Here is a 135,820-nt window from a genome sequence, read left to right as displayed (position 1 = left end):
GCGTAGGCCATGTTACGGATGGCGTCGGGTCCCCGTCGTGTTTTTTCGTCGGATACGTCGTTTACGTAAGTCGTTCTTGAATACGACTTTACGTCAATGACGCACACGTCGGCGTCATTGACGTTTTCCGCCGAGAACTGGAGCATGCGCACTGGGCTTTTTGCAGCCCGGCGCATGCCCAGTTCTTTTGTATCGGGGGCGCGCTTCATTTGAATAGAAGCCGCCCCCTTGGAGATCCGCCAGGCTACGCCGGGACACTTACACTCCGCTGTCCCAACTTATGGAGCAAGTGGTTGGGGAATACAACACCTGCTCCAGTAAGTTGGGACAGCGGAGTGTAAGTGCCCTAAGCGAAGCTAGCGGAGATTTACTCAGAATATGGCCCTCTGTAGTTAACTTTTACAAAGAACGAAGTCTAGGAAGGGATGCACACAGAGACCAGTGACTAAAGGTATTTTCCAGACTATTAGCCAGATTCAGAAACACTTACGACGGCGTATCAGTAGATACGCCGTCGTAAGTCCGAATGCGGCGCCGTCGTATCTATAAGCGTAGTCTCAAACTGAGATACGCTTCTCTGTTGCCAAGATACGACCGGCGTAAGTCTCCTACGCCGTCTTATCTTAGCTGCATATTTACGCTGGCCACTAGGGGCGTGTACGCTGATTTACGCCTAGAATATGTAAATGAGCAAGATACGCCTATTCACGAACGTAGTTGCGCCCGATCCGCTGTTTACGTAAAGGTGTTTTTCCGGCGTAAAGATAAACCAACAAAATGATGGCGCAGCCAATGTTAAGTATGGACGTCGGAACAGCCGTCGAATTTCAGTTTACGTCAGTCGTACGCAACTAGGGCTGTGCGTAAGTTAAGTTCACGTCGAAAGCATTGACAATTTGCGACGTGATTTTGAGCATGCGCACTGGGATACGTTCACGGACGGCGCATGTGCCGTTTGTTAGGAGCGTCAATTACGTGGGGTCACGAGTCATTTACATACAACACGCCCACTATCAGCCTATTTTGAATTATGCGAGCTTACGCCCGCCCATTTACACTACGCCGCTGTAACTTAGGACGCAAGTTTTTTCTGAATACGGGACCTGCCTCACTAAGTTACGGCGGCGAAATGTATCTGAGATACGCTACGCCCGCCTAAAGATAGGCGATTCTGAATCTGGCCCTATCTTTTTACGTCTAGTCCAGCAAGGTCTGGACATAGTGCTCCAAAAGTCAGGCTAAGGAAGACCACTTTCAAAAACGGCAATAGAAGAGAGGAAACTCCAGCAGCAATAAGAGTCTTGATAGAAGACAAAAGTGCCATCAAAACAAATAATCTAGTCTTAATCTATCACAGCTGTAAAAAGAGACGTCCATCATCCTAAGGCAGTGGTCTCCAAACTTTCTAAACTAAAGGGCCAGTTAACTATCCTTCAGACATTAAAGGGGCGAGACTTTGGCCATTGGGAGTAGAAAGTGTCCTAGCGTCAGTAACAATGCCCCATTGGTGTCAGTGTGCAGAATAGTGTCCCATCTTTGGTGTCCACGGACGGAATAGTGTCCCATAGCTGGTGTTCGTAGACGGAATAGTGTCCCATTGTTGGTATCAGTGGGTGGAATAGTGTCCCATCCTTCCTGTAGGCTCCTCCTTGACTATGATGTTCCCTATAAGAGAAGATGGGGAGGAGCTTGGAAGATCCCGCCCTGGCATTGCGCCGAGATGAACCAATGTCTGTATTTGCGGACAAAGCTAAGCAGGGCAATAACTTCTCCGCAGGATGTGGAAACCTTGCAAAAAAGATCTGAACAAATGAATGGGGTGGGCAACTACATGGCAAATGAGGTTCAATGTAGAAAAATTTAAAATAATGCATTTGTCTAGCGCTGCACTGTCCTTTCTCCACAATGCATTTGGGTGGCAAGAATATGAATGAAATCTATACACCGGGGGAGAACCTCTGGGGGAATCTAGGAACGTAAAAGGACCTGGGGGTCCTAGAAGATGATTGGCTCAACAATGGCATGCAATGCCAAGCTGCTGCTAACAAAGCAAACAGAATATTGGCATGCATTAAAAAGGGGATTAACTCCAGAGATAAAACGATAATTCTTCCGCTCTAGAAGACTCTGGTCCGGCCGCACCTGGAGAATGCTGTCCAGTTCTGGGTACCAGTCCTCAGGAAGGATGTACTGGAAATGGAGAGAGTACAGAGAAGGGCAACAAAGCTAATAAAGGGTCTGGAGGATATTAGTTATGAGGAAAGGCTGCGAGTACTGAACTAATTCTCTCTGCAGAAGAAACACTTGAGAGGGGATAAAATTTCAATTTACAAATACCATACTGGTGACCCCACAATAGAGATAAAACTTTTTCGCAGAAGGGAGTTTAACAAGACACGTGGCCACTCATTAAAATTTGAAGAAAAGAGGTTTAATCTTAATCTACGTAGTCGTAGAGGGTTCTTTACTGTGAAAGTGGCAAAGATGTGGAATTCCCTTCCACAGGCGGTGGTCTCAGCGGGGGGCATTGATGGTTTCAAGAAACTATTAGATAAGCACCTGAACGACCACAACATACAGAGATATACAATGTAATACCGACATATAATCACACACATACAGTAGGTTGGACTTGTCTCTCTTTTCAACCTCAACTACTATGTAACTACGTATACACAGTCTGAAAGCTGCATATGGAGGAAATGGCAGTGGACTTTAATCAATGCCAAAAGAGTGAAGGTATGGAGGAGGGAAGTGGAGGAGAATGATCTTAGAGAGGCATAGAAGGCATTGATAGAAAAGAATGATAGTGACCAGAGAGGGAAATGGCGGTGGATAGAAGGAAAAGAGAATAATTCAGAGAGGAGCGTGGCAAGAATGAAGGTAAAGGCGAATGTTCAGGGTGCAGAGCATTTATAGAGCAGAAGGATATATATAAAAGACATTGAGAAACCGGTAGTTGTCATTATTTGTAAATTGGTTTAAAAGAAAAAAAAAGGGCTGTTCAATCTAAAATGCTCGGGCCTATTTTATGTCCCCAAAAATGACTTGTAGGGTCCGAGGTGCTTCTCATCAGCAGTATAAGGTTGTTCAAAACTCCGATTTATGAAAGCAGACTTGGAGGGGAGGTAGGTGGTCCTTCAAAATTCTTTGTGGTCATACATTTCGAGGGATTAGGTATCTTAATGAATTTCACTGGCAATTTGTGTACTCCGAGTCAAGAGTTTCACTTTATTCTCTGACAACTTCTTCTCTGACAAATTTTGTATTAGAAAACCAATTAAAGATTATGTAACCCCGAAAATCAAACGTCTCTTGTTTGCTTAATTTTTGGTCTTTTAATTTACCATTAAAAGCTTTTTGTTAAATCTGTTTGATAAGTGCAAACAAAAATATCTGTTGATCTGACCAGAAATATTGTGAACTGCTAAATTTATTATAATTTTTTTTTAAAAAAAAGCTTTATTTAAACTTCAACGTTGTATACATAGTAACATAACTGCATTTGGAAAAAAAAAAAAAAAAAACTATTTACAAAGATTTGTACAATGCAATTTTACATACCGTATTTATCGGCGTATACCGCGCACTTTTTTCCCCTTAAAATCAGGGGGAAATTGTGGGTGCGTGATATACGCCGATCCCCGCTGTCTCTGAGCCGCTAGCCTAGAGCCGAGCCGAGTGTACTGCGCACTCGGCTAGGCTCAGCTCTGCCCGCAGCCACGCCGAACACACAGGAAATCCGGCTCCTCTCGGCTCGCGCCAAAAACGAACACCGAACACGCTGGACGGTGACGGACACCTGGATGGAAGCCGCAGATGGACCCCGCGCAAGGAAGCCACAGACGGACACCCACAAGGCTGGACGGACCCCGCGCAAGGCCGCAGACGGACGCCGGAACATGGACGCAGGGAAACAATGTAAGTGTTTTTTCTTTTTTTTTCCAGTTAGGCCCCATTCACACAGGCGGACTCCGTTCCTACGGAGTCCGCCTGCTCCCGCCAGCTCAGCAGAAGATCAGTCCGCAGATCTCCGCTGAGCCGACAGATGACAAGCTCCTCTCTGCTCACTGAGCGGGGAGGGGCTTGTCGGGCACCGCTGTCTCCTATGGAGCGATCTGATGAAAAACGGACAGCATGTCCGTTTTCATCAGATCTTACCCGATCCGATCGGATGGATGGGGACGTGCCCCCATACGTCTGTTTTTAGCGGATCGGATGTCAGTGGACATGTCTCCGCTGACATCCGACGCTCCATAGAGAGCGCCTGTTCAGGTCCGCCGTCAAAACTGACAGGCGGACCTGAACGGTCCATTGTGTGAATGAGGCCTAAATACTGTATACAGGCCACTCCCTGTTTTTTATCTGGTAAAAAGCCTAGGCTTATTACATTATGAACAGTTCTCTCTCTCACTCTCTTGGAAGGAAGGGGGGATGAGTTATAAGAGGGTCAATGAGAGCTGGAGGTGTGCCTTTTGTACATCTGTGTCAATCCAGAAAGTGAACAGGCAGCAGCTTCAGTTGCCCACAGTCAAAATGGATGCAGCCAGACTCAGTGGAGGAAGATTTCTGCAGCATATTTGGCAAGTACAGAATTACAGTATATAAAATAATATGTAAAGTGGTTGGAGGGAAGCTTCAGAATGGCAAAGATGGTTTTTATTACAAATTATGGGCTAGATTCAGTAAGAGTTAGGCCGGCGTATCAGTAGATACGCCGACCTAACTCGGAATCTGCGCCAACCTAAGTTTAAGTGTATTCTCAAACAGAGATACACTTAAACCTATCTAAGATAGGACAACGCAAGCCGTCGTATCTTAGGGTGCAATATTCAGGCTGGCCGCTAGGTAGCGCTTCCATTGCGGTCGGCGTAGAATATGTAAATCACTAGATACGCCTATTCACGAACGTACGCCCGGTCGACGCAGTACAGATACGCCGTTTACGTAATGCATTAGCAGGCCTAACGTTATTCCATCAAATAGCTGGAATAGTAATTTTAAGTATGGCCGCCGTTCCCGCGTTGAAATGTGAAAATTTTACGTTGTTTGCGTAAGTCATCCGTGAATAGGGTTTTACGTCCACGTCGAAATCAATAGGACCGTGCGGCGTACTTAGCCACGATGCACACTGGGATATGTAGGCGGACGGTGCATGCGCCGTTCGTAAAATACGTCAATCACATCAGGTCAAGCCCCATTAACATAAAACACGCCCCCTCAGCCGAATTAGCCGCCCTTACGCCCGCACGATTTACGCTACGCCGCCGTTACTTAGCAGGCAAGTACTTTGTGAATCATGTACTTGCCTCGCTAACTTACGGCGGCGTAGGGTAAACACGATACACTACACCGCCACAAAGTTAGGGTGGGATATGTGAATCTAGCCCTGTGTGAGCAGACTGCAGTTCCTCTCTAAGGCAAGTGTGGGCTCCAGCAACATTAGCTGCAGTGTCAAGTAACAACCAGCAGAGGCTAAGGCTGATTGTTGCACCAATATTCAACTTTTTGGAGTAATTGTCCAGAATTAGTTTAGTTCTACTAGGTAGGAGCTAAGGATGAGCCGAACACCCCCCTGTTCGGTTCGCATCAGAACTTGCGAACACACCAAATGTTTGTGTAAACTTTAGAACCCCGTTAAAGTCTATGGGACTCGAACATTTGAAATCTAAAGTGTTAATTTTAAAGGCTAATATGCAAGTTATTGTCCTAAGACCCCATTCACACCTAAGCGACAAAACGCCCGACGCGGGGCGCTTCTGTCGCTAGAGGGGAGAATTCCCATTGCCGTCTATGGAGATGGTTCACATCTCATAGACGCGCAACGCCTGTCGCCTGAAAAAAAGTCCCAGACCCTTTTTTTCACGCGACAGGCACGTTTTCCCATAGACAGCAATGGGAATACTTTAGAAAAAAAAAAAAAAAAAAATGAAACATTTGTAATAGCGGCAAATCTGCCGCTACACGCGTACGCGGCTGTCGCTTAGGTGTGAATGCAGCCTTAAAAGTGTTTGGGGTCCCGGGTCCTGTCCCAGGAAACATGAATCAATGCAAAAAAAAGTTTTAAAAACTGACGTTTTTTCAGGAGCAGTGAATTTAATAATGCTAAAAGTGAAACAATAAAAGTGTAATATTACTTTAAATTTCGTACCTAGGGGGGGTGTAAAGTCAGCATGTGAAAAAGCGCATGTTTCCCCTACATAGAACTGTCCCTGCACAAAGTGTCATTTCTGAAAGAAAAAAAGGCATTTAAAACCGGCTTTGCGGCTCTAATGAATTGTCGGCTCTGGCAATTACAGAGATGATTCTTTCATAAAAAATAAAAAGTGTAGGGGTCCCCCCAAATTCCATTAACAGACCCTTCAGGTCTGATATGGATATTAAGGGGAACCCCGCCGTCAATTAAAAAAAAAAATGACGTGGGGTTCCCCCCAAATATCCATACCAGACCCTTCAGGTCTGGTGTGGATTTTAAGGGGAACTCCACCCCAAATTTAAAAAAAAAAATGGTGTGGAGTTCCCACAAAAATCCACACCAGACCCGTTATCCGAGCACGTTAACCTGGCCGGCCGCAGAAAAGAGGGGGGGACAGAGTGCGCCCCCCCCTCTCCTGAACCGCACCAGGCTACATGCCCTCAACATGGGGAGGATGTCCCCATGTTGATGGGGACAAGGGCCTCATCCTCACAACCCTTGCCCAGTGGTTGTGGGGGTCTGCGGGCGGGGGGGCTTATCAGAATCTGGAAGACCCCTTTAACAAAGGGGACCCCCAGATCCTGGCCCCCCCCTATGTGAATCGGTAATGGGGTACACTGTACCTCTACCATTTCACGAAGGAAGTGTAAATAGTTAAAAAAACACACACACCGTAGAAAAAAATCCTTTATTAATAAAGAAAAAAAAAAATCCAGCGATGTGAATCCACTCTCGGCCCGGCCCCCCGCTCCAACGTTGTCTTCTATCCAGCGACGGGTGATCAGCAGTCCGGTCCAGCGATGAAAAGATCCATCCATCCAGAGCGCAGCAGGCAGCTACTCTCTCCGCTGGACACAGCCCAGCGGAATGTCGCGCTGGAGCTGTGACATTTCTTATATAGGGGAAGCGGCCACCCGTCACGTGACCCCGCACCCTCGTACGTCACTGGGAAAGACCGGGCTTTCCCAGTGACGTATGAGGGCATTATAGGCTTTAATGCTGCTATGGGTTCACTTTCAAACTGAAAGAAATACGAAGGAAACTTGGACAGCCGCACTCCAAAAAATTTCTTTTAATTAAAATCGATCACAAAATAAACATGTCACAGCAAAAAAATTGGAACAAAAGCCAACGTTTCACACTGTAGCCTCAGTGTTTAGTCATAGCTAGTACTCGCTATGACTAAGCACTGAAGCTACAGTGCGAAACGTTGGCTTTTGTTCCAACTTTTTTGCTGTGACATGTTTATTTTGTGATCGATTTTAACCACTTAAGGACCGCCTCCTGCACATTTACGTCGGCAGAATGGCACGGCTGGGCACAAGCACGTACACAGGTACGTCCTGTGCTAGTACCCAGCCACGGGTCGCGGCGCGCGCCCGTGACCCGGTCCGAAGCTCCGTGACCCGATCGCCGCTGGAGTCCGGCGATCGGTCCCTGGAGATGAAGAACGGGGAGAGCTGTGTGTAAACACAGCTTCCCCGTTCTTCACTGTGGCGGCGGCATCCCTTCTATAGGGATACACAATCGATGATGTCACACCTACAACCACACCCCCCTACAGTTGTAAACACATATGAGGTCACACATAACCCCATCAGCGCCCCCTTGTGGTTAACTCCCAAACTGCAACTGTCATTTTCACAATAAACAATGCAATTTAAATGCATTTGTTGCTGTGAAAATGACAATGGTCCCAAAAATGTGTCAAAATTGTCCGAAGTGTCCGCCATAATGTCGCAGTCACGAAAAAAATCGCTGATCGCCGACATTAGTAGTAAAAAGAAAAAAAAATTAATAAAAATGCAATAAAACTATCCCCTATTTTGTAAATGCTATAAATCTTGCGCAAACCAATCGATAAACACTTATTGCGTTTTTTTTTTTACCAAAAATAGGTAGAAGAATACGTATCGGCCTAAACTGAGGAATTTTTTTTTTTTTATATATATATATATTTTTGGGGGATATTTATTATAGCAAAAAGTAAAAAATATTGCATTTTTTTCAAAATTGTCGCTCTATTTTTGTTTATAGCGCAAAAAAATAAAAAACGCAGAGGTGATCAAATACCACCAAAAGAAAGCTCTATTTGTGGGAAAAAAAACGACGCCAATTTTGTTTGGGAGCCACGTCGCACGACCGCGCAATTGTGTGTTAAAGCGACGCAGTGCCGAATCGCAAAACCTGGCCTAAAGGTCCGGGTCTTAAGTGATTAATTAAAAGAACATTTTTGGAGTGCGGCTGTCCAAGTTTCCTTCGTAATTTTTGCATCACTTTTGCATTGCCAGGACCTATGGTTTGGTTCCAGTGAGGAGGTTCTTTGAAGACTACGGAGCGGTTATTGTCTCTTTTTAAACTGAAAGACTTGATAGGATTGGAAAAAACAAAAACAAAAGATGAAATCTAAATGAAATGAAATGAAAAACGGATGACAACTGATGAAAAACTAATCAACTGATGATAAAAAACTGATCTAAAAAACGGTCTGCACGTGTGAAAGGACCCTAAACTGTTTAAATAGAAAAAATAGCCCACACGATGACACTTTTTTTACATATAGAATTTATTAATGTCGCGCTGGAGAAAACGGTACACAAACACAATCCCCTCCCCCATCCCAAAGGTGGTCTGACGTTTGTTCTACGTAGAGTACATCACATTTAATCTATGTGAATTGATATAGCTTGGCTACTAACCTGTAGCACATACAGAACAGGTAATATACAAATCTATAATACTCTCTAATGCTTTGTAGCATGCAGGTCACACGGCGTAAAAAAAACGATTGGGTCTTTGTCCACCGCAAGAAATGACTTTAGTCCACCCAATTGCAAAAGCGAAGGTCAAAGACTACAGAGAAAAATAAGAGCAATCCAAAAACTATAATAGGAATACTACTGTGCTCTTAGGATGAGGCGGCGCAGTAGCTCAGTGGTGAGCGCTCTTGCCATGCGGCACGGGGGTCCTGAACTAAATGTACAGAATATAACTGGGTACTAAGATTTATAGGTAAAGTTGATCCAGGGAAAATCCGATTGCCTCTCAGGGAATCAGGAAAGAATTTTTTTCCCTGCTGTAGCAAATTGGATCATGCTCTGCTGTTTTTTTTTTTTGCCTTCCTCTGCATCAACTGTGGGTATAGAATTGGGTATATGGGATTGTACGATATTTTTTTATTTTTATGGTTGAACTGGATGGACTTGCGTCTTTTTTCAACCTGACAAACTATTAGCTAGATTCAGGTAGCCGGGCGCATCTTTGAGGCGGCGTAGCGTATCGTATCTACGCTACGCCGCCGTAAGTCAGAGAGGCAAGTGCTGTATTCACAAAGCACTTGCCTCCTAAGTTACGGCGGCGTAGCGTAAATGGGGCCGGCGTAAGGGCACCTAATTCAAATGAGGATGAGGGGGCGTGTTTTATGTAAATGTTATGTGACCAGACGTGATTGACGTTTTTTTTACGAACGGCGCATGTGCCGTCCGTGTACATATCCCAGTGTGCATTGCTCCAAAGTACGCCGCAAGGACGTATTGGTTTCGACGTGAACGTAAATTACGTCCAGCCCCATTCACGGACGAGTTACGCAAACAACGTAAAATTTTCAAATTTCGACGCGGGAACGACGTCCATACTTAACATTGACTAGGCCAGCTATTTGTTCGACTAACTTTAACGCCGGAAAAAGCCATACGTAAACGACGTAAGAAAAAATGCGCCGGGCGCACATACGTTCGTGAATCGGCGTATCTAGTCATTTACATATTCTACGCCGAACTCAACGCCACCTAGCGGCCAGCGGAAAAATTGCACCCTAAGATACGACGGCGTAGGAGACTTACGCCGCTCGTATCTTAGCCTAATTTAAGCGTATCTGGTTTCCAGAATACGCTTAAATTTACGCCGGCGTAGATTCAGAGTTACAACGGCGTATCTACTGATACGCCGGCATAACCCTACCTGAATCCAGCTATATGTAACTAAAGTACAAAAGTACAAACACGCATGCTCAGAACCAATGCTTAAGATCAGACAACAATAGCAGAAGTTGCCCAAAGGGTGGCGAGTGAGTCAATGAATAACTTGTATAGCGCTACAAATGCGAACTGAATCGCCTCAAGGCGCTTATTTCCACCCAGTGTCGTCCTGAGACTTCAGAAGAGTCGAGTCTTACGTTTTTTTCCTGAAGGCCCGATGGTTTTCTTCCACGCGGATGTTTGTGGGCAGAGCGTTCCATAGCCGTGGGTCCTTGGACTGCAAATCTTCGTTCTCCCTTTGATTTGTAGCGGGACTTGGGGATGTGGAGGAGGTTTTGGTTAGTTGATTGGAGAATGCGATTAGGGGTGTAATGCAGGGCTCGACAAATCCCGGTCGCCAGGGCGACTAGAAATAGCGTCCTGGCGACTTGGCTTGGAAGGTGGGCAAAAAAATAATAATTGTGTTCCATAGGACCGGTGCTCCGCGAACTAGGCTGAAGCCGCGGCCTCGCCTAAAACATCCTGCCCGCAGCGATCCTGGGAAAAGGCCTTTTCCCAAGATCGCTGCGGGCAGGATGTTTTAGGCGAGGCTGCGGCTTCGGCCTAGGAGCGCCTTTTCCCCAGGATCGCGGCGGACTAGGCCCCCACCTCCCGATCGCGGGGGGCCCGTGATGTCCAGTAATTGAGGCTGCGGCTTTGCGGCCTTGTGAAGTCCCCAGCTCTTCCTTGTGTGAGCTAGCGCCATCTGGTGGTGGCCGTTGGTATTAAAGTTAATCATTACAAGTTAAACAGCAATTCTAATGTAATTTTTCACTATTTTCACTGCCATCTTTCCCTCTAATTACATATGCGGGCGCTGCTCACGTATGTGTTCGCTTCTGCGCGCAAGCTCGTCGGGGCGGGGTGCGTTTTCTGGCTCCTAACTTTTTTATCTGGCTCCTAGATTCCAAGCAAATTTGTCAAACCCTGGTGTAATGCTTTATTTTCTCTCACAAGTATTGAGGATCCTTTCCTTGTGTGCACTTGTGGGTGAGGCAGAGGGTCTTGAATGTGATCCTACCCTTTACGGTTAGCCAATGAAGGGTTCTCAGTGATGGGTTCGCAGGGTTTCCCCCCCCCCCCCCCGTTACCAGTCTGGCTGCCGTGTTCTGGACGACTTGTAGACGCAAAATTTGGTATTTAGGTAGGCCAATGTAGAGGGAGTTTGCGTAGTCGAGTTGGGAATTGATGATAGATCGTAACTCTGAGTTGCGGGGTCGTATCTATGCGCCTGATTCATAGAATCAGTTACGCATAGATTTCCCTAAGATCCGACCGGCGTAAGTCTCTTACACCATCGTATCTTAGGCTGCATATTTACGCTGGCCGCTAGGTGGCGCTTCCGTAGATTTAAGCGAGGAATATGCAAATTAGGTAGATACGCCGAATCAGAAACGTACGTCCGCCCGGCACATTTTTTTTACATCGTTTACGTTAGGCTTTTTCCGGCGTAAAGTTACCCCTGCTATATGAGGGGTATCCTATGTTAAGTATGGACGTCGGGCCAGCGTCGTATTTTACGTCGATTACGTCAGTCGTTCGCGAATAGGGCTGGGGGTAATTTACGTTTACGTCGAAAGCATTGGCTTTTTGCGGGTTAATTTGGAGCATGCGCACTGGGATACGTTCACGGACGGCGCATGCGCCGTTCGTAAAAAACGTCAAATACGTGGGGTCACATGTAATTTAAATAAAACACGCCCACATCATCCACATTTGAATTAGGCGGGCTTACGCCGGACCTCATACGCTACGCCGCCTTAACTTAGGGCGCAAGTTCTTTCTGAATACGGAACTTGCGCCCTAATTTACGGCGGCGTAACGGATCTGAGATACGTTACGCCCGCCGATAGATACACCATTGTATCTGAATCCGGGCCTTGAGTTTGAGGGAGCTCTCAGTCATCCAATCATCGATCAATGCGAGGCATTTTTCTAGACCATTATATTGGTCTTTTTTTTAAAGAGCTGAAAAACCACATGGTTTGGTGAATGTTGGCTGAAAATGTTCTGCCGCCTGTTAACGGCCAACGTCCGTTTGGACCAAAATCCACAGAAAAGTCAGATGGAAGTCCGATCGTGTGTATGAGGCTTAAAACTGACTTGAAATCGTAAGTTTCTAAAGACTGTTGTCAGAGGTTGCATAGTTAGGAGAGCAGGGATATAAAGATATGCAGGGCCGTTTGAAGATATTAGGGGGCCCCAAGCAAAAAAAATAATTACTTTTCTAGTTGAGAAGAGAGGGGGGGGGGTTGTTTTTGTGTCAGCACAGGGGCCCCAGCAGGGAGGGCCCTTGCCGCATCGCTGCGTCCTCCTGCAGTCCGGCCGTGTACCATAACCGCGCGGTACAGGGCATTCAGTTTGCTGTTCCCGGGGCCGGACTGAAAGGAAGTGAACACACAGTGTGTGCACTTCCTGTCAGTCCGGCCGGGAACAGGATCCCGATTCTCCTGTACCGCGCGGTTATGGTACACGGCTGACCGGACTGCAGGAGGAAGCAGCGGCAAGGGCCAGCTCGGGGGCCCCAGGCAATTGCTTGGTTTGCCTGTCGGGTTCCGACGGGCCTGAAGATATGGAAACAAAAGGCACCTTGGTGTGGATACCTTTTTTTTTTTTTAGCTTTCACCTTCTACTGTAGGAGCCTTCTGAGTCTTGTGGGTATTGAGATGTGACACCAGGGTGGACCTATACGAGAACCGTCTCCCGCATTCAGAACAGGAATACGGTTGAGCACCTGTGTGGACTCGCTCATGTCTAATCAAATCTGATTTATCGGTGAAGCCTTTCCCACATTCGGAACATAAATGCGGGCGATCGCCAGTATGCACTTTCTCATGTCTAGCCAGATTCGACTTGTTTTTAAAACCTCTCCCGCACACTGAACAGGAATACGGATTCGCGCCAGTGTGAGTTCGCTGGTGTATGACGAGACGGGCTTTCAATGAAAAGCATTTCCCGCACTCCGTACACAAATAAGGCATTACTCCCGTGTGATTTCTCTGATGGGCAATAAGCTGCTCCTTCTGAGGAAAGCTCTTACTGCATTCAGAGCATAAATATGGCCTCTCCCCCGTGTGGGTTCTCAGATGCCTCTCAAAGTCCGATTTCTCAGAAAAACATTTCCCGCATTCAGAACAGGCGAAGGGCTTATCACCCGTGTGGGTCTTTTGATGTCTCATGAGTAGATAGATTTCAGAGAAACTCTTCCCGCACTCGGGACACGGGAAGGGTTTCTCCGTTGTGTGCGTTCTCTGGTGCTTTAGGAGAAAAGCCCTCCAAGGGTAACATTTCCCGCACTCGGCACAGACAAACGGCTTCTCTCCTTTATGAATTTTCGCATGAGTGATGAGAGAAGATTTCCAGGAAAAAAGTTTCCCACATTCAGGACAGGAATATGGCTTCTCTGATGAGTGGCTCTTCTGGTGCGAAACAAGTTGTCCTTTCTGGGTGAAACAAGCAGTACATTCAGAACATGGGAAGGAACCAGCCCTTCTATGATGGGTAACGGGAGAGGAGTGCTTCCTAAAACTTCCCCTGTGTGTAGAATCAAGATCTCCGCTGGGAGGTGCGCCAAGGAAATTTGGAGTTTTTTGTCCTGAAGAGCTATTTACAGCAAGTTGTTCCTTCTCATACCTTCTGTATCGCCCATCTAGAAGAAATTTAAATCAGAGAGGAAACAGGAGTCGCTAAATGAATTTAAAGAAAAAGAAGCAATAACATTACCGTATTTTCCGGCGTATAAGACGACTTTTTGGATGCAAAAAAATGCATCCAAAGTCGGGGGTCGTCTTATACGCCGGGTACGGTCTCCGTGCAGCTGCGATCGTCCATGATTTCAAAGCCGCGCCGTCTTCTCAGCGTGTCCTGTGATAGGCGGAACACAAATCTTCCCAGCAGCGCCTCTGTTCTGTGTTCCGCCTATCACGGATGCCTTCTCATCCTCGGACGAGATGAGAAGGCATCCGTGATTGGCGGAACACAGAACAGAGGCGCTGCTGGGAAAATTTGTGTTCCGCCAATCACAGGACACGCTGAGAAGACGGCGTGGCTTTGAAATCATGGGCGCTCGCAGCAGACGGAGACCGTACCCGGCCTGCAAAACGTGAGTGATGGCACAGTGAGGGGGGGGGGGGGGAAGTGGGGGCAAGTGATGGCACTGTGGGGGCAAGTGATGGCACTGTGGGGGCAAGTAATGTGATGGCATTGTGGGGGCAAGTAATGTGATGGCACAGTGGGGGCATGTAATGTGATGGCACAGTGGGGGCATGTAATGTGATGGCACAGTGGGGGCATGTAATGTGATGGCACTGTGGGGGCAAGTAATGTGATGGCACTGTGGGGGCAAGTAATGTGATGGCACAGTGGGGGCATGTAATGTAATGGCACAGTGGGGGCATGTAATGGCACAGTGGGGGCATGTAATGGCACAGTGGGGCTTGAAAAAAGCCTATTTCTGTCAGCGGTTGTTCTGGCTAACCCTCAGCTTCCAGAAAGACTAGTAGGAAGAGGGTATACCGTCTTATACGGCGAGTATATCCCAAAACCAAAATTTTTCCTGGGAAAATAGGGGGTCATCTTATACGCCGAGTCGTCTTATACGCCGGAAAATACGGTAGATTTTTGTTTGGTTTACTGTACCTGTAAAATCTTTTTTTTTGGAGTACATCATAGGACACAAGGTACTTCATGTTAAGGACAACTCGGGTTATTCTGCCACCTTTAGGTGAATAGATGCTGGCCAAAAAAGGCAGGAATTCCCCGCCCATGCATAACCCTCCCAGCTCTGCAAATCTTCAATTTTGTAGCAAGCAGTGAGGTACCCAGATAAGAGGGAAGCAATCCATGTGTCCTGTGATGTACTCCAAGAAAAGAACTTTACAGGCGAGTCCCAATTTCTTAAATTTTACATCACAAGACACAGGGTATTCCATGGATATGCAGAGAAAGGCGCTTCTAAGTGCAGTATGTCAGCAATTTTATCAAAAGGTTAAAGTGGTTTTAAACCCTTACAAACCACTTAGACCAGGGGTCCTCAAACTACCGCATGCGGTCCGCCGAGGACCTTTATCTGGCCCACCGCATGCAGGGCCGGTTTTAACACACAGCGGACACAACGGTAGACTGCTGTGTCACAGAGCTCACTGAAAAGTTCGGGCGCCCTCTGATAAAAGTCCCGCCCTCCTCCTAGACCAGCTTGTGTGATAGACGCAGTGATCTGTCTATCACATGAGCTAGTCTAGGGAGGGACTACTATCACAGCGTGCCCAAAGTTTTCAGTGAGCTCCTGACACAGCAGGAGCAGGAGATCCCGATGCACACACACTAACTGGTTAGACATTGTTTGGTACAGTAAGGCTGTAATGGTGGTGGGGGGGCTGCAATGGTGAGGGGGGCTTGCAATGATGGCGAGGGGGGCTTGCAATGATGGCGAGGGGGGCTTGCAATGAGGGCACAGTAAGGCGGCAGTGACGGCGAGTCTGCAATGAAAGCACGGTAAGGCTGCAATGATGGGCACGGGTTGGGGGACTTTCAGTTTTTTTTTTTGGTGGGGGGGGGGGGGGGGGTGGCATTGAAGGACCTGGCCCTCTAACGGTCTGAGGGACAGTGCACTGGTCCCCTGTTTAAAAGACCCCTGACTTAGACCTAGAGGTAAGCCAAGATTAAGGCTTACCTGTAGGTGCAAGAAATATCTCCTTAACCTACACCGACTCCTCCATTGTGCCCATATTGTCTAATACTCTTCTATACTTACATGTACTTCATCATCCTCCTCTTCTTCAGTTTTAACATTTCTGTGAGTGACTCTGATGTCTCTGGGTTCTGTGAATAAAATAAAGCCCCCTATACTGAGATGTATGAGAGACCCCAGAGAGTGTGTGTGTGTGGGGGGGCAGACTGGTCACGTCTCTTGGCTGGTAACACACAATGACAGGATGTGAGGAGGAGAGTCGGAGTCTAATAGAGGCTGATGGCTCCTGACTCCCCCACTGGGCCCATACTGTCTCCCCATTACTGTCTACTGACAGAGGAGGGGGGAGAAGAAGAGATTGTTGTAGTGACTGAACAAGGAGGATCTGGGGCTCTTCTCTGGATTTAGTGTTTATTACTCACCTGTGTCTATTTCTAGATCCTTCCTGTTCTTCTGTTTTGAATCCATTTTCTTGGTAGGCCGATTTTCATCCTAAAAAAAAAAAAAAAAGATTTTTGAACACAGAAAGGGATTAAACTTCACAATAAATAAAAAAGATTCACAAATAATGTTATAGGCGTAATTCGTATAACAGAGAAATTTTGACTTCCCTGTAAATTCCATATACTGGAGTACAGTACAGGAGACGTATTCATAGACCATGGGTTATAGGTTTGTACTTTCAGCTAGATAGACACTGGCAAAGCTTTTGATAACATGCCCCTGAGCATCTACCCTAAACCCTCCTTCAAAAAAAAATGTGCAAGTGTACCTAGAAAAATGAATGCCGTTTTGAAGGCAAAGGGCGGTCGCACCATATATTACAATGATTTCTCTTCTATTCTTTTACTTTTTTTTTTACTACATTTTGTTAATTGATAAAAATAAATGGACTTCTATTTCTGAAAGCATTTTTTCACACCTAAAACTTTTGCACAGCAATATACACACACACACATACACATATATACACACATATATATATATATATATATATATATATATATATATATATATATATATATATATATATATATATATATATATATATATATATATATATATATATACAGGGAGTGCAGAATTATTAGGCAAATGAGTATTTTGACCACATCATCCTCTTTATGCATGTTGTCTTACTCCAAGCTGTATAGGCTCGAAAGCCTACTACCAATTAAGCATATTAGGTGATGTGCATCTCTGTAATGAGAAGGTGTGTGGTCTAATGACATCAACACCCTATATCAGGTGTGCATAATTATTAGGCAACTTCCTTTCCTTTGGCAAAATGGGTTAAAAGAAGGACTTGACAGGCTCAGAAAAGTCAAAAATAGTGAGATATCTTGCAGAGGGATGCAGCACTCTTAAAATTGCAAAGCTTCTGAAGCGTGATCATTGAACAATCAAGCGTTTCATTCAAAATAGTCAACAGGGTCGCAAGAAGCGTGTGGAAAAACCAAGGCGCAAAATAACTGCCCATGAACTGAGAAAAGTCAAGCGTGCAGCTGCCAAGATGCCACTTGCCACCAGTTTGGCCATATTTCAGAGCTGCAACATCACTGGAGTGCCCAAAAGCACAAGGTGTGCAATACTCAGAGACATGGCCAAGGTAAGAAAGGCTGAAAGACGACCACCACTGAACAAGACACACAAGCTGAAACGTCAAGACTGGGCCAAGAAATATCTCAAGACTGATTTTTCTAAGGTTTTATGGACTGATGAAATGAGAGTGAGTCTTGATGGGCCAGATGGATGGGCCCGTGGCTGGATTGGTAAAGGGCAGAGAGCTCCAGTCCGACTCAGACACCAGCAAGGTGGAGGTGGAGTACTGGTTTGGGCTGGTATCATCAAAGATGAGCTTGTGGGGCCTTTTCGGATTGAGGATGGAGTCAAGCTCAACTCCCAGTCCTACTGCCAGTTTCTGGAAGACACCTTCTTCAAGCAGTGGTACAGGAAGAAGTCTGCATCCTTCAAGAAAAACATGATTTTCATGCAGGACAATGCTCCATCACACGCGTCCAAGTACTGCACAGCGTGGCTGGCAAGAAAGGGTATAAAAGAAGAAAAACTAATGACATGGCCTCCTTGTTCACCTGATCTGAACCCCATTGAGAACCTGTGGTCCATCATCAAATGTGAGATTTACAAGGAGGGAAAACAGTACACCTCTCTGAACAGTGTCTGTGAGGCTGCGGTTGCTGCTGCACGCAATGTTGATGGTGAACAGATCAAAACACTGACAGAATCCATGGATGTCAGGCTTTTGAGTGTCCTTGCAAAGAAAGGTGGCTATATTGGTCACTGATTTGTTTTTGTTTTGTTTTTGAATGTCAGAAATGTATATTTGTGAATGTTGAGATGTTATATTGGTTTCACTGGTAAAAATAAATAATTGAAATGGGTATATATATTTTTTTTGTTAAGTTGCCTAATAATTATGCACAGTAATAGTCACCTGCACACACAGATATCCCCCTAAAATAGCTAAAACTAAAAACAAACTAAAAACTACTTCCAAAAATATTCAGCTTTGATATTAATGAGTTTTTTGGGTTCATTGAGAACATGGTTGTTGTTCAATAATACAATTAATCCTCAAAAATACAACTTGCCTAATAATTCTGCACTCCCTGTATATATATATATATATATATATATATATATATATATATATATATATATATATATATATATATATATATATATAGTTAGCTCGGTAGCGGGGTGTGTGACCCCCTGGATGGGTTCACCACACACTGAATTTATACAGACAGGCAGTCGGAGACGGTTAAAAACAAAGATTTTGGTTTATTCTTCCATCTTGCTGGAAACAAGTGCAAGCATCCAAACAGCATAAACAAAAGCAAACATAAAATAAACCCTGGCCACTTGGGGCGTCTACCTTCACCACACAGGAACCTATCCAGGGAGTCTGGCACAGCCTAGTGCTGGGCAGACACTGCTGGTCATACAGCAGAAAAACAATAGTCTTTTGATTTTTATCACACAGAAAAATCCATCTCCTCTTCACCTCCTCAGAAGACTTTCAGCTACTGCTCTCCTTACTCCCAAAGCCTCAGGATGCAGCAATTCAGTGGTAATCCTCTGGATTACTTATAGAGGCCTTAATTGCCTCATTCTGAACAGCTGAAGTTTTTCAACGCCCTTAGACCTTTTCTGGCTACTTTTGCAGCCAACGCCTAATAACAATTGGTGTATTGTCTAAACAAGGCAGAAATGTATGTCCCGTCTGTGACAACACCCACAGATTTACCTGACTTCCTGTCACAATATTATAATTATATATATATATATATATATATATATATATATATATATATATATATATATATATATATATTACACACACACATACATACACACACACACAGTGTGGCTATATACACAGGGATGTGTGCATATGAACTATATGAACACTCCTGCTCGCCCCCTCCCCCCTCAAGAGGCTTTCTCCACACCAGGGAGAAAGCCTCGCATTACTGTGTGGAGTTACAGACAGAAGAACAGGAAGTGAGGATTTCTCAGAAGAAATAAGGACATTTAAAAGCAAAATAGAAAGGATGAGGTAAGTGAAGGAGGACTGCACTGAGGTAAAGGAAGCTATTTAGGAAAAACATTTTTTTACCTTTACAACCCCTTTAAAAAGGGTAAATACAGTTGATTGATAATAAACGGCTTTAGCCAAACACCAATCATGAGCGAAAGAAAAGGTTTTGTTTTATCATTCATATTTTCTAAAAAATGGCCAAGAAATCATAAATTCTGCCAGGGTATGTAAACTTATGAGCACAACTGTAATGTGGCTACAGTGTCACACGACTGCGCAATTGCCAGTTAAACTAACGCAGTGCCATATCGCAACTCTAAAAGCTGCAAGTGAAAATGATAAAAAAAAAAAAGTAAACAATTGCAAATATGGTTTGGTCACCTCAGGTTATAAAGTGTGTTGGCAGCAAAAAGGGTCCAAAAACTGACCTTCTGCTCCCCCTGTATAGTAAGGCTTGTAGAGTCCAGGGAGTATGCAATAGACAGAAATACATACCGTATTTTCCGGCGTATAAGACGACTTTCTAACCCCTTAAAATCTTCTTAAAAGTCGGGGGTCGTCTTATACGCCGGTAACCTAACATCTTACCTTACCAGAATCGCGGCCGTACGATTTTTCAAAAGCCGCGCCTCCGACATGTTCTGTTCCGTGATAGGCGGAAACAATCAGCTTCCCAGGAGGCACTGTGTTCAGTGTCCGCCTATCACGGAGGCCCTCTCGTCCTGTGTTTAGTGTCCGCCTATCACGGAGGCCCTCTCGTCCTGTGTTTAGTGTCCGCCTATCACGGAGGCCCTCTCGTCCTCGGACGAGAGGGCCTCCGTGATAGGCGAACACTGAACACAGTGGCTCCTGGGAAGCTGAATGTTCCGCCTATCACGGAACAGAAGACGTCGGAGGCGCGGCTTTTGAAAAATCGTACGGCCGCGATTCTGGTAAGGTAAGATGTTAGGTTACACGGCCGCGATTCGCATCGGATAAGGTAAGGGCGCGGTCTGGCCATGTAATGGGGCACAGTCTGGCCATGTAATGAGGCACAGTCTGGCCATGTAATGGGGCACAGTCTGGCCATGTAATGGGGCACAGTCTGGCCATGTAATGGGGCACAGTCTGGCCATGTAATGGGGCACAGTCTGGCCATGTAATGGGGCACAGTCTGGCCATGTAATGGGGCACAGTCTGGCCATGTAATGGGGCACAGTCTGGCCATGTAACGGGGCACAGTCTGGTCATGTAACGGGGCACAGTCTGGTCATGTAACGGGGCACAGTCTGGCCATGTAACGGGGCACAGTCTGGTCATGTAACGGGGCACAGTCTGGTCATGTAATGGGGCACAGTCTGGCATGTAATGGTGGCACCGTGAGGCGAGGCATGACTAGTAGGAAAGGGGGTAGTCTTATACGGTGAGTATATCCCAAAACCAACATTTTGGCTGGAAAATTAGGGGGTCGTCTTATACGCCGGAAAATACGGTACCTTATTCCCTGCTCCTTGTGCGGTTGTCCCCTATACTGATCTCATCAGGAACATGAGGATTTTAAGGGGCCTTGCCATATTCCAGAGGAAGAGCGGAGGAAAGCCCCAGTGGCTGGGAGAGCGAGGAATAAGGCAAATATATATCGATATTACATCAAGCATTAGACCCTTACTATTGGAGGTGGAGATGACAAAAGGGATTTTTTTTTTTTTTAGCGGATGGGACTTCAACTTTAACCGCTTAAGGACCTCCTCCTGCACATTTACGTCGGCAGAATGGCACGACTGGGCACAAGCACGTACAGGTACGTCCTCTGTTAGTGCCCAGCCGTGGGTCACGAGCGCGCGCCCGCGACCCGATCCGAAGCTCCGGGACTCGATCGCCGCTGGAGTCCCGCGATCGGTCCCCGGAGCTGAAGAACGGGGAGAGCCGTGTGTAAACACAGCTTCCCCGTTCTTCACTGTGGCTCCCGCATTGATTGTGTGATCCCTTATATAGGGAATCACAATCAATGACGTCACACCTACAGCCACACCCCCCTACAGTTAGAAAAACACAGATGAGGTCACACATAACCCCTTCAGCGCCCCCTGTGGTTAACTCCCAAACTGCAATTGTCATTTTCACAACAATGCATTTTAAATGAATTTTTTGCTGTGAAAATGACAATGGTCCCAAAAATGTGTCAAAATTGTCCGAAGTGTCCGCCATAATGTCGCAGTCACGAAAGAAAATCAGTGATCGCCGCCATTAGTAGTAAAAAAAAAAATGCAATAAAACAATCCCCTATTTTGTAAACGCTATAAATTTTGCGCAAACCAACCGATAAACGTTTATTGCATTTTTTTTTACCAAAAATAGGTAGAAAAATACGTATCGGCCTAAACTGAGGGAAATTTTTTTTTTTATATATTTTTGGGGGATATTTATTACAGCAAAAAGTAAAAAATATTTCATTTTTTTTCAAAATTGTCGCTCTATTTTTGTTTATAGCGCAAAAAATAAAAAACGCAGAGGTGATCAAATACCACCAAAAGAAAGCTCTATTTGTGGGGAAAAAAAGGACGCCAATTTTGTTTGGGAGCCACGTCGCACGACCGCGCAATTGTCAGTTAAAGCGACGCAGTGCCGAAACGCAAAAAGGGGCAAGGTCCTTTAGCTGCATTTTGGTCCAGGGCTTAAGTGGTTATTAATTAGACCCCATTTTCATCTACCTGAGAATGCTGAGCGATCTTTGTGGAATCCAGAGGACTGGGGCACCTCTCTGGGGTGTTGTTGTCACTGGATCTACCTGCAAGAAATCAAGCAGTAAACATAATGCAACATAAGGCTAATGATGGGATTCTAAAAGACTATATTTTAAAATGTAAGATCTCTCTATAGAAATTATATATATGTACACACACACACATATTACCAAAAGTATTGGGACGCCTGCCTTTACACACGTGAACTTTAATGACATCCCAGGCTTAGTCCGTAGGGTTCAATATTGAGTTGGCCCGCCCTTTGCAGCTATAACAGCTTCAACTCTTCTGGCCAACTCAATACTGAACCCTACGGACTAGTTCAGAACGAAGAGCTGGGAACTAGAACTGAATCAGCCACTGCCAGAAACCATGAGAAGTAACGTTTTAGACTATGTCCACTCTACATCTGTGGACACACGGATAAAAAGAAATGAACTTCAAATTATTAATTAAAGTGGAGTTCCACCCATAAATATAACATTACATCAGTAGTTATAAAAAAATGTCATTAGTCCTTTAAGATTTTTTTTTTTTAGATGCCTTCAAAGTGTTGTTGCTAGGCAGAATAGTTAATCTTCCCACTTCTAGGTGCTTTAGCTTCCTAACCTACACCGCACAGACTCCTGGGAATGTAGTGGGTGTAACTTTCCAGGAGTCTGTGCACTCCCCAGTCTCGAAGAATCATGTGACTTGGACAGTACAGGTGCTGAAACCTGATCTGAAACCTATTACACTGCTTGTGCAGCACTGAGCATGTGCAAGGTCTGCCAGGCTGAAATCCAGGAAGTCATACAGTCTGGCTTCATGATGCCCACACTTAAGATGGCCCCAGTCAATTTCTATTTTATAAAGTGTCTAAATGCTGTAACAACCTAACAAAACGGACCTTAGTTTACAGACTAACTTTACTAGAATACATTAAGCTTGTGTATTACAGGGGTATTTATATATAAAAAGTGAAATTGTGGCCGGAACTCCGCTTTAAGTGGTATTATGTTCCAGCAAAATTACACAAGATGAACCCTCAGGAGCCACCTTTATGTTGGAGGGAGTGTGGGGAGGCAGGAACTCATGCCCACATTTGGTGGCAGTGCCCGAAGATTCAGTTATATTGGGTGCAAATATTAGAGTTAATCAAGGAGATCAGTGGAACCGAGATTGGCTTAGATCCTTGGCAATGTCTGTTCCATGCCAATGGCTATCCCCAGGAAGAAATATAAAACAGCAATTCTCCCAATTCTATTAAATGCAGCAAAGACACTGATCCCGAAAAGGTGAAGGGACAAGCAAGCCCCTTCGATACAGGAATGGTTGGGGGAGGTAGAAAGGATAAGAATTATGGAGGAGGTAACGCACCAACATAAGGAACTAAACAGCGGAGATATTGGAACCTAGAGGGGCTGGGCGAAGTTTAGACAGTCTATGGCCTATTCTTTTTTTCTCCTTTCTCCTCTCTCCCCCCTTAAAGATTGAAATTTATAGTAATCACATGAATTAATTAAAACATAAGAGACGGGATAAATATGCACGTTGCACCCAAATAATATAGTATGGGTGGGTATGGGGGTTTCCCCCTCTTACCCCCCTCCTTCGTTTTTTTTTCCTTCACTTTAAATTAAATTTAGAGAAGTCACAGGAGTTAAAGGATGAGAAGTACACAACGCACTTTAACCGCTTAAGGACCGCCCACTGTATATATACGTCCACAGAAAGGCACGGCTGGGCAGATGGACGTACCTGCACGTCCTGTACATCTACCCAGCCGTGGGTCGCGGGCGTGTCGAAGCTCCGGGAACGTGGGACCCGCGGACCCGATCGCCGCTGGAGTCCCGCGATCGGTCCCCGGAACTGAAGAACGGGGATAGCCCTGTGTAAACACGGCTTCCCCGTTCTTCACTGTGGCGGCTGCATCGATCGTGTCATCCCCTTTATAGGGAGACACAATCGATGACGTCACTCCTACAGCCACACCCCCTACAGTTGTAAACACACACTAGGTGAAACATAACCCCTTCAGCGCCCCCTTGTGATTAACTCCCAAACTGCAACTGTCATTTCCACAATAAACAATGCATTTTTTGCTGTGAAAATGACAATGGTCCTAAAAATGTGTCAAAATTGTCCGAAGTGTCCGCCATAATGTCGCAGTCACGAAAAAAAATCACTGATCGCCGCCATTAGTAGTAAAAATAAAAAAAATTATAAAAATGCAATAAAACTATCCCCTATTTTGTAAACGCTATAAATTTTGCGCAAACCAACCGATAAACGCTTATTTTACCAAAAATATGTAGAAAAATACGTATCGGCCCAAACTGATGAAAAAAAATAGTTTTTATATATTTTTGGGGGATATTTATTATAGAAAAAAGTAAAAAATATAGAATTTTTTTCAAAATTGTCGCTTTATTTTTGTTTATAGCGCAAAAAATAAAAACCGCAGAGGTGATCAAATACCACCAAAAGAAAGCTCTATTTGTGGGGAAAAAAAAGGACATCAATTTTGTTTGGGAGCCACGTCGCACGACCGCGCAATTGTCTGTTTAAGCGACGCAGTGCTGAATCGCAAAAACTGGCCTGGGCCTTTAGCTGCATAAAGGTCCGGGGCTTAAGTGGTTAAATAATATAGTATGGGTGAGTAGCGGGGTTGACCCCCCCCCCCCTTTTTTTTCTCTCTTTTTTGTTTGTCCTTCTCTTTTGAGAGAGGCATAAAAGTAAGGGGGCAAGAGTGTTACTCTCATCCCCTCATAACAGAAAATGGAGGGCACAGCCACTAAGGGACAAGAAAGGGGAATTGGGCACTTAAATAGGTGGTTGGGGGTAGGGGGTTGTTGAGAGGGGGAGGGGAAAGGGGAGGGAAATCCTCCCCCTTTTTTTTGTCCGCCTCCTCCAGAGGAGAGCGAAAGATTAGGAGGATGCAGGATTGACCCATATTGTTGTTATTTATGTAGTTCTTATTTATGTGTATGAAATGTTGAATTCATTTTGAATGTGAATCCTTTTGTATGCTTACTGGAAATTAAAATTATATCTGTGTTTTAAAAAATTGAATGAAAAACAAATTTAAAATAAAATATTGAACCCTAAGGACTAAGCCTGGGATGCCATTAAAGTTCACGTGTGTAAAGGCAGGCGTCCCAATACTTTTGGCAATATAGCGTATATGTATATAATGGGTCTTCAACTCTATTCTAGATATTAAAGTGTAGAAACTTTTCGAAGACCCAGTGTGTGTATTATATACACACACACGCACACGCACACACACACACACACACACACACACACACACACACACACACAGTGCCTTGCGAAAGTATTCGCCCCCCTTGAACTTTGCGACCTTTTGCCACATTTCAGGCTTCAAACATAAAGATATAAAACTGTCATTTTTTTTGAAGAATCAACAACAAGTGGGACACAATCATGAAGTGGAACGAAATTTATTGGATATTTCAAACTTTTTTAACAAATAAAAAAACTGAAAAATTGGGCGTGCAAAATTATTCAGCCCCCTTAAGTGAATACTTTGTAGCGCCACCTTTTGCTGCGATTACAGCTGTAAGTCGCTTGGGGTATGTCTCTATCGGTTTTGAACATCGAGAGACTGAAATTTTTGCCCATTCCTCCTTGCAAAACCGCTCGAGCTCAGTGAGGTTGGATGGAGAGCGTTTGTGAACAGCAGTTTTCAGTTCTTTCCACAGATTCTCGATTGGATTCAGGTCTGGACTTTGACTTGGCCATTCTAACACCTGGATATGTTTATTTGTAAACCATTCCATTGTAGATTTTGCTTTATGTTTTGGATCATTGTCTTGTTGGAAGACAAATCTCCGTCCCAGTCTCAGGTCTTTTGCAGACTCCATCAGATTTTCTTCCAGAATGGTCCTGTATTTGGCTCCATCCATCTTCCCATCAATTTTAACCATCTTCCCTGTCCCTGCTGAAGAAAAGCAGGCCCAAACCATGATGCTGCCACCACCATGTTTCACAGTGGGGATGGTGTGTTCAGGGTGGATGAGCTGTGTTGCTTTTACGCCAAACATAACGTTTTGCATTGTTGCCAAAAAGTTCCATTTTGGTTTCATCTGACCAGAGCACCTTCTTCCACATGTTTGGTGTGTCTCCCAGGTGGCTTGTGGCAAACTTTAAACAACACTTTTTATGGATATGGCTTTCTTCTTGCCACTCTTCCATAAAGGCCAGATTTGTGCAGTATACAGGGACTGATTGTTGTCCTATGGACAGAGTCTCCCACCTCAGCTGTAGATCTCTGCAGTTCATCCAGAGTGATCATGGGCCTCTTGGCTGCATCTCTGATCAGTCTTCTCCTTGTATGAGCTGAAAGTTTAGAGGGACGGCCAGGTCTTCGTAGATTTGCAGTGGTCTGATACTCCTTCCATTTCAATATTATCGCTTGCACAGTGCTCCTTGGGATGTTTAAAGCTTGGGAAATCTTTTTGTATCCAAATCCGGCTTTAAACTTCTCCACAACAGTATCTCGGACCTGCCTGGAGTGTTCCTTGTACTTCATGATGCTCTCTGCGCTTTAAATGGACCTCTGAGACTATTACAGTGCAGGTGCATTTATACGGAGACTTGATTACACACAGGTGGATTCTATTTATCATCATTAGTCATTTAGGTCGACATTGGATCATTCAGAGATCCTCACTCAACTTCTGGAGAGAGTTTGCTGCACTGAAAGTAAAGGGGCTGAATAATTTTGCACGCCCAATTTTTCAGTTTTTTATTTGTTAAAAAAAGTTTGAAATATTCAATAAATTTCGTTCCACTTCACGATTGTGTCCCACTTGTTGTTGATTCTTCAAAAAAAAAAATTACAGTTTTATATCTTTATGTTTGAAGCCTGAAATGTGGCAAAAGGTGGCAAAGTTCAAGGGGGCCAAATACTTTCGCAAGGCACTGTGTGTATATATATATATATATTTTTAAATATAGTGTATATGTATATAATGGGTCTTCAACTATATATATATATATATATATATATATATACACACAGAAACGTTTTGAAGACCGTGTGTGTGTGTGTGTATATGTATGTATATATTTACACACATGCATACATATCTGCGGCTGAAGACGGCGATATCTGAATGATGCCTGTAGCTGCACCCATCATTCAGATATCACCGCACAAAGCCGAGGACGTCCTCAGTCGTCAAGAGGTTAACTTTAAAACCACCATTGTAGCTAGCATGGACAGCTGTGTTACTAAGGCAGCAGAACGAATGTAAAAGGACCAAACAGCAAGAAGGAGATTTCTATTTATTCAAAACAGTCTCTTACCTGTGCCAATCTCCACAGTAATCACTTCCTCCTTGATACCCACGTCTTCTTCTTCATTTTTGATTTCATTGGGAGTCTCTCTGGTGTCTGTGAATAAAGAAGAGAGTGAAGCCCCCTGTACTGAGATGTATGAGAGACCCCAGAGAGTGTGTGTGGGGGGGGGGGGGGACTGGTCACGTCTCTTGGCTGGTAACACACAATGACATGATGTGAGGAGGAGAGCCGGAGTCTAATAGAGGCTGATGGCTCCTGACTCCCCCACTGGGCACATACTGTCTCCCCATTACTGTCTACTGACAGAGGAGGGGGGAGGAGAAGAGATTGTTGTAGTGACTGAACAAGGAGAATCTGGGACTCTTCTCTGGATTGAGATTGCATTCACACCTGAGTGACGCAACGCGTTTGGCACCAAAGTAGCTTATTTGTCTTTTTTGGCACCGAGTCAAGTGCTTTTTTGCAGTTTTTTTGTTTGGGGTGCCTTTAAAAAATAAGAGATTGTTGTAGTGACTAAACAAGGAGAATCTAGGACTCTTCTCTGGATTGAGACTGCATTCACACCCCGAGGGACGCAACGCGTTTGGCACCAAAGTAGCTTATTTGTCTTTTTTGGCACAGAGTCGAGTGCGTTTTTGCAGGTTTTTTTGTTTGGGGTGCCTTTAAAAAATAAGAGATTGTTGCTGTGACTAAACAAGGAGAATCTGGGACTCTTCTCTGGATTGAGAGTGCATTCACACCCGAGGGACGCAACGCGTTTGGTGCCAAAGTAGCTTTTTTTTTGCCACCACCGAGTCAAGTGCGTTTTTGCAAATTTGGACACCTTTAAAAAAAATAAGAGATTGTTGTAGTGTCTGAACAAGGAGAATCTAGGACTCTTCTCTGGATTTAGCGTTTATTCCTCACCTGTGCCGATCTCCTCCTTATGCTGCTCATCATCCTCTTCAACTTTTATGACAGTCACTCCATTTACCTACACGAAGCAAAAGAATACGTATAGAAGCATTGACTTAAATCATTCCAGTGAAGTATTTTCTTGAAACCTCAGAAGATCCTCATCTTGGTCAGCCCAGCTTTGGAATGTCTATGGCTCCTTGTAGAACAGGGGTTGAGGGCTTACATTTTATACCTAGCAGACAATTTATTAGTAATTCAAACTAACTACCAATATTCTGATAGTTTAGATTCCTTCATTCCCTCTCCCCCCCCCCCCCCACAGGGAGAACAATAGCTATGCGGGAGGGATTCCCTCATCAACACTAACTCTGTGGATTGGGGAATCAAGAGATTTTCTTTCCTGCAACCAGTGCCGAGCCTGACCTCCCTGTGGCCCTAAGCAAAATTCTGCTAAGGGGCCCTCTACCTGACCCGTGATGCCATGAGCCATGTAAACCATTAGCCTTGTACCCAGTGCACACCATGCAGCCTTGTGCCCACCATAATGCAGCCTTGTGCACACCAATGCAGCCTTGTGCCCAGTGACCACCAAATGCAGCCCTGTGCCCAGTGCCCCCCATGATGCAGCCTTGTGCCCACCAATGAAGCCTTGTGCCCAGTGCCCACCAAATTCAGCCTTGTGCCCACCATTCAGCCTACATGTGCAGGGGAGGAAAGGAGAGCCGCCCAGATGATCAGCGTGCAGCACAGGGAACACAGCGATAACAGCTTTCATTTCAATTGCTGTGTTCCCGCCACTTAACGTCATATACAGCCCCGCCCCCTGGCCGGGGAACTTTGATTGACAGATCACCCGTCACCAGGATTGGACGGGTGATCTGTCTATCAAAGTCCCCGGGACCAGGAGGAGGGAGCCCTTCTCCCACGATCGCTGGGAGAAGGGCTCCCATTCTACTGGCGCCGCCCCTGCACCCACGAGGGGGAGGCGGGGCCTCGAGTAATTTGCGGGGCCCTACGCAGCTTGCGTAGTGAGTGTATAGGTGGATCGCCTCTGCCTGCAGCCATGGGTTGAAGAAGGCAATTGCAACATCTTTGGCTTGCCTTAGTCTGGTGTGTAATAAGAACGTCATTCCATTTACCTGATAACGGTGTGCAATCTTGTGATGTTTCAGCACAGGATCCTGGGAACAAAGAGGTCTGGGACATCTCTCAGAACTTTTCTTTTCACCTGATCCACCTGTAGAAAAACACACACAGACAGAACAGTTTTATGTGAAAGCTCAAAAATTTCTTAATTTTCCAAAATGTTCTGGGTGTACCAGTGTAAAAATAAGTAGCACCACTTTAAAGCTGAACTCCGAAAATTCAAAGCTATCCCTGAATTGGAGCTTCCCCCGTACTGCAAGGGTTAAATGCAAATTTTTGTTTAGGGCACCTTTAAAATTGAATGTTACCTCTCCTCTGAAACCAGTCCCCAGAGGCCGCTTCCCTTCAATGCTCTGTTCAGTCGCAATCTGACGTCATTGCGTGCAATGCAGCAATGTAGGACCAGCAGTCCTGCAAAGTGAGGACGCCCAAGGCCCATTCAAATATTTTTATTCAAAAATGTTAAAAGAACAACAAAAAGGCATATATAAACTGCCTGCGCAGAGGCTCAGAGTGCAAAGGCAACTCGGGGGAAAACAATCTACAAACCAAACAAAAGAAAACGGTGTCTAGAATGTCAAGGTGGGGGGGGGGGTTCAGGAAAGTCTGTAGAAATATCAACGTTAAACCTTGACCGGTTAAGTCACTGCTAGTAATGCAATTTGAATACGCTCTCAGGCCCAGATTCTCGTAGAATCGCGTAAAACTGGGCGGGCGTAACGTATCCGATTTACGTTACGCCACCGCAAGTTTTACAGGCAAGTGCTTTATTCTCAAAGAACTTGCCTGTAAAGTTGCGGCGGCATAGCGTAAATCACCTGGCGCAAGCCCGCCTAATTCAAATTAGCCGGGTAGGGGGCGTGAAGCATTTAAATTAAGCGCGTTCCCGTGCCGAAACGTACTGCGCATGCGCCGTCCGAAGAATATCCCAGGGTACATTGCTCCAAATGACGTCGCAAGGACGTCATTGGTATTGACGTGAATGTAAATGGCGTCCAGCCCCATTCACGGACGACTTACGCAAACAACGTAAATTTTTAAATTTCGACGCAGGAACAACGGCCATACTTATCATTGGTTGCCCCTCATATAGCAGGGGCAACTGTACGCCGGGACAAGCCTAACGTAAACGTCGTAACTTCACTGCGGCGGCCGTGCGTACGTTCGGGAATTCGCGTATCTAGCTAATTTGCATACTCAACGGGGGAAAACGACGGAGGCGACACCTAGCGGCCAAAAAATAAATTGCATTTAAGATCCGATGGCGTAAGAGCCTTACGCCTGTCGGATCTAATAGTTATCTATGCGTAACTGATTCTAAGAATCAGTCGCATAGATACGACGGCCCAAATTAGGACTTACGACGGCGTACATGGCGTTGCGCCGTCGTAAGCCCTTTGAGAATCTGGGCCTCAGAGTGCAATGTTACCACAAAGAAGAAAAAGAGAGGCATAAGTCCCAAAAAAGAGAGGAAAGAAAAGATAAAACAAAAGTAAAAGGAAAGGGGAAAATCTGCGGTAAGTCAACGGGAAGAAAGAAAAGAGGATGACATGGGAGGTATATGGACTCGGGATGGTCAGGCGGGTCAGTCATAGGCGTCCAATGCTAGCTGGAGGAAGTAAGGGAAAGGCGTATTGGAGCCAAGGTTCCCAAATCTTAAAAATTTGGCATGAGAGTCCTTGAGAATGCTAGACATCTGTTCATCGAGCCTAAGAGCTGTCATACGCTCTCTAACACCCTGAAAGGGAACTATAGGCTTCCTCCAGGCATGGGCAATTGTCCTCTTTGCAGACAAAAATAGGTAGGTTGCCAGTTTCTACTGACGAGTATAGAGGCCCAGAATGGGGCAGTGCAGCAGGGCCAATTTTGCATCCTTTCAGATGAAAAAGCGTATGGCAAGCCGAAGACTTGAGACCAAACCCCTATCAGTCAAGGGCAGGACCATCCTATGTGTAAAACGTCCCCGCGATGGCCACAGACCAAAAAACAGCGGTCGCGAAGGTTGTGGTTGGCGCGAGCGATACGCGCTGGCACCCAGTACCAATGTAGGAGTACTTTATAAGCCGCCTCTAAAGGGTAGCAGCGTTAAATGAGCATTTTGCTACGGAGGACCAGGCCTAGCTTCAGTCTTCCAGGTCTCTCTCAGGCCCCGTACACACGGTCGGACAAAACCGATGAGAATGGACCTAGGTTCAGTTTCATCGGTCCAAACTGACCGTGTGTATAGCCCATCGGTCTGTTTTCCTTCGGTCCAAAATTTTAAAACATGCTTCAAAACCGAACCGATGGACCGCTGCCCCATCGGACCAAACCGATGGACCACTTGGCCTTCAGGAGAAAGATTAAAACCCATCTCTTCTGAGGTCAAGGGGTTCCTTACCCATGAAATGGATACAGCGCCCAGAGGCGATTCAGTTCGCATGTGTTGCGCTTTACAAGCCTCTCTCTCTCTCTCTCTCTCTCTCTCTCTCTAGTACAGAAGGCATCGGTTCAAAACCCGCGCATGCTCAGAATCAAGTCGACGCATGCTTGGAAGCATTGAACTTTGTTTTATTCAGCACGTCGTGTGTTTGACGTCACCGCGTTCTGACACGATCGGATTTTGGAACGATGGTGTGTACACACATCAGACCATCAGGCCACTTCAGCGGTGAACCGATGAAAATGGTCCGTCGGACCATTCTCATCGGTTTGGTCCGACCGTGTGTACAAGGCCTTAGACGCGGTCCCACTGAGAAACATATGAGAGAGTAGCGAAGGACGGTCTATTATTCAGGGATGCACATATTGTGGAGATGAGACCAGACGAGCCCGAGAAGTGTTGGCATATGTGTTCCAAGGCCGTTTTCCGAAAGGGGTAGGTAGAGGTGCGACTGAGAGGTAAAATCCAGTGTTGGAGATAACAGAAGAACTCTGAGCGAGGAGCCCCATGCATTACCTGAATAGACGGCCACGTCGGAACAGACCGGGAGGTCTAGAAATGCTAGACTTGCGTGAATCCATTGGCGGTACACCAGGAAAGGGCATGTGGCTGGTCCATAACCGGAGGAAATAAGGGGTTGTGGAGAATGGGCAGGAGGGGCAATGTTCTCAGGCTATGCTGAATAAGGAGGCTAAGGGTGGGCGGGCATAGTTTATGAGGAAGCCAAAAAGAGAGCCTGAAGAGGCAGAGGCGCACAGTTGGGGAGTTCCAAAAGCGCCCACAGGGGAATGTCTACTGAGGTATGTAGCAGGGAAAGGTGGGAGATTTGAGCTGCTAAATAGTATTTGGCGATATTCGGAACTCCCAACCCGCCTTGGAGCCTGTGCGTAAAAAGAGACTGTAGGGCGTTTGTCAGCCCAGATAAAACGCAGGATCCTTTCCTACACTAGTAGCTGGATTCAGGTAGGCGGGCGCATAGTTGCGGCGGCGTATTGTATGGCATTTACACTACGCCGCTGTAAGTTTGCAAGGCAAGTACTGTATTCACAAAGTACTTGCCTGCAAAGTTACGGCGGCGTAGCGTAAATGGGGCCGGCGTAAGTGCGCCTAATTCAAATGAGGATGTGGGGGGCGTGTTTTATGTATATGAAGTGTGACCTGACGCGATTGACGTTTTTTTTAAGAACGCCGCATGCGCCGTCCCTGTACATATCCCAGTGTGCATTGCGGCTAAGTACGCCGCACGGACGTATTGGTTTTGACGTGGACGTAAATTACGTCCAGCCCTATTCACGGACGACTTACGCAAACAACGTAAAATTTTCAAATTTCGACGCGGGAACGACGGCCATACTTAACATTACTAGTCCAGCTATTTGATGGAATAACTATACGCCTGAAAATGCCTTACGTAAACGGCGTATCTGTACTGCGTAGGCCGGGCGTACGTTCGTGAATCGGCGTATCTAGTGATTTACATATTCTACGCGGACCGCAATGGAAGCGCCACCTAGCGGCCAGCCTAAAAATTACACTTTAAGATACGACGGTGTAAGACACTTACGCCGCTCGTATCTTAGCCTAATTTAAGCGTATCTGGTTACCAGAATACGCTTAAATTTGCATCGGCGCAGATTCTGACTTAGGCTGGCGTATCTACTGATACGCCGGCCTAAATCTTTATGAATCTGCCTATTGGAGTAGATAGTGTGCCGAAGTAGTACAGGATCTTGGGCAGGATTGTCATTTTTGTAGAATTACTATCCTGGATGTGGCCTATCAAGGATAGATATGTATACTCCCAAGGCTGCATGAGAGAGGACAGGTAGCTTGGTAATTGGACGTTAGTCTGATGCCCAGGTAATCGATAGAGGGAGATACCCATCGATAAGGGAAATGGGATTGAAAGCGTGCAACCAAGTCAGAGGGAAGAGTGATGTTGAGTGCTACCGTCTTGTCTAAGTTAATGCATTCTGGGAACTGTGTGTGTTCTCAGAGAGCAGCCGCCCATTCACAAGTCGGCGCGAGACTCGCGCATGCGCAGTAGGAAATGGGCAGTGAAGCCGTAAGGCTTTACTGCCCGTTTCCCCTAGTGTGAATGGCGGCGCGGGACCTGCATCAAACGTGGGATCGGTGGGGGGGGGGGCCATCAGCGCGGGCAAGTAGGACGGGTAAGTGTCCTTATTAAAAGTCAGCAGCTACACTGTTAGTAGCTGCTGACTTTAAAAAAAAAAAAATTTGCGGGTGGAATCCCGCTTTAAAGTGCATCAGTGCTGAAAATTGGTCTGGGCAGGAGGGGGTTTAAGTGCCCAGTAAGTAAGTGGTTAACCACTTAAGCCCCGGACCTTTAGGCAGCTAAATGCCCAGGCCAGGTTTTGCGATTCGGCACTGCGTCGCTTTAACAGACAATTGCGCGGTCGTGCGACGTGGCTCCCAAACAAAATTGGCGTCCTTTTTTCCCCACAAATAGAGCTTTCTTTTGGGGGTATTTGATCACCTCTGCGGTTTTTATTTTTTGCGCTATAAACAAAAATAGAGCGACAATTTTGAAAAAAATGCAATATTTTTTACTTTTTGCTATAATAAATATCCCCCAAAAACATATATAAAAATGTTTTTTTTCCTCAGTTTAGGCCGATACGTATTCTTCTACCTATTTTGGTAAAAAAAGTCGCAATAGGCGTTTATCGATTGGTTTGCGCAAAATTTATAGCGTTTACAAAATAGGGGATAGTTTTATTGCATTTTTATTAACTATTTTTTTTTTACTACTAATGGCAGTGATCAGCGATTTTTTTCGTGACTGCGACATTATGGCAGACACTTCGGACAATTTTGACACATTTTTGGGACCATTGTCTTTTTTTACAGCAAAAAATGCATTTAAATTGCATTGTTTATTGTGAAAATGACAGTTGCAGTTTGGGAGTTAACCACAGGGGGCGCTGTAGGAGTTAGTGTTCACTTAGTGTGTGTTTACAACTGTAGGGGGGTGTGGCTGTAGGACTGACGTCATCGATCGAGTCTCCCTTATATAAGGGATCACTCGATCGATGCAGCGCCATAGTGAAGCACGGGGAAGCCGTGTTTACATACGGCTCTCCCCGTTCTTCAGCTCCGGGGAGCGATCGCGACGGAGCGGCTATAAACGAATAGCCGCGCCGTCGTCCCGGATCGCTTCCCGCGGGAATCCGACCGCCGATTGTAGCGGGGGGGGGGGGTCACGATCGGACCCCCCACCCGCTAGAAGGCAAGGACGTACCTGTACGCCCATTTGCCTGTACGTGCCATACTGTGGACGTACATTTACATGCGGCGGTCGGGAAGTGGTTAATGTAACTCGAGGAAGATTTTTCCAGCTTTGTCACAGGATGAATGTATTTAGGAAGATCCTCAGTACCTTTTACAAGAAATGAAAAGTCTCCTCTTACCTGTTGATTTGAGAGGCAGCCGGCTCTCCATCGTGATTTGTCCTTTACAGAGCCTCGTGTCCTTCTAGATACTTCAGAATAATCTTGTGTATGGGTCACCCTGCAAAAATAAAGAAAACATCAAATCCAATGGAAAAAGGGGGTAACTAAATCCTATACAGTTGATGTTAAAAGCAGCAAAAAATTGCTTTAGGCCCCTTTTTACACAAAGGGTTTGATCAGGTCCGCCTATCAGTTCTTCAGGCAGATCTAATCTGGCCCTACACTCAGCCCTATGGCATAGCGGGTATAAATGGACTTGTGTTCGTTTACACCTACCTTAAATCCCATATGGTTCGCAAAAAAAAAAAAAAAAAAAAAAAAGCGAAAGGTGATCCCAGGCGCCCATAGAAAAGAATGAGCGCTGTTTGGGTCAGCTCTGCATAAACTGAGCGGACACGGACCTGCCATTTACCTGCTCTGCTCAGTGGACAGATCCCCTGCTGACCAAAACAGAGTCCACCCCGTGTGAAAGAGGCCATGTACGTAGAACAAGGGTAGACAATCTTTGGTGGTGGAGATCTAAACTGAACATGGAAGAAATCAAGGTTCACTAGGGTGCAACACCTTTATTTCCCCCCATTTTAACCACTTCCCTACCGCCTGCCGTCATATGACGTCCTGGACTTTCAGGGCGGATATCTGAATGATGAGTGGCAGCTACAGGCATCAGATATCCTTCTTTTCTGCCGGAGATTCTGCGCACCATAAGAACGATCATAGCGGCAGTTCCGAGAAGTGCCAGAATAGGCCCGGTGCCGAATTGGTTAAACTATTAGGCCTAAATAAAAAGAAGGCTAGCGTGAAGAACTCTTGAAAAAGTACAAATGTGACGTTAGCCCAGGGGTTGACAAATTTGCTTGGAATCTAGGAGCCAGCTAAAAAAGTTAGGAGCCAGAAAACGCACCCCGTCCCGACGAGCTCGCGCGCAGAAGCGAACACATACGTGAGCAGCGCCCGCATATGTAAACGGTGTTCAAACCACACACGTGAGGTATCGCCACGATTGGTAGAGCGAGAGCAATAATTCTAGCCCTAGACCTCCTCTGTAACTCAAAACATGCAACCTGTAGATTTTTTTAAACGTCGCCTATGAAGATTTTAAAGGGTAAAAGTTTGTCGGCATTCCACGAGCGGACGCAATTTTGAAGCGTGACATGTTGGGTATCAATTTACTCGGCGTAACATTATCTTTCATAATATAAAAAAAAAAATGGGGATAACTTTACTGTTGTCTTATTTTTTAATTAAAAAAAAAGTGTAATTTTTTCCCAAAAAAGTGCGCTTGTAAGACCGCTGCGCAAATACGGCGTGACAGAAAGTATTGCCACGATCGCCATTTTATTCTCTAGGGTGTTGGGATAAAAAACATATATAATGTTTGGGGGTTCTAATTAGAGGGAAGAAGATGGCAGTGAAAATAGTGAAAAATGACATTAGAATTGCTGTTTAACTTGTAATGCTTAACTTGTAATACCAACGGCCACCACCAGATGGCGCCAGCTCACACATCTGGTGGTAATAACTTGTAATACCAATGGCTCACCACCAGATGGCGCCAGCTCACATAAGGAAGAGCTGGGGACTTCACAAGTCGCCAGAATGCTATTTCTAGTCGCCATTGCGACCGGGATTTGTCGAGCCCTGTATTAGGCCCTGTATTAGGCCTCAATAAAAAGTAAGGCTAGACGTTAGCCTACCTTAAAAGTTAGCTTCAGAAAGAATCTTGGCATTCGCTTTCATTCACAAGTTTTTCATGTCTGGAGAGTAATTGGTCAACCCAAGTCTGATGACGGAGTCCATCATGAAGGTAGAACAACTGGTACTTCAGGCTGGTTTGCTTGGCTACTTTCAGGCATGGCTGGCCTCGATTCTGGCCTGGATGTCTGCTTTGAGTTATGGTTCAACTGGCTGGTTTGAGTCCTGACCTGGCTGGCTGAATGGGTTCCTGCCTGGCTGGCTGGTTGAAGTCCTGACCTGGCTGGCTGAATTGGTTCCTGCCTGGCTGGCAGGTTGGAGTCCTGGGCTGGCAAGCTGGCTGGGCTGAGTTCTGGTCTTGCAGGCCACAATTCTGACCTGGTTGGCCTTCTGGTCTGGTTTGAGTCCTGACCTGGCTGGCTGAATGGGTTCTTGCCCGGCTGGCAAGCTGGCTGGGCTGAGTTCTGGTCTTGCAGGCCACAATTCTGACCTGGTTGGCCTTCTGAGCCGTTTTGAGTTCTGGGGTGATTTCTGGCCCAACTGGTGGGCCTGAGTTCTGGCTTGACTGGCTGGATTGAGTTCTGGTCTGGCTGAGCTGTAAGAATAGAATACAGATTAAAATGTGGCTCTATATCTACCCAGCCTTGCTCTCGATGGTGTGACTCGGTGTCCGATCCCGGTCTGTTTTTCGACATGTGTCATTTCGATTTTTGTACATCATTGTCTATTATATTGTTATGGGAGGAGAACATGCACCCCCACTTTTATCCTCATGTTGGGGTGGACAGGTCCTCTTTATGATTAGGTTTGTTGTTTACTTTTTGATTTATCTGCATATATTTTCTTCATAGAACCTATGTCTGCTTTAAAACATTGGCTCCCTGAAGAAGACCGCTACTACGAAGGTCGTAACGCGTAGGGGCTTTTTTCGCACATAGTGCTTATATGCATACAGTACTGTTCAAATTTGAATTATTATTGGCCCAGATTCAAGAAGCACTTGCGCCCGCGCAACCATAGGTTACGCAGCGCAAGTGCTTACTTGCTCCGGTGTAACGAGTGCTCCTGATTCAGGAACCTCGTTACACCGACTGCAGGCTAAAATCTGCGCGGCATAAGGCTCTTATGCCTCGCAGATTTTAGGCTGCATTCTTGCGGGGGCCGCTAGGGGGCGCTCCCATTGTGTATCAGCGTGTAGTATGCAAATTGCATACTAACACCGATTCACAAGCTCGCGCGGGCCCCGCGCAAGCCAGGTACGGAGTTTCCGTACGGCTACTTTTAGCGCAAGGCTGCCCCTTCTAATAGTAGGGGCAGCCAATGCTAAAGTATAGCCGGCCTTCCCGCGCCGTGAAATTTGAATTTCACGACGTTTGCGTAAGTGAAACGTGAATGGCGCTGGACGCCATTCACGTTCACTTAGAAGCAAATGACGTCCTTGCGACGTCATTTGCCGCAATGCACGTCGGGAAAGTTTCCCGACGGAGCATGCGCTGTACGCTCGGCGCGGGAGCGCGCCTAATTTAAAGGATTCCCGCCCCCGGCGGGATCATTTAACTTGCGCGCGCTTACGCCGGGCAAATTTGCCGGCGCGCCCTCGCAATTCACGGAGCTACTGCTCCGTGAATCGAGGGGGCAGCGCAAAATATTTGCGGGGGCGCAGGGCAAAATCGTTGCCCTGCTCCCCCGCAAATATCGCGCAATTCTACTTGAATCTGGGCCAGTGTTACCATGTTGGAAAAATGGTTCTATATTTAGGATGTACCAGGGTCATAAATCGGAGGCTCTGGATCAGTGGTCTCCAAACTGTGGCCCCCGGGGTTGTTTGGATGCTTTTATTCGGCCCTTGGGGTGCCATTTTATTTACTGACACCAATGAAGGGCACAGTAACTCCGAAATCACACCAACAATGGGGCCCAATGACACCAGTGATGGGGCACAATTCCTCCCAATGACAACAATGGGGCACAATTCCTCCCAATGACACCAATGATGGGGGATTCTTTACTTGCACTGATGCTGGGACATTTTATACTGCGGATGGCCACAGTCCAGGTCCCCTTAACTGCTTGCCGACCAGCGCACGACTATATACGTCGACAGCATGGCCCGGACAGGCAGAAGGACGTACCTGTATGTCCCCTTTAAGATCACGACATTGTGGGGGCGCGCGCCTGCCGCAAGCTCCGTGAACCCCACCACGGGGTCCCGCAGACTCGATCGATGTGGGGATACCCGCGACCGTCTTACGGTGATGTAAACAAGCATCTCTCCGCTCTACCTAGTGACAATGACAGTGATCACCGCTTCCTGTAATCGGAAGTGGTGATCACTGTCTTGTCACGTGAAGCCCATCCCCCCCATCAGTAAGAATCACTCACTAGGGCACACTTAACCCCTACAGCGCCACCTAGTGGTTAAACCCTTCACTGCCAGTGTCATTTTCACAGTAATCAGTGCATTTTTATAGCACTGATTGCTGCAATGTAATGACAATGGTGCCAAAAGTGTGTCAAAAGTATCCGATGCGTTCGCCACCACGACCAGTCGCTTGGAGGAAAACCATCGGGCTTTTAGGAAAAAACGAAAAGACCCACCTCTTCTGAAAGACCTGTATGACTCTGGATGCCAAGCGCCTTGAGGCGATTAAGTTCGCATTTGTTGCGCTATACAAGTTACTCACTCACCATAATGTCACAGTCACAATAAAAAAAAATCGCTAATCGCCGCCATTACTAGTAAAAAATTAAAATATTAATAAAAATGGCATAAAACTATCTGCTATTTTGTAAACGCTATAACTTCTGCGCAAACCAATCAATAAACGCTTATTGCGATTTTTTTTTAACCAAAAATAGGTAGAAGAATACGTATCGGCCTAAACCGAGGAAAAAAAATATGTTTTTTTTTAATATATATATATATATATATTTTTTTTTTTTTTGGGGATATTTATTATAGCAAAAAGTAAAAAATAAAGCTTTTTTTCCAAAATTGTCGCTTTATTTTTGTTAATAGCGCACAAAAATAAAAAAAAATATCGCAGAGGTGATATTTGATATTTCTTCTGGGGTCCCTCGGCGGCTGTCTCGGCTCCTCCCTGCAAGAACTTTCCACCTTCATGCGAGCTTGCATGGTGGTTAGTTCTTGCGGGCGCGCTCCCGCGGTACAGCCGCCGGCTATAGCCGCTCAATGTATCACTTGGCCCAGCTCCCCGGCGCGCCGCGTCATTGGATGTGATTGACAGCAGCATGAGCCAATGGCGGGGGGGGGGGGGGAGTCGGCTACACACATCACCGTAGCTATTCGGCGTTCGCGTGCCGGCCGCGTGTCCCCGGAGCCAATGTGCTTGCGTGATATCCGCCGGGCACCCACGATCGCTCGTGACAGAACGAGAACAGGGATGTGTGTGTGTCTCCCCGTTCTCTCAGGGGAGAGGAGACAGATCGTGTGTTCATACTAAGTAGGAACATCGATCAGTCTCCTTCCCCAGTCTGTCCCATCCCCCCTACAGTTAGAACACACTAAGGGAACACATTTAACCCCTAGTGTTAACCCTTTCCCTACCAGTGACATGTTTACAGTAATCAGAGGCTATTTTTAATGTATAGATGTCAATGGTCATAAAATAGTGTCAAAAGTGTCCGCTGCAATGGCGCAGTCCCACTGGTCTATTCAGATGGCCGGACCTTGAGCGCCGGCCACCTGAATAACGGCAGCTGGTCGGCTGTGCGGAAGTGCCTATCAGAGCCAGTGGCTCTGATAAGCTTTCCGAGTACAGCCCCCAGCCTTTCTGGATGCTTATCCAGGGAACGTACGGGGGGGTGCGTTCCTTGGATAAGACTGACAGGCGTCTCAGCCAATCAGGTTCACCGGTTCTGGTTATCGGTAACCTGATTGGCTGAAGCGTCATCGTGGGCGGGAGAAGACATCGAGGGACGTGGAAGGACTAGGAGGATGTCTGACTTCCAGAAAGGTAAGCGCCGGGCGGGGGGCATTTTACAGGGCACAGCGGCGACAATGGACACAGTGGTGACAATGGGCACAGTGGTGACAATGGGCACAGTGGTGACAATTTAAGGGCACAGTGACATCAATGGGCCGACAATGGGCACAGTGGTGACAATTAAAGGGCACAGTGACATCAATGGGCCGACAATGGGCACAGTGTCGACAATTAAAGGGCACAGTGGTGACAATTGATGGGCACAGTGGTTGCGTTTGATGGCATGGCACAGTTGTCATTATTAGTAAAAAAACAACAACAACAACAACAACGATCTATCCCCTATTTTGTAGACGCTATAACTTTTGCGCAAACCAATCAATTAACGCTTATTGCTATTTTTTTAACCAAAAATATGTAGAAGAATATAAAATTGGCCTAAACTGATAAAAACTACCATTCTTATCCAATAGCAGCCCAGATTTCTATGGATTGTTTCCCTGTTCATCGCAATGCGGTGATATGAGCGCCTTAAAAAAAAAAAAAAAAGCTGATTTAGCAACAAAGATACTTCAAATTGTCTAATCCTGCGAGAAAAGACGCCACATGCAAAACATCAATGGGAACACATTTCTACAATTCAGCCATATACGATACCCCGCCTCCTGCGACTGGCGAACCAGCCAATCAGAGCTTTTCCGATTGCCACGGACTAAAAGTGCCACAACATCCAGATGAAAAATCACAACAGGAGACACATGGTTCCATGTACTTGTAGTGGGGGCTCCAGATCAGAGGACAGCAGGAAGATGATGATTTTTTGGGGGTGACATGATCCCCCCCATTCAGTCCACACACACACAGAGTGCTGGGACCCCCTTCTCTCATAATAGGAATATTATTATTATTACCTCCTCACTGGACACACACTCTTCACACTCACATCCCACCATCAAAAGAATTCTGTTACTGTTGGAGCTCCTCCCGGTCCTCTTACATGGGCTACAACAAAATGGCGTACTACCCACATTCCTCTGCAACCAAGTAATATCATTTCTTTAACAGCAATCGATGCCATATATAAAATTCCTCGACTCAAAAGTTGTAAAAAAAAATCTTTTTCTAGTTCAATACACGAAGTAAACAAAACAAACTTTCGATACTACAGCAAAATGCTGGACGCCCCTCCTGCACTAAGGACACTTCCTCTTATTACAGGAAATACGGTCTCCCTCTAGTGGTGGCTCTGTCTCTACAGCGGAACGTCACTTCCGGGGAAAACTTTGATGGGTAGCCAGATGTGACGAGACACCCCCCAATGATAAACTGTAGTAATGTGTCCCATATTATGTAAAAAATAAAGCATTGTTGACTATCCTATCCATCCTATTGTCCTCAGTGCAGGAACTGGCGGCCATTATCTTGTAGTCCAAGCAGTTCACTCTAAAGCGGAGGTTCACCGGATTATTATTTTTTTTTTTAAAGCCAGCAGCTACAAATACTGCAGCTGTTGACTTTTAAAAAATGGACACTTACCTGTCCAGGTCTCCGGGGACGTCGGCAGCTCTCGGCTTCCCCCGCACCACCCTCGGTGAGGGAATCGGGAAGTGAAACGCTGCGGCTTCACTGCCTGGTTCCCTACTGCGCATACGCGAGTCGCACTAAGCCGTCCTCACTGGTCCCTGTTGTGTTCTGGGAGCCGTGTGTTTCCCAGAACACAACGGGGTGGGGTGAATGCGAAGGGGCGCGGGAGTCTATACCTGGAAGTGGTGCAAATACCTGTATTATACAGGTATTTGCACCCCCTCCCCCTGAAAGGTGCCAAATGTGACACCGGAGGGTGCGGGGTTCACTTTTGGGTGAACCTCTGCTTTAATTGCTCTTTTTTACAAAAATTTTTCTTCAGACTAGCATTTAAATATTTTGCTTGAAACGAAAAGTGACACCAAAGATATAAAATTATGGGTGAAAACAAAATTATATGTTTTTTTGCCCAGGGCAGAAGGTTGCTGGTGGCCATTTTGTTGTAGCCCACAGAAGAGTTCAGGGAGGAGCTCCAGCAGCTGAGAATCCTTCTGGTTGGGGTGTGAGTCTGGAGAATGTGTGTTCAGTGAGAAGAAGGTAATATTAAAGCGGAGGTCCACCCAAATTTTATTTTTTTAAAGCCATCAGCTACAAATACCACACCTACAAACTTTTTGAGATGGGAATGAGGGACACCTATCAGCAAAAGTATGCAGGCATAGGACACACCCTTTACCGTGCCTCCTCCTTAAAGCAGAATTGTACAAAAAACAAGATTGGTTAAACCCACATCCCGCCGCCATCCTCGGTGAGGGAATCAGGAAGTGAAGCGTTGCGTCATCACTGCCATTTTCCCTATTGCGCACGGTTACTGGTCCCCGCTCACTCCTGGGACCTGTGTGTTTCACAGGAGACCACTGACACCAATGGTGGGGCACTATTCCTCTTACTGACACCAATGATTGGGCACTATTCCTCCCACTGACACCAATGGTGGGGCACTATTCCTCTTACTGACACCAATGATTGGGCACTATTCCTCCCACTGACACCAATGATGGGTTACTATTCCTCCCACTTACACCAATGACGGGTTACTATTCCTCCCACTTACACCAATGATGGGGCACTATTCCTCCCACTGACACCAATGATGGGGCACTATTCCTCTTACTGACACCAATGATTGGGCACTATTCCTCTTACTGACCTCAACGATGGGGCCTAATCATCCCACTGACACCCACGGTGGGGTAAAATTCCTCCCACTATCAATGATGGCCTACTATTCCCCTTAATGACTGACACCAACAGTGGGGCACTGTTCCTCCCACTGACACCAATGATGGGGCACTATTTCTCCCACTGACACCAATGGCAGGGCACTATTCCTCCCACTGACACCAATGGCAGGGCACTATTCCTCCTACTAACACCAATGGCAGGGCACTATTCCTCCCACTGACACCAATGACAGGGCACTATTCCTCCCACTGACACCAATGGCAGGGCACTATTCCTCCCACTGACACCAATGGCAGGGCACTATTCCTCCCACTGACACCAATGATGGGGCACTATTCCTCCCACTGACACCAATGATGGGGCACTATTCCTCCCACTGACACCAACAATGGGGCACTATTTCTCCCACTGACAACGACGATTGGGCACTGTCTGAAGGACAGTGAACTAGGCCTTTGTTTAGAAAGTTTGGAGACCCCTGGTCCAGGAGGCCAGAAGCGACGTCATTACGTATTTTTTTACTTCCATAAAGAGGACCTGCCATGCCTCATTTCTATCACCAGGGGTTTCTTGTGATAGAGAAAAAAAAAGTGATCGAAAAAAAAAAAACAATAAATCTACTGTGTAAAAACTGTGTAAAAACAAAACAAATAAATATTGTTTATTTTTAATAACGAACCCATCCCTCCGTGCTTGTGCGCAGAAGCGAACGCATACGTAGGTTGCGCATGCACATGTAAAAGATGTTCCACCTGCGAGGTATCACAGTGAGCGTTTTAGCAAAAGCAACAAATATTGTTTGGGGGTTCAAAGTCATTTTCTAGCAAAAAAATAATTTTTTTTTACACGTAAACAAAAAGGGCCAGATCCACGTAGGGCAGTTTTTTTAGGCAGGCGTAGTGTATCGTAGTTACGCTACGCCGCCGCTACTTTGAGAGGCAAGTGCTGTATTCACAAAGCACTTGCCTCTAAAGTTACGGCGGCGTAGCGTAAATCTCCCGGCGTAAGGGCGCGGAATTCAAATGATGAACAGGGGGGGGCGTGTTTTATGTAAAATAAGCTTGACCCCACGTAAATGACGCTTTTTTCGTACGGCGCATGCGCGCGCATGCTCAGTATCACGTCGGAATTTCAAATTAAATTACGCCCGCTCAATGCCTAGACGACGTGAACGTAATTTACGCAAAGCCCTATTCGCGAACGTTTAACGCAAACAACGTATACAACGGAAAATTCTACGCTGGCCCGACGTCCATACTTAACATTGCGTACGCTTCATAGAGCAGGGGTAACGTTACGCCGAAAAAAGCCTTACGTAAACAACGTCAAAAAATGTGCCGGGCGGACGTACGTTTGAGGATCGGCGTATCTAGCTAATTTGCATACTCGACGCGGAAGCGCCACCTAGCGGCCAGCGTAAATATGCAGAGATCCGACGGCGTACTAACACGTACGTCAGTCGGATCTAGCCCACATTCAGGCGTATCTTGTTTTGTGGATACAAAACAAAGATACGACTGCGCATCGTAGAACTTACGCGGCGTATCAATAGATACGCCGCCGTAAGTTCTTTGTGGATCTGGGCCCTATATGTTTAGAGTTACAGCGGAGATCTAGTGCTAGAATTATTGCTCGCGCACTAACGCACACGGCGATACCACCTCACATGTGGGGTTTGAATGGCGTTTACATGCGTGGGCGGGACTTTTGTGTGCGTTCGCTTCTGAGCGCGAGCTACCGGGGACAGGGGCGTTTTAAATTTTTTATTTTTTTCTTCTTTATGTTTATTTTACTTATTTTTTATTTATTTTTTTACACTTTTTAGGCTTAAGGTCCTCTTTTTGGAGAGATGTGGGGGTCAAAAAAGGCCCCACATCTCTCCTCCAGGCTGAAAAGCATCAGATCAAAAAAAAATTCACAATCTCATGCTTACCAGCCTCGATCGCGGCTTCGTTTACAGTCGCGGTCCGGACATGACGTCATAACACCATGCCCAAACGGTCATAGAGATGACTGCCGACCATCTGGTCACCGGAAATCTCTATGGTCGTCATCCGGCGGCGACCAATTCTTTCTCTTGGTCCCCGATTGGCACGGGAGAGCCCGGAGAAGTACCGGATGGCGGCGGGAGGGCGGATGTCCCCTCCCGTCACCTGTAAGAATGATCAAACGGCAGAACTGCCGCAATGTTCATTCTTATGGTGCGCAGAATCGCCAGCTGAATGATGCCTGTAGCTGCACCCATCATTCAGATATCCCCACTGAAAGTCAAGGACGTCATATGAGAGCCTTGGGCTGGAAGTGGTTAAAAAAAATCTTTTAGTGCCCTTTGGTCTGTTTCAGGTGCGAATTCAGCCAAAAATCTGCGCTGAAATCAGACCTGACACAGGGAACCAGGATGCACCGGAGCCCTGCTGGGAGTTGAATGCGGCGATAGTGTGAACCGAGCCTAAACCTCAGTCATGAAATCTGAACAAAGCACTTATATCTGTAGTGTTTACTTATCTCTCTCCAAAGCTCTAAGTATCGTTTCTCTCTGGTGCTTCATTCCTCTGTCATCAGCGTGAGTCACTTCGGACAAGTTGTCCTGACACTAGAGATTCTGGCCTGGATTCAGAAAGGACTTACGACGACGTATCTCCAGATACGCCGTCGTAAGTCAAAATGTGCGCCGTCGTATCTATACGCCTATTCAGGAAAGCAGATACGCCTGAATGTTGTATCTTGGGTGCATATTTACGCTGGCCGCTAGGGGCGCTTCCGTTGATTTACGAATATGTAAATGAGCTAGATACGCCGATTCACGAACGTACTTGCGCCCGTCGCAGTAAGCTACGCCGTTTACGTAAGGCGTACGTCCACCCCTCATAATGCAGGGGTAAGTCATGTTAAGGTATGGGCGCTGGAACAGCGTCGTATTTTACGTAGTTTACGTAAGTCGTACGTGAATGGGGCTGGGCGTAGGTTACGTTCACGTCGCATTAATGGACCCGGCGTATCTTAGGGAGTAAATTCGAAGTGATTCTGAGCATGCGCGGTTCGTTCGGCCATGCATTTACATGGGGTCACGCTTCATTATAATACAACACGCCCACTGCCTTGCTACTTTGAATTACGCGTGCTTACGCCGGCCCATTTACGTTACGCCGGCGTAAATATGGGAGCAAGTGCTTTGTGAATACTCAACTTGCCTCTCAATGTTACGTCGGCGTAGCGCGTATGAGATGCGCTATGCCTATCTCAATGCGCCGATCTCTCTGAATCCGGGCCAAAATGGTGATGGGGAGGAGAGCTCATCACACGGCTTGCCCATTCATAACGCAGCTCTGCATCCTTCCTTCGTTCTTGTGCCGTGTGAAAGGGGGTGTGTCCCTTTCCTCCAATCAGCTCTCACACATTGTACAAGAGCTCTAACTGCAGCTCTCCACCCCCTCCTCAGAGCTACTGACAGACGCAGAAGGATTTTATCTAAATACAGTTTTAAATAGATGTAGAGAAGAGAACACTGAAGATAAACAAGTAAAACTTATGTAGGGAGATGTGTTTCATCTCTGTGTATCACTTGAGGCCAGTCACTTCACTGGGTATATGAAAGGGTTTACAACCACGTTAAAGCTGAACTCCAGGTGTGATCTTTTGCGTGGTTACGATGGTCCAGCTTGGCATAATGTAAGTATGCATATCTCAAACTTGAGGGGACAATGGGAAAGACTGGCAATCACTGTAATAGTTGGGGCTACTGAGGCCCCCCGCCCGGCTAAGCACCAGGACCCCCCCATCTCCCCCAACTGAGTACCGGAGCCCCATTGTCCCCCATCTCCCTTGATTGGGCACCAGTGCCCACTTTTGCCCCCCCATTGAGCACCAGTACTCCCCGACTCCTCCCACTGAGCACCAGTGACCTCCGTGTCCCACCACTGAGCAGCAGTGCCCTCTTATCTCCCCACTGAGCCCCAGTAACCCCCGTCTCCCCCGCTAAGCACCAGGACCCCCCACTAAGCACCAGGACCCCCAATCTGCCCTGACTGAGCACCAGTGCCCTCTTGTCCCCCCAATGAGCACCAGGACCCCCAACTGAGCATCAGTGCCCCATTTTGTCCCCCCACTGTGCACCAGTGACCTCCATGTCCTCCCACTGAGCACCAGTGCTCCCCTTTTATGCCCACTGAGCACCAGTGCTCCCCTTTTCTGCCAACTGAGCACCAGTGCTCCCCTTTTCTCCTCCTAGAGCACCAGTGCTTCCCTTGCCCCCCCCCCCCCCACTGACCACCAGGACCCCCATCTCCCCTGAGCACCAGTGCCCCTTTTTCCCCCCCACTGAGCACCAGTCCCCCCTCTCCTCCCAATGAGCACTAGTGACCCCCCACTGAGCACCAGTCTCCCCTCTCCTCCCAATGAGCACTAGTGACCCCCCACTGAGCACCAGTCCCCCCTCTCCTCCCAATGAGCACTAGTGAACCCCCACTGAGCACCAGTCCCCCCTCTCCTCCCAATGAGCACTAGTGAACCCCCACTGAGCACCAGTCCCCCCTCTCCTCCCAATGAGCACTAGTGAACCCCCACTGAGCACCAGTCCCCCCTCTCCTCCCAATGAGCACTAGTGACCCCCCACTGAGCACCAGTCTCCCCTCTCCTCCCAATGAGCACTAGTGACCCCCCACTGAGCACCAGGGCCCCCCATGTCTCCCCATAGAGCACCAGTGCCCCCTTATCTCTCCACTGCGCCCCCCCATCTCCCCCTCTAAGCACCAGGACCGCCATTCAGCAGGGGGGATAATAAAAATCTATAAAAAATATTTTTCCTCAGTTCCTCCATAGCACTGGTCGCTGTATAAGTGACAATGGTCCCTAAAGTGTCAGATTTGTCCGCCATAATGTCGCAGTCATGATAAAAATCGTAGACCGCCGCCATTTCTAAAAATACATATTGATAAAAATGCCCTTAAACGATCCCCTATTTTGTACACGCTATAACTTTTGCGCAAACCAACGAATATACGCTTATTGCGATTTTTTTTTTAACAAACATATGTATAAGAATTCTTATCGGCCTAAACTGAGGAAAATTTTTTTTTTTTAGATATATTTGGGGGATATTTATTATAGCAAAAAGAAAAAAAATGATTTTTTTTCAAAATTGTCGCTCTATTTTTGTTTATAGCGCAAAAAATAAAAACCGCAGAGGTGATCAAATACCACCAAAAGAAAGCTCTATTTGTGGGGAAAAAAGGACGCCAATTTTGTTTGGGTACAACGTCGCACGACCGCGCAATTGTCAGTTAAAGCAAATTGCAAAAAAATGGCCCCGGTCATGGGGCAGCCAAATCCTGATGAAGTGGTTAAAACAACAAGAACAAGAGCGGAAGATTTGATAGATGGAAAGATGAAAAAAATTACTAAAGTTCCGCTTTAATGCATTCTATGCAGCTCCCCCCCCTGTCCCTTTTTCTTACCAGAGCCCGATCCGACCCAGCAATGTGTGCAGCGGCTCCAGCCGCTGTCTCTCTCCTCATTGGCTCCCGCTGCTGTTAATCAAATCCAGTGACACGGGCGTGGGGGGCGGGGCCGAGTCACACTGTGTCAATGGATGCAGCAGCGGAACTCGGGAATGCGCCTGCACGGTTGCCCCCATCGTAAGCGGCTTTCCCTGGGGGCACCTGATGAGCCAGAAGCGCCGGTGGGGGGGACCACAAAAAAGGAGGATCAGGGCTGCTCTGTGCAAAAACCATTACACAGAGCAGGCAAGTCTGACATTTTTGTTATAAGAAAAAAAAGAACAAGGGTTTACAAACACTTTACGTAGGGGGAAGTGGGATGAGACCGGTGTGTGAGCGAGAGAGTATGTGAAATGGACAAGTCCACACAAAAGCTTGTTTTAAGGTTTAATGGTATTTAAAAATAAAATAGAAGGTACCATCTTTGTTCAGGCATCCATTTCCTAGACAGATTCTACATTACCGAGCCTAGTTCTGAGATTTAGTGTTTACAAGTTAAAAACATTTTTTTTTGCTAGAAAATTACTTACAAACGTTGGCCCGGATTCATAAAGCACTTACGCCGACGTATCTTTCGTAAGTGCACGGATGCGCCGTCGTATATCTATGCGCCCGAGTCTCATTGCAAGATACACCTGAAATCTGGCTTCATCCGACCGACGTAGGTCTCCTACGCCGTCGGAGCCTGGGCGCATATTTACGCTGGCCGCAAGGGGCGCTTCCATTGATTTACGCGTCGAATATGCAAATGACCGAGATACGCCGATTCACGAACGTACTTGCGCCCGTCGCATACACCGTTTATGTAAGGCGTACGTCCGGCGTAAAGTTATTCCACATATAGGAGGCGCATCCCATGCAAAAGGTATGGACGACGGAACAGCCGTCGGATTTTACGCTGTTTACGTAAGTCGTACGTGAATGGGGCTAGGCGCAGGTTACGTTCACGTCGTAGGCATTAAGCCGTCGTATCTTAGGGAGTAAATTCGACGTGATTCTGAGCATGTGCGCGCATGCACCGTTCGTTCGGCCCTTCGTTTGCATGGGGTCAAGCCTCATTTAAATGGATCACGCCCACTACCTTCCTACTTTGAATTAGGCTGGCTTACGCCGGCCAATTTACGTTACGCTGGCGCAACGTAGGGAGCGAGTGCTTTGTGAATACTGCTCTTGCCTCTCAGAGTTATGTCGGCGTAGCGCATATGAGATGCGCTACGCCGGCACAAAGATGCACCGCTCTACGTGAATCCGGGCCATTATATATATATTTTCTTTCTAACACCCTAGAGCACAGGTGTCCAACACAAGGCCCGCGGGCCGAATCCGGCCCTCCAGGCCATTTCATGTGGCCCTCGGACCTCTCCTGCACCTGCAGGAGAGGTCCAGCCCTCCTCTGGTCTTCCTCCAGATCCTAACTTTCTGCTTTCAAGCATTTAGCTTCTTCCCAGTAGCAGCATAAGGAAAGGGGGTGCACTGTGATGTAAGGGAGAGTGGGGAACTCAACTTCTGATGGTGGGGGGGCTCTTGACATCTAATGTAAGGGAAGGGGATGCGCTGGACATCTAATCTTACAGATACAACCGGCCCTTTTCACAATGCTGATGCGGCCCACAATGAAATTGAGTTTGACACCCGTGCCCTAGAGAATAAAATGTCTGTTATTGCAATACTTTCTGTCACACCGTATTTGCGCAGCGGTCTTACGGCTCGATTTTTTTCTTATTTATTTTACCTTTTATTTAGAATTTTTTCACTGTTCTTTAAAAAAAAAAAAAAATTGTGTCAGTTTTATTCCTATTACAAGGAATGTAAACATCCCTTGTCATAGAAAAAAAGAATGACAGGTCCTCTTAAATATGAGATCTGAGGGTCAAAAAGACCTCAGATCTCATATTTAGACTAAAATGCAATAAAAAAAATTGTCAATTTAAAAAAGTGACAACAAAAAAAATGTGCCGTTAAGACGTATGGGTGGAAATGACGTATTGACGTCGCTTCCGCCCTGCTATGGTAAGGAGACGGGTGGGGGACATCTTCCCCTCACTCGTCTCCATACCCAGCTAGGAAAAGGACTCGATCTCCTCCGCTGCTGCCGACGGCTCCGGTAAGCGGTGGAGGACGCGGGAGAGCGGCGAGAGGCCCCTCTCCCGCCGCCGATAACGGTGATCTTGCGGCGAATCCGCTGCAGAGACCACCATTATCGTTTACAGGACCGCCCACTGAAAAGATGGATATCTCGGTTGTGGTGGCAGTAGAGCTGCACGATTAATCGCAATCTCGATTCTCCCCGATTCTGACCCGCGATTCTTCTCTTTCACGGCCGGTTCCACGATGCAAATGGCGCCGATATCGGAACCGACGTCAGCAGCCTGCGCCGCTGGATGGATGCCTGGGCTTCTCTTGCAGATCTGTACAACTGTAGTGTGTATCCATGCGCCACCCAGTGGTTGCGGGCGGTACTGCTTCTGATGTATTAATCTTTCTCACAGTTCTGTACAACTGTGTGTATCCATTGCGCCACCCAATGGTTGCTGGCGGTACTACTTCTGATGTATTAATCTTTCTCACAGTTCTGTACAACTGTGTGTATCCATGCGCCACCCAATGGTTGCTGACGGTAGTGCTTCTGATGTATAAAAAAAGAGGTTATGTTTAGAATTACGATTGCCCTGGGGTGGTAATCAAACACCCCTTAGTATAAGGTGCCACATCCTGAATTATGTAGAGAAAATAGAAAAAGACTGTGAAGTCTGAGACTAGGAGAAAGTGGACTTTGTAGGCACCAGATTTTTGAAAAAATATATAAATAATTTTAATTTAAACAATACACTTAGCACAAAAAACACTGAACAATTGCTCAATTTGATAATTAAGAAAGAAAACAAAACAATACAATGAGATACATAAATAACTCAATTCCTATCCCTTTTTGAAGACATTGCTGATAGCCACAGGGCTAAATGTATGAAATACACGAAAAGCACTGGGTGGCGTTGTCACTTCAAGAGATGGTACAGGATGAGTTTGGATAAAAGTGGGGATCAGCTCAACATGTTTCGCGACGTTGTCGCTTCTTCGGGAGCTTCTGATTAATTAAAAGACAAAACAATATTGCCATTAGAAATATGTATATATCCAAGTACAATACAATATAGTTTCACATTAAGGCATATTATACATAAATGCAAAAAGCCTCTAAGCATATTGAGAGAAGTGTTTAACTATGGTCATAATACTCACCGAAAAATCGGTGTTTAATAACTTTGAGGAATGCTCAGCAGCGTCCAGACCTGGATATATGATCAGACCATCTACCTTAGACAGATGAAATAAATTACCATGGGTCGGAACCACACTGACCATGCACCGCCGGGCAGATATGAACCAGCTGGGGTATCTAAAAATAGGTAGTAAACAGATAGGGTAATAGGTCCAATATTGAATGGGACCGTAGAAAAACGAAGATCAAAAAGAAAAAAGAAAAAGGAAAGAAGATAGATATATAAAAAAAGAAACAGTATGTATAACGCTTGGCTGGTATGGCGTACCTTAGAGGAGGTATAGGGGCCTAGGCCTTCAGAAAACAATTCCAAGGACTGGAAAAGGGAGAAACACCCTTAGAAATAAAATATTGAAACAGCAGAAGGTGGAAGATCCAAATAGGTCCCCTCCTAACTGTAAAAAGTCCAGAAAAGATTGAAAAATAAACAACTTTTTAAATAGATATACAAGGAAGTAGTAATAAATAGTGTTATTGATTGCCAAATGGTGGGCTCAAAATCAATAAACATTTGATTTATAGCAAATATTGTTGGTGTTTAAACCAAAACTATGCATTTTAGCAAAAAAGTGGGTAGGTAGGCAGTAATTCATTACCTTAATACTGGAAGACTCGATAAGACGCAAATTCAAAAACTGCCACAAGATGGCAGCGTTGAGCATTAGGCTGATGCAGGGAATAGAGACCCCTCACAGAGGAACAGCAATCAGCTGTTAAAAATACAAGATCACTCTTAGTACAAGCATAGTAGCAAGCTAGAACCAACCAAGATAAGGACGGGGGAAAAAGTATACATGCCTAATGCTTAACTGGCAAATGAAGCGATCTTGAGCAGAGAAATACCGTGCAGGCCTCCCAGACCTCCGTCCTTGCTGGCATTCAACAAAAGCACCTGCAGACAACAGGCTCTTGTTGGGTTTAAATACCCCGCGCGGATGACGTCACGGTGATTGACAGTCATCCCGCCGGCCAGAAAGAGATACACTGCGCATGCGCGTTGCGCATGCGCACAGTGAGCCGCGATGCGGCTCCTTGTGTAGATGGACAACACGTGTATAACATGGTGTTTCCCAGATGGAAGGAAATAGGGAAATTGAGACACCATGTTGAGAGTGCCACCACACGTTCTAAGGTCTGAATAAAGAACATCTGACCAGAAGGTGTGATGGCTTACCTGGCCACTGGTTCATTTGCTCAACGGCGCATGGCAATGTGGTGACAATTGGTAAGGCAGGCATAGGTCTGAACATATGTATTCGCTTGGTGAGCAGACGATAAACAGAAAATGATAAAACATTTACATAAGAAAACACACAAAATGCATGTATAACGATTTTAGATCCATCAAAAAAGTTGGCATGTAGAACATATTAGTAAATGATAGTCGTGCTACTGTTTCTACTTATTGATAAAAAATCATCAATAGAGAAACTGCACAATATTAGTCACAGACTACACTTTTGAAACCTGGAGATTGAAAAAGAAAAATAGGGGTGGCCCAAAATGGGGCCAATGCGGCCACTAAAACAAACTAACCAATTACTGTAGCTGGGTCAGATAATAAGGACTTGCATTATTAGTCACATTTATCTATGATGAAGTTATTTTGTAGGAAAATTGAAAAATTGAAAACAACACCATTTAGATTCATAATGGTCAGACCAGAGAAACAGTGGCTCAAACATCAACACCAAACCAATAGACATATAATTATAAATACAATAAACAATTAAATGAGAATAAATGATGATAATGTGACAATAAAAATTAATTTTTAAATAAAAAATAAGAAAAATGAAAAAAATGATAAAAATAATGAAAAAAAAAAAAAAAAAAAAAAAAAAAAAAATAATAATGAAAAAAATAATAATAAAAATAAAAAAATTATCAAAACGAATATGAAAAAATGAAAATAGTAATAATGAATAAATATAAATACAAAAAATGTCAATTGTGATGTGATTTTGGGCGGGTAAACTGTCAACGTTGAAGATCAACGTCGATTTGATGGAGAGGTCTCTGGGTGTGAGAACTGCCATACAGGTCCCTCAAAGGAAGGGCCTGTATGATAGTACCTCATTTATCCCCGGTGCTTTGGTGGCGCCCAAGCGCTCTATCCACAGAGTCTCCCTCTGAAGAATAGATTTGTCCCAGTTACCCCCTCGAGGGTCACGTGGGACAACCTCCAATACCAGAAATTGGATAGGGGAAGTGTCAAATTTATGAAATAGCCCCAGATGGCGACTTATGGGTGTGAGCATCTTAGCGTATTGTGAATAATAAATGTGATCGTAGATCCTTTTCTTGAATTTGCGTAATGTTTTTCCCACATAGTAAGCCCCGCATTTGCAGGTCATTAAATAAATGACCCCCTCGGTATCACAGCTGGCCTGAAAACGAGGTCTAAAAGTTTCCCCATTGGGCAAGCTAAATTTGGTGCCAGCTTGCACCCATGGGCAATAAGAACAATGGCCGCATTTGGAGATACCTGGGCTTTGATTGTGAGTAACAGGATTGGTTTTCGCTTGGTAGAGACTTGATGTTAGTTTATTACCAATTGAGGTGTTCTTCCTAAAAACTATTTCGGGTCTGTGTTTGACATATTTACCAATAGTAGCATCTTCGCTCAGGAAGTGCCAGTGTTTTTCTAGGCAACTACGTAGTTGGTAGTGTTGAGACGTATATTTTGTTATAAATCTAGTGATTTGTTGGTTTTTGTTTTCAATTTTTTGAGGATGTATAAGAGAGGGTCTATCTCGATTGAAAGCCTTATTAAAGGCTTTTCTCAAAAGGGATTTGCTGTACCCACGCAATAACAGCCGGGAGCGTAGCTCATTGGCCTGAGATCTAAAATCCGTATCGTGTGTACAGTTCCTCCTAAGCCGGATGTATTGAGCATACGGGATACTGTGAATGAGGTGTGTCGGGTGACTACTTTGGGCGTGTAGCACCGTGTTCCCTGCTGTTTGCTTTCGATAAAGCCTAGTTGCAATGTTATTAGAGGCATCTCGATATATTGATAGATCCAAAAATGATAAAGTGTCTTTATTAAATTCATAGGTGAATTTTAAATTGAATGTGTTTTTATTCAAACAACTAATAAATTCATTTAAGCTCTGTATAGTGCCTGTCCAAATGAGAAAAATGTCGTCGATGTATCTATACCAGCACAGGACTTGGGCCATGAAGTCATCGTAGGCCTCATTGGAGGCTATTTCCCTCTCCCACCCCCCCAGGTACAGGTTCGCGTAAGCCGGTGCGCAACAAGTGCCCATGGCTACGCCCTGTACCTGGAGGTAGTGGGAGTCTAGGAAAGTAAAACTGTTATGATGGAGAATAAATGACAACAGCTTTAATATAAAAGATTGAAATTCCCAAGTGCGATGATCCTCCTTCATGAGGAAGGATCTAATGACCTCAAGGCCCAAATCGTGCGGTATACTGGAATACAATGCCTCGACATCAATGCTAACAAATATAGCGTCCGATGGTATTGTAACGCCATCAAGATGTCGCAATAGGTCTAATGTGTCCTTAACATAAGATGGGAGGCTAGTTACATAAGGCATCAAAAAGAAATCCACCAGTCTGCTGGCATTTTCAGTAATTGACCCTATCCCCGAAATGATGGGTCTACCTGGTGGTTTAGATTTGTTTTTGTGGATTTTAGGAATAGCATAAAATATAGCCTCCCTGGGGAATGCAATATTTAAGTATTCATAGGTTTGTTGGTCAATTAGGGCTTCGGAAAAGGCGGAATAAAGTAAAAGCTTGAATTCTAAATGGAATTGGGCAATAATGTCCTTTGAGATCAGTCTATACCAAGCTGCGTTTTTAAGAATGTTAAAACACATTTCTTCGTATTGGTCACAAGTAAGTAGAACTATATTGCCCCCCTTATCCGAAGCCTTAATGACTGTGTCCTGCCTAGCCTGTAGGGATTTGAGTGCTTTTTGATGATCAGTACTAAGATTAGAGGGTGTAGATGACGTAGACATATTTTTGACCTCATGGACCATAGCAATTAGAAATGCTGAGACTTGTTCATTAGTATGTAGATCTGGGAATTGGTTTGATTTGCGCTTAAAAGCACTGATGTCTTTTTTACGTGGTAGGGAGTTGGCATTAGTTTCACTAGATGTAGGGATGATGGTGCCTTCATTTTCCTCAAGTAACAATATGAGATCCTTCAAGGCTCTAAATTCTTTCATTGTATATTTTTTTATTTGTTCTGAAAGTTCTCTTTCTGCCTTTGCTCGCTGTTTATCTGGGTCGAAAATATGTTTATAGGTAAGTTTTCTGGCGAACAAATAGAGGTCCTTGATGACCTCATATTTGTCCATATTGTTGCTTGGACAAAAACTAAGACCTAGTTTGAGGACGGCTAACTCATCATCCGATAGAGGATATGGTGTGAGATTGATCACACTCAATTCTTTTTCATAACCTGGAAATCACCTTTATGCCACTATTGCAAAATTTAAATCAATTAACATATATTTTGTAGCTGATGTCTTGCACTGGCTACAACATCTATATATTACCTGTCCCCACTTTTTTCTTTGTTTAATTCTTGGTTTAATCGGACGTGAGCAAGTATGGACTTTGTAGGTACAGCATGGTCAGGTCTAATGACTGAGTTCCAAACATCTTACAATGGAACCAATAAGGATGTTGATGACCTAAAGCTATTTTTTGGCAAGTTGAAATATTTACTTAAAAAGAAATCAAACCTTTATTGGCATATGGAGTTTTTTAAGGAGTATATCAAGGAAAACATTAGCCCTATGGGCTTAAGGATACAAATGTTTCCAACTATTAAAAATGCCTCACAGGACCTAAAAAACTCCTGGGAAGGAGTCTTGAACAAATGCAGTAAGGAATGCATGCAATTGCTTTTGATTCAATACCAATCAGATACTAATATTTTAGATCGCGATTTAGCACTACTTATTACTCAATATGAGCATGTCAAGACCCACCCTCTTTATGCCGATAAACACCAAGAACTGAAGGTGTTTCTTGATAAACTCAATAAGAGCATAATTTCTAAAAAACAGTCAAAAATGGCCAAAGATCGGATGGCTTTTGTTGAAGGTTACGCCTATAGATGGGATTTTCCAGGCAAGGGTCGAGGTAGAGGCTTTCGCAAATACCCACCACCTGGTTTTGGAAATTTAGGTTTATCTGAAGAAGATTTTGAATCTGATTCATCTTTATCCTCTTCTTCCCTTTCGCAGACACAACAAGGACCGACGGCAGCACGAGCGAACTCTCGGACACGTAAGAGGGAATATCAAGGTGGTGGGCATCCTAACACACCCAGTACCAAAAAGAAACCCACTACCGTGGCAGGTTTCAATCCCATGCAGGGTCACTCACAAGGTGTTCCCAATAGAGGTGAAGGGTCCTCACATAATCTAGGACTATCCCATTTTTCCTATATGGGACCCCTAGCAGCCAAAGCGGTTAAACAACTCCACCCACCGAGTACATCGCAAACCCCTAAACTCAATACAAGCCTGCACCATGAGGGAGCTTTGATGGAAACGGGAATACCCAGTTCGTCTGGCACCCCTTCCCACCAATCACGCTCCCTCACTACATCGAGCAATGATCCACATCGAATCACTCATACACGTTCAATGCAACCGGAGATCCCTTTAGGAGAGACCCCTCTGGGAGCATCACCTATGAGGAATTGAGTGTGATCAATCTCACACCATATCCTCTATCGGATGATGAGTTAGCCGTCCTCAAACTAGGTCTTAGTTTTTGTCCAAGCAACAATATGGACAAATATGAGGTCATCAAGGACCTCTATTTGTTCGCCAGAAAACTTACCTATAAACATATTTTCGACCCAGATAAACAGCGAGCAAAGGCAGAAAGAGAACTTTCAGAACAAATAAAAAAATATACAATGAAAGAATTTAGAGCCTTGAAGGATCTCATATTGTTACTTGAGGAAAATGAAGGCACCATCATCCCTACATCTAGTGAAACTAATGCCAACTCCCTACCACGTAAAAAAGACATCAGTGCTTTTAAGCGCAAATCAAACCAATTCCCAGATCTACATACTAATGAACAAGTCTCAGCATTTCTAATTGCTATGGTCCATGAGGTCAAAAATATGTCTACGTCATCTACACCCTCTAATCTTAGTACTGATCATCAAAAAGCACTCAAATCCCTACAGGCTAGGCAGGACACAGTCATTAAGGCTTCGGATAAGGGGGGCAATATAGTTCTACTTACTTGTGACCAATACGAAGAAATGTGTTTTAACATTCTTAAAAACGCAGCTTGGTATAGACTGATCTCAAAGGACATTATTGCCCAATTCCATTTAGAATTCAAGCTTTTACTTTATTCCGCCTTTTCCGAAGCCCTAATTGACCAACAAACCTATGAATACTTAAATATTGCATTCCCCAGGGAGGCTATATTTTATGCTATTCCTAAAATCCACAAAAACAAATCTAAACCACCAGGTAGACCCATCATTTCGGGGATAGGGTCAATTACTGAAAATGCCAGCAGACTGGTGGATTTCTTTTTGATGCCTTATGTAACTAGCCTCCCATCTTATGTTAAGGACACATTAGACCTATTGCGACATCTTGATGGCGTTACAATACCATCGGACGCTATATTTGTTAGCATTGATGTCGAGGCATTGTATTCCAGTATACCGCACGATTTGGGCCTTGAGGTCATTAGATCCTTCCTCATGAAGGAGGATCATCGCACTTGGGAATTTCAATCTTTTATATTAAAGCTGTTGTCATTTATTCTCCATCATAACAGTTTTACTTTCCTAGACTCCCACTACCTCCAGGTACAGGGCGTAGCCATGGGCACTTGTTGCGCACCGGCTTACGCGAACCTGTACCTGGGGGGGTGGGAGAGGGAAATAGCCTCCAATGAGGCCTACGATGACTTCATGGCCCAAGTCCTGTGCTGGTATAGATACATCGACGACATTTTTCTCATTTGGACAGGCACTATACAGAGCTTAAATGAATTTATTAGTTGTTTGAATAAAAACACATTCAATTTAAAATTCACCTATGAATTTAATAAAGACACTTTATCATTTTTGGATCTATCAATATATCGAGATGCCTCTAATAACATTGCAACTAGGCTTTATCGAAAGCAAACAGCAGGGAACACGGTGCTACACGCCCAAAGTAGTCACCCGACACACCTCATTCACAGTATCCCGTATGCTCAATACATCCGGCTTAGGAGGAACTGTACACACGATACGGATTTTAGATCTCAGGCCAATGAGCTACGCTCCCGGCTGTTATTGCGTGGGTACAGCAAATCCCTTTTGAGAAAAGCCTTTAATAAGGCTTTCAATCGAGATAGACCCTCTCTTATACATCCTCAAAAAATTGAAAACAAAAACCAACAAATCACTAGATTTATAACAAAATATACGTCTCAACACTACCAACTACGTAGTTGCCTAGAAAAACACTGGCACTTCCTGAGCGAAGATGCTACTATTGGTAAATATGTCAAACACAGACCCGAAATAGTTTTTAGGAAGAACACCTCAATTGGTAATAAACTAACATCAAGTCTCTACCAAGCGAAAACCAATCCTGTTACTCACAATCAAAGCCCAGGTATCTCCAAATGCGGCCATTGTTCTTATTGCCCATGGGTGCAAGCTGGCACCAAATTTAGCTTGCCCAATGGGGAAACTTTTAGACCTCGTTTTCAGGCCAGCTGTGATACCGAGGGGGTCATTTATTTAATGACCTGCAAATGCGGGGCTTACTATGTGGGAAAAACATTACGCAAATTCAAGAAAAGGATCTACGATCACATTTATTATTCACAATACGCTAAGATGCTCACACCCATAAGTCGCCATCTGGGGCTATTTCATAAATTTGACACTTCCCCTATCCAATTTCTGGTATTGGAGGTTGTCCCACGTGACCCTCGAGGGGGTAACTGGGACAAATCTATTCTTCAGAGGGAGACTCTGTGGATAGAGCGCTTGGGCGCCACCAAAGCACCGGGGATAAATGAGGTACTATCATACAGGCCCTTCCTTTGAGGGACCTGTATGGCAGTTCTCACACCCAGAGACCTCTCCATCAAATCGACGTTGATCTTCAACGTTGACAGTTTACCCGCCCAAAATCACATCACAATTGACATTTTTTGTATTTATATTTATTCATTATTACTATTTTCATTTTTTCATATTCGTTTTGATAATTTTTTTATTTTTATTATTATTTTTTTCATTATTATTTTTTTTTTTTTTTTTTTTTTTTTTTTTTCATTATTTTTATCATTTTTTTCATTTTTCTTATTTTTTATTTAAAAATTAATTTTTATTGTCACATTATCATCATTTATTCTCATTTAATTGTTTATTGTATTTATAATTATATGTCTATTGGTTTGGTGTTGATGTTTGAGCCACTGTTTCTCTGGTCTGACCATTATGAATCTAAATGGTGTTGTTTTCAATTTTTCAATTTTCCTACAAAATAACTTCATCATAGATAAATGTGACTAATAATGCAAGTCCTTATTATCTGACCCAGCTACAGTAATTGGTTAGTTTGTTTTAGTGGCCGCATTGGCCCCATTTTGGGCCACCCCTATTTTTCTTTTTCAATCTCCAGGTTTCAAAAGTGTAGTCTGTGACTAATATTGTGCAGTTTCTCTATTGATGATTTTTTATCAATAAGTAGAAACAGTAGCACGACTATCATTTACTAATATGTTCTACATGCCAACTTTTTTGATGGATCTAAAATCGTTATACATGCATTTTGTGTGTTTTCTTATGTAAATGTTTTATCATTTTCTGTTTATCGTCTGCTCACCAAGCGAATACATATGTTCAGACCTATGCCTGCCTTACCAATTGTCACCACATTGCCATGCGCCGTTGAGCAAATGAACCAGTGGCCAGGTAAGCCATCACACCTTCTGGTCAGATGTTCTTTATTCAGACCTTAGAACGTGTGGTGGCACTCTCAACATGGTGTCTCAATTTCCCTATTTCCTTCCATCTGGGAAACACCATGTTATACACGTGTTGTCCATCTACACAAGGAGCCGCATCGCGGCTCACTGTGCGCATGCGCAACGCGCATGCGCAGTGTATCTCTTTCTGGCCGGCGGGATGACTGTCAATCACCGTGACGTCATCCGCGCGGGGTATTTAAACCCAACAAGAGCCTGTTGTCTGCAGGTGCTTTTGTTGAATGCCAGCAAGGACGGAGGTCTGGGAGGCCTGCACGGTATTTCTCTGCTCAAGATCGCTTCATTTGCCAGTTAAGCATTAGGCATGTATACTTTTTCCCCCGTCCTTATCTTGGTTGGTTCTAGCTTGCTACTATGCTTGTACTAAGAGTGATCTTGTATTTTTAACAGCTGATTGCTGTTCCTCTGTGAGGGGTCTCTATTCCCTGCATCAGCCTAATGCTCAACGCTGCCATCTTGTGGCAGTTTTTGAATTTGCGTCTTATCGAGTCTTCCAGTATTAAGGTAATGAATTACTGCCTACCTACCCACTTTTTTGCTAAAATGCATAGTTTTGGTTTAAACACCAACAATATTTGCTATAAATCAAATGTTTATTGATTTTGAGCCCACCATTTGGCAATCAATAACACTATTTATTACTACTTCCTTGTATATCTATTTAAAAAGTTGTTTATTTTTCAATCTTTTCTGGACTTTTTACAGTTAAGAGGGGACCTATTTGGATCTTCCACCTTCTGCTGTTTCAATATTTTATTTCTAAGGGTGTTTCTCCCTTTTCCAGTCCTTGGAATTGTTTTCTGAAGGCCTAGGCCCCTATACCTCCTCTAAGGTACGCCATACCAGCCAAGCGTTATACATACTGTTTCTTTTTTTATATATCTATCTTCTTTCCTTTTTCTTTTTTCTTTTTGATCTTCGTTTTTCTACGGTCCCATTCAATATTGGACCTATTACCCTATCTGTTTACTACCTATTTTTAGATACCCCAGCTGGTTCATATCTGCCCGGCGGTGCATGGTCAGTGTGGTTCCGACCCATGGTAATTTATTTCATCTGTCTAAGGTAGATGGTCTGATCATATATCCAGGTCTGGACGCTGCTGAGCATTCCTCAAAGTTATTAAACACCGATTTTTCGGTGAGTATTATGACCATAGTTAAACACTTCTCTCAATATGCTTAGAGGCTTTTTGCATTTATGTATAATATGCCTTAATGTGAAACTATATTGTATTGTACTTGGATATATACATATTTCTAATGGCAATATTGTTTTGTCTTTTAATTAATCAGAAGCTCCCGAAGAAGCGACAACGTCGCGAAACATGTTGAGCTGATCCCCACTTTTATCCAAACTCATCCTGTACCATCTCTTGAAGTGACAACGCCACCCAGTGCTTTTCGTGTATTTCATACATTTAGCCCTGTGGCTATCAGCAATGTCTTCAAAAAGGGATAGGAATTGAGTTATTTATGTATCTCATTGTATTGTTTTGTTTTCTTTCTTAATTATCAAATTGAGCAATTGTTCAGTGTTTTTTGTGCTAAGTGTATTGTTTAAATTAAAATTATTTATATATTTTTTCAAAAATCTGGTGCCTACAAAGTCCACTTTCTCCTAGTCTCAGACTTCACAGTCTTTTTCGTATAAAAAAAGAGACCAGTGATATGTCTATAATGTTAAAGACCATATAACTCCTATGAAAAAAGCAGAATCAAAGTTTGATTCTGCTTTTTTTCATAGGAGTTAAATGGTCTTTAACATTATAGACATATCACTGGTCTGTTTTTTATATATTCATATTTTCAGATAAATCACAGGTTTATTTATTTATTTATTTGGGGGGGGGGGGGGGGGGGGTTCTGGCATTCAGTTGTTGATAATCGTGATCATTAATCTAAGCAAAAGAATCGTGATTCTCATTTTGACCAGAATCGCGCAAGCCCTAGGTGGCAGCGGCCGCTGCCGTTACCGAGATATCCATCTTTAAAGTGCCGACGTATATGTACGTGAGCCAGTGGTTAAGAGCTACGTTTTGACGTGCAACGACTTGGGAGACGGCCCGGGGGCCATCTTCCCCTCACTCGTCTCCGTGTCACAGAAGGGACATGTTCCGATCGCCTCCGCCGTTACCGATGGCCACGGTGAGCGGCGGAGGTCACCGGAGCGCTGCAAAGGGGGGGGCCCTCTCCCGCCACCGATAAAAGTGATCTTGAGGCGAATCCGCCGCAGAGACCACTTTCATCTGAAAGAGATCCGCCCGCTCTACTAGCTGCTACCATAACCCCGGTATTCCTCTTCAAAGACAGGACGTTTATAGTCGTCCGGCGGGTAGGAAGCGGTAAAAGACGATTCAAGTAAACACCCCCCTGGCGCATGTACAGTTACGCACGTTTGGCGCAGTTCAGCCCATGTTGCAGCCTCTCCTCTCATGTCTTTTAAAATGCTGTCTCCTTGAAAAAGTTTGACCGCATTTAGTACATTCAATCGTTTTTTCTCCACCTGAATGAACCCTCTGATGCGTGACTAAGATCCGCCACGTATGACACTGTCGTCCGCATTTGGAACACGTGAAGGACTCCTGCGGGGAATGAGCTCTTTTATGTTCGTTGAGATTGGATTTATCGGAGAAGCGCTTCCCGCAATCCGAACAGGCAAAGGGCTTCTCCCCGGTGTGAAGTCTCTGGTGGACGGTAAGACTGTATTTCCGAGCGAAGAATTTCCCGCACTCCAAACACATGAAAGGTTTCTTCGATGAGGGCTGACCATCCGACGTTCTGTATTGTCCGTCTAAAAGAAATGAATGGAAATGAGAAAAAAAGATACAGGTGCTCTTTTTTTTTTTGTCTAAACTGGTACCTGGACTTTTTTTTTCTCCCAATGTGATTAACCACTTCCCGCCCGGCCTATGGCCGATTTACGTCCGGGAAGTGGTTGTGAAATCCTGACAGGACGTCCTGCAGGATTTCATGGCGCGCGCGGGCGATCGGTGATGCGGGGTGTCAGTCTGACACCCTGCATCTCCGATCTCGGTAAAGAGCCTCCGGCGGAGACTCTTTACCACGTGATCAGCCGTGTCCAATCACGGCTGATCACGATGTAAACAGGAAGAGCCGTTGATGGCTCTTCCTCACTCGCGTCTGACAGACGCGAGTAGAGGAGAGCCGATCGGCGGCTCTCCTGACAGGGGGGGTTCGCGCTGATTGTTTATCAGCGCAGCCCCCCCTCGGATCGCCACACTGGACCACCAGGGAAGCCCACCCGGGTGGGCCAAAAAAAAAAAAAAAAGCCTGAAAAAAAAAAAAAAAAAAGCAAAAAAAAAGACGCCAATCAGTGCCCACAAATGGGCACTGACTGGCACCCTGGGAAAATCAGTGCTGCCCCACAGTGTCCATCAGTGCCACCCCAGTGTCCATCAGTGCCACCCCACAGTGCCCATCCATGCCCAGTGCCCACCTATCAGTGCCCATCTGTGCCACCCTTAAGTATCCATCAGTGCCACCCATAAGTGCCACCCATAAGTGCCGCCCATGAGTGCCCATCTGTGCCGCCTATGAGTGCCCAGTGCCGCCCATGAGTGCCCATCAGTGCCACCCATGAGTGCCGCCTATGTGTGCCCATCAGTGCCGCCTATGTGTGCCCATCAGTGCCGCATACCAGCGCCGCCAATCAGTGCCACCTCATCTGTGCCCGTCAGTACTACCTCATCGATGTCCATCAGTGCCATCTCATCAGTGCCGCCATATCAGTGCCCGTAATTGAACGAGAAAACTTACTTATTTACAAAAAAATTAACAGAAAAAAATAAAAACGTAATTTTTTTTCAAAATTTTCAGTATTTTTTTAGTTGTTGCGCAAAAAAAAAAAATCGCAGAGGTGATCAAATACCACCAAAAGAAAGCTCTATTTGTGGGGAAAAAAGGACGCCAATTTTGTTTGGGTACAGTGTAGCATGACCGCGCAATTGCCATTCAAAGTGCGACAGCGCTGAAAGCTGAAAATTGGCTTGGGCGGGAAGGTGCGTAAGTGCCCGGTATGGAAGTGGTTAAAAAAAATAAAAAAATGTCGTTGTAAAAAATATAAGTTACACCCAAGCACAGAAAACTCCTCCCAAAAATGTTAAGGCCCCCCCCCCCCCATGTATGAACGTAAACGCATGCGTTGGGGCACCAACCGCTGATTGCGACACACTTGCATGAGTGAGGACAATTATTTTAGCACCGGACCACCCTCGCTAACGCTAAACTCATGGGGCCAGATCCACGCACCTCGGCGTAAATATAAGCGGGCGTAGCGTATCTCAGATACACTACGCCGCCGTAACTTAGTGCGGAGGTTCCTTATCCACAAAGAATTTGCGCCGTAAGTTACAGCGGCGTAGTGTAAATGTGTCGGCGTAAGGGCGCGGAATTCAAATGACAAAGATGTGGGGGTGTTTTATGTTAATTCAACTTGACCCCACGTAAATGACGTTTTTTTTTAACGTGGGGGGTATCCCAGTGCGTATGCTCGAAATCACGTCGCAAATAGTCAATGCTTTCGACGTGAACATGAATTTACGCAAAGCCCTATTCGCGACCGTTTTACGCAAACGACGGAAAATTTGACGCTGGCCCGACGTCTATACTTAACATTGCGTACGCCTCATAAACCCAGTGGTAACGTTACGCCGAAAAAAGCCTTACGTAAACGACGTAAAAAAATGCGTCGGCCGGACTTACGTTCTGAGAATCGGCGTATCTAGCTAATTTGCATACTCTACGCGGAAATCAACGGAAACGTCACCTAGCGGCGAGCGTATTTATGCACCTAAGATCCGACCGCGTACTAAGACGTACGTCAGTCGGATCTAGCCCCCATTCAGGCGTATCTTGTTTTGCGGATACAAAACAAAGATACGCCGGAGCATCCTAGAAGTTACGCGGCGTATCAATAGATACGCCGACGTAACTTCTTTGTGGATCTGGCCCATGACCTATAGGGGGGCTTTTTAACCACTTCATTACTGGGCACTTAAACCCCCCTCCTGCCCAGACCAATTTTCAGCGCCGACGCACTTTGAATGACAATTGCGCGGTCATACAAGGCTGTACCCAAATGACATTTTTGACATTTTTTTCCCACCAATAGAGCTTTTTTTTGGTGGTAAAAATTATATATTTTTTTATATTTTGTTAATTATTTTTTGCAAACAGGTAACTTTTCTCCTTCGTTGATGTACGATGATGGGGCTGCAACGATGGGCACTGATAAGGCGGCACTGGTGGGCACTGATAAGGCGGCACTGGTGGGCACTGAGAGGACACCAAGGCCCCGTACACACGAGAGGATCTATCCGCTGGAATTTATCCGCGGATCGGTTTCAGCGGATAGATCCGCTGGTGTGTACGATCCAGCGGATATTTTTCCGGCCGATGGATTTCCAGCGGATAAAAATTTCTTGGAATGCTAAGAAATCGATCCGCTGGAATCCAGTCCAGCGGATTGATCCGGTGGTCTGTACAGACTCACCGGATCAATCCGTCCGATTCCCTCCCTCGCATGCGTCGTAATGATTCGACGCATGCGTGGAAGTCCTTATATTACAGCGTCGCGCACGTCGCCGCGTCATCATCGCGGCGACGGCGCCACACGTCACCGTGGAGGGAATTCCGCGCGGATTTTGATCCGATGGTGAGTACAACCATCAGATCAAAATCCGCCAGAGGATTTATCCGCGGAAACGGTCCGGAGGACCGTTCCCGCGGATAAATCCTCTCGTGTGTACGGGGCCCAAGAGTGATGGGTGGCACTGGTGTGAACCGGAGAAGTGGCACTAATAGGTGGCATTGATAGGTGGCACTGATGGACACTGGTAAGTTACACTGATAGGCAGCACTGCTAGGTGGCACTGATTGACACCACTGGTGGGCATTGATAGGTGGCACTCGTGGGCACTGGCAGGGGGTATTGATTGCACAGATGAGGATAAATCCTCTCGTGTGTACGGGGCCCAAGAGTGATGGGTGGCACTGGTGGGAACTGAGAAGTGGCACTAATAGGTGGCATTGATAGGTGGCACTAATGAGTGGCACTGAAGGGCATTGATAGGTGGCACTGGTGGGAACCGGAGAAGTGGCACTAATAGGTGGCATTGATAGGTGGCACTGATGAGTGGCACTGAAGGGCATTGATAGGTGGCACTGGTGGGAACCGGAGAAGTGGCACTAATAGGTGGCACTGATGGACACTGGTAAGTTACACTAATAGGCAGCACTGCTAGGTGGCACTGATTGACACCACTGGTGGGCATTGATAGGTGGCACTCGTGGGCACTGGCAGGGGGTATTGATTGCACAGATGAGGCAGATTTGCCTCTTCCTCCTCGGGACCGAAGTCCCTTACACATAAGCCGGTGATCGGCTTTTTTTTCTCCTCATGCTGTCAGCGTGAGGAAAAAAAAAAAAAACGATTACCGAGCTTTTGTTTACATCACGTGATCAGCGGTCATTGGCTGACCTCCTGAAAGGCAGCACTGACTGGCATCACGAATGGGCACTGCACTGATAATCAGGGCATGGAAGACCAGGGGTCTTCATGCCCATCAGATTTCAATGGACGATTAATAAAATGTTTTTCGTGGACAGAGGAAGAAGGCAGAGGGAGTGCGGTAGCAGAATGCAAGATCCTTTTATGTTTAACACTCACCTATGCCGATCTCCAGAACATCCTTCCTCTGTAAGTTCTCACGTCCTTCTTCCTCCTTCTCAACTTTGACGTCTCTCTGAGCGGCTCCGGGATCTGTGAATAAAGATGAGAGTGAAGCCCCCTGTACTGAGGTGTATGAGAGACCCCAGAGAGTGTGTGGGGGGGGGGGGGGGGGGGGGACTGGTCACGTCTCTTGGCTGGTAACACACAATGACATGATGTGAGGAGGTTACGCAGCGCAATTGCTTACTTGCGCCGGCGTTACGAATGCTCCCGATTCAGGAACATCGTAACGCCGACTGCAGCCTAAAATCTGCGTGGCATAAGGCTCTTATGCCACGCTGATTTTAGGCTGCATTCTTGCGTTGGCCGCTAGGGGGAGCGCTCCCATTGTGATCAGCGTATAGTATGCAAATTGCATACTAACACCGATTCACAAAGTTGCGCGGGCCCTGCGTACGCAAGTTACGGATTTTTCCGTACGGCGTCTTTAGCGTAAGTCTGCCCCTTCTAATAGCAGGGGCAGCCAATGCTAAAGTATAACGCCCTTCCCGCGTCGCGACGTTCAAATTTTACGTCGTTTGCGTAATGCCGGGTACAGACGAGAGGACTGATCCGCGGATACGGTCCGCCGGACCGTATCCGCGGATAAATCCTCTCGAGGATTTCCGCGGATTTGGATCCGATGGAGTGTACTCACCATCGGATTGAAATCCGCGCCGAAATCCCATCGCGATGACGTGTCCCTGACATATTAGTATACCCACGCATGCGTCGAATCATTACGACGCATGCGAGGGAGGGAATCGGACGGATCGATCCGGTGAGTCTGTACAGACCACCGGATCGATCCGCTGAAGCCGATTCCAGCGGATAGATTTCTTAGCATGCTAAGAAATTTTTATCCGCTGGAAATCGGTCGGCCCGAAAAAAATCAGCGGAAAAATATCCGCTGGGATGTACACACCAGCGGATCTATCCGCTGGAACTGATCCGCAGATCAATTCCAGCGGACGCCATTCACGTTCACTTTGAAGCAAATGACGTCCTTGCGACGTCATTTGCCGCGATGCACGTCGGCGGGATCATTTACATTGCGCGCGCTTACGCCGGCAATTTTGCCGGCGCGCCCTCGCAATTTACGGAGCTACCGCTCCGTGAATCGAGGGCAGCGCAAAATATTTGCGTGGGCGCAGGGCAAAATCGGTGCCCTGTGCCTCCGCAAATAAAATGCAAATGTACCTGAATCTGGGCCAGAGTCTGAAAAACAGGCTCAGTCCTTAACCACTTAAGGACCGCCTCATGTACATATACGTCAGCAGAATGGCACAGGCAAGCACATCAACGTATATATACGTCCTCAGCTTGACGTGGGTCGGGGGTCCGATCAGGACCCCCCCCCGGTACATGCGGCGGTCCCCGTGGCTTCAGGAGCGATCCGGGACGACGGCGCGGCTATTCGTTTATAGCCGCTCCGTCGCGATCGCTCCCCGGAGCTGAAGAACGGGGAGAGCCGTGTGTAAACACGGCTTCCCCGTGCTTCACTGTGTCGGCGCATCGATCGCGTCATCCCCTTTATAGGGAAGACACGATCGATGACGTCATTCCTACAGCCACACCCCCTACACTAGTAAACACATACACAGTGATCCCTAAATGTTACAGCGCCCCCTGTGTTTAACTCCCAAACTGCAACTGTCATTTTCACAATAAAGAATGCAGTTTAAATGCATTTTTTGCTGTGAAAATTACAATTGTCCCAAAAATGTGTCAAAATTGTCCGAAGTGTCCGCCATAATGTCGCAGTCACGAAAAAAAATCGCTGATCGCCGCCATTAGTAGTAAAAAAAAAATAAAAAATAAAATGCAAAAAAACTATCCCCTATTTTGTAAACACTATAAATTTTGCGCAAACCAACCGATAAACGATTATCGCGATTTTTTTTACCAAAAATAGGTAGAACAATACGTATCGGCCTAAACTGAGGAAAAAAAATGTTTTTATATATGTTTTTGGGGATATTTATTATAGCAAAAAGTAAAAAATATTGCATTTTTTTCAAAATTGTCGCTCTATTTTTGTTTATAGCGCAAAAAATAAAAACTGCAGAGGTGATCAACTACCACCAAAAGAAAGCTCTATTTGTGGGGAAAAAAGAACGCCAATTTTGTTTGGGAGCCACGCCGCACGACCACGCAATTGTCTGTTAAAGCGACGCAGTCCCGAACTGTAAAAAACCCCTTGGGTCTTTAGGCAGCATTTTGGTCCGGGGCTTAAGTGGTTAAAATTTGATACTACTTTTATACATGCCTATAAAGTCCATTATCTCATCTCTATGATACTATCTGCTGCTTCATGGGTTTATATTGCTTTCCCGCGTAGAGGGATGTGTAAGTCTCTAACGAATCGTCTTGCTATATGTGATATCTGATGATGTGCTTTCTCATTGAAGACATTATACCCGTTATACACTGCAATAGTGACCTATGGTATATGGTTGGATTGTGTACCCCTAGGCAGCTTTCTTGCAGAAGACTGCAAATTGTCTGCCGGTATTTTCTGAAAACATGCTGCATTCATCTTGCCATCCATTTTAACAAGATTCCCCGTGCCTTTAGAGCTCACATACCCCAAAAACATCAGCAAGGCACCACCATGCTTCACAGTGGGGATGGTATTCTTCCTCTCCAAAAGTAGCGCTTATGATTGCGACCATAAAGCTCTATTTTGGCCTCGCCACTCCAGATTACAGTGTGGCGGAAGCTGTGAGGCGTGTCAAGGTGTTGGAGGACATAATGTAACCAAGCTTTTTTTGAGGCATTGGCACAACAAAGGCTTCTTCCTGGCAACTCGACCATGCAGCTCAAGTATCATTGTATTGTGTTCCTTGAAACAACCACACCCTCTTTTTCCAGAGCAGTCTGTATTTTTCTCCTGAGGTTACCTGTGTGGTTCTTCTTTATATTCCCCGAACAATTCTTCTAGCAGTTGTGGCTGCAAACTTTCTTGGTCTACCTGACCTTGGCTTGGTATCAAGAGATCCCTGAATTTTCCACTTCTTAATTAGTGATTGAACAGTACTGACTGGCAAATCCAAGGCTTTGAATATCTTTATATATCCTTTTACATCTTTATAACGTTCCATTATCTTGTTACGCATATCTTTTCACAGTTCTTTTCTGCTCATAGTTTAGTACAGTGGTGGTGAACCTTGGCACCACAGATGTTTTGGAACCATATTTCCCATGATGCTCAAGCACTCTGCAGTGTAGTTGAGCATCATGGGAAATGTAGTTCCAAAACATCTGGGGTGCCAAGGTTCACCATCACTGGTTAAGTGCATCCACGTGAGTAGAGCCCCCATCAGGGGGGTACAGGCAGTACACCTGTAAGGGGCCTGGTGGTCCCCAGGGGCCCGGATGGCATCCCCCTTTTTTTTTTTTTTATTCATTTTAATTGTTTTTGTCTGTCAGCACCCAAAGCCCCCCTTCGACCTCTAAGTGGTCCCCAGGGCCCCGACTGGCATCCCCCCCTTTTTTTTATAACTTTTTGTCAGCACCCAAAGCCCATCCCGACCTATAAGGGGCCCAGTGGTCCCCAGATGGCATCCCCCTTTTTTTTTTTGTCAGCACCCAAACCTTCTGGTGGTCCCCAGGGCCCCGGGTGGCATACCCCTTTTTTTTTTATAATTTTTTGGAAGCATCCAAAAGCCCCCCCCCCAACCTCTAAGGGGCCCAGGATGGCATCCCCCTTTTTTTTTTGTCAGCACCCAAAGCCCCCCATCCCGGGGGTACAGGCAGTACACCTGTAAGGGGCCTGGTGGTCCCCAGGGGCCCGGATGGCATCCCCCCTTTTTTAAAAAATTAATTGTAATTGTTTTTGTCTGTCAGCACCCAAAGCCCCCCTCCTACCTCTAAGTGGTCCCCAGGGCCCCGAATGGCATCCCCCCCCCTTTTTTTTTATAACTTTTTGTCAGCACCCAAAGCCCATCCCGACCTATAAGGGGCCCAGTGGTCCCCAGATGGCATCAGCCCCCCCCCGACCTTCCGGTGATCCCCAGGGCCCCGGGTGGCATACCCCTTTTTTTTTTATAATTTTTTGGAAGCACCCAAAAGCCCCCCCCCCCCCCAACCTCTAAGGGGCCCAGGATGGCATCCCCCCTTTTTTTTTGTCAGCACCCAAAGCCCCCCATCAGGGGGGTACAGGCAGTACACCTGTAAGGGGCCTGGTGGTCCCCAGGGGCCCGGATGGCATCCCCCCTTTTTTTTATAACTTTTTGTCAGCACCCAAAGCCCATCCCGACCTCTAAGGGGCCCAGTGGTCCCCAGGGCCCCGGATGGCACCCCTTTTTTTTTAATAATTTTTTGGCAGCACCCAAAAGCCCCCCCCCCCAACCTCTAAGAGGCCCAGGAGGGAATCCCCCTTTTTTTTTCCGTCAGCACCCAAAGCCCCCCCCCCCCCCCCGACCTCCAGGTGGTCCCCAGGGCCCCCGAATGGCATCCCCTTATTTAAAAAAATATATATTTTATTTTTTCGGCAGCACCCAAAGCCCCCCCAGCTTCTCGAATTTACGATTTTCTGGATTTATATTTTTTTCCCCTCACCTGTGCTGATCTCTATAGGAACTTCCTCCTCTTTTATCCTCACACGTATTACTTCTTCCTCCTCCTCCTCAGCTTTGACGTCTCTCTGAGTGTATCTGGTGTCTCCGGGGTCTGTGAATAGAGATGAGAATGAAGCCCCCTGTACCGAGATGTATGAGAGACCCCAGAAAGTGTGTGTGTGGGGGGGGGGGGGGGGGGGAGGAGACTGGTCACGTCTCTTGGCTGGTAACACACAATGACATGATGAGAGGAGGAGATCCGGAGTCTAATAGAGGCTGATGGCTCCTGACCCCCCCACTGGGCACATACTGTCTCCCCCATTACATTCTACTGACAGAGGAAGGGGAGGGGAGAAGAGATTGTTGTAGTGACTGAACAAGGAGAATCTGGGACTCTTCTCTGGATTGAGATTGCATTCACACCTCAGGGACGCAACGCGTTTGGCACCTAAGTAGATTATTTGTCTTTTTTTGGCACTCGGTCAAGTGCGTTTTTGCAGTTTTTTTTTTTGGGTGCCTTTAACCACTTCAATACAAAGCACTTTCGCCTCCTCCTGCCCAGGACAATTTTCAGCTTTCAGCGCTGTTGCACTTTGAATGACAATTGTGCGATCATGCAACACTGCACCCAAACGAAATTTTTATAATTTTCTTTCCACAAACAGAGCTTTCTTTTGGTGGTGTTTGATCACCACTGGGGTTTTTATCTTTTGCTAAACAAACTAAAAAAATAATCGAAATGTTTGAAAGAAAAAAATGTTCTTTGTTTCGGTTATAAAATTTAGTTTTATGCTTCACTGACGGGCACTGATAAGGTGGCACTGTTGGGCACTGATATGTAGAATTGATAGGCACTGATAGGCTCCAATAGGCTGCATTGATGGACACTGACAGGCAGCACGGGCAGGTGGCACTGATGGGCAGCACTGATGATGATGTACTGAATAGGTTTTGACAGGTGTTACTGTAGGACAGGGGTCTCCAAACTTTTCGAACAAAGGGCCAGTTTATTGGCCTTCAGAGGGCCGGATTGTGGTCAGCTTGGGCAGAAAATGTCCCGAGCCCAGCATCAGTGAGAATAAATAGGGCCTCAGGGTTCGTGGTCAGTAGTAGGAGGAGTAGTGCCCCTATTAGTATGAGGAATAGTATCCCATCATTGGTATCAGCAGAAGAAATAGTGGCTCCTTGTTGGTGTCAGTGGGAGGAATAGTACCCCAAGGGCCAGATAAAGGCTAGCAAAGGGCCGCATCTGGCCCCCCGGGCCGCAGTTTGGAGACCACTGCTGTAGGGCAATGAATGGAAATGTGATGGGCACTGACTGGCACTGTGGTGGTCACTAATTGGCACTTGATTGGGCACTGACAGGCGATCCTGAGGGGTTACTGACTGGGTACCTTTTAGGCACCTGTGGTGGCACACCCAATGGGGCTGTGCTGATAATCAATGTGCTAATTATCAGCACAGACCACCCCCTCTGACAGGGAGAGCCTCCGATCGGCTCTCCCTGTCAGTGCGAACCGAGGAATGCCGGCACTTCCTGGTTCACGTGATGATCAGCTGTGATTGGTCACAGCTGATCACATGGTAAGGAGCCTCTGTCAGAGGCTTCTTATCACGATCTGGGATGCGCCCTCGCGGGCGTGCGCCAGCATGTCATCCTGCTGGACGTCATATGACGCCCAGTCAGGATAACAGAACCACTTCCCGGCCGTCAATCTATAGGCCGGACGGGAAGTGGTTAAAAAATAAGAGATCTGGAAAATCTGGGACTAGTGCTTATTACTCACCTGTGCTGATCCCTGGAGGGACGTCATCACCCATCACATACGGCTCTCTCTTAATTTCAGTTTTATTATGCGTCATCTTTTTTTCCTGAACAACACACACAAAAAAAAAAATTATCTGAGAATAAACTGAACAATATTACTGTTAGCCATGCGTCACTATGAGAAATTAAATGTTAACCACTTAAGACCCGGACCTTTAGGCAGAAAAAGGACCCGGCCAGTTTTTGCGATTCGGCACTGCGTCGCTTTAACAGACAATTGCGCGGTCGTGCGACGTGGCTCCCAAACAAAATTGGCGTCCTTTTTTTCCCACAAATAGAGCTTTCTTTTGGTGGTATTTGATCACCTCTGCGGTATTTATTTTTTGCGCTATAAACAAAAATAAAGCGACAATTTTGAAAAAAATTCAATATTTTTTACTTTTTGCTACAATAAATATCCCCCAAAAATATATAAAAAAAAGTGTTTCCTCAGTTTAGGCCGATACGTATTCTTCTACCTATTTTTGGTAAAAAAATCGTAATAAGCGTTTATCGATTGGTTTGCGCAAAATTTATAGCGTTTACAAAAAAGGGGATAGTTTTATTGCATTTTTATACATTTTTTTTTTTACTACTAATGGCGGCGATCAGCGATTCTTTTTGTGACTGTGACATTATGGCGGACACTTCGGACAATTTTGACACATTTTTGGGACCATTGTCATTTTCACAGCTATAAAAATGCATTAAAAATGCATTGTTTACTGTGAAAATGACAATTGCAGTTTGGGAGTTAACCACAAGGGGGCGCTGAAGGGGTTATGTGTGACCTCATTTGTGTTTCTAACTGTAGGGGGGTGTGGCTGTAGGTGTGACGTCATTGATTGTGTTTCCCTATAAAAGGGAACACACGATCAATCACGGCGCCACAGTGGAGAACGGGGAAGCTGTGTTTACACACAGCTCTCCCCGTTCTTCAGTTCCGGGGACCGATCGCGGGACTCCAGCTGCGATCGGATCCGCAAGTCACAGAGCTTCGGACCGGGTAGCGTGCACGCGCCGGCGGCGCGCGTGACCCCACGGTTTGCATTAAAGAGCCACGTACATGTACGTGGATGTGCCCAGCCGTGCCATTCTGACGACGTATATCGGTGTGAAGGGGTCCTTAAGTGGTTAAAAAAAAAAATAGCGCAAAAAATAAAAAACGCAGAGGTGATCAAATACCATCAAAAGAAAGCTCTATTTGTGGGAGAAAAAAAAATTGTATTTGGGTATAACATCGCACGACTGCGCATTTGTCAGTTGAAGTAACGAAATGCCATATCGCAAGAAATGTCCTGGTCATTAAGGGGGTAAATCCTTCCGGAGTGGTTAAAGTGGAACTAAACCCTCCTCACCTTTCCAGTCAAGGAAGCTGCCATCTTAACTTCTGTTGATCTTCAGTTGCCATGGTGTCGATGTTTTTTTTTTAGTAAACCATTAATTGTAGGGTTTAGTTTCACTTTAAAAGCAATTTTGTTCCTCATCAATACACAAATTTCTGTAGCGCCTATCATGTGTGTGGCCAGTGGCGTACTAAGTGGGGGGTGGGGGTGCCACACACTGGAGGGCGTCAGGTCAGGCCAGCGCCCCCCCCCCCTCCGCAACGGAAGCGAAGACAGCGACGCGGGTTTAGGCAGCGGCACTAAGCGGTGACAGGACACACATGGAGAGCCTGAGGTAGTGGTATTGCGAGGTGCACCCGAGCCAGTCGGCACGCCCGAGACCCAGCGCAACAATCCCATTCCCTTCTTACTCTCTGTGGTCACGGCTCTGATCAGTCTCGCAGTGGCTTTCACAGCCAAGCAGAGTGAAGCCGCCTCCCCCTCCTCCTTTATGTCTACACAGTGCTGTGTAAGGATGAGCTCCGGCGTGTTCGCATAGAACACGTGCAGAGCCCGCCAGGAAGTCGGCACCTGCGCTGCGCTAATCACAGCCAGGCAGACATTTCCCGATCTCTGGAGCCGAGCATCGGACAATGTCTGCCTGGCTGTGATTAGCGCAGCGCGGGTGCCGACTTCCTGGCGGGCTCTGCACGTGTTCTATGCAAACACGCAGAAGCTCATCCTTAGTGCTGTGCATGCAGAAGGAGGGGGGAAGTAGCTTCACTCTGCTCGGTCTGATCAGAGCCGCGACCACGGAGAGAATGGGATCATGGCGCTGGGTCCCCGGGCGTGCCGACTGGCTCAGGTGCAGCTCGCAATACCCCTCCCCCTGCAAAGCCACGATCTCTGGCTCTCCATGTGTGGTCTGAGGTACATGGGTCTGAAGGGGGGGGGTCTGTGCACTGTAGGGGAGGGTCTGTGCACTGTAGGGGGGTCTGTACTGTTAGGGGGGGTTTGCACTGTGGGGAGGGGGTCTGTGTAACATGAAGGGGGTTAAGAACTGTTAGGGGGTGTCTGTGTAACATACAGGCGTCCAGAGCTCTGTTATGTAAAGGGGTGCAGGGTGTTGTGTAATGTAAAGGGGTCCAGAGGTGATGGGGGCTGTGTAATGTAAAGGGGTCCAGAGGTGTAGGGTGCTGTGTAATGTAAAGGGGTCCTTAGGTGCAAGGTGGGGTGTAATGTTAAAGGGGTCGAGAGGTGCGGTGCTGTGTAATGTAAAGGGGTTCAGAGATGCAGTTGTGGAGAGGGGTACACAGTAAGGATGAGCTCCAGCGTGTTCGCATAGAACACGTGCGGAGCCCGCCAGGAAGTCGGCACCCGCGCTGCGCTAATCACAGCCAGGCAGACATTTCCCGATGCTCGGCTGCAGAGATCGGGAAATATCTGCCTGGCTGTGATTAGCGCAGCGCGGGTGCCGACTTCCTGGCGGGCTCCGCACGTGTTCTATGCGAACACGCCGGAGCTCATCCTTAGTACACAGTAGTGACAAAAAGATATTGAAGGATGCAGAGGTATGCAGGGGGCACAGTGGGGTGTTTTTACATTTTAAGGTGGAGGGGGGGTTGCCAGATATAGGATCTGCCCCGGGTGCCAAATGCTCTAGGTACCGCTACCGTACGCCCCTGTGTGTGGCTTACATCCCTTTCACCACCAGAGCCCCCCATCCAATATTTACTACACTGGAGGACAGCAGGAAGATTAGGATTTGTGGAGGTGACATTTAGTCCACACAGAGGACCCCCTTCTCTCATAATAAGACATTATTACCTCCTCCTCCATGTGCACCGTCTCCTCGACCGACACCCCTCCAGGAAGTTTATTTGGGCTACAACAAGAGTCATTTTTTTCTCTGAGGCTACAACAAAATGGCCGCCCACTTACTAGTACCGAGGCAAACTATACAAAAAAAATTTAATTTCAAGGAAAGATATTGCGATATAACTTAAAAAATATTTGGCGTTTGATTTACTACCTAAATATACTACCTATATATATGTATATATTCGAACACTCCTATAAGCCTGCACTACAAGAAAATGGCCGCATCTCTTCTGAAGGCAGAAAATATTTGATGTATTGGCCTCTAGCGGTTAGTGGGCGGGGTTTGCCTTATACAGCGGATGCTCTTCCGTGTGGTTTCCTGGCCGCCTAGATGTTGCTATAGTGACGTGCGTGCGCAGAGAACGAAGGGAGAGTCAGGGAGGTTGGCTGCCATCTTGTGGAAATTTAGGAGACGGACCAGAAATTTCTTCTGCTGGGGTTTTTTATTTTTATTTTTAAGCTTTTCATTCATTTATTTTTCTCTATTTTCAGCTGTTGAAAGACACGTATTTCCCCCACAGACCAAACAGCACTGATAGAAATGTGCAAACTTTGACTTTTTCCCAAAAATCATTCGTTAGGCCTTAATTTCTATAGCTGACCATGGCTCCGCCTTCTCTACGCAGGATAACGACTCTCAGTGGGACCGATAACTAGAATTTCACTTTTTACCACTGCGTCGCTTTAACTGACAATTGCGCCGTCGTGCGACGCTGTACCCAAATGAAACTGATGTCCTTTGTTTCCCTCACAAATAGAGATTTTTGTATTTAATCACCTCTGCGTTTTTTATTGTTTGCGCTACAAAAAAAGATAAGACAGACAATTCCTCCCAATGATACCAACAATGGGGCACTATCTCTCCCAGTGATACCAACAATGGGGCACTATTCCTCCCAGTGATACCAACAATGGGGCACTATTCCTCCCAGTGATACCAACAATGGGATACTATTCCTCCCAGTGATACCAACAATGGGGTACTATTCCTCCCAGTGATACCAACAATGGGGCACTATTCCTCCCAGTGATACCAACAATGGGGCACTATTCCTCCCAGTGATACCAACAATGGGGTACTATTCTTCCCAGTGATACCAACAATGGGATACTATTCCTCCCAGTGATACCAACAATGGGGTACTATTCCTCCCAGTGATACCAACAATGGGGTACTATTCCTCCCAGTGATACCAACAATGGGATACTATTCCTCCCAGTGATACCAACAATGGGGCACTATTCCTCCCAGTGATACCAACAATGGGGTACTATTCCTCCCAGTGATACCAACAATGGGATACTATTCCTCCCAGTGATACCAACAATGGGGCACTATTCCTCCCAGTGATACCAACAATGGGGTACTATTCCTCCCAGTGATACCAACAATGGGATACTATTCCTCCCAGTGATACCAACAATGGGGCACTATTCCTCCCAGTGATACCAACAATGGGGCACTATTCCTCCCAGTGATAACAACAATGGGGTACTATTACTCCCAGTGACATCAACAATGGGGCACTATCCCTCCCAGTGATACCAACAATGGGGCACTATTCCTCCCAGTGATACCAACAATGGGGCACTATCCCTCCCAGTGATACCAACAATGGGGCACTATTCCTCCCAGTGATACCAACAATGGGGCACTATCCCTCCCAGTGATACCAACAATGGGGCACTATTCCTCCCAGTGATACCAACAATGGGGCACTATCCCTCCCAGTGATACCAACAATGGGGCACTATTCCTCCCAGTGATACCAACAATGGGGCACTATCCCTCCCAGTGATACCAACAATGGGGCACTATTCCTCCCAGTGATACCAACAATGGGGCACTATTCCTCCCAGTGATACCAACAATGGGGCACTATCCCTCCCAGTGATACCAACAATGGGGCACTATCCCTCCCAGTGATACCAACAATGGGGCACTATTCCTCCCAGTGATACCAACAATGGGGCACTATTCCTCCCAGTGATACCAACAATGGGATACTATTCCTCCCAGTGATACCAACAATGGGGCACTATTCCTCCCAGTGATACCAACAATGGGGCACTATTCCTCCCAGTGATACCAACAATGGGGCACTATTCCTCCCAGTGATACCAACAATGGGATACTATTCCTCCCAGTGATACCAACAATGGGGCACTATTCCTCCCAGTGATACCAACAATGGGGCACTATTCCTCCCAGTGATACCAACAATGGGGCACTATTCCTCCCAGTGATACCAACAATGGGGCACTATTCCTCCCAGTGATACCAACAATGGGATACTATTCCTCCCAGTGATACCAACAATGGGGCACTATCCCTCCCAGTGATACCAACAATGGGGCACTATCCCTCCCAGTGATACCAACAATGGGGCACTATTCCTCCCAGTGATACCAACAATGGGGCACTATTCCTCCCAGTGATACCAACAATGGGGCACTATTCCTCCCAGTGATACCAACAATGGGGCACTATCCCTCCCAGTGATACCAACAATGGGGCACTATCCCTCCCAGTGATACCAACAATGGGGCACTATTCCTCCCAGTGATACCAACAATGGGGCACTATTCCTCCCAGTGATACCAACAATGGGGCACTATTCCTCCCAGTGATACCAACAATGGGGCACTATTCCTCCCAGTGATACCAACAATGGGATACTATTCCTCCCAGTGATACCAACAATGGGGTACTATTCCTCCCAGTGATACCAACAATGGGGTACTATTCCTCCCAGTGATACCAACAATGGGGCACTATTCCTCCCAGTGATACCAACAATGGGGCACTATTCCTCCCAGTGATACCAACAATGGGGCACTATTCCTCCCAGTGATACCAACAATGGGGCACTATTCCTCCCAGTGATAACAACAATGGGGTACTATTACTCCCAGTGACATCAACAATGGGGCACTATTCCTCCCAGTGATACCAACAATGGGGCACTATTCCTCCCAGTGATACCAACAATGGGGCACTATTCCTCCCAGTGATACCAACAATGGGGCACTATTCCTCCCAGTGATAACAACAATGGGGTACTATTACTCCCAGTGACATCAACAATGGGGCACTATTCCTCCCAGTGATACCAACAATGGGGCACCATTCCTCCCAGTGATACCAACAATGGAGCACCATTCCTCCCAGTGATACCAACAATGGGGTTCTATTCCTCCCAGTGATACCAACAATGGGGTACCATTCCTCCCAGTGATACCAACAATGGGGTACTATTCCTCCCAGTGATACCAACAATGGGGTACAATTCCTCCCAGTGATACCAACAATGGGGCACTATTCCTCCCAGTGATACCAACAATGGGGCACTATTCCTCCCAGTGATACCAACAATGGGGTTCTATTCCTCCCAGTGATACCAACAATGGGGTACCATTCCTTCCAGTGATACCAACAATGGAGTACTATTCCTCCCAGTGATACCAACAATGGGGCACTATTCCTCCCAGTGATACCAACAATGGGGTTCTATTCCTCCCAGTGATACCAACAATGGGGTACCATTCCTTCCAGTGATACCAACAATGGAGTACTATTCCTCCCAGTGATACCAACAATGGGGCACTATTCCTCCCAGTGATACCAACAATGGGGCACTATTCCTCCCAGTGATACCAACGATGTGGCCATGTTTACTCCCACTGATGCCACAGCCAATAAAAAGCATGGGATCAATCGTGCTTTCAAGGGGTAGAGGAAAGACCCGGGGTCTTATAAACCCCCAATATCTCCATAAAGAGGACATGTCATGCTATATTGCTACCACAAGGGGTGTTTACATTTCTATTGACAGCAAAAAAAGGGGTAAAGAAAAAAATGAAAAGGACAATGAATAAAAAAAATAAAAAAATAAATAAGTATATAGAAAACAATAATTAAAGGGCCCCCGTCCTCCCCATGCTCGTGTGCCGAGGTGAATGCATACGTAGGTCGTGCACGCTCATGTAAACGATGTTCGCACCGCACACGTGAGGTATTGTAGAGGAAGCAATTAAACTAACTCTAGACCTCCTCTGTAACTCTACACAGGTCACCGGAAAAGATTTTTATAGCGCCCCCTATAGAGTTTTATTAGTAGGGCAGTTCGTTGCCATTCCATGAGCGTGCGCAATTATAAAGCGTGACATGTTCGGTATCTATTTACTTGGCTTAACATCATCTACCAAAGGGCATGGGCATCCCTCAGACCGCAGGGTGGGCAGTACATTCTTAGAGAGTAGTCTTGCGCATTTGGCTGCGGGGCTCCCGGACACCCCGCGAGAGCGCCGGGCGATCTCCCGGCTGGGTCTGTCACTCAGCCACAGACAAAGCAGCCCGATGGACCGAATGGAGTATGGCCATGGGGGCCGCTCTGTCTTCTGTCTGTGGCCAGGGGAGGGGACGGAATTGAGCCGGGAGCGCTGTGCTGGTGGACACTGATGGGCTGCACTGGTAGGCACTGATGTGGTGACCATCGGCGTGCGCACTGGGTGTGCCAGGTGAGCCCAGGCACACCCTAATCACTCTGTGCAGCACAGATTCCCCCTACTGCCCTGGTTCCCATCTTTCCCCGCACAGCGCTGCCAGCTTCCCTCCTCTTCTATCGGCTGTTGCTGCTGGGATGTTTTAGGAGTGGGGGAGGGGCCAGTAAATGTGATTTACCGGCTCCTTCCCTTTCTGAATGAACATCGTGAGTGATCGGTAGTTTGTGTGTTTGGGCTTTGGGGTGCACACCCTAATGCAATAGGCTGCGCACACCTATGGTGGTGACACTTATGGGCTGTACTGGTGGGCACTGATGGGCTGCACTGGTAGGCACTGATGTGGTGACACTGATGGGCTGTACTGGTGGGCACTGATGAGGTGGCACTGATGGGCTGCACTGGTAGGCACTGATGTGGTAAAACTGATGGGCTGCACTGGTGGGCATTGATAAGCTGCACTGGTGGGCACTGAAGGACACTGATGGGCTGCACTGGTAGGGATGTCCGTCTTTACATTTTGGCTCCCCTCTCTCCAGCCTTCCTTTCAGGTGTCGGTTGCTTCTACATTATCTGTCATACGGTTTTCCTGTCGCTGGGTCTCTATTGGCCGCCCCCTTAGTTGGCCTGATTTTGGACATCCCATTGGTCAGGGATTATTTACCATCGATGTGTTCTGCAATGGACGATGAAGAAAACAAGATTTTGTACTTCCCATAACAATATTGTTCAGTGCGGCTGTCCAGAGACAATCTTTGTTCCTGAAATCTGCCCCCCCCCCCCCCCCCCACAATACAAGGTCAGTATCTGCCTCCTGGACTGCAGTGTCGGCTCAGAGAGGAGACAATCATATAAACCCTTCACTGTGTTCGCAACTGCCCAACGCAGGTCAGCCCCTGCCGCAGCCTTTCACCTTATGGCTTGAATAGAATGTCCAATCCAGTGATCAGTGGAGGAGAGGAGACTGAGGAAATGCTTTCTTCTGTCTGCAGCAGAATGATGGCATCTTCTCAGCCTAGGCAAAGTCACTGGCCTGGGGCTCAAGGTGACTAGGAAAGGATGGCTTTATTTTACCTGTTAGAACATTTTCCTTTAACCACTTAAGGACCGGACCAATATGTTTCTAAATGACCCAAGGGGTTTTTACAATTCGGCACTGCGTCGCTTTAACTGACAATTGCGCGGTCGTGCGACGTGGCTCCCAAACAAAATTGGCGTCCTTTTTTCCCCACAAATAGAGCTTTCTTTTGGTGGTATTTGATCACCTCTGCGTTTTTATTTTTTGCGCTATAAACAAAAATAGAGCGACAATTTTGAAAAAAATGCAATATTTTTTACTTTTTGCTATAATAAATATCCCCCAAAAACATATATAACATTTTTTATTTTCCTCAGTTTAGGCCGATGCGTATTCTTCTACCTATTTTTGGTAAAAAAAATCGCAATAAGCGTTTATCGATTGGTTTGCGCTAGGGTTGTCCCGATACCACTTTTTTAGGACTGAGTACAAGTACCGATACTTTTTTTCCAAGTACTCGCCAATACCGAAACTTATTTTTAAATGTGTCCCCAAATGCAGCCATGTCCCCCACATATGCAGCCATGTCCCCCCCATATATGCAGCCATGTCCCCCCCATATATCCAGCCATGTCCCCCCACATATATCCAGCCATGTCCCCCCCACATATGCAGCCATGTCCCCCCACATATGCAGCCATGTCCCCCCACATATGCAGCCATGTCCCCCACATATATGCAGCCATGTCCCCCCATACCTAGATGCCGCCGCCGCATGGTTAAACAGAGTGCGGGGAACATCACAGCTTTCATTTGAATAGCTGTAGTGTTCCCGCTGCGCCGCATATAGACACTCCCCCTTGCTCGGGATTGTACAGATCCGTCCAATCCCGAGCAAGGGGGAGTGTCTATACGCGGCGCGGCGGGAAACACTACAGCTATTCAAATGAAAGCTGTGATATTCCCCGCACGCTGTTTAACTATGCGGCGGCGGCGTTGTTGCGGTATGCGACGGAGTCGGCAGCGGCATTCGTTGCGGGGGGGGGGGGGCAAGTATTCTATTTAGGCATCGGGGGTATTTGCGGGAGTACAAGTACTCCCGCAAATACTCGGTATCGGTCCCGATACTGGTATCGGGACAACCCTAGTTTGCGTAAAATTTATAGCATTTACAAAATAGGGGATAGTTTTATTATTTATTTATGTTTTTACTACTAATGGCGGCGATCAGCGATTTTTTTTCGTGACTGCGACATTATGGCGGACACTTCGGACAATTTTGACACATTTTTGGGATTTTTGTCATTTTCACAGCAAAAAATGCATTTAAATTGCATTCTTTATTGTGAAAATGACAGTTGCAGTTTGGGAGTTAACCACAGGAGGCGCTGTAGGAGTTAGGGTTCACCTAGTGTGTGTTTACAACTGTAGGGGGGTGTGGCTGTAGGACTGACGTCATCGATCGAGTCTCCCTTATAAAAAGGATCACTCGATCGATGCAGCCGCCACAGTGAAACACGGGGAAGCCGTGTTTACATACGACTCTCCCCGTTCTTCAGCTCTGGGGAGCGATCGCGAGGGGGCGGCTAGAAACGAATAGCCGCGCCCTCGTCCCGGATCGCTCGGACAGCCACGGGAACCGCCGTATGTCTGGGGGGGGGGGGGGGGGGGGGAGTCCGATCGGACCCCCGACCCACGTCTAGGCAGGGACGTACAGGTACGCCAATGTGCCTGTACGTGCCATTCTGCCGACATAAATGTACATGCGGCGGTCCGGAAGTGGTTAATAAAACAGGAATATGGAACACAAACGTGTGAGTTTTATTTATTTTTTGGGGGGGGGGGGGGGGCAAGATTTTCTCCCTGGGTAACATAAACCCACATTCACATGATTAGTATGGCTTCAATCCTATATGAACTCTTTCATGTCTTCTAAGATACAATTTTTTAAAGAAGCTCTGGCCACATTTGGAACACGTGTAGACGTTTTCACTGGTATGCGCTCTCTGATGCGTGGTTAAAATCCGCCTCGTGTGAAAGCGTCTCCCACACTCATTACAGGAAAAGGGCTCCACCTCGCTGTGCGTTCTCTGATGCTGATCCAGATTGGATTTATGAGAAAAACACTTCCCGCATTCCGAACACAGAAAGGGCTTCTCCCCCGTGTGACTTCGCTGGTGGACGGTGAGGCAGTATTTCCGAGCGAAGCATTTCCCGCATTCCAAACACGAGAACGGCCTCTCTTCTTTCAACGATCCTGGCTGGTGATTTGGCGCGACAACTTCTTCATCTGAAGCGCAGGCTGCGATATCGTCTCTTGCAATTTCGCCGTCTGAAGATGTAGCGGGATATTTTTTCATGTTGTCAAATCTGTATTGTCCGTCTGCAAGAAATGAAGGTGAATGAGATCAAAAGCTTAAGCCCCGGACCATTTTGCAGCTAAATGCCCAGGCCAGGTTTTGCGATTCGGCACTGCGTCGCTTTAACAGGCTTCCCCGTGCTTCACTGTGGCGGCTGCATCGATCGAGTAATCCTTTTTATAGGGAGAATCGCTCGATGACGTCAGACCTACAGCCACACCCCCCTACAGTTGTAAACACACACTAGGTGAACCCTAACTCCTTCAGCGCCCCCTGTGGTTAACTCCCAAACTGCAACTGTCATGTTCACAATAAAGAATGCAATATAAATGCATTTTTTGCTGTGAAAATGACAATGGTCCCAAAAATGTGTCAAAATTGTCCGAAGTGTCCGCCATAATGTCGCAGTCACGAAAAAAAAACGCTGATCGCCGCCATTAGTAGTAAAATAAAAAAAAATAATAAAAATGCAATAAAACTATCCCCTATTTTGTAAACGCTATAAATTTTGCGCACACCAACCGATAAACGCTTATTGCGATTTTTACCAAAAATAGGTAGAAGAATACGTATCGGCCTAAACTGAGGGGAAAAATTTTTTTATATATGTTTTTGGGGGATATTAATTATAGCAAAAAGTAAAAAATATTGCATTTTTTTCAAAATTGTTGCTCTATTTTTGTTTGTAGCGCAAAAAATAAAAACCGCAGAGGTGATCAAATACCACCAAAAGAAAGCTCTATTTGTGGGGAAAAAAGGACGCCAATTTTGTTTGGGAGCCACGTCGCACGAGTGCGCAATTGTCAGTTAAAGCGATGCAGCGCCGAATCGCAAAAAGGGGCAAGGTCCTTAACCTGCATAATGGTCCGGGTCTTAAGTGGTTAAAAGATACATGTCACCATGCAATCTTGTGATGGAGAAATGTACAGCTTTACCCCACCCCACCACTTTACAGTCTTACCCCACCACTCCACCCCCAGTTAAGGCAAAACAGTGATCATTTTAGACAGGGAAAGAAGACAAAAGCGGATAAGAATGTGTGTCTTGTATATGTGCTTAGTAGATACCTACCCATGCCGATCTCTAGAACAGCTTTTCCTTTTGTGTTCACAGGTCTTTCTTCCTCCTCCTCAGCTTTGACGTCTCTCTGAGGGTCTCCGGGGTCTGTGAATAAAGATGAGAGTGAAGCCCCCTGTACTGAGATGTATGAGAGACCCCAGAGAGTGTGTAGGGTAACAGCTCAGCTGATCCCCCACTCAGTAGTAACCCCCAGCTCTGCTGATCCCCTGGTTTTCTGATCCTCCTGGTCACGTCTCTTGGCTGGTAACACACAATGACATGATGTGAGGAGGAGAGCCGGAGTCTAATAGAGGCTGATGGCTCCTGACCCCCCCACTGGGCATATACTGTCTCCCCATTACGGTCTACTGACAGAGGAGGGGGGAGAAGAAGAGATTGTTGTAGTGACTGAACAAGGAGAATCTGGGACTCTTCTCTGGATTCAGAGGGGGGAGGGGGTGTTCTGCTGTCGGAAATGACATCTTACATTAAAGTGAGAAGCGGGGGGTGCCAACTTCTTACCTCTTCTCCCATGCAGCCAGCGAGTTAAGAAGTTACTTCTCACCAGGCAGGGCCTCTAGTAATTTGGGGGGCCCTCCGCATCTTTGCGGGGCCCCAAGTGGCTTGCATAGTGTCCCAAGCGTGTCACGATCCTACGGGGTAAAATGACCGCACCAGCCAAGCAGACTCTGGCTGGAAAAAGCGCCCAGAGGCGATTCAGTTTGCATGAGTTGCGCTATACAAGTCTTTCATTCATTCATTCATTCATAGTGAGCCTATAAGGCGGATCGGCCCTGGCTTCTGACTCCCCCACTGGGCAAACACTGTCTCTCCATTACTGTCATGGTCTTACCTCTCTCCTGTCTCCTTCGTTTGACATGTGCTGGCGGCCATCTTGGTTTCTGGGACTCTTGTAGCCTCCCACCCTGCGGCTCCTCCTTCCCACTGGGAGGAGCTGGATGCCTGGCTCACATATATAGGAGCTCTGTGGCTTCAGTTCCTTGCTTGGTCCTCCTGTGTTCACATGCTTCTAAGACTGCTGCTGCTTCTGGTTCCTGATCCTGGCTTCGTCTGACTTCCCTGCTGGTTCCTGATCCTGGCTTCGTCTGACTTCCCTGCTGGTTCCTGATCCTGGCTTCGTCCGACTACCCCTCTGGTTCCTGACCTCTGGCTTCGCAAGACTCTGTTTAACCATCCGTTTGGACTTTTGCTTTACAGCTTGATTTTCAATAAAGCCTTCTTATTTTCACTTATCTCTTGTTGTACGTCTGGTTCATGGTTCCGTGACATTAGGACCAAGCCATGAATTCTGACGGTACAGGGCCATTCTCGCTACCCACGCTGGTTGCCAGACTTGATCAGCAGGATTACCTGTTGGGTCAGTTCGCCGTGGCGTTGCAAACCCTGCTTGAACGCACGGCTCATTTCGCTCCCGTTGCCGATGGGTCGGTTGTCGCTCCTGGGCCCGCTCCTACTGCCGCTCCGGTTGTTGCGCCAGAGTCTACCCCGACACCTGTTGTTGCGCCTGCGGTGTTTCGGGGTATGACCGGTTCTGCCCCCCTTCCACAGCGATTTGGGGGAGAGCCAACTCAGTGCCGAGGTTTCCTTAACCAAGTGGGCATTTATTTCGAGTTGCTGCCACATGCCTTTCCCACTGAGAGATCAAAGGTGGGCTTCTTGATCTCGCTGCTCTCGGACAAGGCCTTGGCCTGGGCCAGCCCTTTATGGGAGAACAACAATCCGGTGGTTGCCGAGTTTTCCGGTTTTGTTGCTTCTCTTCGGAAGGTATTCGATGTGCCGGCTCGCGCCGCCTCTGCTGCGAAGCTCCTTATGTCCGTCAGACAGGGTTCACGATCCGTAGCCGAATACGCCATTGAGTTTCGTACCCTGGCAGCAGAGGTGGGCTGGAATAATGAGGCTCTGGTCGCTGCTTTCTCTCATGGTCTCTCGGATGCCTTGAAGGATGAGGTTGCAGCTAAGGACCTACCAGTGGAGCTCGAGGCTCTTATTTCTTTCCTGATTTTGATTGACACCAGACTCAGGGAGAGACCTTCCTTTAAGGAGAGCCTGCGGAGGCCTCCTAACAGCTTGGCGCCTACGTTTGCTGTCCCACCCGTGCCTCCCTCTCCTCCCACGCCTCCTGGGGTTGACTTGTCTGGGGGTGAACCCATGCAGCTGGGGTTTGCTCGCCTGTCCGAGGGGGAGAGGGTACTCCGGAGACGCGAGGGCCGATGCACGTACTGTGGTCTCGGTGGGCATTTTCGGTTGGCATGTCCGAACCGTCCGGGAAACGCTCGCACCTGAGATCCTGTCGGGGGCAGATCTTGGGTGGAGTCTCCTCGTCCCCGGTTTCCCGTGTTGATAAACCACTGATCACTGTTGTCCTCTCCTGGGTCGGGGGCTCGGTGACGACCCAGGCGTTGGTGGACTCTGGTGCTGGTGGTTTTTTCATTGATAGTGAGTTCGCTGCCGCCAATTCCATTCCTCTGCAGGCTCGAGGTTCCCCGCTGGCTCTAGAGGCGATAGACGGCAGACCCCTCCAGCCGTCACACGTGACTCATGAGACCCTTCCAGTGGGGATAGCCATTGGTGCCGTTCACAGAGAGTCAGTCTGCTTCCAGGTTATTTCGTCTCCACACTACTCGGTGGTCTTGGGGTACCCCTGGCTCCAGAAGCATAATCCGACTTTTGACTGGAGATCGGCCGAGATCCTCTCATGGTCACCACAGTGTGGGGCTAGTTGCATCCATGGGCCTGTCAAGTTGCTGTGTACTTCCTCGGACTCTCTGTTGCCTCCTGAATACGAGGAGTACCGGGATGTATTCGATAAGGTGCGCGCAGTTGCCCTACCTCCGCACCGCCCATACGATTGTGCCATAGAGTTACAACCTGGTGCCGTTCCTCCTCGCGGCAGGGTCTATCCACTGTCGGTTGCGGAGAATGAGGCCATGGAGGAGTACGTGATGGAGGCGCTGTCCCGTGGTCACATTCGCAAATCCTCGTCCCCGGCAGGGGCTGGATTTTTCTTTGTGAAAAAGAAGGGCGGTGAGTTGAGGCCTTGCATCGATTACAGGGGCCTTAATCGCATCACGATCAAGAACGCTTACCCGATACCCTTGATTTCCGAGCTGTTCGATCGCCTTAAGGGGGCCACGGTCTTTACCAAACTCGACTTGAGGGCGGCATATAACCTGGTAAGGATCAAGGCGGGCGATGAGTGGAAGACCGCGTTTAACACCAGGACCGGTCATTATGAATCCTTGGTTATGCCCTTTGGGTTGTGCAATGCGCCCCGCAGTCTTTCAGGAATTCATCAACGATGTTTTCCGTGACCTGTTGCAGCAGTGTGTGGTGGTCTATTTGGATGACATCTTGGTATACTCTGAATCCATGGAGGCCCACATTCTGGATGTCAAGCGAGTGTTGCAACGGTTACGAGAGAACAAGCTGTTCGGTAAGCTTGAGAAATGCGAATTTCACCGATCCCAGGTAACCTTCTTAGGTTACATCATTTCCGCTGAGGGGTTCTCCATGGACCCTGAGAAGGTTTCGGCTGTCTTACAGTGGCCTCAGCCCAGTGGTCTTCGTTCCTTGCAGCGCTTTTTGGGCTTCGCCAATTATTATCGGAAGTTCATCAGGGACTTCTCCATGCTGGCCAAGCCTCTCACGGATCTGACCAGGAAGGGCAGTAATTCCCAGGTCTGGCCGCTCGAGGCCATCCGGGCTTTTGAGGCCCTAAAATCCGCCTTTGTGTCGGGCCCGATTCTGTCTCATCCCAACCCTGGGTTGCCCTTTGTCCTCGAGGTGGACGCATCTGAGACGGGAGTAGGCGCCCTTCTGTCTCAGCGTAGAACACCAGAGGGTCCGCTGCTTCCTTGTGGGTTTTACTCCCGGAAACTGTCACCCGCGGAGTGCAACTATCAGATTGGTGACAGGGAGTTATTGGCCATAGTGCAGGCTCTCAAGGAGTGGAGGCACTTGCTCGAGGGCTCCGTGGTTCCGGTTCTCATCCTGACGGACCACAAGAATCTGACCTACCTTTCTGAGGCCAAGAGATTGACACCACGTCAGGCCAGATGGGCTCTGTTCTTGTCACGTTTTAATTACGTGGTCTCCTACCTACCCGGTTCCAAGAACATCAGGGCGGATGCCTTATCACGGCAGTACTCCGAGCTGTCCAGGGAGGAATCTATACCGACTTCGGTCATACCTCCGAATCAGATCCTGGCCGCCATTCGTACCAGCCTGACCTCTCCCCTTGGTGAGCAGATTTTGGCGGCTCAATCTGGTGCTCCCTCTGGGAGACCCAACGGCAGATGTTTTGTGCCTGAGGAGTTGCGCACTCGGTTGTTGCGAACCTACCATAACTCCAAGACCGCGGGGCATCCTGGTAAGAATCAGCTGTCCTGGGCTGTTTCACGTCTGTTCTGGTGGCCTTCCCTACGTTCCGACATCGCCGCATATGTAGCGGCATGCTCCGTTTGTGCCCAGAGTAAGTCCCCTCGGCACCTTCCGTTGGGCCTGCTGCAACCCATAGCCACCGGGGAGCGCCCATGGTCACACCTGGGGATGGATTTCATTGTGGATCTCCCTGCATCCCGAGGCCATACGGTCATTCTCATGATTGTGGATCGGTTTTCCAAAATGTGCCACTGTGTTCCTCTCAAGAAGTTACCCTCTGCACAAGAATTGGCCACGATTTTTGCCTGGGAGGTCTTCCGGTTGCACGGTTTGCCCAAGGAGATAGTGTCGGATCGGGGGAGTCAGTTTGTGTCCAGGTTCTGGCGCGCCTTTTGCTCCCAGTTGGGGATTCATCTCTCCTTCTCCTCGGCCTACCACCCTCAGTCCAATGGGGCCGCAGAACGATCCAATCAGGCCTTGGAGCAATTCCTTCGTTGCTATGTCTCCGATCACCAGGACAATTGGGTTGACCTCCTGCCTTGGGCTGAGTTTGCCAGGAACACGGCGGTGAACTCTTCCTCTGGGACGTCTCCCTTCATGGCCAATTATGGGTTCCAACCTGCCGTGTTACCGGAGGCATTCTCTCCCCAGGATATTCCGGCTGTGGAGGATCACCTTTCCGTCCTACGCGCCTCTTGGGTACAGATCCAGAGGTCCCTTGAGGTCTCTGCGCAGCGCCAGAAACTCCAGGCTGATCGCAGACGAGCGCCTGCTCCTTCCTACCAGGTCGGAGACCGTGTATGGTTGTCCACTCGCAACCTCAACCTTCGAGTGCCCACTCCCAAGCTGGCTCCTCGCTTTGTTGGTCCCTTCCGAGTGCTTCGCAGGGTAAACCCGGTAGCCTATGCCCTTGCGCTTCCTCCTGGCATGCGGATCTCCAACGTGTTTCATGTCTCCCTGTTGAAGCCACTGGTGTGCAATCGCTTCACTTCCTCGGTTCCTCGGCCTCGTCCGGTCCAAGTGGGCAATCATGAGGAGTATGAGGTGAGCAATATCCTGGACTCACGCCTGGTCCGCGGTCGGGTACAGTTTTTGGTCCACTGGCGTGGTTACGGTCCAGAGGAGCGTTCCTGGGTTCCCTCCGCAGATGTCCATGCTCCTGCCTTGCTCCGAGCCTTCCACGCACGTTTCCCTCAGAAACCGTTTTTTGCACAGCGGAGGAGGGGCCCTTGAGGGGGAGGTACTGTCATGGTCTTACCTCTCTCCTGTCTCCTTCGTTTGACATGTGCTGGCGGCCATCTTGGTTTCTGGGACTCTTGTAGCCTCCCACCCTGCGGCTCCTCCTTCCCACTGGGAGGAGCTGGATGCCTGGCTCACATATATAGGAGCTCTGTGGCTTCAGTTCCTTGCTTGGTCCTCCTGTGTTCACATGCTTCTAAGACTGCTGCTGCTTCTGGTTCCGATCCTGGCTTCGTCTGACTTCCCTGCTGGTTCCTGATCCTGGCTTCGTCTGACTTCCCTGCTGGTTCCTGATCCTGGCTTCGTCCGACTACCCCTCTGGTTCCTGACCTCTGGCTTCGCAAGACTCTGTTTAACCATCCGTTTGGACTTTTGCTTTACAGCTTGATTTTCAATAAAGCCTTCTTATTTTCACTTATCTCTTGTTGTACGTCTGGTTCATGGTTCCGTGACAATTACGGTCTACTGACAGAGGAGGGGGGAGAAGAAGAGATTGTTGTAGTGACTGAACAAGGAGAATCTGAGACTCTTCTCTGAATTGAAACTGCATTCACACCTGAGTGACGCAACGCGTTTGGCACCAAAGTAGCTTATTTGTCTTTTTTGGCAGCGAATCAAGTGCATTTTTGCAGTTTTTTTTGTTTTGGGTGCCTTTAAAAAAATAAGAGATTGTTGTAGTGACTAAACAAGGAGGATCTGGGACTCTTCTCTGGATTGAGATTGCATTCACACCTGAGTGACGCAACGCGTTTGGCACCAAAGTAGCTTATTTGTCTTTTTTGGCAGCGAATCAAGTGCATTTTTGCAGTTTTTTTTGTTTTGGGTGCCTTTAAAAAATAAGAGATTAGTCATTACAACAAACAAGGAGGATCTGGGACTCTTCTCTGGATTGAGATTGCATTCACACCTGAGGGACGCAACGCGTTTGGCACCAAAGTAGCTTATTTGTCTTTTTTGGCAGCGAATCAAGTGCATTTTTGCAGTTTTTTTTTGTTTTGGGTGTCTTTAAAAAATAAAAGATTGTTGTAGTGACTGAACAAGGAGGATCTGGGACTCTTCTCTGGATTTAGTTCTTATTACTCACCTGTGCTGATCTCTGGAGGGATTTCCACCTTCTCGCACGGCTCATCACCCCTCACATATGTCCCTTCAGCTTTCTCGGTCACTTCAGCTTTGATATACTTCAGCCTTTTATACTAAATAATACACAAATCAGAGATGGAACGTCGTATTTTTGAAGAAAAAACCAAACACTATAACAGATATTCAGTAGCAAGTAAGACTCTAAACAGATTATATAGAAAATATCATTCTACAAGAACCACAGTATCACCTACCTGATAACAGCGCAGGTTTTTCTGACGTTCCCGTGTGAAATCCGAAGAAAAAAGAGGACTGGGACATCTCTCTGGTGGGTTCCCATTACTGGATCCATCTGTAGGAAACACACACTGACTGAATACATTGTTTCTATGTCTTTATATTAGACCAGTGGTCATCAGCCCTGTCCTCAGGGCCCACTAACAGGCCAGGTTTGCAAGATAACTGAAATACATCACAGGTGATATAATTTGCTGCTCAGTGGTTGCAGCATTCTAGTCTGCATCTCCCCCAAGGTAATACATAAAATCTGACCTGTTAGTGGGCCCTGAGGACAGGGTTGATGACCACTGGATTAGAGCAGTGTTTCCCAACTCCAGTCCTCAAGGCACACCAACAGGTCATGTTTTCAGGATTTCCCTCAGATGAAACGGCTGTGGTAATTAATAAGGCAGTGAAACTGATCAAATCACCTGTGAAAAATAATGGAAAGCCTGAAAACATGACCTGTTGGTGTGCCTTGAGGACTGGGGTTGGGAAACACTGGATTAGGGGAGGTGTTTATCTAGGTGGGGGGAGAAGAAGAGATTGGTGTAGCAACTCAACAAGGAGTATCTGGGACTTAAAGCGGAGTTCCACCCAAAAATTGAACTTCTGCTTTTTGGAACCCTCCCCCCTCCGGTGTTTTGCTCCCACTTCTGGGCATAGATACCTGAGCCACCCACGGGTACCTACTCCACTTCCAGCACCTTCCCCATCCTCCCTGCTGTCTTCCCTTACCAAAGATGGCGGCACCTCCACCCGAGAACTGAGCGATAGGTCAGCTTCGGGTGCCGACATCGCAGGCACCCTGGACAGATAAGTGTCCTTATTTTAAGAGTCAGCAGATGCAGTATTTGTAGCTGACTTTAAAAAAATAAAATAAAAATTGGCGGGACTCTGCTTTAACCACTTAAAGCGGAGGTTCACCCAAATAACATGTATATAAGATCATATTCTTTATACTTCTACTATGTACAGTATGCCCCCTTTTTTTTGGCTCTACATACCTTATTATGGCTATTTTCCACCCGGCTTCCGGGTACCGACTCCCGCGGGAGTAGGCGTTTCTATGCAGAGGCGCAATGTCACCTGGGACTTCGCCCAGATGATTGACGTCCTTGAGAAAAAGTTCCCCCCCCCCCCCCCGCGCCCGTCACGAGAGTCACGGAGTTTCCGAAAGTAGCCAAACTGCGAGTCAGCTCTATACGGCGCCTGCACAGTCAGCTCTACGCGGCTCCTAGTCGGTGTGCAGGCGCCGTGTAGAGCTTGTTTGCAGTTCGGCTACTTTTGGAAACTCCGTGACTGTCGTGACGCGCCTACGCAATAGGCCGGCGCGGGGGGGGGAACTTTTTCTCAAGGATGTCAGTTCATAGACACGAATGCCGGACTTGGTCCCAACCCCGGCACACGCGTCATTGGATTTGATTCACAGCAGCGGGAGCCAATGGCTGCTCTGCTATCAATCTATCCAATCAAGAGCGGGGACCCCCGTGCAGGGAGGGACACCGTCAAGGGAAATATAAGGCTCAGATAAATAAAAGGAAGGAGCTGGGGGGCCGGTCACTGCCAGAAGTTTTTTCACTTTAATGCATAGGATGCAATTAGGGGGAAAAAACAGGTTTACAAGCCCTTTTAAGTAATTACTACTTACTTGTGCTGATCTCTAAAGGGGTTTCTTCCTCTTTTATGTTAAAATGTCCTTTTTCCTCTTCTTTGACTTTCTCATGAATAGCTCGGGGGTCCCCGGGTTCTAGGAATAAAGAGAAGAGTGAAACTCCCGATACCGAGATGTATGAGAGACCCCCAGAGAGTTTATGGCTCACCTGTGCTCTCCTCCTTACACAGCTCATCACTCCGCATATGTGGCTCTCCTCTCTCCTCTTTTACTTCAACTTTAATATTCTTTAATTTTTTTAACTGAATAAAACAAACAAAAAAAAAAGACTCAGTAGTACTTATCTGTCTCCTTCTTGCTCACTCACCACTAACAATCAGAATTCCACACCACCATTTTTTTTATTAATTGTCCAGCCAGCTTCTCTCTTTTTCTGCCCCGCCCACCGATGACGTTTGCACCTCATCTGGCGCATGCACCATATCACATTACAATGATCTGCTGATATTTTTATTTTTTTTAACCACTTCGGCTGCCACATGACCGGGCCACTTTTTGTGATTCGCCGCTGCGTCGCTTTAACAGACAATTGCGCGGTCGTGCGACGTGGCTCCCAAACAAAATTGATGTCCTTTTTTCCCCACAAATAGAGCTTTCTTTTGGTGGCATTTGATCACCTCTGCTGGTTTTTATTTTTTTTTGCGCTATAAACAAAAATAGAGCGACAATTTGGGAAAAAAAGCAATATTTTGTACTTGTTGCTATAAAAAATATCCCCAATTTTTATTTTTTAAAAGGCTAACGTTTTCCTCAGTTTAGGCCGATACGTATTCACTGGTAGCTCCTCCCCATAACAGGTAGAATCACTCCCTAGGACACACTTAATCTTTTCAGCGCCTAGTGGTTAACCCCTTCACTGCCGGTGTTATTTTCACAGTAGTCTGCATTTTTATATCACTGGTCGCTGTATAAATGACTCGATCTCCGCCGGTGTCCCGCGGTCGTGTCACAGAGCTGAAGAACGGGGAGATGTTAGTGTAAACACAACATCTCCCAGTTCTTCTTAGTGACAGGTCACTGATCGTCTGTTCCCTCTCATCGGGGACAGTTAGAAGCACTCCCTAGGTCACACTTAACCTCTTCAGCGCCCCCTACAGGTTAACCCCATCGCTGCCAGTGTCATTTTTACAGTAATCAGTGCATTTTTATAGCACCGTTCGCTGTATAAATGACGGCTGTGATCCAGTAAGAGGAGAGAGAGCGGAAGAGACGGAGTACTGCATGCTGCTGGAATATCATCTCCATGAAGAAGAGGAAATTCGATGACATTACTGTTCAAAGCCTGTTTTAACATCAATCTGGTGAGTAGACATCCTTGAGGGGACATTGTCACTGGATTTTCGCATGTTTTGCTCGGCTCACGAGTGATATCACCAATCATGGACAGTTGAAATTGTCTTGAAGAGCACCCCTTTCTGTCACGGAATATTTGTGCACCCTCTGATCTCTGGAGAACTTTCTTACCTTCATTTATCTCTTTGAATGTGAATGAGTGATCGGATTTCGGAATGTTCTAATCACTAGCGCTGCTGTATTTTATTGATAGAGACTTTTGATGATTTTTATCATTATTTTTATCACTATTTTACTATGTATACATATAACTTTTTTTTGGTTAAAAAAAAAAAAAAAAAATCGATTTGCTGAAAATCTGAATCGATTTGACCTTGCAACTCGATTCAAGATTCAAATCGATTTTTTCCCCAGCCCTAGTTTGCGCAAAAGGTAAAACAATGGAATATTTATTTATTGTTACTTTTTTTTTTTACTAGTAATGGCGGCGATCAGCGACTTATAGCAGGACTCTGATATTGCGGCGGACAAATCTGACACTTTTTGGGAACCAGTGACACCAAAAAGTGCTAAAAAAATATGAACGGTCACTGTACTAATGACACTGGCTGGAAAGGGGTTAACATCAGGGGCGATCAAAGAGTTAAACGTATGCCAAAGTTGTGCTTTCTAACTGTGAGGGAGGTGCTTTGACTAGAGGAAGGCTTAGCAGAAACACAGGATCAGTACCTTCTCCTCTGACAGAATGACAATCTGCCTCCAGATCGTCATTCTGCCTCTGTACTGTGTAATCGGTGAGCGCCGGCAGACGTCAAGTTTGTGGTAAACGTCGCTGGGCTCCCGCTGTGCGCCCCAGACCTGGAAGCGTCAGATCACATACTAGGTACGTGATCTGGCACAGAGTGGCCGCCCTGCCACAGTATATGTACGTGGGGCGATCTGCAAGCCATTAAGCCAGGGGTTGACAAATTTGCTTGGAATCTAGGAGCCAGCTAAAAAAGTTAGGAGCCAGAAAACGCGCCCCGTCCCGACGAGCTTGCGCGCAGAAGCGAACACATTCGTGAGCAGCACCGCATATGTAAATGTGTTCAAACCACACATGTGAGGTATGGCCGCGATTGGTAGAGCGAGAGCAATAATTCTAGCCCTAGACCTCCTCTGTAACTCAAAACATGCAACCTGTAGAATTTTTTAAACGTCGCCTATGGAGATTTTAAAGGGTAAAAGTTTGTCGGCATTCCACGAGCGGACGCAATTTTGAAGCGTGACATGTTGGGTATGAATTTACTCGGCGTAACATTATATTTCATAATATTAAAAAAATGGGGATAACTTTACTGTTGTCTTATTTTTTTAATTAAAAAAAGTGTAATTTTTTCCCAAAAAAGTGCGCTTGTAAGACCGCTGCGCAAATACGGCGTGACAGAAAGTATTGCAATGATCGCCATTTTATTCTCTAGGGTGTTAGGATAAAAAATATATATAATGTTTGGGGTTCTAATTAGAGGGAAGAAGATGGCAGTGAAAATAGTGAAAAATAGTGAAAAATTACATTAGTTTTGCTGTTTAACTTGTAATACCAACGGCCACCACCAGATGGCGCCAGCTCACCTTCCAAGCCAAGTCGCCAGGACCCTATTTCTAGTCGCCATGGCGACCTGGCGACCGGGATTTGTCGAGCCCTGCATTAAACAGATTACTTTGCAAATATACAATGCATTATTCTACAGAAAAGTATTCCATCTACCTGATCCTCCTGAGGGATCTCCTGATGTTCCTGTGTGGAGTCCCGGGAATACAGAGGACGGGGACATCTCTCTGGGGGATTTCTGTTACTGGATCCATCTGTAGGAAACACACACTGACTGAATACATTGTTTCTATGTCTTTATATCAGAGGATGCAGACATCTCAAGTATCCCGCAAGTTGCAGGCGTCTCCCGCATATCTGCGGCGGCTCCCGCACACCCAAAGCACCTCGCGATCTACCGGGAATGCTCGGTGCAGCAGGGAACAGCTGTGATCACCGATCTCCTGTATGTAGATTTTTAGCTGACAGCCGCTTCTCCTTCTCTCCCTTCCTCCCGCGGGTGTCAGCTAAAAACCTATACAGGGAGGTCGGTGATCACAGCTGTCCCTCCTGCTGCATCGATCATTCCCTGCTGTTTCCTGTGTGCTCCTCCCCCAGCCCCCCCCCCCCAGTGTTCTTTTGCCGCTCCTGTGCGCCTCCTCTACCGCAGCCGGCACCCCTCCTTTCCCGCCAGCTGCGTGGGGGGTGGGGGACCTGTCAGGACTTGGACACAGTGGCCCGGATTCAGATAGGAGATACGCCGTCGTATCTCTGAGTCCGGCCGCCGTATCTATGCGCCTGATTCAGAGAATCAGTTACGTATAGATATCCCTAAGATTGGTCTAAGTGTCTTACACCGTCGTATCTTAGGCTGCATTATCACGCTGGCCGCTAGGTGGCGCTTCCGTATAGTTGCGCGAGGAATATGCAAATTAGGTAGTTACGCCGATTCAGAAACGTACGTCCGGCCGGTGCATTTTTTTACGTCGTTTGCGTAAGGCTTTTTTCGGCGTATAGTTACCCCTGCTAGATGAGGCGTAGCTAATGTTAAGTATGGCCGTCGTTCCCGCGCCGAGTTTTGAAATTTTACGTCGTTTGCGTAAGTCGTTCGCGAATAGGGCTGGACGTATTTTACGTTCACGTCGAAAGCAATGACGTTTTGCGGCGGATTTTTCGAGCATGCGCACTGGGATTTTTTCACGAACGGCGCATGCGCCGTTCAAAAAAAAAACTTCAAATGCGCGGGGTCAAAGCAAATTTTAATAAAACACGCCCCCAACATCCCCATTTGAATTAGGCGGGCTTACGCCGGCCCACATACGTTACGCCGCCGTAACTTAGGGCGCAAGTTCTTTCTGCATACGGAACTTGCGCCCAAAGTTAGGGCGGCGTAACGTATCAGAAAGATCCGCTGATCTTTCTGAATCTGGCCCAGTGAGCGAGATCGCTCCTGTGTCCTGCGATAACTGAGCAACTGTGTTTACTCTGCTCAGTTTATGAATGAACAGGAGCCATTGTCTCCTCTCCATTCATCTTTAGTGCTGAGAAAGGGACTGGGGAATGTGTCCTCAGTCCCTTTGTCTGTCTCAAAGGGGAGATGTCAGGGATCTCACCAAAGCCCCCTCCCCCAAAAAAAAAATTAAAATTCTAAAAGCTTAAAAAAAATTAAAGTGGAGGTTCACCCTAAAACAATTATATAACATTACATCCAGCATACTTGCGACACGAACAGTATGCTGGTATTTTATTTTTTTCGCCGTACATACCGTTCTATTGTTATTTCCCCCCCGGCTTCCGGGTTCTGATTCCCGCGGGCGTTCCTATTCAGAAGGTAGATGATTGACGTCTGGTGAAAAACTTCCCAAGGCGCATCACCAGTTTTCCGTAATTAGCCGACCTGGGAGTTGGCTCTATATGGCGCCTGCGCAGTTACCTCTACACGGCGGGCGCAGGCGCCCTATAGAGTCTACTCGCAGGTCGGCTATTTATGGAAAAACTGGTGACGCGCCTTATGGGAAGTTTTTCACCAGACGTCAATCATCTACTTCCTGAATAGGAACGCCCAGTCCCGCAGGAATCAGAACCCGGAAGGGAAAAAGGGAAAAAAAGGCAAGGGACAAACCATCAAGGGTGGGGGTGGAGGAGGGTGGGTAAGGTTTATATTAACTGAATTAAAAGAGATTATGTAAAATAAATAACTAATAATACTGAAAAAAAAGTAAAAATATATAAAATAACATTTGAAATACCACAAATGATGCAAAACCAAAAGTGGAGACGGAATTATGATTAAAATCATGAGCAAAGTCTCTTGCTGTGGTTGAGTCTGAGGTGGGAAGAAAAAAATAAATAAAAAGAACCCGGAAGCCGGGGGGAAAATAACAATATAACGGTATGTACGGCGAAAAAAAAAAAAAAAAATACCAGCATACTGTTCATGTCGCAAGTATGCTGGATGTAATGTTAGATAATTGTTTTAGGGTAAACCTCCACTTTAACTACTGACACCACTCACCCAACACTGCCCCCCTCCCCTCAAAAAGCATTGAAAAAAAAAAAATATATATATTAAATTTAAAACAAAATTGAATTGTAAAAAGAAAAATCCAATTATTAAAAATAAAATAAAACTACTGACACCATCCATTGCCATATAGCACCCACCGACCACTGCCCCCTACACAAGTAATTTAAAGAATTGTTTGCCGCCCGCGGGGGGTGGGGAATGGGTTGTGGATTTACGGGTGCCAATTAGAGGTCGACCGATATGGGTTTTTCTCTGACCGATGCCGATATCTAGAAATCGGGGCGGCAGATATATGATGCCGATTTTTGTGGCCGATTTTTTTATTTTTTTTTTGGTGGCACTGGCTCGAATAAGTACTGAAGCACGGTGCGAAACGCGTTAACCTTTTCCTGATTGTTTGCTGTGGCGTGTGATGTTCTGTGACCAGTTTTAATAAAAAGGAACGTTTTTGGAGTGCGGCTGTCCCAGCTTCTTCCCTTCAATTTGGCTCGTGGCACTGGATGGCACTAATTGGCACTGGAAGATGGCACTAGCAGAAGGCACTGATTGGCAGGTGGCACTTATTTGCACTAAAATAAAAAGAAAGGAGGGCGCACCGACCTTGGGCATTACCACTTAAAATTTAATAATAAAACAGAATAAAAGCAATGGTCATACTCACAAACGTAAGTAAGCGCTTTTCAGACAGCTGGACTGGACCTCACGGCGCCTGCCAGTAGAACTTCAGACTTATTGGCCCTGGCAGGTTGCACTGGATGGCACTAAAAGATGGTACTAGCAGATGGCACTGATTGGCAGGTGGCACTGGCAGGTGGCACTAACAGGTGGCACTGGCAAGTGGCACTGACTGGCAGGTGGCACTGGCAGGTGGCACTAACAGGTGGCACTGGCAAGTGGCACTGACTGGCAGGTGGCACTAATTGGCACTGGATGGCAATAGTTAGCACTGGCAGATGGCACTGGTTGGCATTGGCAGGTGGCACTGATGGCTTTAGTTGGACCTGGTAGGTGGCACTGGATTGAAGGTGGCACTAATTGGCAGATTTTTTTTTCAGGTTGGGATGTCTGGAGGATGTGTATCTAGGTGGATCCTCAGTACTCTTCTCTCCTTTACAAGAAATTATTATTATTATTATTATACACGATTTATATAGCGCCAACCGTTTACGCTGCGTAAACTGTTGGCGCCATATTAATCGTGTATAATAAGGATGGGCTCCGGTGTGTTCGCATAGAACACGTGCAGAGTCCGCCAGGAAGTCGGCACCTGCGCTGCGCTAATCACAGCCAGGCAGACATTGTCCGATGCTCGGCTGCAGAGATCGGGAAATGTCTGCCTGGCTGTGATTAGCGCAGCGTGGGTGCCGACTTCCTGGCTGGCTCCGCACGTGTTCTATGTGAACACGCCGGAGCTCATCCTTAGTATCTAGGTGGATCCTCAGTACTCTTCTCTCCTTTAACAAGAAATTATTATTATACACGATTTATATAGCGCCAACCGTTTACGCTGCGTAAACTGTTGGCGCCATATAAATCGTGTATAATAATAATAATGTAGACAATGTAGAAATGAAAATAAAGGAGTCTCCTCTTACCTGGTGATGCGAGGGCCGGCTGGCTCGCCATATTAACGTCTCTCTACAGGCTCCCACTCCGAACGCGGAAATAAAGGACGGAGATCCGTGTATCCCTACAAATGTTTTTGTTTTTCTGTGTATCAGAAATAACTTCTCCAATATAAAGTTCACAATCTAATGAATCAAATAATACTTTAAAAAAATAATAAAAAATATAAACTAACCGGACAGAGTATAGTAGAACGGGACCACATCTGGGTCTGGCTGTCTTTAATGTTCCTAGAAAAAGAGAAAAAAAAAAACATGCTAGATTTTTTATTTATTTTTTCTAGCTTCATGGTAGATAAGCAGCTAGCTGCATTCTCACATCCACACCTTCAGTTGTAAACATGGTCTTTTGGGCAACCCTATATGTAGTGTTGGGGTATCCTTCTCTCTTCCTCCTCTCATAACAGGAACCATTATTACCCCTTCCCCTCTGCTCACTCCTCACCAGGAAGTTTCGTTTAAATTGTAAGAGCTGCTGTTTTTTTTCTTCTTGGGCTACAATAAAATGGCCGCCATCCTTCCAATGGCGCAAGAGCTGCTGTTTTTTCTTCTCGGGCTACAATAAAATGGCCGCCATCCTTCCAATGGCTCTCCCTATTTATCATATTAGTAAACAGCTGGCGTATGCAACATAATAAAGCTTATAATACTAACATAAAATATGGTCTGCTTTTAAAATTCGATTTAAAAATAAATAAATAATCCGCCCAAGCAGTGCTATAAGAAAATGGCAGTCGCCCTTCTGAATGGAAAAGTCCTCTAGCGGTTGCTCTGAGTGTAACCAACCAGCGGGCGTGGATTCAGTATAGGGGCGTGTCAGAGTCTTTTGTGCGTTTCTCCCCATCACAGGTTGCTCCGGAAGTGACGTTTTGTCGCCGCCATCTTGCTACACCCCGCACTACTGTACATTAATGATAGAGTGTGAAGGGGGCAAGCGGACATCTTGTTACACCCACCGGAGTTTTAGATTTCACAGTTATTTTCAACACAAAACGGAGCGTATATGCTTAAATACAGTATTCGGAAATCCGACGGACTGTTTACATGTTACATTTTAAAAGCAGCAGCAAACCTGCTGACCTTACAAGTTTGCTAATGTGACAGAACACCTCTGATTTTCACATTTAACATGTAAACAGTCCGTCTGATTTGAAAATGCTGTATTATAAGCTCCGTTTTGTGTTGAAAATAACTGTGGAATCTAAAACTCCGGTGGGTGTAACAAGATGTCCGCTTACTCCCTTCACACGCTATTGTTACTGTACAGGAGTGTGGGGTGTAGCAAGATGGCGACGATGGGACGTCACTTCCGGTGCAATATGTGATTGGGGGGGGGCGCCGCCATTTTCTTGCAGCTCAGTCAGGAAACCAGAAACATTTGCAGAGTTCTTCTCTTGTTTTCTAGCTGTTGATAGAGGTGTGAGGTTGCAGAAGAGTGTTGTGTCCACTGAGGAGGAGGTAATAATGTATTTTTATTATGAGAGAAAGGGGTCCCAGTATTCTGTGTGAAATGGGGGGAGGGGAGGTCATGTTAATTTTTCTGGTTCTCCATTAATGTAAGGGGTTTTGATGTTTATTGTGAAATTGACCTTTTGCATTCTCCTGCAAGTCGCCTGATTGGACAAATCGCTATCTTCCTGTGAGCCGTCTCTTCGGAGAAGCTGGTCTTCGACAAACAGAAAATCAGTGATGTTTTCCCCCGGCTATGGTCATCACGGGTCAGATCTCCATGTAGGATCCCGCCAACTTGCGGTGTCCCAGCTTCTGGTATAAACAGTAAGGATGAGCTCTGGCGTGTTCGCATGCTACACGTGCAGAGCCCGACAGGAAGTCGGCACCCGCGCTGCGCTAATCACAGCCAGGCAGACATTGTCTGATGCTCGGCTGCAGAGATCGGGAAATGTCTGCCTGGCTGTGATTAGCGCAGCGCGGGTGCCGACTTCCTGGTGGGCTCTGCACGTGTTCTATGCGAACACGCCGGAGCTCATCTTTAATAAACAGTAAGGATGAGCTCTGGCGTGTTGGCATGCTACACGTGCAGAGCCCGCCAGGAAGTGTGCACGGCGCTGCGCTAATGACAGCCAGGGAGACATTGTCCCGATCTCTGCAGCCGAGCATCGGGACAATGTCTCCCTGGCTGTGATTAGCGCAGCGCTGTGCACACTTCCTGGCGGGCTCTGCACGTGTAGCATGCGAACACGCCAGAGCTTATCCTTAATAAACAGGAACGCACGGGTTAACTAATCGTACGTGTTTAGGGCAGAGCGTTGCCCATACAGTTTCAAAAAAGTCATTTGTGAAACAGTTTGGGGAAGAGGATCACGTTTAGAGGTAGACCGATATGGGTTTTTTTCTGGCTGATGCCGATATTTAGAATTTGGGGCGGCCGATATATGATGCCCATTTGTGTGGCCGATTAAAAACAAAACAAAAAAAAAAAACGCAACCTCACCAACTCCACTCCTTCCTGCTTACTCCTGTCACTCTAGCACACACTTGATGTCCTCAGTACAGATGGCACTGGTTGGTGGCACTGGTTTGGAACTGGCACTGGTTGGCACTGGCAGGTGGCACTGGTTTGGAACTGACAAATGGCAGCAGTTTGGGACAGATGGCACTGGCAGGAGGCACTGGCAATTGGAACTGGTTGGCACTGGCAGGTGGCACTGGTTTTGAACTGACAGATGGCACTATTGGCACTGGCAGGTGGCACTGGTTTGGAACTGACAGATGGCACTAGTTTGGGACAGATGGCACTGGCAGGAGGCACTGGCAATTGGAACTGGTTGGCACTGTCAGGTGGCACTGACAGGTGGCACTGATTGGCACTGGCAGGTGGCACTGGTTTGGAACTGACAGATGGCACTAGTTTGGGACAGGAGGCACTGGCAATTGGAACTGGTTGGCAGTGGCGGGTGGCACTGGCAGGTGGCACTGATTGGCACTGGCAGGTGGCACTGGCAGGTGGCACTGGTTTGGAACTGGCAGGAGGCACTGGCAATTGGAACTGGTTGGCAGTGGCGGGTGGCACTGACAGATGGCACTGGTTTGGAACTGACAGATGGCACTAGTTTGGGACAGATGGTACTGGCAGGAGGCACTGGCAATTGGAACTGGTTGGCAGTGGCGGGTGGCACTGACAGATGGCACTGATTGGCACTGGCAGGTGGCACTGGTTTGGAACTGACAGATGGCACTAGTTTGGGACAGATGGCACTGGCATGTGGCACTGATTGGCACTGGCAGGTGGCACTGATTGGCACTGGTTTGGAACTGGCAGGAGGCACTGGCAATTGGAACTGGTTGGCAGTGGCGGGTGGCACTGACAGATGGCACTGATTGGCAACTGACAGATGGCACTAGTTTGGGACAGATGGCACTGGCAGGAGGAACTGGCAATTGGAACTGGTTGGCAGTGGCGGGTGGCACTGACAGATGGCACTGATTGGCACTGGCTGGTGGCACTGATTGGCGGTGGCACTGGCAGGTTTCACACTAAGCCAAGTGTAACTGTGTGAAACTAACAGAGTGGAGAGAGAGGAGCTGTCAGCTCGATGTCGGGGGGTGGGTGTGACCCAGCAGCTAAATTACACCAGCCAATGATTGGGCTGCTGTAGAAAGGGGGCGGGGCAACATAAACGTAGCGGCCCGCCCAGATAGAATCCCATTGGCTGGTGTAATATAGCTGCTGGGTCCCCATCAGATGGTCACCAGTCATCTCTATGACCGTCGGAGGCCCGGGCGCGATGTGATGACGTCACGCCCGGTTACCCGTAAGTAAACAAAGCCGCAATTGCGGCTTGTAAGCATTAGATCTGTGAATTTTTTTTTTCACGGTCTCATGCTTTCCAGCCTGGAGGAGAGATGTGGGGTCTTATTGACCACCCCGCATCTCTCCATAAAGAGGACCTGTCACACACTATTCCTATTACAAGGGATGTTTACATTCCATGTAATAGGAATAAAAGCGATAAAAAAAAAAAAAATGTAAGAGAAGTGTAAAAAAAACAACGCCCCTGTCCCCGGTAGCTCGTGCCCAGAAGCGAACGCATACGTAAGTCCCGCCCACGTATGTAAACGTAGTTCAAACCACACATGTGAGGTATCGCCGCGCGCGTGTAAAAATTCTCGCACTAGACCTCCTCTAACTCTAAACTGGTAACCTGTAAACATTTTCAAAGCGTCGCCTATGGAGATTTTTAAGTAACGAAGTTTGGCGCAATTCCATGAGTGTGCGCAATTTTAAAGCGTGACATGTTGGGTATCTATTTACTCGGCATAACATCATCTTTCATATTTAACAGAAAAATTGGGCTAACTTTACTGTTTTTTGTTATTTTTTAATTCATGAAATTTAAAAAAAAAAGGCGTTTGAAAAATGATTGCGCAAATACCGTGCGAGATAAAAAGTTGCAATGACCGTCATTTTATTCCCTAGGGTGTCTGTTAAAAAAACATATATAATGTTTGGGGGTTCTGAGTAATTTTCTAGCAAAAGAATGATGATTTGTACATGTAGGAGAGAAGTGCCAGAATAGGCGCGGTATGGAGGTGGGTATAAAAGCCCCGTATGGAGGTGGGTATAAAAGCCTGGTATGGAGGTGGGTATAAAAGCCTGGTATGGAGGTGGGTATAAAAGCCTGATATGGAGGTGGGTATAAAAGCCTGGTATGGAGGTGGGTATAAAAGCCCCGTATGGAGGTGGGTATAAAAGCCTGGTATGGAGGTGGGTATAAAAGCCCCGTATGGAGGTGGGTATAAAAGCCTGGTATGGAGGTGGGTATAAAAGCCTGGTATGGAGGTGGGTATAAAAGCCTGATATGGAGGTGGGTATAAAAGCCTGGTATGGAGGTGGGTATAAAAGCCTGGTATGGAGGTGGGTATAAAAGCCTGGTATGGAGGTGGGTATAAAAGCCTGGTATGGAGGTGGGTATAAAAGCCTGGTATGGAGGTGGGTATAAAAGCCTGGTATGGAGGTGGGTATAAAAGCCCGGTATGGAGGTGGTTAAGATTTCAACTCCAGCTAAGAGTTCATGAGATCTAATGTTGGTTGCGTGCATTGAAATCAAATTATTTTGACTTATTTTTTTGTGTTCTGTGTTAGAGGTCGACCGATATATCGGCCGATATTTGGCCGTTTTTTTGAGAAATCGGCATCGGCCGATTTTAACCCAAATTAGGCCGATATTTTACATGGCCGGTAGCGGTGCCACGGATCCGGAGCTAGGCCGAAGCCGCGGCCTTTCCTGATGCTGTGACCGCGGCGGCAATCCGCGGATTGCCGCCGCGGTCACAGCATCAGGAAAGGCTGGCGCTTCGGCCTAGCTCCGGAGCCACGGCCATCTTGGTACACCCAGCGCGGCGGCCCTCCTCTTTGTTTACACCCACGGAGGAGGAGGGGCCTGCGCTCGTGGGACACACACCGCTCTCTGGTGTCTGTACTACGGGGGGCAGGGGGGGGTGTCTATACTGGAGGGTAAGGATGAGCTCCGGCGTGTTCGCATTGAACACGTGTGAAGCCCGCCAGGAAGTCGGCACCCGCGCTGCGCTAATCACAGCCAGGCAGACATTTCCCGATGCTCGGCTGCAGAGATCGGGAAATGTCTGCCTGGCTGTGATTAGCGCAACGCGGGTGCCGACTTCATTGGCGGGCTCCACACGTGTTCAATGCGAACACGCCGGAGCTCATCCTTACTGGAGGGAGAGGGGGCCTGACACCATTTTTTTTTTTTTGCACCAGTGCCACCTGCCAGTGCCAATTAGTGCCACTTACCATCCAGTGCCATCTGCCAGTGCCAATACCAGTGCCACCATCCAGTGCCAATTAGTGCCACCTTCCATCCAGTGCCATCTGCCAATGCCACCTGCCAGTGCCACCATCCAGTGCCAATTAGTGCCACCTTCCATCCAGTGCCACCTACCAATGCCAACTAAAGCCATCAGTGCCACCTGCCAATGAAAACCAGTGCCATCTGCCAGTGCTAACTATTGCCATCCAGTGCCACCTGCCAGTGCCACGAGCCAGTGGCACAAAAAAAAAAAAAAAAACGGCATAAAATATCATATATCGGCCATCGGCCGCCCAGATTTCTAAATATCGGCATCGGCCAGAGAAAAACCCATATCGGTTGACCTCTATTCTGTGTTGTAGATATGTAGTTTATTCAACTCGGCGCCTTCATGGCCCTATGGCTTTTGGTATTCCAGGCTTGTCGGCAAAGCCTCCTCGGTTTTCCTCTTCTAGTCGTTGTGAATATACCATCTATCCACTGTACCCTGTGCCATATTATTCTCCTTTTTATCTTTTATAGACGGTAAGCTGTCATGGAGAATGTTCTCGGTGAAGTCATGAGCTGGATCTTCTAGCACCGCCCTGGACAAGTAGGTTATGAGAAGAGATGAGAGTAAATGCATATTGGAAAATACCCAAACCCTGTGCTGTACTTTTATACCGTTTGAAGTTCAGTTACTAAAATGAGAGAGTGCAAAATCTGGTGCAGCTTTGCATACAAACCAAACAGCTTCCAGGTGTTGTCAAAGTTTTTTTTTTACTTACCTGAGCCCCGTATTTTCCTTGGCGAGGGCGCGCTGTCCTTCTCTCTACGGAGTCCCGGCTCTTGATTGGATAGATTGATAGCAGCGCAGCAATTGGCTCCCGCTGCTGTCAATCAAATCCAGTGACGCAGGCGGGGGGATGGGGCCGAGTCTGACATTTGTGTCTATGGACGCAAATGCTGGACTCGGATTGCGCCCGCAAGGTAACCCCCCACGGGAGAGCGATTCTCCTAGGAGGGAGGAGCCAAGGGACCCCAGAAAAGGATGTTCAGGGCCACTCTGTGCAAAACGACACAGTGAAGGTAAGTATGATATGTTTGCTTAAAAAAATAAGAAACAAGCCTGTACAATCAATTTTAAAGGAGTTGTAAAGGCAGAAGGTTTTTTATTTTAATGCATTCTACACATTCTAAGATTAAGCAGCACCCCCTGAGCCCCCTCTCTGTCTGGGCCAGGCCACAGCTCCGTGTCTGATTGGATACAGGGAGCTGTGACTCGGCTCGGGTGCCCCCATAGCAAGCTGCTTGCTGTGGGGGCTTTCAACAGGAAGGAGGGGCCAGGAGCAACAAAGAGGGATTCAAGAAGAGGAGGATCAGGGCAACTCAGTGCAAAACCAACTGCACAGGAGGTACCGTATTTATTGGCGTATACCGCGCACTTTTTTGCCCTGAAAATCAGGGCAAATTCGTGGGTGCGCGGTATACGCCGATACCCGCTTTCCCGCGCCGAGTTTGAATACTGCGCCGACATATACCGAGCGCAATACACTCGGGTATAGTCGGGCAGTCTCGGCTCCTTCCGCGCTCACGTCCTGGAACGAGACTTTACAATCCCTTTTTAACCACTTAAGGACCGCCTCCTGCAGATATACGTCGGCGGAATGGCACGGCAGGGCACAAGCATGTACCTGTACGTCCTCTTCAAGTGCCCAGCCGTGGGTCGCGGGCCCGCGACTCGGTCCGAAGCTGCGGGACCTGCAGACCCGATCGCCGCTGGAGTCCCGCGATCGGTCCCCGGAGCTGAAGAACGAGGAGAGCTGTGTGTTAATGCGTGCAAATGCGCCCCCACCTCCCCGCGATCGCGGCGGCCGGTAATTGAGGCCGCAAAGCCGCGGCCTCAATTACCGGCGGGCGCCAGGTCACAATTTCTTGTCGCAATTGCGACCTGGCGCCCGGATATTGTCGACCCCTGCCTTACTCTTACATGGTATTTCTGAATCAAGCTGTACAGAAGGTTCCGTCTACACGGCAGCAGGAAGGGAAGATGGAGATGACGTACAAATGCACACCCTGTGTACTTTGTGTAAGTTCCTCAGTGTGTACTGCTCCCCAAAGAAAGCACGTTTTTGTGGAATTCCACGTGTGTTCTTGGATGGATGTTTGATTTAAATATTTCATTTGATCCTATGTATCATGTTTTTGCAGGTTGCTGCACACATGCCCTTCGATTCTCTGCCTATGTGCTCAAACACACGGAGAAGTTGGTGTATTTATTAGGAGAGTTTGTAAAAGGACGTCATGATGGAAAACGGGCAACTTCTCACAGGTAAGAGGAGACTTTCATTGTAAAGGAGAGAAGAGTATTGAGGATACACACATCCTCTGATATAAAGACATAGGCCTAGATTCAGGTACGGCCGATCTACGTTGCGCGGGCGTAGCGTACCGTATTTACGCTACGCCGCCGCAACTTAGAGAGGCAAGTGCTGTATTCACAAAGCACTTGCCTCCTAAGTTACGGCCGCGTAGCGTAAATGGGCCGGCGTAAGCACGCGTAATTCAAAGTAGGCTGGTAGGGGGCGTGTTGTATTTAAATGAGCTTGACCCCATGTAGATGCATGGCCGAACGAACGGCGCATGCGCGCGCATGCTCAGTATCACGTCGTATTTACGCCCAAAAATACGTCGGCTCAATGCCTGTGACGTGAACATAATTTACGCACAGCCCTACGACTTACGCAAACGACGTAAAAAGATAGGCATGTTCCGACGTCCATACCTTGCATGGGATGCGCCACCTAGAGACCAGCTTTATCTTTACGCCGGCGTATCTCTAACGTAAACGGCGTAACTAATTGCGACGGGCGCACGTGCGTTCGTGAATCGGCGTATCTAGTGATTTGCATATTCTACGCCGAACTCAAAGGAAGCGCCACCTAGCGGCCAGCGTAAATATGCAACCTAGGATACGACGGCGTAGGAGACTTACGCCGCTCGTATCTTAGCCTAATTTAAGCGTATCTGGTTTCCAGAATACGCTTAAATTTACAATTCGGACTTACGACGGCGTATCTACTGATACGCCGACGTAAGTCTCTGAGAATCTGGCCCATAGAAACACTGAGGCGAGAGTGTACAGGTTCTTTTCACCCCACTGCATAACAGCAAGGACACATACCCTGCCCCATTAAGCTGCTGGTCAGGAGATTCCGGTCATTGTCCAAATATGGCCATTTGCATAATGACATCAGCCAGCATCCCCATCCTTTTTGTTTACATTCAAATGTTGGCCAAGGAATCTCCTTGCCAACAGATAGATCATTGGTTGCTAGGACACTGCTGACCGCTGGCTTCATAACAACCAAGGAGCCAAGTGCATGAAGCTGTCACGTCGGTGAGCAATTCCCAGCACATACCGTATTTATCGGGGTATTGCACACTTCGGCGTATAGCGCACACTCCTAAAGTGGACCCGCATTCCTGTAAAAAATTTTTTTTTAGTACTTACAGTTTTGGTGTCTCGCGAGGCGTCCATCGGCGGCCTTGTCGGGTCCGTCTGCGGCTTCGGTGGTGTCCTCCTCGTGGGGTCCGGCGTCCTTCTGCGGTGTCGTCCCCGCTTCCCGCGCTCAGTTTGAACTACTGCGCCGGCATATACCGAGCGCAGTACACTCGTGTATAGTCGGGCAGGCTCGGCTCCTCTCGCAGTCACGTCATGTGCGTCCTGTACGTCCAAGACGTGACTGCGAGAGGAGTTGAGCCTGCCCGACTATACACGAGTGTACTGCGCTCGGTATATGCCGGCGCAGTAGTTCAAACTCGGCGCAGGTATCGGCGTATATCGCGCACCCACGATTTTGCCCTGAATTTCAGGGCAAAAAAGTGCGCGGTATACGCCGATAAATACGGTACATGCCCTACTGGAAGCACTGGCCTCTCTCTGTACGCAAACTTGGAATAGGTCCCAATTATAGCCAGTTTCTTAAAAACTGGTGATAATTGCTTTTTCATTTGTCACAATCATAGTGACAGGTTCTTAAAGCGGTAGTAAACCCACTGAACTTCTTTTTTTTTTTTTTTAACCGCATACTAGCTTATTATGAAATACTTACCTTAGAACGAGGCATCAGTAACTTACCTGGTCCATGCCGAGGGAGATGACATTTTGCCTCGCCGTGTCTTCTGGGTATCGCGGCTCCAGCGCTCTGAGTGGCTGGAGCCGCGATGTCGTCACTCCCGCGCCTGCGGGAGACTTCTTTCCTGCAAGGTCCGGCAGCTGCCGGGCCTTAAAGCGGGGGTTCACCCGGACATACAACTTTTTCCCCTTAGATTGAGGCTCATTTTGTCTAGGGGAATCGGCTATTTTTTTTTTTAATCGAAGCCGTACTTACCGTTTTTGAGATGCATCCTCTCCGTCGCTTCCGGGTATGGTCTTCGGGAGCGGGCGTTCCTATTTTGATTGACAGTCTTCCGAGAGGCTTCCGACGGTCGCATCCATCGCGTCACGATTTTCCGAAAGAAGCCGAACGTCGGTGCGCAGTATAGAGCCGCACCGACGTTTGGCTTCTTTCAGCTACGAGTGACGCGATTGATGCGACCGTCGGAAGCCTGTCGGAAGACTGTCAATCAAGAAGGAACGCCCGCTCCCGAAGACCCATACCCGGAAGCGACGGAGAAGATCGCTCTCTAAAACGGTAAGTACTGCTCGGATTTTAAAACAACTAGCCGATTCCCCTAGACAAAATGAGCATCAGACTAAGGGTAAAAATTATTTTTAGGGTGAACTCCCGTTTTAAGCCGAAAATCCCCTGTGCACATGCGCCGCTGCATTCAGCGGCTCATTGCGAGGGGAATATCTCCTAAACCGTAATGGTTTAGGAGATTTTTTTTTTTTTTTTTTTTACTTACAGGTAAGCCTTATTATAGGCTTACCTGTAGGTAAAAGTTAAAAAAATAACTATACAACCGCTTAAAAGCAGAGGTCCACCCTAAAAAAAAAAAAAAAAAAATAGCCAAAAAGGCCAAAAAATCTGAATTTTTTTTTTTTTTATACTTACCAGAAGTTGCTGTTACTAGGCAGATCGTCCTAATCTGCCAATTCCTCATCTGCGGTGCTTTTCTTTATTCTCCTCCTCCTCATGCTGCCTCCTGGGAAATGGGGAGCGGTGTCTTCTGGGACCACCTTGTGTGTGTCCCAGGAGACGTCCGCCCATTCACATAGCGCCGCCCGACTCACGCATGCGCAGTAGGGAACCGCGTAGGTGAAGCTGCAACGCCTCACTTCCTGATTCCCTCACAAGGATGGTGGTGGGGCAACCGAGACCTGAGCGACTGCTCGGCTTTAGCTGCCGACATCGCGGGCACCCTGGACAGGTAAGTGTCCTTATTAAAAGTCAGCAGCTACAGTGTTTGTAGCTGCTGATTTTTATTCAAATATTTTTTTTTTTTTAAACGCCGGACCTCCGCTTTAACCTTTTCCCACCGGGAGAGTGTACATGGACGTCCTCCCGTTTCAGTGGTTATATCGGGATGATGGCTGCACCTACAGGCATCAGCCCGGTATTGCTGGCGGCGGAAGTTCACCATAGAGAATACCGTTGACCAGATGGTCCCCGGCAGTCTCTATGACTCTCGAAGGTCCTGGGGCGACGTTATGATGTCACGTCCTGCCTGGCAGTTGTAAATACTGCCATCTACTCAGCTGGAAAGCTGCGATTGTTCTGTTTTTTTTTTCTTCTTCTTTATCTCGTGCTTTCCAGCCTGGAGGAGAGATGTGGGGTCTAATTGACCCCACATCTCTCCATTAAGAGGAAATGTCATGCACTATTCATATTACAAGGAATGTTTACATTTTTTGTAATAGAAATAAAAGTGATCCAAATAATTTTTTTTTATTTACAGGGAAATGTAAAAAAATAAAACGGACAATAAAAAAAGTGCCCCCCCCGTCCCCACGTGCTCGCACACAAATGAACGCATACACGCGTCACGCCCACATATGTAAAAGGCATTCAAACCACACATGTGAGGTATCGTCGCAAACGTTAGAGCAAGAGAAATAATTCTATCTCTAGACCTTCCCTGTACCTCTAAACAGGTAACCTGTAAACATTTTTAAAGAGATTTTTAAGTACAGAGGTTTGGCGCCGCTCCACGAGTGTGCGCAATTAAAAAGTGTGACATGTTTGGTATCTATTTACTCAGCATAACACAATCTTTCACATTATACAAAAAAATTGGGCTGTTTTTTTTTTTTTTTTTTTATTTAATGAAACCATGTGACATAAAGGAGCGGAGTGCCAGAATTGGCCCAGATGGCAAGTGGTGGACATGGAAACTACCTGAATGTATCGCATGCATCCGAACCAATACCAAAGCTGTCCCTAGGCTTTCCTGAGTTGGGGGTGGGACATTTTAAAGGGACCCAGGCCCCAACAAACTTTTTAATTGCTTTAATGAATTCCCTCCCAATGTTTTCAGTCAGTGTGTGTTTCCTACAGATGGATCCAGCAACAGAAATACCTTGGAAAGATGTCCCCGTCCTCTGTATTCTCGGGATTCTACCCAGCAACCTCACCAATTGCCACGCCATTTTCAGGTAGACAGGTCTAAGCTTTTTATCATGGTATTAACCACTTAAGCCCCAGACCAATATGCTGCTAAATGCCCAAAGGCGTTTTTACAATTCGGCACTGCGCCGCTTTAACAGACATTTGCACGGTCGTGCGACGTGGCTCCCAAACAAAATTGGCGTCCTTTTTTCCCCACAAATAGAGCTTTCTTTTGGTGGTATTTGATCACCTCTGCGGTTTTTATTTTTTGCGCTATAAACAAAAATATAGTGACAATATTGAAAAAAATGCAATATTTTTTACTTTTTGCTATAATAAATATCCCCCAAAAACATATATAACATTTTTTTTCCCTCAGTTTAGGCCGATACGTATTCTTCTACCTATTGGTAAAAAAAATCGCAATAAGCGTTTATCGATTTGGTTTGCGCAAACTTTATAGCGTTTACAAAATAGGGGATAGTTTTATTATTATTTTTTTTTTTACTACTTATGGCGGCGATCAGCGTTTTTTTTTCGTGACTGCGACATTATGGCGGACACTTCGGACAATTTTAACACATTTTTGGGACCATTGTCATTTTCACAGCAAAAAATGCATTTAAATTGCATTGTTTATTGTGAAAATGACAGTTGCAGTTTGGGAGTTAACCACAGGGGGCGCTGTAGGAGTTAGTGTTCACCTAGTGCAGTGTTTCTCAATTCCAGTCCTTAGGCCCCCCCAACAGGTCAGGTTTTCAGGATTTCCATTATTTTGCACAGGTGATTTGATCAGTTTCACTGCCTTAGTAATCACCACAGCCGTTTCATCTGAGGGAAATCCTGAAAACCTGACCTGTTGGGGGGGCCTGAGGACTGGAATTGAGAAACACTGACCTAGTGTGTGTTTACAACTGTAGGGGGGTGTGGCTGTAGGACTGACGTCATCGATCAAGTCTCCCTATAAAAGGGATCACTCGATCGATGCCCAAAGGCGATGGCGGCGATCAGCGATTTTTTTTCGTGACTGCGGCATTATGGCGGACACTTCGTCCTTTTTTCCCCACAAATAGAGCCGAGATCCCGGCAGGAAAACTGCCATGGAGCTTTGGCCGGGAATCCCAGCCGTGTGTATGCTCCATCGGCACTGCCTCGCAGTGTTTCCCATAGGTAAGTAGTAGATCTGGCGGGAAAAAAACGCTGGGAATCCCGACGGGGAAAATAAAGAGCAGGTTCTCTATTTACCCGCCGGGATTCCCGGCTTTTTTCCTGATGGGAAATCTGCGAGGAAGCATACACACGTCCGGTTTTCTCGGCCAAAAGCTCTCCTGACAGTTTTCCTGCTGGGAAAACCGGTCGCGTGTACGAGGCTTGAGAGCTCAATCACACCATACATGCATGAAAACTGAAGGGAAAACCGCGCAGATTTCATTTGCAGAGATATCAGTTCACACCAGTTTGGTTTGAATAGAGAACAATATTTTTTTTTTTATTTTATTTTTTTGTGTCCTTGCAGAACGTGTGCAGAAAAAGCGGAGGTCTCTGCACCATGCTGTGAATGAGGCCTAAAACTACAGTCCCGTGCACGTGCTCGGCGGGCGCGATCGCCGCCGGGCACCCGCGATTGCTCGTTACAGAGCGGGGACCGGGAGCTGTGTGTGTAAACACACAGCTCCCGGTCCTGTCAGGGGGGAAATGCTGATCTTCTGTTCATACAATGTATGAACAGAAGATCAGTGATTTCCCCTAGTGAGGCCACCCCCCCCCCCCCCCCCACAGTTAGAACACACCCAGGGAACATACTTAACCCCTTCCCCGCCCCCTAGTGTTAACCCCTTCACTGCCAGTGGCATTTTTATAGTAATCCAATGCATTTTTATAGCACTGATCGCTATAAAAATGCCAATGGTCCCAAAAATGTGTCCGAAGTGTCCGCCATAATGGCGCAGTACCGAAAAAAAATCGCTGATCGCCGCCATTACTAGTAAATAAAAAATATTAATAAAAATGCCATAAAAATACCCCCTATTTTGTAAACGCTATAACTTTTGCGCAAACCAATCAATAAACGCTTATTGCGATTTTTTTTTTTTTTTTTATGAAAAATATGTAGAAGAATGCGTATCGGCCTAAACTGAGGAAAAAAATATTTTTTTTATATATTTTTGGGGAATGTTTATTACAGCAAAAAGTAAAAAATATTATTTTTTTTTCAAAATTGTCGCTTTATTTTTGTTTATAGCGTAAAAAATAAAAACCGCAGAGGTGATCAAATACCACCAAAAGAAAGCTCTACTTGTGGGAAAAAAAGGACGCCAATTTTGTTTGGGAGCCACGTCGCACGACCGCGCAATTGTCAGTTAAAGCGCCGCAGTCCCGAATCGCGAAAAGTGCTCTGGTCTTTGGGCAGCAATATGGTCCGGGGGTTAAGTGGTTAATAATCTCAAATAATGGAAGAATGATGACGTAAGATAATGTAATGTAGAATTTGCATTTTTTTTGTGTTATTTAGGGTAAAAATCTGATTCATGTTAAAGAGGAAGCAGAAGAGATGTTTGTGACAAGTGATGAACACTGGAAGGAGGGGAAAGGGGAGATCAGTACAGGTAAGAGAAAATGCATACGCAAACATTTTGCAGGTCTTTCCTCATTTTATGTGCATTTGTCTTGTAGCTGATCTAGCTCTGCTTAAAGCGGTGGTTCACCCACAATAACAACATTCTAGCATTAAATTAAGCATAGTAGCGCGAGCTACAGTATGCCTGTATTTATTTTTGTTGCCCCGTACTCACTGTGTAATCCTATAGTGAAGATTCCGACTCCCCGCGGGGAATGGGCGTTCCTATCCAGAGGGAAGATGATTGACGGCCGGCTATGGCGCGTCACGCTCCCCGAACATAGCCGGAGTAGGTCTCGGCTCTTCACGGTGCTATACGGCGCCTGCGCACAGACTATGCGCAGGCGCCGTGAAGAGCCAAGTCCTATTTCGGCTATTTCCGGAGAAGCGTGACGCGCCAGAGCCGGCCGTCAATCATGCTCCCTCTGGATAGGAACGCCCATTCCCCGCGGGGAGTCGGAATCTTCACTATAGGATTGCACAGTGAGTACGGGGCAAAAAAAATAAATAAAGACATACTGTAGCTCACGCTACTATGCTTGATTTAATGCTAGAAAAAAAAATGTATAGGGTGAACCCCCTCTTTAACACAATGATGCAGTCTAGGGGTCTGCTGAACATCCAGGGGGCCCAGCTACAAGCTTCTGAAATGTAGTAAGGCAGTGAGGCTTTTACTTCATAAGGGAAAATGTACTTGTAGGTAGATGGTGTCTGATTGGGTATGGCCGGTACAGACAGTGCAAATGGGACAGACTCTATGTACATTTTGTATTCCTTATTAATTGGCCTGGGAGCAAAGCTGCTACCTTGCTTAGGTCCCAGTTCTGCATTAATAACGTCTCTGGTGTTGAATAGCTTTCTAATTAAAGCCGGCCATAGGTTGTTTTTAATCTCAGCCGATAAGGCAGGGACCAGCCGAGATTCAAACCATCTATGAGCAAGCTGAATGTACCCAAGGCCATCCATGGATCGACTTGAGTACAGCCAGCATGTCAGATTATTTGGCATTTGATTATTGCCAGCGGCTATGGCTGCTACAAACCCCAAAGCTCCACAGAAGAGAAATCCCCCATCAACTTTGACTGGTGTTGATGGGGGACTCGATGTTCTTTCCTGCAACCCAATTGCAATGTCTGTGGCCTGCCTAAGTACGAGCCTTTTCCAGCCTGAAGACTTTTGGTCCCTTAGGGGTCTTTCACACGAGGCGGAGCGTTTTCGGGCTCAGCGGAATCGCTCCGTCGATCCCCGCGGAGCCGGAAGATGACAGATCTGTCTCTGCACACTGTCCAGGGACTGACCTGTCAGAGCACCGCTCTCCCCTATAGGGGATCGGATGATGACGGACCGGTAGAGTCCGTGGTCATCCGATCCACAGACGGATGGAAAAATAGGGTTTACCTCCATCACACTTTTGCGGGTCGGATGTCAGCCGCTGACATCCGTGGCTCCATAGGGGTGCACGGAGCGTTCGTTCAGGTCTGCCTAAAAAACTGACAGGCAGACCTGAACGGTCCGTCTGTGTGAAAGAGCCCTTAATGTTTAAGATGCCGTGCTTCTTATCCTAAAACTCATAGCCTCCCACAAGACCTGCAGACTTTTAGGCACCCCCCCCTGAGTTTGAAGAGATCCCAATTACTGCTGCTGTGTCCTGCTGATGTGCTACACACAACTATTACAGAGCTGGTTTCATCTTTCTGAAAAGGTATTATTAGCTTTAACCACTTAAGGACTGCCTCCTGCATATGTACGTCAGCAAAAAGGCACGGCTGGGCAGGTGTACGTACAGGTACGTCCTGTACATGTACCCAGCCATGGGTCGCGGGCGCGGTCCGAAGCTCTGGGATCCGATCACCGCGGGGGTCCCGCGATCGGTCCTCGGAGCTGAAGAACGGGGAGAGCCGTATGTAAACACAGCTTCCCCGTTTTTCACTCTGGCGGCGTCATCGATCGTGTGATCCCTTATATAGGGAGACACAGTCGATGACGTCAATCCTACAGCCACACCCCCCTACAGTTGTAAACACACTTCAGGGAACACATAACTCCTACAGCGCCCCCTAGTGGTTAACTCCAAAACTGCAACTGTCATTTTCACAATAAACAATGCATTTTAAATGCATTTTTTGCTGTGGAAATTACAATGGTCTCAAAAATGTGTCAAAATTGGCTGAAGTGTCCGCCATAATGTCGCAGTCACGAAAAAAGTCGCTGATCGCCGCCATTAGTAGTAAAAAAAAAAAAAAAATGCAATAAAACTATCCCCTATTTTGTAAACGCTATAAATTTTGCACAAACCAATCGATAAACACTTATTGCAATTTTTTTTTTTTTTTACCAAAAATAGGTAGAAGAATACGTATCGGCCTAAACTGAGGGGAAAAAAAATAATTTTATATATGTTTTTGGGGGATATTTATTATAGCAAAAAGTTAAAAATATTGCATTTTTTTTCAAAATTGTCGCTATATTTTTGATTATAACGCAAAAAATAAAAACCGCAGAGGTGATCAAATACCACCAAAAGAAAGCTCTATTTGTGGGGAAAAACGGACGCCAATTTTGTTTGGGAGCCACGTGGGCTTGGTTAAAGTGCGAACCCCCCCCCCCCCCCCCCCCGTAGACATTGGACCTAAGGATTCAGAATAGCCCCTGCAGCTGACAGTAAATGCATGTTGCTTTCTGTGTGACTGCAGTGTTTAGTTCTCCGTGGTTACAGCACACATTTTCTACCTGGTTTAAGGTAGAAAATAATGACAGGTGGGGGTATGGATTGATTGCTACAGTTTGGCGTTCTGCAGTTTGGCGTTCTGTCGGGTTTTTGGTCCATAAATCAGGCACCTCCGAGACCTGTTTATTCAGGCTCTAGAACACCAGAACTCTATTGGTCAGTTATTCATACAGCTTCCTGGTCAATAATTGACCCACCATAGCACTTTTGCATTGGCTAGTAAGGCTGTCCATTAGATATAAAAAAGAAAAAGTGCAGCGCTGAATATTCAGTGAAATGAATCAAAAAATATGGTAAATAATCAAAATTCAGTGAAAAATCAAAGAAAAAATAAAAAAACACAAAAAAGGGGGACACACCCCCAAGTAATGTGACAGGTAAATAACCTGAAAGGCAGCTAGAAAGTGAGATCTAGCTGGATAATGTGTAATGTGAACACACCGTGATAAGTGAGGGAACACAAAAATAAATGATAATAAGAACCTCAGATGAAGTCCATATAATTTAAACGTGTAACTCCAAAATGTAAATGTGATAGTCCAAGGTCAAAATGGCCTATACAGTCCAAAGAAATATATATATGCAATGTATTTCCTTTTTTTGGAGTTGGTCAGAAGTTCTTTGTGGAAAAGACCAAATGACTGTAGAGGAATGGAAGATGTTGTGATCTTCTCAGGTATGGAACTCAGATGTTCTTAATAAGCAGTTGGAACCTCATCGGCAATCCATAATAGTATCCAAATAAACAAGTATAAAGATGGGTACTCTTACCGGAAAGTGTGGACATACACGTCAGCGACGGTATGTCAAACACGCATGTACGAGCTCCTAGGCAGCCGTGATGTCAGTGGGGAAGCTGTTTGATGTGCCGGCCTTTAATCCGCCAGGACGGGTCCAATCCAATGAGAGGAGACAGCTCGTGCAGGTGTGGTTCTCAGATGAAAAAGTATGATATGCAGGCCAAACGTAGAAACCTTTTGGCACTTCTCTTTGACACTGACAACACCTTTCCTTGAGGAGTAACAGATGGACAGCCTCACGTTGAGGCTGTCCATCTGTTACTCCTCAAGGAAAGGTGTTGTCGGTGTCAAAGAGAAGTGCCAAAAGGTTTCTACGTTTGGCCTGCATATCATACTTTTTCATCTGAGAACCACACCTGCACGAGCTGTCTCCTCTCATTGGATTGGACCCGTCCTGGCGGATTAAAGGCCGGCACATCAAACAGCTTCCCCACTGACATCACGGCTGCCTAGGAGCTCGTACATGCGTGTTTGACATACCGTCGCTGACGTGTATGTCCACACTTTCCGGTAAGAGTACCCATCTTTATACTTGTTTATTTGGATACTATTATGGATTGCCGATGAGGTTCCAACTGCTTATTAAGAACATCTGAGTTCCATACCTGAGAAGATCACAACATCTTCCATTCCTCTACAGTCATTTGGTCTTTTCCACAAAGAACTTCTGACCAACTCCAAAAAAAGGAAATACATTGCATATATATATTTCTTTGGACTGTATAGGCCATTTTGACCTTGGACTATCACATTTACATTTTGGAGTTACACGTTTAAATTATATGGACTTCATCTGAGGTTCTTATTATCATTTATTTTTGTGTTCCCTCACTTATCACGGTGTGTTCACATTACACATTATCCAGCTAGATCTCACTTTCTAGCTGCCTTTCAGGTTATTTACCTGTCACATTACTTGGGGGTGTGTCCCCCTTTTTTGTGTTTTTTTATTTTTTCTTTGATTTTTCACTGAATTTTGATTATTTACCATATTTTTTGATTCATTTCACTGAATATTCAGCGCTGCACTTTTTCTTTTTTATTCTTTGTACACAATATTGTCTTTTGTTGGTGCTAGCTGCTACTGGTTTACAATATTTACAGTTAGCGCAACTTTTTTCCTTATTTTATCTTTGTCCATTAGATATAGCAGTCATTTAGTAAGATGCAAAAGAAAACCATTTCATTATAGCGATTGGATAAGAGAAGTTTTTTTTTTTTCTCAGAAGGTAAACGAAACATGAGTGGGGGAGCGTGCTTACAATGTATGGTTTGATCACAGGTTATTTTGGCATGATTGACCTTTTGCGAGTTTGTAATCTCTGTGTTTTCTACAGATGGATCCAGTAACAGAAATACACCAGAGAGATGTCCCAGCCCTCTGTATTCCCGGGATTACTCTCAGGAACATCACAACATCCCTCAGGATGATCAGGTAGACATAATTTAAGGGTTATTTAACACGACACGGTGGGGAGATAATGTTAATTAATGGTAGAGGAAATGGGCTGTCTATCTAGTGGCAATACTGTCAGTCATTTTATTTTATAATGACGTTTTTTTTTTTTTTTTAAATATCGTGTGATGTCAGCAGCCCACCATACAGTCCCATTTAAAATTACACATTAGATGTACGATTATGTAATCTGTCTGAGGTGGAAGAATAAAGTGCATTTATCAGAAAAAAGAAAAATCCAGCTCTATAGCTACTATAGGTCTCAAATGATGTTCGTCTAATGCAAAAGACTAAGGCTGCTTTCACATTGCAGCGTGCAGCGCGGTGACGGTATAGCCGCGCTATTTGTAGCGCGGCTATACCATCGTGTTTACCGCGATATTCGGGCGCTAGCGGTGAGGTTTTAACCCCCGCTAGCGGCCGAAAAAGTTGTGTTGCGGGCGGTATTAACACGGTATTACCGCGCTTTCCCATTGATTTCAAGGGGAAGGCGCGGTATAGGAGCGGTGAACACACCGCTCCTATACCGCGGTAAAGATGCGGCTAGCAGGACTTTTGGAGCGTTCCTGCTAGTGCATTGCTTCAATGTGAAAGCCTTCGGGCTTTCACATTGAAGACTACAGGGCATGATTTTTCATGCGGTATAGCAGCGCTATTTTTAGCGCTGTACCGCATGAAAAACGCCCCAATGTGAAAGGGGCCTTAGGGGTAGATTCAAGTAGCCCGGCGTAAATTTCTGCGGGCGTAGCGTATCTCAGATACGCTACGCCGCCGTAACTTAGTGAGGCAGGTTCTGTATTCAGAAAGAACCTGCGCCCTAAGTTAAGGCGGCGTAGCGTATGTGGTCTGGTGTAAGCCCGCGGAATTCAAATTATCCATGTAGTGGGCGTGTTGTATGGTAATGAAGGCTGACCCCCTTTTACTGTCAAAAAAAAATGAAGGCTGACCCCACGTAATTGACGTTTTTGACTAACGGCGCATTCGCCGTCCGTGAACGTGTAACCCAGTGCGCATGCTCCAAATTAACCCGTAAATAGCCAATGCTTTCGACGTGAACGTAAATTACGCACAGCCCTATTCGCGAACTACTTACGCAAACGATGTAATCAACGGAAAATTCGACGCTGGCCCGACGTCCATACTTAACATAGGATACGCCTCATATAGCAGGGGTAACTTTACGCCGGAAAATGCCTAACGTAAACGACGTACGTTTCTGAATCGGCGTATCTACCTAATTTGCATAATCCTTGCGTAAATCAACGGAAGCGCCACCTAGCGGCCAGCGTAAATATGCAACTAAGATACGACGGCGTAAGAGACTTACACCAGTCGGATCTTAGCCAAATTCCGTTGTATCTTGTTTTCTGAATGCAGAAAAAAGATACGCCGGAGCATCCTAGAAGTTACGCGGCGTATCAATAGATACGCCAGCGTAACTTCTTTCTGAATCTACCCCTAAGGATCTATTTATAAAGGATTCGCTTTGCAAATGTTTTCTAGGCATTCGTCTGTCTGTAGTCTTGGGCCCCTTTCACAGCTTAGCGGGGATCGCTCCGTTGATCCCCGCTGAGCCGGCGGATGACAGGGCGGTCCCCGCACACTGTGCAGGGACCGCCCTGTCTTTCCTCCGCTCTCCCCTATGGGGGGATCGGATGAACACGGACCGTATGTCCGTGTTCACCCGATCCGATGTGCCAGACGGATGGAAAAGTAGGTTTTTCTCCATCACACTTTGGCGGATCGGAGCGGGTCGGATGTCAGCAGGCATGTCACCGCTGACATCCGCTGCTCCATAGAGGATCACGGAGCGCCCGTTCAGGTCCGCCTAAAAAACTGGCAGGCAGACCTGAACGGGTCACCCGTGTGAAAGAACCCTTAGAGTATTTATCTATCATTTTGGATCCGTTTTAAAAAAAGTTTTAGTTGTGTGATTTGGCCAGCGAATGCTTTAAGCCTTTACGACCGCCTAACACACTTGTACGGCGGAAAAAAAAATATGCTTTAACGCCCACATGTTGCACATATTCTTTGCTGGGCGGCCAATGTTTATGTGCTAAGAGTGTGCACAAAGACCGAGCTGTGAAACTTGGCACTCGGTCCCGACTAATGATCGGTAGCCAGTGAGACCGGCTTCTGATCGTGTGATAACTTTGACAGTGGTCACGTAATCGCTGATTCACCCCCGAGCATTCAGAACTATTTAACCACTTAAGCCCCGGACCAAAATGCAGCTAAAGGCCCAGGCCAGGTTTTGCGATTCGGCACTGCGTCGCTTTAACAGACAATTGCGCGGTCGTGCGACGTGGCTCCCAAACAAAATTGACGTCCTTTTTTTTCCCACAAATAGAGCTTTCTTTTGGTGGTATTTGATCACCTCTGCGGTTTTTATTTTTTGCGCTATAAACAAAAATAGAGCGACAGTTTTGAAAAAAATTCAATATTTTTTACTTTTTTCTATAATAAATATCCCCCAAAAATATATAAAAAAACATTTTTTTTCCTCAGTTAAGGCCGATACGTATTCTTCTACATATTTTTGGTAAAAAAAATCGCAATAAGCGTTTATCGGTTGGTTTGCGCAAAATTTATAGCGTTTACAAAATAGGGGATAGTTTTATTGCATTTTTTTTTTTTTTTTTTTTTACTACTAATGGCGGCGATCAGCGATTTTTTTTTTTCTCGTGACTGCGACATTATGGCGGACACTTCGGACAATTTTGACACATTTTTGGGACCATTGTCATTTTCACAGCAAAAAATGCATTTAAATTGCATTGTTTTATTGTGAAAATGAAAGTTGCAGTTTGGGAGTTAACCACAGGGGGCGCTGTAGGAGTTAGGGTTCACCTAGTGTGTGTTTACAACTGTAGGGGGGTGTGGCTGTAGGAGTGACGTCATCGATTGTGTCTCCCTATAAAAGGGATCACTCGATCGATGTCAGCGCCACAGTGAAGAACGGGGAAGCCGTGTTTACATACGGCTCTCCCCGTTCTTCAGCTCCGGGGACCGATCGCGAGGGGGTGGCTAGAAACTAATCTCGGATCGCTCCCAGACGATTTCCGACCGCCGCATGTACCGGGGGGGGGGGGGGTCCCGATCGGACCCACGTCTAGGCAGGGACGTACGGGTACGCCCATCTGCCTGTACGTGCCATTCTGTGGACGTATATGTACCGTGTTTCTCCGAAAATAAGCCCGGGTCTTATATTAATTATGCCAACAAAAGACACAGTAGAGCTTATTTTCGGGGTAGGTCTTACTATGTAATGTGATGTCTTCTCTCCCTCCCCCCTCCCTGCCTGTCAGAAATCCCCAGTGTTAACTGAGTTAAAATGCTTGTAAAATCCTATAATCCACTCTATTACAGTATTATATAATGTACAATGTGTGTGTTTCTGTAATATAATTGTGCCAAATACCTTTGTTATAGATCCGCTCTGTGCTTCTGTTACCCGCCGGAGCTCTCTTCCCCCGCAATTATATTACAGAAACACACACATTGTACATTATATAATACTGTAATAGAGTGGATTATAGGATTTTACAAGCATTTTTAACTAGGGCTTATTTTCAGGGTAGGGCTTATATTGCAGCCCTCCTGGAAAATAATGCTAGGTCTTATTTTCAGGGTAGGTCTTATTTTTGGGGAAACAGGGTACAAGCGGCGGTCGTTAGGTGGTTAAAGGGATGCTGGTTGGCGGGAAGAGGGCATAATGAACATTCATCTAACAGCGTTTTTCAAAACTATTTGCCCGATGTCTAATTCAGTGGCTGATGGGCAAATGCCATTAAATTGAATGTTGTGAAAAGTAATGTCAGCAGGCTGTTGGAAGTACAGTTCAAAGTTATTTTATGGCGTGTTTTGAGCGAATGTCGGGCGAACGTTTGTATAGAACCTTGGGAGAAGAACGGTCTTTGCTTCCTGTGTCAGGCTACACTTCCTATTTCCTGTAGTGTTGGGATTTTCAAGCTGCTGCCTTTTCATCGAACGCCGGCCCTTCTGGGACTGCGAGGTCGTCGCGGGGCAGAAATCAGTGTAGAACCCAGCCCAGTCGGAAGCAGAATTTGACGTGGTCAGTACTGGAGAATTCCGTGTTGGTCACTCACACCGTCCCGCACTACCCGAAGTTATGTGGCACGCAGGGTCGATACCTCTACCCGTACCAGAAGAAACAGATCTGGCAACAGATAGCCGTGGCAGTGAACGGAGTGTCCCGTCAGCATCGCGACTGGAAGCATTGCCGCAGGAAATTAACTGATATTAGAAGGTATGCACTATTCCTTGTTCTGTTTTTAAACTTTCTTCTATTATATTTTCTAAATAAGCAATCAATTCAGTGTTTTTCTTTTTTTCTAACATTATTGGCACTATGTTGCCCCTAACAACTATTTGGTTTCATGCAAAAAAACATATCATCAGGAGTGCAAATATTGAAAGCGGAGGTTCACCCTAAAAACATTTTTCTAACATTACATTGGGGTAGATTCAGGTATCTCGGCCTAAAGTTACGGCGGCGCAGCTTAGTGTATTTACGCTACGCCTCCGCAACTTACAGAAGCAAGTGCTGTGTTCACAAAGCACTTGCTCCGTAAGTCGCGGCGGCGTAGCGTAAAAGGGACCGGCGTAAGCACGCGTAATTCAAATGATCCCGTAGGGGGCGTGGATCATATATGTGCCGTCCCTAAAATTTCCCGACGTGCATTGCGGTAAATGACGTCGCAAGGACGTCATTGGTTTCGACGTGAACGTAAATGGCGTCCAGCGCCATTCACGGGCGACTTGCGCAAACAACGTAAAATTTTCAAATCGCGACGCGGGAACGACGTCCATACTTAACATTGGCTGCGCCTCCTAATAGCAGGAGCAACGTTACGACGAAAACGACTTACGCAAACGTCGTAAAAAAATACCACCGGGTGCACGTACGTTCGTGAATCAGCGTAAGTATATAATTTGCATACTCTACGCTGACAACTATGGGAGCGCCACCTAGCGGCCAGCGTCAGAATGCACCCTAAGATACGACGGCATAAGAGACTTATGCCAGTCGTATCTTAGGCTAAAGTCGGCGTATCTAGCTTTCTGAATACAGAAAGTAGATACGCCGGCGCAACTTGGCAATTTACGCGGCGTATCTATGGATACATCGGCGTAATTGCTCTCTGAATCTACCCCTTTGTGCTCACTTGCTGATTTTTTTTGTTTGCTGTACATACCATCGTATAGCTATTTCCCCCCCGGCTTCCGGGTAGTGGCTCCCGCGGTAGTGGGCATTCCTATGCAGAGGCTAAGTGATTGACGTGATGACAAAAACTTCCCCCCGGCGCATAAGGCGCATCGCGAGTTTCCACGACGGCATGTACAGCAAAAAAAAAAATCAGCATACTGTCAATGTTGGAAGTGAGCACAATATAATGTTAGAAAAATGTTTTTAGGGTGAACCTTCGCTTTAAGTTTCTTTACCCATTTAAAATTGTGTTACATGTAGTATGTACAGTAATTAGCCCCCCCCCCCCCATATCTCTAATCATGTAAAAGGCCAAGCAGGGTTTTATCCTTTGATTCCTCCATCCGGTCCATGCCCATATTGTCAGCATGTTGCAGGGGTGGCAAACTCAATTTAATTGCGGGCAGGGATGGACTGGCCATTGGGACTACAGGGAGTTTCCTGGTGGGCCGATGGCTCAGTGGGCCAGCTTCAGTGACAGCGGTACGCTGCCCCCCTCTGCTCCTCTGTCTCTCCCTTCCCGCAGCGCTCACCTGGGGGGAACAAAAAAGCAGGGGGAGGACCAGAGGAGCAGGGGGGGTGACAGAGGAGCATGGGGGAGGACCAGAGGAGCAGGGGGGACGACAGAGGAGCATGGGGGAGGGGACAGACAGCTGACTCAACAGCTATGGCCTGGGAATTTCTCACTTCTGCCTAATCTTGTCCCATAAGGGGGGGGCACCGAACTGATTCTTTGCCCCGGGTGAAATAATGTCTAGCTTCCCCACTGGTACTGCCTATAAGAGTACCAGTACCAGCCGCTCTACTCTAATAAAGTAGAACGGCTAGTGAAGGGGGAGAGGGGGCTTGGGTGGCGGGGGGAGGTGCAGGAGTTGTCCGGCCGCCATGGGAGAGACCTGTCAAAGTGGGCCAGTCTGGATGAAGTCCAGGGCCAAATTTCTGTCCCAGTCCAGCCCTGATTGCGGGCCACATCGGCATTATGGTTGACCTCAAAGGGCTGGTTGTATCTGTAAGACTAGATGTTCAGGGCACCACCCCCACCTTACATCAGAGGTCAAGAGCCCCCACACCTTCGGAAGTCAAGAGTCTCCCACCCTCCCTTACATCACAGTGCACACCCCTTATCTCAGGGGTCTTCAAACTACGGCCCTCCAGTTGTTCAGGAACTACAATTCCCATCATGCCTAGTCATGTCTATGAATGTCAGAGTTTTACAATGCCTTATGGGATGTGTAGTTCCGCAACAGCTGGAGGGCCGTAGTTTGAGGATCCCTTATCTTGTACTGCTGCTGAGAAGAAGCTAGGGAGGAGCTAGGAAGCAGAAAGTCCAGCTGCACAAAGGTGCAGGATCTGTAGGAGTTCTGTCTTCTCTGCTGGGGCAGGGCTGAGACTAGCTCCGCTGCTGCGCGGAGATGGACAGGATCTGGAGGAGTTCTGTCCTTCTCTCTGCTGTTGACTGCTGAGACAAAGTGGGGTGGCGCAGCTGCAGAAGAGGTGCGAGTCTCATTTTTTGTGTAGTCTCAACACTATTAAAGATTTGTGATGTTGGTAATCTTCGATTGCAAGGGTCAAAGTTTGTCAGACTTCGGAACCCTTATCTGGTTGTGTAAAAATGTATACATGTAACACATTAAGATTTTTGTACCTACCGTGAAATAGTTTTCCTAGAGTTTATTGAGGAAAACAAGAATGCAGAAACGCATGTGTTTATACTGCCAACTTCAGTCGGTTAAAACACTGGCAAACAGTCAGCCCTGTATAATGCCTTCACTACCCAGGATGCCTCAGTTTTGTTAGAAAGCAATACATAGGGTCAACAAAGAATGCAGAGTGGTGGGAGCTGTGTCCTTCAATGAACTTGAGCAAATAGGTTTTACAGGACGACATTTTTATCTTCTTTATCGTAGACCAAGCTGGTCTTCTGTGGATCTGTTTTACTAAGTGATCCCTCTGGGAACCCGTTCTCCTCGAAATCTGTTCTGTGTTCTTTTTAGACTACGGCCCAGGTTCAGATACATTATCGTATCTATCGGCGGGCGTAGCGTATCTCAGATACACTACGCCGCCGTAACTTAGGGCGCAAGTTCCGTATTCAGAAAGAACTTGCGCACTAAGTTACGGCGGCGTAGTATAAATGTGTCGGCGTAAGCCCGCCTAATTCAAATGTGGATGATGTGGGCATGTTTTATTTAAATTACTTGTGACCCCACGTAATTGACGTTTCTTACGAACGTCCGTGAACATTTCCAAGTGCGCGTGCTCCAAATTACGCCGCAAACTGTCAATGCTTTAGATGTGAACGTAACATACGTACAGCCCTATTCGCGAACGACTTGCGCAAACGACGTAAAATACGACGCTGTTCGTACATTTCCGACGTCCATACCTAACATGACTTACCCCTGCTTTATGAGGGGTAACTTTACGCCGGAAAAAGCCTTACGTAAACGACGTAAAAAAATGCGCCGGGCGGACGTACGTTTCTGAATCGGCGTATCTACCTAATTTGCATATTCCTCGCGTAAATCTACGGAAGCGCCACCTAGCGTCCAGCGTAAATATGCAACTAAGATACGACGGCGTAAGAGACTTACGACGGTCGGATCTTAGGGAAATCTTAGGGAAATCTATGCGTAACTGATTCTAAGAATCAGCCGCATAGATACGACCCCGCACACTCAGAGTTACGACGGCATATCCGGAGATACGCCGTCGTAACTCGTATCTGAATCCGGGCCTACCTTTTTATTGGATGCCCGGTCTTTTTCTGAATTTCGGTGTCTTTTAATGGACTTGAGCAAATAGGTTTTACAGGACAACATTTTTATCTTCTTTATCGTCCATTGAGGGACACGAAAATTCAGAAATAGACCGGGCATCCAAAAGCAGTCCAATAATAAGGTAATCTATAAAGAACACAGAACATGTTTCGAGGGGAACGGGTTCCCAAAGGGATCGCTGGGTAAAACAGATCCACAAAAGACCAGCTTGGTCTACAAGTCCAAAGTCCAGAGCCTCACACTTCTAACCCGTGTGTTCTGGATAAAGAAGGTTCCAGGCTGAGAATAGCATTGCCAAAAGGATTTACTTTAAAAAATTGGATTTTACGGGTGATGGAATACATTCAAAAAAGATATAAAAAATATACGTTTATTACAAAAAGATAAAAAATGGACAAAAACCACACAGGTGGTGAACAATTAAACGATTGTACATAGAAATGAGCATATGCACAAAGATAAAGATGACTGCATCAGACCCCCAGAAACAAATGTTGAATGGTTCCTGGAGATGCCAAACTGCCAAGTCCAACGCCTTTCGAAAGTGTAAATTATAATACAATCTTCATCAGGGACAGCAGCATCTCTGAAATTGCAGAATATATTATCAATGAAATTGCATTACAACCATAGGTGTGCGCAGCCTATTGCATTAGGGTGTGCACCCCAAAGCTCAAACCTATTTGCATGTGTATATACAGTATACTGATGGTGTCAGCAGAGCGGTGGACGGTGTCAGTAGGGCAGAGATTGGTGTCAGTGGACAGTGTTGGTACTTTTTTATTTTTATTATATATTTATTTTGTTTTAGGAGCCCCATTAGGGAGCTTTCGTGAAATATCAGGGGTCTATTTCTGTGCGTTACTGCATGTTTAAAGCTAGGGTTGTCCGGATACCGATATCGGTATCGGGACCGATATCGAGTATTTGCGGGAGTACTCGTACTCCCGAAAAAATACCCCCGATACTAGAATAGAATACTTGTTTCCCCCCCGCCGCCAACGCCGCTGCAAACCCGCCGCCGCCGCCGTTAATCAGCGTGCGGGGAACAGCTTTCGTTTGAATAGCTGTATCCCCGCCGCGTATAGACACTCCCCCTTTGCGCGGGATTGGACGGATGAGCTGTCCAATCCAAGGGGGAGTGTCTATACGCGGCGGGGATACAGCTATTCATACGCAAGCTGTTCCCCGCACGCTGATTAACGGCGGCATCAAGGTATGGGGGACAACATGGCTGGAATGTGGGGGACGGCATGGCTGGAATGTGGGGGACGGCATGGCTGTAATGTGAGGGACGGCATGGCTGGAATGTGGGGGACGGCATGGCTGGAATGTGGGGGACGGCATGGCTGGAATGTGGGGGACGGCATGGCTGGAATGTGGGGGACGGACATGGCTGGAATGTGGGGGACGGACATGGCTGGAATGTGGGGGACGGACATGGCTGGAATGTGGGGGACGGACATGGCTGGAATGTGGGGGACGGACATGGCTGGAATGTGGGGGACGGACATGGCTGGAATGTGGGGGACGGACATGGCTGGAATGTGGGGGACGGCATGGCTGGAATGTGGGGGACGCACATGGCTGGAATGTGGGGGACGCACATGGCTGGAATGTGGGGGACGCACATGGCTGGAATGTGGGGGACGGACATGGCTGGAATGTGGGGGACGGACATGGCTGCATTTGGGGACACATTTAAAAAAAAGTATCGGTATTCGGTATCGACGAGTACATAAAAAAAAAGTATCGGTACTTGTACTCAGTCCTAAAAAAGTGGTATCGGGACAACCCTATTTAAAGCAGTATATTCCAGTGTGTTGCTGCACGTTTAATGCAGCATATTTCTGTGCTTTAGTGCACATTTAACGTTGTATATTTCAGGTGTGTTATGTGCCATTTAATGCTGTATTTTTCTGTGCGTTACTGCATGTTTAACGCAGTATATTTTGATGCAATCTGCACCACACAGGGTGATTAGGGTGTGCCCAGGCACACCTGGCACACCCTGTGCGCACGCCTATGATTACAACATCAAAGCATTGCCTACCTAGCCAGACAAACAATCTCACAACAAGATATCCTAGGAAAGTGAGAAGCCTCACCTTTGTGACCTTCTTTAAGAATAGTCGAGGGACTGGTAGAAAACTCAGTACCAACCATGAAATCAGCCTGACTTAAATAGGGGGGAGGCAGGGTGTGCGAGAGGTACCTATACAAGGATGGGTAGGCAGGGAAATAAGAACACCAAAGTTTTATACTGGTGCATATGAACACTGGAAAAGCACGAGGATGAGTAAGTCCAAACAACTTAAACATCCAGTGGTGTCTCAGAGGCTTAACAGAGAAACATCCAGCAGGACCTGGCTAATATTGTTCTAAGAGTTATTAGACATGCCCCGATCCAGTGAAGTATCCATAGTTGTACTGCAAGGGCAGGAACCTTAGGCAAATGCCTATAAACTTTCTCTTGTTTAAGAACAGAATCATTGAAGGGATCTGGAAAAATTTCAAGGGGCTGCATATCAGCCAAGGAAGGAGGACATAACTCCAGGTGATCAGGTTCCACCTCCGAATACGTACACTATACCCAAATTGGGGCACCCGCTGCAGGATCCTCGTTTGTGCCATCTGCTGACAATCCAAGGTAACACAGGCAATGGTTTCTTCCTGCCATGCAGGTGATGCAAGTGACCTCTCTGGAATGGAGACTACCTGTTGATGAACGCCAGATGGCAATGCATTATCTCTATGGAAGACTGTGCAGTTGAGAGTAGCACCCTCAGCGCCATCCAGCGTAGGAAGCAGGCCACTCGTCTTGTTACCCACCGGGTGATCCAAAGCCATACCAGAGGTAAAGATCCTACAACAGCTAAGTTCTTTCCAATAGATTCCAGGTCAATGAACCAACTCGCACTGAGATCTTTTGAACCTCTGAAGAAACAGTTCTGGGCAACGTTGTAGCAAGGAATCTTGATTGAGGGCACTGAGAAATTTCATGAAGAAAGAGGACACTAGTGAAAAAAAGAAAATGATGCATGCCGAGTAGAGGAAGGGTTAATCAAGGGCTGGCTTGCAACATTTCACTTTTTCTTCCCTACGCTGGTAGTATAAACCCAACTGTTTCTGAATTCTTGTGTCCCTCAATGGACGATAAAAATAAAATAGTTTTGTGGTTTTTGTTTCACCTTTTGGTTGCTTACAGGGCAATTCTGCGCAAGCATCGCGAACATCACAATGCTTCGTTGCAGAGTGGCGGAGGACCCACCAAGGAGCTTGTTCTTCTGGAGTATGAGAGGGAGTTGATGACTGTTTTGCAAGATGAGATATTCTCTGGCCTTGGGGGAGAATTTGACATGGATCTCCCGGGCAAGTGATTTTATTTTTCCACAGTAGAATAATATGGTTTCTAATTGTTCCAAAATGTACCTTTTTTTTTTTTAAATTGAAATCTCTCACCCTATCAGAAGATGCAGCAGCTGGGTCACCCCAAGCAAGTAACGGGGGACACGATGGAACATTCTCATCCATTGACAACACCGGTATGTTTTCTTTTTTTGTTTCTTTATCCAAATTGGGAAGATGTGCTTTTTAAATAATCCTGAGTTATGCTCTTTTTGGGATAGCAATGTCAGAGATATAATCATTTTGGTCCCTTTTTGGAGTATAGTACTTTTTTTCTCTGAACAAGAAGAAGATGCTGAAGAGGAACTTGAGCAGAAGGAATTGAAGACATCACACGGTGACAAGTCATCCAAAATAGGAGGTGCGCCAAGTAAGTTTTGTTATTTTACACAATATATACGGCATGACACCAGAAAACTTTGGCTTGCACAAAAACATTGCTTGGTGACTTTGGGCCAAATCTTCATTTTGCCTTCTAGTCTCCTATCCTTATCACCAGATGCTTACTTTTAACCACTTAAGACCCGGACCAAAATGCAGCTAAAGGACCAGGCCCCTTTTTGCAAATCGGGACTGCGTCGCTTTAACTCACAATTGCGCCGTCTTGCGACGTGGCTCCCAAACAAAATTGGCGTCCCTTTTTCCCCACAAATAGAGCTTTCTTTTGGTAGTATTTGATCACCTCTGCGGTTTTTATTTTTTGCGCTATAAAGAAAAATAGAGCGTCAATTTTGAAAAAAATTCAATATTTTAACTTTTTACTATAATATCCCCCAAAAATATATAAAAAAACTTTTTTTTCCTCAGTTTAGGCCGATACGTATTCTTCTACCTATTTTTGGTAAAAAAAATCGCAATAAGCGTTTATCGGTTGGTTTGGGCAAAATTTACAAAATAGGGGATAGTTTTATTGCATTTTTATAAATTATTATTTTTTTACTACTAATGGCGGCGATCAGCGATTTTTTTTTTTTTTTTTTTTGTGACTGCGACATTATGGCGGACACTTTCGACAATTTTGACACATTTTCTGGACCATTGTAATTTTCACAGCAAAAAATGCATTTAAAATGCATTGTTTATTGTGGAAATGACAGGTGCAGTTTGGGAGTTACCGTATTTATCGCGTATACCGCGCACCCCTAAAGTGGCCCCCAATCCTGTTGAAAAAAAGTTTTTTGTTTTTTTGTACTTACAGTTTTGGTGTCTTGCGCGGCGTCCATCGGCGGCCTCGTCGGGTCCGGCGTCCTTCTGCGGCTTCGGGTGTCCTCTTCGGCGGGTCCGGTGTCCTCTTCGGCGGGTCCAGTGTCCTCTTCGGCGGGTTCGGTGTCCTCTTCGGCGGGTCCGGCGTCCTTCTGCGGCGTCCTCGCGTCCTTCCCGCCACGAGTTTGAATACTGCGCCGGCATATACCGAGCGCAGTACACTCGTGAATCTTCGGGCAGGCTCGGCAACTGTCGCGCTGACGTCCTGTACGTACAGGACGTCAGTGCGAGAGGCGCCGAGACTGCCCGAAGATTCACGAGTGTACTGCGCTCGGTATATGCCGGCGCAGTATTCAAACTCGTGGCGGGAAAGCGGGTATCTGCGTATATCGCGCACCCACGATTTTGCCCTGATTTTCAGGGCAAAATAGTGCGCGGTATACGCCGATAAATACGGTAACCACAAGGGGGCGCTGAAGGGGTTATGTGTCACCTAATGTGTGTTTACAACTGTAGGGGGGTGTGGCTGTAGGTGTGACATCATCGATTGATCTTTCTCTGTCTCCAAGAGGAGATATCAGAGGTCTGTTAAGACCCCCAATATCTCACCAAAGACCCCCCAACAGGGCTGCTAAAAACAAAAAAAATGATTGTAAAAATAATAAAGTAAAAAAAAAA

General features: G+C 46.6%; 4 protein-coding genes across 4 annotated transcripts; 1 reads left to right on the top strand and 3 right to left on the bottom strand.

Moving 5' to 3' along the window:
• Window positions 1–12,806: 12,806 nt before the first annotated feature.
• Window positions 12,807–42,133, bottom strand: LOC120909900 (gastrula zinc finger protein XlCGF57.1-like). The gene is made up of 10 exons (XM_040321700.1): window positions 41,994–42,133; window positions 37,626–37,730; window positions 37,138–37,513; window positions 35,399–35,498; window positions 29,539–29,636; window positions 28,409–28,475; window positions 27,509–27,595; window positions 22,160–22,236; window positions 16,324–16,393; window positions 12,807–13,861 (listed from the first exon to the last, which is right to left on the bottom strand). The coding sequence occupies exons 4-10, from the start codon at window positions 35,427–35,429 to the stop codon at window positions 12,828–12,830; spliced, it is 1,464 nt and encodes a 487-aa protein (XP_040177634.1). The 5' UTR covers window positions 35,430–35,498; window positions 37,138–37,513; window positions 37,626–37,730; window positions 41,994–42,133; the 3' UTR covers window positions 12,807–12,827.
• Window positions 42,134–63,513: 21,380 nt separating this feature from the next.
• On the bottom strand, window positions 63,514–78,048 carry LOC120909949 (gastrula zinc finger protein XlCGF7.1-like). The gene is made up of 5 exons (XM_040321771.1): window positions 77,913–78,048; window positions 74,741–74,825; window positions 72,955–73,065; window positions 68,350–68,442; window positions 63,514–64,452 (listed from the first exon to the last, which is right to left on the bottom strand). The coding sequence occupies exons 1-5, from the start codon at window positions 77,922–77,924 to the stop codon at window positions 64,067–64,069; spliced, it is 687 nt and encodes a 228-aa protein (XP_040177705.1). The 5' UTR covers window positions 77,925–78,048; the 3' UTR covers window positions 63,514–64,066.
• Window positions 78,049–85,332: 7,284 nt separating this feature from the next.
• On the bottom strand, window positions 85,333–103,093 carry LOC120909930 (zinc finger protein 12-like). The gene is made up of 10 exons (XM_040321747.1): window positions 102,926–103,093; window positions 102,775–102,829; window positions 102,569–102,663; window positions 98,624–98,721; window positions 95,732–95,825; window positions 95,560–95,658; window positions 93,884–93,981; window positions 93,631–93,742; window positions 86,919–87,011; window positions 85,333–85,870 (listed from the first exon to the last, which is right to left on the bottom strand). The coding sequence occupies exons 3-10, from the start codon at window positions 102,597–102,599 to the stop codon at window positions 85,380–85,382; spliced, it is 1,116 nt and encodes a 371-aa protein (XP_040177681.1). The 5' UTR covers window positions 102,600–102,663; window positions 102,775–102,829; window positions 102,926–103,093; the 3' UTR covers window positions 85,333–85,379.
• Window positions 103,094–103,922: 829 nt separating this feature from the next.
• LOC120909928 lies at window positions 103,923–134,459 on the top strand. Its single transcript, XM_040321746.1, has 10 exons — window positions 103,923–104,056; window positions 108,910–108,979; window positions 110,578–110,698; window positions 114,870–114,967; window positions 117,433–117,526; window positions 122,403–122,500; window positions 126,478–126,791; window positions 133,740–133,903; window positions 134,002–134,076; window positions 134,205–134,459. The coding sequence occupies exons 3-10, from the start codon at window positions 110,671–110,673 to the stop codon at window positions 134,450–134,452; spliced, it is 1,119 nt and encodes a 372-aa protein (XP_040177680.1). The 5' UTR covers window positions 103,923–104,056; window positions 108,910–108,979; window positions 110,578–110,670; the 3' UTR covers window positions 134,453–134,459.
• Window positions 134,460–135,820: the final 1,361 nt, after the last annotated feature.

The sequence above is a fragment of the Rana temporaria genome, chromosome 8 (assembly GCF_905171775.1).
Source record: "Rana temporaria chromosome 8, aRanTem1.1, whole genome shotgun sequence".
NCBI classification, from domain to species: domain Eukaryota; kingdom Metazoa; phylum Chordata; class Amphibia; order Anura; family Ranidae; genus Rana; species Rana temporaria.
Note: the sequence above shows the minus strand (reverse complement) of the source record. Positions and strands in the feature narration are given on the sequence as shown.

Coding starts and splice junctions, on each gene's coding strand:
- LOC120909930 (XM_040321747.1), bottom strand. CDS start 102,599: ATGGCGAGCCAGCCGGCCCTCGCATCACCAG. Junction 95,826..98,623: donor AGATCCCTCAGGAGGATCAG/GTAGATGGAATA, acceptor TGTTTTATTCAG/TTAAAAAAATTAAAGAATAT. Junction 93,982..95,559: donor CCCTTTAGAGATCAGCACAA/GTAAGTAGTAAT, acceptor TGTTTCCTACAG/ATGGATCCAGTAATGGGAAC.
- LOC120909928 (XM_040321746.1), top strand. CDS start 110,671: ATGATGGAAAACGGGCAACTTCTCACAG. Junction 117,527..122,402: donor GAAAGGGGAGATCAGTACAG/GTAAGAGAAAAT, acceptor TGTTTTCTACAG/ATGGATCCAGTAACAGAAAT. Junction 122,501..126,477: donor ACATCCCTCAGGATGATCAG/GTAGACATAATT, acceptor TATTTCCTGTAG/TGTTGGGATTTTCAAGCTGC.
- LOC120909900 (XM_040321700.1), bottom strand. CDS start 35,429: ATGGAGAGCCGGCTGCCTCTCAAATCAACAG. Junction 16,394..22,159: donor AGATCGCTCAGCATTCTCAG/GTAGATGAAAAT, acceptor TTTTTTTTTTAG/GATGAAAATCGGCCTACCAA. Junction 13,862..16,323: donor GGATCTAGAAATAGACACAG/GTGAGTAATAAA, acceptor AATTTCTTCTAG/ATGGGCGATACAGAAGGTAT.
- LOC120909949 (XM_040321771.1), bottom strand. Junction 68,443..72,954: donor TCCTATAGAGATCAGCACAG/GTGAGGGGAAAA, acceptor CTTTATTCACAG/ATCCCGGAGCCGCTCAGAGA. Junction 64,453..68,349: donor TGTTCTGGAGATCGGCATAG/GTGAGTGTTAAA, acceptor CATTTCTTTTAG/ACGGACAATACAGAACGTCG.